The 144179-nt window shown below is 41.2% G+C and overlaps 1 protein-coding gene and 1 pseudogene across 4 annotated transcripts; both read left to right on the top strand.

Annotated features, from left to right (window-relative positions):
* The first annotated feature begins 73139 nt into the window (after positions 1-73139).
* On the top strand, positions 73140-143567 carry EGFLAM (EGF like, fibronectin type III and laminin G domains). Of its 3 annotated transcripts, none has more exons than XM_079330099.1 (23): positions 73140-73421; positions 88352-88464; positions 90371-90454; positions 91588-91614; positions 95916-96033; positions 96276-96411; positions 102865-103031; positions 112750-112865; positions 113109-113433; positions 115899-115999; positions 117212-117312; positions 117991-118135; positions 120112-120301; positions 123822-123947; positions 124680-124923; positions 129107-129218; positions 130742-130858; positions 133041-133221; positions 137606-137684; positions 138558-138701; positions 140752-140835; positions 141876-141979; positions 142474-143567. In XM_079330099.1, exons 1-23 carry the CDS (start codon positions 73313-73315, stop codon positions 142626-142628), a joined length of 3078 nt encoding a protein of 1025 aa, XP_079186225.1. In that variant the 5' UTR covers positions 73140-73312; the 3' UTR covers positions 142629-143567. The 3 variants fall into 3 exon arrangements, with proteins under 3 accessions (XP_079186225.1, XP_079186224.1, XP_079186226.1); XM_079330098.1 differs by having other exon boundaries at positions 73199-73421; positions 88355-88464; positions 142474-143566; XM_079330100.1 differs by lacking the exons at positions 73140-73421; positions 88352-88464; positions 90371-90454; positions 91588-91614; positions 95916-96033 and adding an exon at positions 89500-89505 and having other exon boundaries at positions 142474-143565.
* On the top strand, positions 103645-110253 carry LOC306814388 (small ribosomal subunit protein eS6 pseudogene; annotated as a pseudogene). Its single transcript has 2 exons — positions 103645-103656; positions 109567-110253. The product of its transcript is annotated as a small ribosomal subunit protein eS6 pseudogene (transcript).
* Positions 143568-144179: the final 612 nt, after the last annotated feature.

Genomic DNA, 144179 nt, shown 5'->3' with positions numbered 1-144179 from the left:
ACATTTACCCTGTCAGAGTTTCAGATGTCTCATTCCAAACTTTTATTCACAGCACAATAACACAGAAACAGCTCAAGCTGAGGTGCTGCTGTGGCAGGACCCCCAGGAAAGGAAAACCTGGCCTTTTATCCCCTCCAGCCCAGGCTGGGTGCAATTCTTGCTCCTTCTCCTTAGTCCTACACTCCTGCTGTGTCTCTTCACCTGGCTGGCCACCAGTTCTGGTGCAACCCAGGTACTCTGGGTTCTTCTTTGTTAAACATCTTTGCTGGCAGCTCTTGTCTCAGACTCCCACCCAGAGCTCAAACTGCATCTCAAACTGCTGAGTTTGCAAACTCAGCTACCTACACCAGGCCCACTCCCAGCACCAATATGTATCACATCTGCTGTTAAACAAATTGTTGAATCTGACACACTCTTGGGCATTAGGAGGACCATGGAAATCCTCCTGCTCTGTGCATGCAGTCCTTGTGGATCTAGTAAACCTACAGTTTATTTTGGGAAACTGCAGAAAGGTGACAAAACATTAGGGACACCTAATATGAAAGAATGGCTTCTCAAGTGGAATGGATATTTTTTAGTTCCAGTTTTATTCCTGCAAGGTTCAGAATTTCTGGGACTCCTGTGTAGCAATTTGATTACATGTCCTTTAATCTGCCGTGTCTCTTGTGAGAGCTTTGAAGGGAGGTGGAGTAAGTAGAGTGGATAACTTTAAGCTTACTTTGTGCCTCTTGATGCCATCTGAGGAAAAGGTATTGCTCTACATGAGACTATGTTCCAGAAAAAAAAGATCATACCTATTTATAGAAACAAATAATGAAAGAGAATATCAACTCTAGTTGGCAATGTAATATCTTCTCTGTTATTCTAAGAGTTATTTAACTTCCAGGATTTGTGAAAATACAGTTTCAGCATGAAAATGTAATGTTGGAGTAAATAAGGAATACAAAATAGCAACATCTATGCTGAGTTCAATTCAGGCTTTAAACTGGCATTCTTCCCTTGTAGATACAATGAAGACAAGAACAAAAAAATTGTTAGCTAATTTGTTCCTTGACATATAAGATTACTGATCTTGACTTTTCATCAAACTTTCATGGATCTCCTTATTTCTATGGACTACATAAACTGTATCTAAAATACTTTGATTTTTGCATCGTCTCCATGAAATGCCTTTAGAAGGCACAGAGGGTTATTCTAAAGTGCAGAAGATGCTCCTGGTATGTTACTTACTCATCACAGGGAGCTCTGACTGCTTGGTTTAGCTTCACAAGGATTGGAAGTTGGTCACACCCAAGTATTGCAAGACATTTTCTTCCACACCAGTGTTTTCTAACCCCCTGAATCCCCAAGCTCCAAGGGAGTCTGATGGATACTGCTTGTTATTAATGTGCTCTAGCCATTGCTTTCCAGCCCTTCTGAGCTAGGAGCAGGAGATGATATCAGCAATGTGGTGATGCAAGAGACCACACACAAGCAAAGAATGCAGGTGCAGTTGGGGAGGGAAATTGAACCTTTTGCAGCAGGCCAGAGTGAAAATCTGTGTGTACAATGGGAAGAAAGGCACACTGATACTGAACAGTACTGTTGCTAAAAGGGGTTGTTTTAAACTGCCTAGGAACTGGTTTTCTCCCTTTCCACATCTGGGGACTTGCTGAGAAAACACAAAGAATTTATAAATGCAGAAGAAACTTGATTTGAAATATTTGCACATTCAGCTCTTGCAGACCTGCCTTTCCTTTGTTCCATTGTTGTACTGTTTTCTCTGCTTTGCTTGTTCTGATTTCTGTGTCCACAGGGTCAGGTAGAGATACCAGAACAGACTTTAATGATCTGGGAATGCTACTGAAAGCAGCTCAGTGTCAGGAGCCCAGCACTCTGGCCTGGCTCCCTCATTCTGCCAGGAGAAAAAGCCCTGTTCTTTACCTCCAAACAAGTGTTGATAACATAAAGCCTGAGGGACATGATCTGTCTCTGCAGGGTTCCCAGATCAGGCTCTACTTGGTCTCTCACTTCCTCAACCACGTCCGCTCCCGGTCTCACATGCTCGCACCTTCTTTTTTTGTCTCTTTGGGGACATGCATGACAGTAGGGCTAAGAATACTCTTGGCCGAGAGCTTCAAAGCTTCCGCAGGAGACAGATGCATCGTTCTCATTGAAGTTCATGAGGGCTGTGTTCTAAATTCTCCATGCTGCTTGGGGAGTTTTTTGCGGCGGCTGATGTACCAATACCACTGGAGCACTGTGATCCAAATAACATGCACTATCAACATTATCAAACTGATGAGCTGCTGGTATTACCCTGGGTTCCTGTTTGACTTCTGCTTTGGGCTGCCCTGCTCAGCCTGGTGTGGCGTGGCTTTGTGCTGTCCTCTGCCCTTCCTGTCCCCTGCCTCACCTGAGCTGCCCTCGCTGCCTGCTGCCAGCTTCCGCCCTTTGAGATCCTCCCCTGCTCAGCCAAGCCCTGGTGCAAGCTGCTGTGTGAGGGGAGATCCGTGGGGGCAGAGTATCCCGGGAATGGAAAAGTTTTCTTGAGGTGATCGCATGTCCTTGAGATCAAGGGGGAACATCAGACCTTCTCATGCTGCAGCCTCTTCACTCTGTGATGTCCCTAAAAGGTCTTGGTCTTTCGGGGGAGAGAGCAGATTAATGGACAGACTCCTGCCCTGCTTGCAGGAGACTGCACGGATTGCTTTGCTTCTCCCAGAGACTCCGTGGTGTTTGATGCCTTTTTTGGTATAAGTAGGAGTTTGGAGTGGTACTGTCAATCACTAGTCTGTATATAATTAAACTGCTTTCAGTTTTCTAACTGCTGTACCTGTGCATTAGTCATACAGTCATTAAAACAGCTGGAAGATGTATTTGTTAGCATCGCTGATCCTCTGTGTTTTTTTAAAGATTCAATTTTATTGAGAATAATAAAAGGGGAATTAGGATGCAAGTGTCTATGGTCTCAGTTTTATGCATGGATTTAGTGAACAGTCTGTGCTTCTTTGTCTTAAACCCTGTGTACTGTGGTACTGAGAAGAATAATGCTAGTAGGGGAATTTAAAGGGAACAAATCCTAATTTCTTGCATTAAAAATGTAAGTGATATCTGATCTGGCATTTCTCTTCTTTCAAGGAATTTCCCTTTTAAAAGTTTCTTCCAAATTTATTTTCACACACACAAAAATAACTTCCATTGGTTTTTTGAAGTCTGGACATGAAAATAGCTGCATTTTTAAAAAACTTTTTTTTCCCTCCAATGAAATCTGCTGATTGAAAGTAAAGAACAAATCTTGATAATCTCCAGTACTGGAAGCCTGAAAACTAAATCAACTTTTATTTTGCATTTTCACTCCTCTTTGGAACATGCAAAATCTTTTTCTCTCCTGTTTAACAGCAATAATAGAAAAAAAACCCCAGCCCATCTCCCCAAAGAAATGATGATTTTGTGAGAAAAAGAAATATTACATTGAACTCTTTTCTAAACATAACTCTTTCCTACCACTGTGACAATTTTATTAATTATTTTCTTCTGCATCTTTCCTGTTTGCTTCTTATCTTATTTAAAAGCTAACTGGGAGCTGTTTGAGTTCTCTCTTGTGGGAAGGTGACAGGGAGTGGAGTAAGGCTGTGGAAGCTTCCTAGATTTCATTGAAGGCATGCCACTGCAAGCCCTCAGAATGGCTCAAGGGATCCCAAGGCATCGCAGCTGCATCAACATGACTCCCACCTGTACCTGATGCCTCCAGTCCTGCAGACGTGGCAAAATATATTTGCTTCCTAATGCTTGGTCTTTGATTTTATACACGCAAAAAAGCTGCGATAGACAATGTCATGGGTATATTTGGTTGATGTTGACAAGCTTTAAAACTGATGACCATTTATCTGCAGAGAAGAAAGGTTGGTTGTATGTCCCAAGGGTGGGACAGACTGAAAGTGAGTTGAGCATCTTGATGTGGGAGAGTAACATGTGACTAGTCTGTAACTCCAGGGCACCAAACCTTTTAGCAGTTGATTGTCTGTATCTTCTGTCCAATTGAGCTGCTTTCCCCTCTTCTGTAGGAGACGACACATGTATAATAGGAGAAGACACATGTATAATGAGCTACTCTCTGTCATGGAGCTACCCAATTGTAAAAGTGTAGTGGCCGTAATTAAACCTGTTTGTTCTGGAGCTGATTTACTGGAAAGATGCTATATACGGTTATTTTTCTGGGAAGTGTCACTATTGGATTTCTGGCAGAGACCAGCGTAGTTTGAGATTGGAATGGTTTGAGAAATCTGATCTATGTTTGAAACTGTCTGCTCTTGAGCAGCAGAATGGACTAGGTGACCTCCAGAAGTCCCTTCCAGCCTGAATTATTCTATGATTCCAGGGAAGGTTCCTCCCTCTGCTCAAGGACATTTTCCTTTAAAACCTCCATCTGGCTACGTGTTAATCTTGGACTGCAAGGGCCATCAGTCTCTTCCATGCTAAATCTGGCTGGCGGGGAGAGGAAAGTTACAGCATGTGTGCAAACCATGAGTCTGTAGCACATGTGTCCATAGGTACATCTAGAAGGGTTAGAAATACTAAAAATGTAGATCTCAACTCTGAGAACAAAGCTATTAAGAAGAGCAGAGAGGGGGAAAACAGGGTATGGTGAAGTTTCATTGTCCTGCACCTGATCAAAGACATTCACTCAACACAAAAAGAGGTATTCACTCAACATCACTATATAAGTGGTAGCGAATAAAAAACATTCCTGCTTTTCAGCTGCAGTGATAGAGAACCCGTCTACAATGGTGATCTGGAACAGGAATGGGCCATCCATAATTTATATCTGATACATAAAATAACAGAAAAATGATGAGTCTGGAGTAAAGCCTCTCCTCTCCAAACCTGGAAAGCTGTACCCTCACAGCTCAAAGTAATAGCTATGGCTATAAAAATCTCTTTCCTGTTGTGTAGTATTTACTGATTTATGGTAAGGCATAAGGATCTTAGATGCTATTTAATAGATTTAACAAGCTGCATAACCCTGAAAAGAGTCATATCCTAAACCTTCTTTTATGATCATCAGGTTTTGTGGGGAAAAAATAAAATGTCCTGCAAAAGTAAACAGGAAGCTGGTTCACAGACCCACTAAATCCTTTTCTACTCAGTTGGATGCTTGGTATGTTGTAGCACACTCTTATCAATAAAATGGGCCAGACTTTGAAGGGCAGTCCCTGAGGAACTACTAAAATATGGCACTCAAAGAGAAGCTTTAAAAACTAATGGGAGCTGTCTGTTTGTTTTCTTTAAACTGTTAATCAACATGATCTGTTGTTACTAATGGGCAATTAATAAAGACAATCTAAATTCGCCAGAGAATGGGGAGTCCAATAACTGAATACAAGAGATGTGCCGGTGCAAAAACAAATCCAGAATTTTCAGCCAGTGTGACCATTGCTATGGAGAAAAAAGGAGAAGGAAGTTGTAGATGATGGTAAGAAAAGGAGGAATTCCTCTCCTGACTATGGCAATTGTCTTGATTTTTGTGATATCGTGATAGTTATTTTTATTTGATTAACAGGACTTGGAAAACTAAAAAGGTTAGGCTAAATCACACTCCAAGCTCCAAGAAAATTTTGCTTAGGCAAGAAAAAGATGTGCATGAGATGAAGACAGGAGACATGCTATTAGAGTTATAGAAAAGAGACCAGGATTATTTATGTGAGATAGAAGGTTGGAAGGAGGACTGGGAGGAGATTCAAAATCAGGGTGGTAATTTTATCAAGTGATAGAAGTGGTGTAGAGTGTGAAGCCAGTAATAAAAGGATTTGAAGAACATTCTCTATGGTTCATTTTAATTTCCCAGTACATAAATTTTAAAAAAGCCCAAATCTTTCTATTTAAAGGAAAAATAACAAAACAAAACAAAACCAAAGAAGTTTCAGTGGGGATTGTGGAGTTAAGGCTGAATGTACTGGATCCATCATAAGCAGTCTTTTCATGCCAGTATTTCCCCAGCCCTGGCTTAGAATTAGAGATCAATTTGAATTTGGTTATTGCAAACTCTTGGAGATTCACTCTTTCACTCACTAGTGCAAGCAAGTGGGGTTTTTTTATGTGGTAGGTTTGTCTTTTGGTACCAGATGGCTCAGTTCTGAGCTTGTGGACAAAGCTGCAGGAAGAACAAGAATTGCTTACTGAAGGGACAAATGAAGTGTTCCCATCCTTGATACAGGCTGGAGATCATCTAGCACAAAGCTATCAGGGAGAAAAACTGGAGAAATCATTTACACGAGACAAAATTAAAAGATAAAAAATCAGAATCCCATGTGAGATCAGGATGTTGTGGAAATTAAGCAAGACATCCTGATTAAATTTTTTTCAGTAGCCCTGATTCATTCTCACTCTAGTGGCCATGCTCAGGTAATGTCATATGTGAGAGATAACTGTGGTCAACAGAGTACAGTTCTGCAAAGTAGAGTATTGAAGTGATACATGCAGATAAAGACAGCTTTGCTATACAATAGGTAATAAATAATATGGAATGTTTCTGCTTTCTGGCACTCCCCTGTGCAGGTGTGTATGTTGCAAACTGGCAAGACAGCACATGCTAAAAATATACTACACCTAGTATATATGTTTCTATGATTTATCTGCATGCTTTTCTGTCCTGTACAACATTTTGAGACATTTTGGTAAATTCTGGCACTCAAATCCATATGTCATAGTCCTTTAGTACTTGCTGCATTGTAGCATTGGGGAATTCAGAGCATATAATACTTCCTTTGGAGCAGAAAGTTATCAATTTCTGCATCTGCAGTCACCTTTGTAGCACTTGAAAGAAATGTGTTAATAAAAAAGAAAAAAACAAATGCAAAACCAACCAAGATCCTCTGCCTGTTCACTTATACTAAAATATTTGGTCTTACACTATATTTAGGACCGCCTGGCTGTCAGCCAAGACAGACCCTATCCCAAATCTAAAACACTAGATGGAAAGACCATATGACTGTTTAATTTTTGGGTGCCTTTTTTTGGTTTTTTATTTGTTTTTTTGTGGTTTTGTTTGTGTGCTTGCTGCAAAATACTTCTTTTGTTAATGTATCACTTAATGTTGGTGCATTAAAGCTCATAGGAAATAATGTTAATTGTACATCCAGAATTTCAGAAAATATCTATCAGGCTTTTTTAGTCATGTTAAGGGATTGTTCTTTTAATGGAATATTTGGTATTTCCACCAAACACATTGTTTGAGACCATGAAATATCCAAGAGCTCAGCAGTATCTTGCAAGCAGAGCCTGACTGAAGAGTGATGGCAAGAAGATGTGGTATTTCCCCTGAGCAGTTTTTCAGTGCAATTGAGCCTGATTTGTTTTGTCTCATTGCATGGGGGTACAAGTAATTCACAGGCACATCAACAGCCTACAGACATCTACAACTACAGAGGTTTAGGCACTGGGAACTAAGGAGGTAAGAATCAGCAATGTTTAATGGCCCTCACTCCCCAAATGTGTTGTCAATTATTCTTAGATGAAATGAGGGGTTTAACTGTCCTGACTAGTCACTGTGGATCTGCTGATTGTTACAAGAGATGGTGCCTGTCTGAGTGGGAATTTCTATCCCCAAAATCCTTCTGACCTTTTATAGCATGCTCACAGCCTTTTACTTGGGAGCCTGGTTCCCGGCTGCCCCGTGTGTTTACTCTGTCTTTCAAGGTACTTTGCCTCAGTCTGTGTTACTCTGTGCTGTGCTTACATTAGTAAATGTGTGAGCACCTTCCTCTAAGAGAATACCTTGGCTAATCCATGCCTCTGAAAAATTCAGATGTGGGAAAAGTTACAGAAATAAAAAGCCTTATGATCACTTCAGATCCATGCTGCTCATGCAACAAAGTTTGAATAGAAGATTAAGCCTGGAGAAGCTGGAGATTGAGTGGAACAGTTTTAGAAAACCAGCTGCAGGTAAGTAGGTATGGGCCAGGCCCTGGTTTTAAATGGTTGGCAAAGGCAAGGTGATTCTAGCCAAAATTCGTGGAGATGCCTTGTTTTATGAAGTTCAGGCGTAGAGGAGGATTTCTCCTGGAAGATTTAGAGCCAAGAAAAAGCACTCTCCTGCTGCAGTGCCTAGCCCAGGTAATATTAATCTGTGTTGCTGAAGCACTGAGTGCTATATACAGACATTCAGAGCTGTCAGGAATCTCTCCCTAACCTTTTTAAGCTGCAGGTGAACCTACAGAGGAATGATCTCTTGATACACCATCACCTTTCTCCCAGGGCCCCACCCCTGTGCCTGCAGCCATCTCTGAGCACAAGGCAGCAGCTGGTTAAAAGTGCAGAGGAACAGTACATGATTGTTTAGGACAGGAAGTTGCAATATCCACTTGCAAGAATGTAATTGCTTTTGAGCTGGAACAGGGCCAGGACGGTTGATTCCAGCTGGTAGGAACAGCTGCAGCTGTGGAGGCAGCCAAATCCAGGGCTGCTGCACGGAGGGGAAGGGGAGGAATGGAGCTTGCCAGCAACCTTCTGAACTCGGAGGTGTGCAGGGGAGAGCCCTGCCCAGGTGCCTCCTCCTCCCCACTCCACTGCGTGGCCCATGGGGAAGCCTGCAGAGGAGCTGGCCAGAGGCTGGAGCCAGCCACAACCCAGGACTTCTGGCATTCAGAGGCTCCTGAATTTTGCCTGGGCTGCAGCTAGCCGTGCTGTCTGCCTGAGTCCATCCTCCTGTTTCCTTTTGCTCAGCTTCTTCAACTCTAGGTAACTCCACTCCTACCTCTTTGCCCACCATATTTTACAGCATCTTTCTTCCTTTCATTGCCTAAACTCTCCAGCCAAGCCCCCACTCCAATACCCAGATCTACTGTTTAATGCTCAATGTACTTTCCAAGGGCTTGTGTGCTCCCCTTCACTAGATCTGTGTTCAATGAGCTCCTTCTGTGGAGCCAGTCTGCTGCTCTCTGACTCTGGCACCTGGCACAAGACTCATTCTCCACTGGCTCTTAAACAGAAAAGATTACAAGTAACAGTGAACTTTGTTAGCATTGTGATATTGTCTTCTGAATCCTACTTTAATGGAACATGCTGACTTAAACACCCTGAAACCTAGCACTGTGGTCAAAGAATGGTGTTCTTTCTAAAAGAGGTGCCCTGTTCATGTGAATCCAACATACCAATTAAACACAACAATACAAACTTTTTGCAATTACTTTTAAACTTTAAAGTCCAATTTGAAAACCTTAAGAGAAAAAATGTACTGAAATAGATATCACACCACTCTAACACAACAGTGGCTTAATTTTGAGGCTGAACTGTGAAACTGCAGGTTTTGCACACTCAGAGCCATCCCAGGTATTTTTTTCAGCTGTACTTAGATTTTCCAGGGTTGGTTTTGCAGATAAAGAGAGTCGCATAATTTCTAAGAGTGACAGGTCTGCCAAACTGTCTAATGCGGTCATGCAATCATGGAAAATAAAAATGCTTTCCCTTTAGAAACATCTCCTGGAGGCTCCCTGTGCACAGGACTGCTTTCCACACCTTGCTGTATGCCAGGGAAGGCTGGGTTCACAGGATTGTTTCTCCTTCCTAGCCTCATGAATTTTCTGTAAGACCAGGTCCTTTACCCTTTGGCTCTCCTGAAGTATGTTGGGGTGCTGGATACACGAGACAGTTTCTTAATAATCATGTTTTTAAATTCACCAGTCTTGATAAAAAACTCTTTGATCTCACCCAGCTACCTTAGCCTGGTTTAAATTAAAGGAGAGTTTTGGGAAGTATGCCAGGAGAAGTACTTACAGCATCCAATATAGGCAACACAGTTACAAATGTTTATAAAAGAGGTAAACTAAGAAATTACAGAAAGAGAACACTTAATCTAATCCCAGCAAGCTCATATCTAACAGAATTTTTTGGGTTTCAGCTGACTTACTTGTCACAGCCCCAAAAACCTTGCAGGGTTTTTCTGTCTTTTGCTCGGAAGCCTGGAGAGAACCTCTCAGGGCCAGCTTGGTCCTGGTTGAAGGGATCAGCTCCCTCCTGGTGACTTTCTTTCTCTGTCACTCTTCCTCTCACTTCCAGACAGAGCCAGCTTAATGACATGTCCTTCATGAGCTTGATACTGCTCAGATGGGAGCTGGGGCCTTAGAGCTTTCCTTTGGTGTCAGAGCTGGCAGAGCCTATGCTTCTGTGATTCACAGTTTTCACTCTCTGTGCATTTGAATTTCCTGCCAGCTTCTATAGTAATAAATGCAATAAATGCACTTGCTCTGAATTAATGAACGGGCTCAGTGATGATCATGTCCAGCTGATGGCTGAGACTAGGCTTGGGGAGAGTCAACCACATGGATAAAGGTTATCACACACTTGGCCACACCTTCAAAATTTAACCTTCAAAAGATGCTCTAGTGTTCAATTTTGATCAAATTAGGAACAAATATTTTTTCTGCCCAAAACCTCTACTGTTTTCCATAAATGGCAGGCTACATTTGGACAGAATTAACTTTCAACTGACTTATGGATGTATGTCTGAAAGTACAAGGCTGAGTAAGATAAGGAACAATGCAGTAGTAAAGGTAGTGTTGTACTGGTTTGAGAGATGATATAAACAGAAAGCTTTCTTTTTGTACCTGGAGGTCATCAAGAGATTCTGTGACAGACCTGGAGGGAAGAACCCTCATGCAAGCATCCTGAAAAACTTGCAACATCCTTGTAGGTGAGGTATTGGGTCATCCTGCCTGCTGTCATGAGACAGCTTCACTGAATATTATGAATATCATCAGAAAGTATATATATGACTTTTTAAAATCTGCTTTCCAAATTCACAGTCAAATGGGATGATTTTACTGTTAGTTGAATGTGCCTAATGTATACTAGTACACATAAGAAATCAAGATAAAGAAACATCTTGGCTTGCTCATGGTTTTAATATGTATTCTGGGAGATATTTTGTTATTTTTTCAACTTTTTGAGCATTTGGTGAAAATGTCCATTGGTACCTCGTTGCCCAGATCTCATTCTGATGTTCTTTGCCAAATATCCTGATGCCTCAGCCAGGAGCTGGGACTGACCTTATGTGGTGTAAATTTGTGACTTGTTTTCCAAATGCAAGGCTGTATCCCCCTTATCTTCTGCTGTAAGATTTCAGCATAAAATATCTCTCTTCTCAGTTGAATTTAGCACAATTTTTAGAAGGATGCAGAGCATCTATTTGAAAGGATGGAGCCTAAATCTTAGATTTAGAATACAATCTTTCCCATATTTTTGTAAAATGTAGACAATTTGCTATTCAGAAGAACATGCAACTACAGACACTCCAGAGAAAATGCACTACAGTGCATTTATGTATGTGAAGTTCAACTACTGCTTCTTCAAAGCTCTGGCTCCTGCTGTTTCTGCAGCTCCAGCACTGCTTGAAGGCATCAGAGATCTTGCCTTCCATGGCCACCTCCTGCCCCTCACTTGACTTCCTGACACAGGCAAAGTTAGTGGGAGCATGGAGGTAACTCACATCACTTTTTCCCTTAGAGTTGAACAGTCAGTAGTTGTTAAACTGAATTGTGACCTTTTATATGTAAATAAAAATGCAAATAGGCAGTAGAAATTCATAAGAGCAAACCATTTTCTTTAACTTCATTCAGTATCAAAACCGAAATTCATTTCAGCCTGCTTTGTGTATTTAGCTTCAAGGATTAGTGGGGGACTGCTATTTGTGAAAACTAATGAAAATTAATGATACACTGGGTTTTAAAATGACTGCAAAAAGCACATACTAGATTCCAGCCAATGGTAATGTTTTGGAATTCATCCTTCAATAGACACATACAAAGTTGTCTAAGTGGTTAGGAGAAAGCCTTCACAATTTATATTTTAACACTAAAGACAAGCTTTAGAAATCATTTATTTACACATGTAATTCAAACTACTTCACAAACTAGTTGGAGGTCAAACATTAATTACTGAAGAAATTTTGCCCAAAACATGAGCCAGCTTGTTCCAGAGGGCATGCAAATAGTCAGGGAGGAGTAACACAGGGTGTGGGGAATAAGCTGCTGGGGCATGGTAGTATTGTGAAACCTCAGCACTGGGGCACAGAGTGCATATTGGCAGAGGAAGAAATAAGACATAACTGAATGGTTGTGAAATGTGGACTATTTAAAATTCACCTTATGAATCACTTTCTTTTGAATATCATACAATATTGTGATGGTGACATACTAGCTTTAAAAATATCTGTTTCAATCCAGTCTTCCAGAATTTCAGAACACACTGTAATAATAAACACATAAAGCGCATGTATTTACCTGAGAAACTTTCACTTCAAAAGACTCACCCTAACATTTCTCATTTATGGGATTTACTGAACATGTGTGCACAGAAAATACAGTGAAAAGGTATTCCAAGTAGGTTCTTTGGTTTAGGAGGATGACCATAAAATGTTATTTTAGGTCTCATTGTTCAAGAAAAGTGATGCAGCTGCTCTGTGAACATCTCTGAAATGCCTCACTGTGAACATAATTAACTAAGAACTGACTTTCTATAGTTTCTAAGAGTAAAAGAGAAGTCCAGAATTAAATACTTTTTGTTTGCTATTTACCAGCCAGTTTTCTCCTAGTCTAAAACACATCCATTTTTTCAGTAATGGATGTAGTGTGTTGACAGTTGGGTTCTGTCAAGGGCTCCTACAATATGTGAGAGAAAACCTGTCTGTTGGCATCTTTTTATCATGATGTTTGCTGCCTCTCTGCAGCTAGAAGGAAAGCAGTTAAAGCAATAAGTCTGAAAAAACAGAGATTGCATGTAAATGGCTTCCATAAAACAATAGGTTCTAAATCCACCAAGGGCTCTATTCAGATGGGTAATTTGTTTGACTTCATAACTGTGTGCAAACCATAAAAAGAAATACCACCAGAAAAGCAATGTTTGATCAAAAGTCGTGGCTGAGGAGGAGAGGGGGAAGCTGGAAATACTCTTTCCTGGTGCTATGCCTGCCTAGCCTTGTTTCACATCTCCCACTCCATGCTCCTTTTATGGAGAGTTGTCTGCTGCACAGCCCCACAGACCCTCTGCTCCTCAGGGGAGATGTGGGTGTCTCTGTCTGCCAGGACCTGGCTGGGTGGGAGCAGAGCCAGGCAGTGGACCCTTAGGCATTGTAGCCTAACAAGGCTCTGGCAGTATGTGACCTGATGTGCTCGAGGACATGAATGTCCTCTCTCCAAATAAAAGGCTTTGCCTGCCCCTCTTATCTTTTCCAAGAGTGAAGCTCATGTGGAAGTTTTCTGACAACTCGCTTTGGTGCTGCTGAGGGATGGGGTACCAGACGGCTGGTGATGTGCTTGAGGTCTGAGGCCAAGGACTCTAGAGGGTTTACTTAATTGAAGACCAAATTCTGCTGCAGTCAATGAGAGACTTGCATTGACTCTAGAGCTTTTTGGATCAGGTTCCAAATGATTAATTCCTCATAAACAAAGAAGAAAAAAGAGATTCCAAGGAGTCAGGCCTGGAAGAAAGACAAAATTTGGTCCTATAACTGTCATACTCTTTATAAACTGAGTTACATGGTTATATAGCTTCCAATTATCTTGTAATCTTCAGTGCTGTGTGAATATTAATATTTACATGATTGCCGTGTGCTACGGTTCTGTGAGTACTTGCACTTCCAAGAAATGCCTGTTCAAGAGTGAAACAAAAAATAACTCACATGGAAGAAAAAAGTTTGGCCCCTAGGAGCAATTTCCAAGCACATTGCTGAAATTCCAGAGTTGAGTATGATATAAACTTCAAAAATGCTGACTGGGAAGGGAGGAAGGAAGAGAGAAGAGAAGAGATGACAGTGAAAAGAAAGATGAGTGTGAAGAAGGACAAGGACCTTGAGTTCAGTATCATTCATTTGCAGCTTTCAACTGAACATTTTTAACATAGGTTTCATTCTGTGTTGTTGAAGCAGTGAAGGCGTGGCCAGACAGAGGAAAGCCTAATCAACCCTCCTGTTAGGTGGATTGTTTTTAATCAAGGCTGCTCTGACCTTTGTGTCTGTGTTTTTTGTCACACAATAGTCACAGCCTTAATTCCTCTTCCTTGTGCATTGACCCAGACTTGTGGCATTCCTAGGAAAGGAAGCAAAGGTGCTCACCTGATCCTTGTGGGTCCCTTCCAGCTCAGGTTCTGTGATTCTGTGGTTCTTCTTGCTGGCTGTTGTGAATGAAAGGTTGTGTCAGAAGGCACTGAGCTCTTGTCTGCTGGATGACACCAACATTCTGCCAGAAAGGCTCTGAGCTATTTGTGCAACAGAGCAGCAGGATTGAACATAGTTTGAAATGCATGCTCTTTACACTGAGTTCTTGTGTATAACTGGTCAGTGCAGCTCAAAGGTGGGCAGGAGAAACTCCCTTCTCCTCTTTTAGTGTTTGTGGAGCACAAACCTTATGAGAGCAGGTGTGTGAGGCTGGGTTCTTCACAAGTGGTTGAGTAGACATCTGACTACCAACATCAAGCTGATACTCACAGAGATGCCATCACTATTTTCACATTAGGGAACTGAAGTCCTGGAGTTGTTATAAGGGGGAAACATGGCAGTTGGTATTGCCATTCAATCTGGAGGAAGATGCAGACATGAATGTGCATCTAAGAGTGCCATGGGAACCAGGTTCACATGGAAAACCTCGTGTGGGAATCAGACATCATTTCCTTCCAAGAGCTCCAAATGTGCACCTTTTTTTTGGCCACTGGAGCCACACAGAGCCTTTATGCACAGTCTAAAAGGATTTTCAGCTGTGGCTGTTTGTGATGAAACCCACAGATTATTAGTTTTGTGGTCTCTTCATCCTCCCTGGGACTGAAGCAAATTAGAGCTTGCAATGACCAGATATATTGGAACTGACAGTCACCTGACAATGACAGCCAGCAATGAAATATTATACATAGCAGGCTGTGGATGCAATTTAACACATATCCAAGAAATAAATTTCTTGTCCAGAAGTCCAAGGCTTACCTATCTGCCTTAACATTCTTGAAAAAAAATGGTATTTAAAAGAAACCCTGGCATAGTGTTTAGAACAATGGAAAAAAGCTCAGACTGAACACTACCACAATAAAAAATATTTGTCTGGGACTAGCAACTTAAAGAAGTTGTCACTGACCAGTCTAACGACATAGAGACAGCAGTAACATTACACGGTGGACCTGTCATGTAAAATTCACACTATCAATCAGAAAATCACAGCTGAGCAGAACAGGGTCAGTTCAGTTGGCTCTTGATTTCAAATTGTTCCACTTCCTTCTGAAGTGAGCTGAGTGCTCATATAGCAGTTATTTTGTCTTAGCTGGGAACCCACAATGGGCAGCTGGAACATAACTTGGGCAGCTGAGTTGTCCTGCAAGTGATCCTGTGGTTTGCCACTGCACTTGAGCACCTTGCCATTAACAGTGCAGTTGAACAGAGAGCTTAAATATTTCACACTGGCCTGGAAGAATTTGGGTTCCTGGGGAGGTGACAACTTACCAAGGTGCCTGGAAATATGACCTGGCTCAAGGCAAGAGTTTTGAGTGATGAGTAGACACTAAGTCTGAGGCCACAGAACTGGCCTCTTCCCAGGCCAGTGTGAATATGCCCTTATCAGTGGGGATTGACAGGAGCACAGCCCAGTGACTGCCCCCTGGTCTGACTGCAAAGACTCTCTAGCATGGAAGGCTGAGCTGCAGAAAAGCAGACAGGTTAAAATGGTGGACAAATGCTGACCTACTAGAGGACAACATTCTTACTGTCTTCCCAGGCTCCTTTCTGAGACCTGCCAGGTACACGTGTCTGTGACAAGCAAAATAAACTATATAGGTAGAATATGTGTGGTTAACTCACACATAATGGCTATCTTTAAACATACAACATCACTCAGGACAGAAAGACCCTGCTGCAGTCATGGGTGTATTTCCCCTTATTTCAGTTACAACACATGGTATCCTGATTCTACAGTCAGAGAGAAATGGAGGAGACCCTGCTGCATTGGACAATATACGTGAACTTTTATGCTGTAAGTGCTTCCAGTTGCAATGTCTCTCATCTCCTGTCCTCCCCAGGAAATATCTTCAGTAAAATTATCCATGCCTAGTGCTGTCCATAATGGTTAGGAACAGCATAATGGTTAGGAACAGAACTCAATGGCACAAGGGGATGAGCGCACTGGGAGTGAAGTCTTAGTGGGCAGTGATTCCTTCTTGAAGGTGGTCTGGGGGTGCCTTTTAAAATACAGTGGAGTTTTCTCCTAAATGTTGCACTGCTGTTTTGTATCATTGGTAAAGGCATATTCATTTTTACCCTAGAGGGTAGACTTTCATTATTTTAATTGTAACAGTTCATATGCTGCAGAGTCTGATTTTTAACAGATGTTCCCTGGTATATCAGTAGGAATGAATTACACTCCTTTAAAAAAGTCATTTAACCCAGTACAGGATATTTCTTTTTATACTAGTTGTTTGGAAATGTTAACACTCAAATGATCATGAGTATCCTTTGAAGTGAACCCTGCCTGGAGATCGATTGCTGAAATTAGCACTTTGGTTGTTTTTGCTTTAGTCTGTCTGCTTGAGGTCTCTATAACATGTGAGTTGATTGTTTTACAACTTGGAGGTTATCTTTGACATCTAAAGGGGCAAAGCACTTTTCTTCTCTTCCCATTTGGGATTTGGAAGTAGGGAACATCTCAGTCATGAGAGTCTCCAAAAATTCTCTGTCTGACAAATTTAATTACTGAATTTTGATTCAAACAACCAGGACAGACATTTCAGTGTTATGTAAGAGATGAAGCGTGGAGGAATCTCTGAAGCAGGAAGGTTGTAGATTGTTTCACACTCATTATCATCAGTAGGTTGCAGTAGAAGTTGATGTAAGGAAAAGTCTAGCGAGTTGTGGTGCCTCTGTACTAGATTGGCTGACACGAGGCACCAGCAAGGCTGCTATTTTCAGGCAGCACCTTAAGCCCTGGAAATCAGACCTCTTTATGGATTCTCAAGGCACCTACAGTCACTAGTCACTTAAAAACAAGTCCTGACTCTTGTTTGGATAAGACTTAAAGGATACTGCAAGGTTATTTTCTTCCTTGCTCAGTGGTCTCAGAATGGATTATACTTCTAATGAGTTTAGTCTCGCAGAAAAGCAAGTGATTTGATGGGTTTCAGATTGTCACTCAGAAAATTCATACAAACAGGCCAAGAAGGATTTTTACCTCTCCCAAATGTTTTTCCCCTTTTGCTAAGAATATTTGCAGATCTTGACTGTTTGTAAAAGAAGATATAAGAGACACATTCCTCAGTGTGAAATATACATTAAGGAACTTGGAGTGTGATTTATTTCTCAAATACATAACACAATGTTCCACAAGCTATATCCACTATCTCATACTATGTGAGGATGGCAACGTGTGTGCATCAGAAAAAATCATCAATAACCCTTTGTTTGGAATGCAGCAGGGCATTGAATATAACAGGAAAACAGCTTTGTGGCAATTACAAAATATCTCAAAAATAGTGACAATAAAACCTTTCCAGAACATAAATGGCTACATTCCCAAGGATAGGTCCAAGCTGTTTGAGATAACCAGAGGATATATCTAAATTTCTGACAAATTAGCAGTGTCAGAAAATCACCACAAATCCTTCTTCGTGAGGTCTGAAGCCCAAAATAAAACCTAAAGAGATCATCAAAGCAATGGACTTTATGTGGTCTGAAAAAGCAGCAGGGAATTCAAATTATTATTCTATAGTAGTATGAGAGCTTTTAAGTTTCTGCTGAAGTTTCTGGAGTTTATTGCTAGTGACAGCAACTACTTCAGTTCTTCTGTGGCTGTCTTGAATTTTGTCCTTGGCAATTGTTAGGGGAAAAGAATCCGTGACTTACTTGGAAGCTCTCATGAAGGGCTCTGTTAGAAACTTTCTACTGTACACTAAGACTTTTGGAGGGCAGTTTTGTAGAGCTGCTTGCCTTCTCCTTTTCCTGGGCTTTGGAAATCTCTGGAAAGAGGAAGGTTGTTGTGGAAAAAAGAGTTCTTAACTGATGGAAATATGGCAAACTTGGGCCATGCCAGAAGTTTAGGATCCTGCTCCAGGATGTGTAATTAATCACTGGAACTCTCGTCCTCAGGTTGTCATAGAAACAAAATAGACTGCATAATCTGAAACAATTGTATTAGCTGAGATTATATAGAAATTTTAAAAGGGAAATAAGATCTCAAAAAGGGAAATGCTGGTCCATAGACAGATAAGGAAGAAGCTTTTCCAGTGATTTGGTCCCCATGGAAAGGATTTCTTGCACCTGAATGGTGTCTCTTGTCACCAATATTTGAGTAGGATGGTTCACAGAGTCGAAACCTTACTATGTGTTGTGCTGCTGGGCTTATACATAGGCTATACCAAATGTAATTGTAGTTTGGTCTTTTTGGACAAAACTTTTGCAAGGACTGAGCTAACTAGCACCAGACCAAGGCCTCAGAAATCTTAAAAAACAGAGAAAAGTATTCTCAGGTTTTAAACTTTCTGAACTGCTCTTTGACTGTTAATTGACTTTGGTGGGACTCAAACCAGGCAAACACTGAAAACTTTTGCTGAATCAGGGTTTAAGGAATGTTAAACTACCAGCTGGTTCTAATTTGAATTATTGTCTTAATTAGTCATTTGATTTTGACACATCTAAAACATGTACTCTCTTGGAATAAGCTTTCTCTTTCTTCTGACTAGCCTGTTTCTTAGTCCTCCTCCACAATTTAACCTGTTCTACAAGCAGCAGTATTAGTGCATGAAAGACAAGCACTCTGCCCTTGTCAAGACTGAACTCTATAATTTTCTTCGCTCCTGAATCATCTGTTTGGAAGGCTGTGAATCTAGGATATTATTTTAAAAATATTATCTTCGTGATGGAATATGGCATCTTTGACGTGAATGACCCATTCAAAAAATACTGCTGATGGGTTTTGAGCCTTTCATTAAATTTTAATCGTGACTTTGTTATAAAGACATCATTATAATTTATTTTAACTTAAATGTCATAGATGGTTAAGAGTTGGAAAAGTAGCTAACATTTCAATAGTCACATCTAAATGTTCCTGTAGAATAAATCATCAATATTTTATTCTGCCACTGTGCACTTTTTTGTAGTGTAATTCTGTTTCCAGTTCCCCAAAACTCTGCACATACCCACTGTTCTTGGGACCAACACAGGAATTAGATGTTCCCTCTGGATTAGAGAGTCTGTGCCTTGTTCTCTTGCTACTCTCATGAAAATCCCATGTAATTATTTCTGAGTTTCTTTTCACTGTTTCTGTGACTTCTGAGTTCTTGAAGGCAATGAAAAGGGTGGGGTTTGTTCTAAATTTAGATGAAGCTATTCAGAGCACAAGGTATAGGAGAGATGAAACCAGCCTCTAGCAGCTTTCCTGAACCGTGTCTTAAAAAATCACAGCACATCATGGATCCATCTTCTTTAATTAATTCAGGATGACCACACATGAATTCCTGCCAGCACATCTCACAGAATTTAAACAATCCCCTTTTGTCTTAAGCATGCAACTTCTGTTTCAACTCAGGTCTATGTGTCTGAAGGATGCTGGTGAAACTCTTCAAGTAAAACAGAATTCACTATTCCTACGCACATTGTTGAGAGGATTAATTACAACTGCTGTTTTAACTAAACTCCCAGAGCTAATTTCAAGGAGATATTTCTGTTACCAGGTACATACAAACGGTAGGTGGAGGAGACCATGGTTGAGTTTCCAATTCCATGTGGCCTTTCCTGTCTTACATGACCCCTTTAGGAACCACCTGTTCAGTTTCACTCAGTAAATCCTCTGGGTGAAATGTATGGTTGCAATTCATTACTATGCTGACTTCAGACAAGTAAATTGAACTGCACATAAATTTTATCCATTGTTTAGTTTTAAAAAACTTCACTCCTCTTTGACTGAGCACAAAGTTTGCAAGGTTGCAGCAGCTCCAGAAAGAGCCTGAGATCTCTCACATTGTCAAATGACAAGGATCCTGCAGTTGTGAGATAGCTTAATAATATAAACATTAAAAAAAAAAAAAATTAACTTCTTTATCACCAGTTGATCTCTAATCCAATTTGATTGAGTCTTAACTGAAACTCCTCCTTAATATTTCCTTATCTACATTAGCTTTGGACTTTTAACCTATGTTGGCAAATTTAAACAGAGAGGCAAGAAAGAAAAATAGTTTAGTGAGTAGATTAATTCAACAAGCCAGAGTAGAAGGAAGCTGTTATTTTATTTTGTATTTTTAATTTATGGCCATATGACCAAGAATAAAACCTAGGTTTCACCAATAAACTCATCTGGAGTACATGTGTAAGCAGTTAAAACAGTATGCTGGACTTTGGCAGCACATCTGTCCTAAATAGTCAAGCAACAGGCTGGAAGTTGCTTTTCATTCCTTTCACAACAAAGCCTTTAATATAAGAGTCTAAGGAGGAGAAGAAGGAAGGAAAAAAAACCCAAACCAAACCACTCCCAACAACGCAATCTTCAAAGCTTTTACTCTTATAAATGAGTTAAATTTTTATTGTGACCTGTGATACTGAAATCCAGAGGAACAGTCAGAATATAAATGATTTTAAACCTCCTTTCCCCTTCAGACACAGTGACAGCATGATTTCCACAAAATCACCTTCAAATGCACCATTTGAAGTAAAACTCTGCTCACCAGATACATGGGTACTGACAGCTGTCCTACAGAATTTCAAAGAAAGGTTTTTTGTTTGTTTGTTTGTTTGTTTTTTGTTTTTTTGTTGGGTTTTTTTGGTGATAAATTAATTATTTTTATACACTTAGAAAAATAAGATATGCTCAGTCCTGGGATAAGAATGAATCCACTAGTGTAAAATAGGCATCCATTTTAAGAGACAGAAGTTTAGTGAAATCAGATTTTACTTCTTTTGTCCTTTCTTACTCTAGTGGATTTAATTGACCCAAATCTGTGCAAGCTTCCATGTATTCTGATGGATTTTTACTGACAAAAGTATTTTTATTGAAAACGTAATATTCCTTTTTGAATTTCTGTTAATGCTTGGTAGTTAGTGCTTTTTATTTCCACTAATATTTCTAGTATTTTCTGTAGTGCTAGCTCTAATTGTGCACCCCAATAAAGAGGAGTTACAATAGGAGATTTAAGTTTTTTTGGGATGGAAAATTTTATTTTTTCACATAATTTTATAAACTTTTAATCTACAAAACCACAACAAAATCACATGAGAAATCCAGAAAAAAAAGAAGAATGAAAATTATATGGAAATGATTCACTGAAATATGTATTAAAATGTTGATAAACTTGAGACAGCTTCATATAAACGCTGTTCTAGAGCCTGACTGTCCTCCCTGTGGCTCATTGAGCCACCAGTTTTCATTGATGCCAGCATAGTCCTAGGTGAACCACCACATTTTGGGGAGAGGAGAGATATTTGATCTGCCCTTCCATCCTACTTAGTTTTGAGGTCAGTTTTTAGTACAGGGACCTGAATACTGTGAGTGCTTACAAAGCAGCCTGTTGGGTCCCTGTGCTGAAAGATGAATAGGAGAAAATCACTGTGCTTTTAGCTCATCCTTTGTGAAAATTCAGAAGGTTGCCAGTCTGCTTTCCATGAGGTGAGGGAATTCAAGTATTTTTTGGGATGGAGCAAGAATATTTGAATGTTTGAATGGACAAAACCATTAGAGTATGAAAGCACATATAAGACCACAGTTACCTCCTAGCTTCCAGCTCCTCAAAGCTGAATTTTAAAGACTTAATCTTTGATGGGTGCAGACTTCAGTGAAGGTTTTCCTCTAGCAGGTGTTCTGCGTTAGGGCTGATTTGGGAATGGCTGACATTAAAACCTCTGTGAGGACTTGGGTGGAATTTTGGTAGCACCACCTGCTCTCTGACTACTGCTGCTGATTTGTCCACACTGAGACAATTTCTATCATAGACATCTCTAACATTTCTTCTCAAGACTGAATGCTTTGCAGGCTGCATCAAACAGCAAGTAGCTTTAAGGCAAATACTTGCCATTGTGTAGAAGGTACAAGCCTCTACAAGCTCTACTCATGCTTAGCATCAAACAAATCAGTCTGTTATGCATATTGCTGCAAGTACGTGAACACTTTTGGACAGGGTGCTGAACAAGAATTTATTTCTCAACCAGGTTTGTCTTTTTTGTTTTAGTTACAAGAAAACTTACAAGAAAACTTTTTTTTTTTTTTTCTTTTTTTTTTTCCTTTTAAACGGGACAAAACAATATTAGAAGCCACCCGCAACATCTGCTAACATCCAGATAAACATCTCAGTGACTCAGACTGCTCCTGCCCTGTCTACCAGGCCTCTGCTGCCACCCACTGTGTGCTGCAGAGGAGAAGCTCCAGGTGTGCTGTCAGCTGGAAGTCTTTTGTATCTGTTATGCAGACAAATTGCCAAATGAATCACCAAACAATCTGATTTACTCAATATGTAGAATTCTGCAATGGGAGAATAGTTTCCTTATAAACAAGCAAATCTTCTTCTAAAGGGCTATTTCCATTCAAAAGGGTGAATGAATACTAGTTAAATCCTGTAGAAACAGAATTTTTAAAGCTGCTCCACTTGAATGATGATCTCTGTAAATACAGAGTAGCTGGGACCAGATTTTTCTTACATTAGACTCTGAAATAGCATAGGCACATTTGAAAATGTCACACTATGATAAACTCCCATCTGTTGTCCTTCCTCCAAGGAGAGCTGATGTATGTTATTGTTCTTTGCTGTGGTGCAACCCAGGACTTTCCACTTTGAACCACCACATTTGGGTAATGTCTTAAAATCATTCACCTCTGAAAGTACTTGGATGATTAGCTTAACTATTTTAACTAATTTTCACCCCATCATTTGATCCCAGTTGTTACTGACTGGGGCTGCCTGTACCCCACAGAGGCAGGAGGCAACACCACCCTGCCTGCAGGGAGCTTGGGCACAGCACCACTTCTGTGGCCACTGCTCTCAGGAGCAGGTCTCTTCAGAGCTGTTCTCACAGCAGCTTTCCCAAACAATAAATTTCTCTGATGTAAAACAGCACTCTGCAAATTTTATTATTGTATGTCACTAGAGCATACCAAAATGGTCTTAGTGATGAATCAGTTAAGAAAATCCTTCACCCTGTCCTTTTAGTGTCCTGTCTCCCATGTAGTGTTTGGGTTTATGGGCTTTTTAAAGGCTCCAGTGATAGCTCTCATGAGCAGAGTCTTACATGCAGCCATAGATAAGTGTAGGCAGGAGGAGGTCACTGACATGCTGGGAAAATCTGCTGTCTCCTCACGCAAGACAGTCCAAAAATAGTATCCTAACTAGTCCTATTAACTCTTTAAGGTCCTTATCCCATCTCCTGTGCATGTACTTGGGCTGCCTTTGGTGAGTTGACATTACATTCTCCATTTGAACACCTCATAAACGTGTGATCTGTTGCCTCATGGATTTTGGCATGTTTAGTTGTGCACTGATGTGCAACACTTGGTAAGAGCTGTCACAGCTGTTACCAGGGGAATCAGGCCCTGAAATATTAATGCTTTGTGTTTAAAGACCTTCATTGCATTAGCTGTGGCCAGTGTTGTCCAGTGCCCAGAGAGAGGACAAGAGGAGAGCAGAGCAGAGTGTCCCTTTTCCCAGAGGGAGGACAAGAGGAGAGCAGAGCAGAGTGTCCCTTCTGTCTCCCGGAGCATTGCTGGGTTGGGGGCTGGGTAATCCCTCGTGCCCTCCTGATGTCCTGCTCACCCCTGGCTGGGAGAGAGGAACAGCAGCTCAGCTGCACAGCCACAGAGGTCCTGCTGAGAGGGGACAGCAAACGTCCTTTGGTGGCTGGCAGAGCTCCCCAGTTTGACTGGGATTCACCTTAGCAATGTGCCCTGCACCAGGAAGAGGAGCTGCCCCAGGCCATGCAAGGCAGGGGTGTCACCCTGCAGCTTTCCCCAGGAGCACCAGAGGAACTTGGTTCTGCCCCACAGTGCCTTGCCAGGCTGCTCTGTGAATGATAAGTGGCTTCTCTGAGGACTAGTCATAAGGGAAGTTGTCCAAACAAAATAGATTTACACTCCAAGGATTTTCCATGTCCAGCTGACTGTTCTTGCTGCTGATCGCCCATACCTATGGCCAGGCTGTCTTTCATTTTCAGTATGAAAGTATTTTCCCATCCAAGATGCCATCCAAAGAATCTGATTTTCTTCTGATAATTTGGTGAAAGCAAAACCTTTCCCTCCTGAATATTTTGGGGGTTCAAGAGAAGTGCCAAGCTCTACTGTGAGTTATGCCATTTTAGTTGAGATGTACAGAGCTTTGGCTGCTTCCTCTCATTAAATTCTTCAATTTGGTATTAAAATAATATAGGGAAGAGAGTCTGATAGAAGAGTCTCTGATTGGTGCAGGGACTTCAATTTGTGAGTGAAGACAATTGTGAAACCAAAGTATTATGGGGTAAAATTTAGATTACAGATTAAAGTTTTCTGATATAAGCAATGGAAAATCTTTCCAGTCATCCTAGCTGTATCCCCTTCAGCTTCCACAGCACAAAACAAGAAAAGGACACTGTCGAAACAGAAAGAATGTGATTGCACATTTCTCAGGTTCCTGCTAATAACAGTTTTATTAAACAACAGATACATCTTGCAGTGCAAAGCAGTAATGGGCATGCTGAACTCAGAGTCTGAAGGTCATTTATGTGAAAAATGTATTGTAAATACTTATTGATAAGTTGCAGGCAAACACAGACAAGAGTGTGTGTGTGTTGTAGCTTTATGTGCTACTAGCATTAAACAGAGTTTTCAATCCAGTGACAGCATTAACTGCTTTGAAACCCCTCAGGGTCAATACTGCAAGTGTGTCCTTGTATGCCCAGGATTCATATGTCTTTCTCCATCTGGCTCTTCTCTCAAAACAGTTTTATATTGTTCTACTGACTGCAATGCATATATCATCCTACTCAGATCTCCAAGAGAGTAGAACTGAGTCAACAGAGCTGAAGATGAATGTAGTCAAATTTTGAGTGATAGCAGGTGACAGGAACGCATCTGCAAATGAGCATTTTAAAATTAATTAGGGAAAAATTTAGGCAAAGAGGAAAGCATTAAGGCAGAGGAAAATTAGTAGTAGTTTTGAAGACATTCAGTCAGGACAGAGAAATGTAAAATTACATTCTTAAAATTTATGCAGAATATGAAAGAAAGTGCTTTAGGTTTACACGTTCTAGGTAGTAGAAGGGGGAAGGGAAGTTTTTTATCTAGGATTCCTAGTGGGTTACTAGATGTAGCCATTAAAAAGATCTATTATTGATCATTTAAAAAGCTGAACAGGCTTTTTAGATTTGTGTGTTATCCCAGAAATTGACTCCATATGACCAGTATTTGAGTGACATTTTACTGATTCCAGTCCTGGCTGTGTGTGTGACACAGTCTGTCACTGTTTTTTCACCTTTTGTGCACTGGTGCTATTTGTTCTGGCATAAAGCTTACAGAGAATTTAAGACCTGTCATGTAACAAGACAGCAAGAAGTGGAAAGGGGCCATAAAAGCCAGTGGAATCTTTGTCAAATACATCAAATGTAACTGGGAAACCCTGAGATACAGCTCTGCTGTACTCTGTTCACATATGTAAGTAGGGGATGCTGAATGCTGATGTTTAAAAGAAAATAATTTTTCTCCAATGAGGCACCACCCAAATGGCTCAAGAGACACACTCTCCTGTATTCTTCTGGCTCAGCTACTGTGTTTTAAGGGCTGGATCATCAGCCATGACATTGCTATTTTGCCTGTGTGTGAGAGACTTGGCATGGCCAGGCAATGATGTGCAAACCTAATGGACAAAGGCTGAGGGCTTTGATGCATTGGAGAAGAGCACCAGACTGTCCTTCCCAGAGAATTAGACTGCCACAAGTCTCAGAAGGAATTGCTTTTCAGTTTGATGGATTATTAATAATTGGTCTTAAGTAAGTGAGAGCTCTTTGAGTTTCTCTTCCCTTCCTTTAGCTATCTGGTTTTAATGAAAGGATATTTATTCTCTATTAGCCCTTTGGTGCTGTCTGCCTATTTCTCTTTTCCAGATACCCCTCACATCTGTTGCATTGTGTTCTCTTTGGGGAGTTTCTCAAGAGAGGACACATACTTGTCCTACAAATAAAGGGTGGTACATAGGAGTTGCACTCAGTACTGTCATGGTGCTGCAGAAACAGATACTCGTATTTCTTCATCCTTTTTTGCAATAACGAAAATTATACTTGACTTTTGTAGCAGTGGTTCTTGTGTTCTCTCTGCCTCCCACTTCAGCATAGCAATTCTTGGTCGGGTACAGCATCAGATTGCAGCGGGGTTAGCATGTGGTAACAAGAATGATGCTGGGGGGCCTGAAGGAGGGAGAGCATTGCTCTAATTTTAAATCACTGAACTGGCAGCTTCATCTTAGATCAGCTTACCCAGACTCAAAGGATATTGCTATGATCTATTTAACTGAAATTAACCTTCAGTGATACGAGGTAATTACATTCCAAAATCAGTGGCAAACTTCTGTTAATCAGTCCCCGTGTGACACTGTCCTTAGGTTTAGGAGCATTACTTTCAAGCTGTGAGAACAGATTTTTAAACTTAGCTTTGAGTCTTCCTGAGCCCCAGCCAACTTGTGGGCAGCTGAGCGTGTGTGCTGTGCAGTTTTTAAATCAAATATGCTCTACTATGAGATAATTTTGCAGAGCAAGCTAAGTCTAACCGGTGACCGGGCACTCTTGTTCTTAGAAGGAAAGAGCAAGGTAAGAAACCTCCTGATGCGTCCTCTTCCTGTGTGCAGTGAAAGTCACACCTCCCACAATCTCTTCTGTGTATAGGGACAGCATTAGCATGGCTCCACAGGCCTGCTCTGAAAGAAATCAGGAAGAGACTGGGAAGAGCCAATGCTAGGGACACCTATTTCTGGAAAAGGGCTGAAAGCCATCAAAGCAATTCATGTTTATGGGTCATCAAGGAGGACAGAAATAGGAAGCTGCCTTGTTCATGTCCTCATTTAACAATGACTTATGGACATGGGAGAGGAAACTGTTATTGAATGGCAACAGCAGATGCCAAGTCAGGTTACTCTGCTGTCTGAATAGGTTAAATCCAGTGGATACCATCAGAGGGTGTTAGAGAAAGGATATGTGGATGAGAAGGGTGAGCAGTTCTGCTTCTCAGACCCACCCTTTCCCCTAGGGTTCTGTAAAGAGACCTTCCTATGGAGTGACATTTGGACATGAGGATGTCTGATCACCTGAGAGGAATCTTAGGAGTTTGAGGAATCAGCCCTACTGATATTTAACTCTATCTAAATATGCAAAGCTTCACATTTAGGTAGTCGTCTGAGGAAAGAGGTGAGTTAGGACACATATGTAAAGTCCACAATAGTCACTTGTTTAATTCTAATTATTTTTCAGATTTATAACTATTGTGAAGATAGTTTAGGATTGAAGCTTTGCTTTCCTTTGTTAAAGCTGACATTGTTGTGATCCTTTTCCTTCTTTTAATATACTGTGACAATCTGCTAACTACTGTTTTCTTTATGTGGCATTAGAGTCTGTGTGGAAGATTTATTGTTGTGCCTTCTTCTCTAGTTCTCATCAGTGGTGTTAAATTTGTTGAGGGCTAGGTGCAACAAACTGTACACTCATGGGAAGGCCCTGTGTGACTATAAGGGAAGGTAAGTGGAGTAAAAATGGTTAAGTATTGTCTATGTAAATTTTAAATGTATGTTGGCTCTTAGCTGAGCTGCTACGCTGACTCCAGTTCACCTGCAGGCCCAACACAATCACCCTTCCCACCAGATTTAAAAGGAACTGGTGGTGGTCAGTGCTTACAAGGATCTCTCTCAGCTGTTTCAAAACTTGCTCTCCTATTTGGTGCTTTCTTGGAAGCCCTCCCAGCAAAGCAGATCTGAGCAAATCTGCTTTTGCTTGTGTCATCTTGAGTCCAGGTTCAAATTTTGTCCAGCAAGAGCTCAACATTTTGTGTGCCTCAGCCCATATATAGAGGAAAGCAGCTTAGTGGAGTCAAGACCAATAACCAGACCTCTTTATTTCTACTGAAAGAGAAGTGATATGGGAAAAGATCAGGCTTTGTTTATTCAGGGTAGAGAAAAGATCCTGTTATGGCTGAGACATAAGGCAGTAGGATATACACATCTAAATGTAATGCTACTAAGGTGCTTGTAGGAGTGGAGAGCTGCCAGGCATGCTGATTGCATTCTAGTGTCTAAACCAAACAGAGTGGAAAAGTGCCTCTGTGCTTTAATGACCTTTCCTGGGGTCATGTTCTAGTCCCATTCATTTGGGGTTTGAATTTTTTTTCCTCTCTTGAGAAAATGTTTAAATGTTGAAGTTCATCATGAGTCCTGGATGAATTTCTGAAGCTTTCCAAAGGCCTCCAAAGCACTCACACCTGTCTGTTCATGCTGACTTGCATATACCTCACTTTGTTGGAGGTCTCAAAAATTGCCTGGCTTGAGCAGCCAAACAATGTGCCCCATAAAAAAAATGAAAAGCTTTAGGAATCCCAAGAGCCTGGATAAATAGTAAACTATTGCTCTTGCAGGACACAATTCCTGTGTTCTTATCCCATTGACTTCTGCATTGACTCATCGAATGACCTTGGAGAAAGAGTACTGGAACAGGGATTGACTTCATCAGGCTGGTGATTAACTCATCTCAGCCTTGTAATGGTAAAAGAAAGGTTTCTGTGTGAAAGAAAAGCCCCCACCAAGGCCTTAATTCAGCTCTTTTCATGCCTGTTGCCCATTACCCTGAGTTTTCTTTTACAAAAAAATGCCATCTTTTATGGATGAGAGGAGTGGAGTTTGTCAGAGCAGTGAGGCTGTCATTTGTAAAAGATTCAATCCAACACTGACAGGAAAATCTAAATGAAGCTCCTCCAAATATTTCTGATCCATACTGCAATATTTGAAACCAGAAATATCTGCATGTTCATTTCCATGCTTGTTCATAAAAGACTACCTGAAAAACTCACATCTCTTACTCTCAATTATGAAAGAAATATCTAGTAGCTCTTTTCTTCACCATGTTTTGATAGTGAGCCTGGAGAGTGTTTGTCCTGGAAAACTGCCCAGAGAGTATTTTATTGGTCACATTCAATTTTAAAATGGTTTATATCTCCCTAAACCCTGGGTTCATAGTATTTAATATTACTAATGGTACAGTGAGATTGCCAAGCATTTATCAGCACAGAGATATCAGAATGGAAATAGTAAAATGACACATTAATCTTTGAGTTCTCAATGTGTCACCATAGAAACACCTGCTGCCCATTATCTAAGTGTTATGAAAATAGCAAGTTCCTAATAACAGACATGTTGGAAGAGCAGTAGAATGCTAGGAAATGAATACTGCCATTGGACCAATCATCCCTTTCTTCATTTTCAGTCACAACTTGGTCTTGCAGGCAGCACTGCCTGCCTCCCATGAAGAAAGGTCATTGCCATGCTGTCTGACAGCAGAGACAGCATTGTTTTTTGGTTTTTGTTTTTTGTTTTTTTAATAGGTGACACTAAAAAATCTTATGCATGGTAGTTGGTCTGTGATGATAGCAGAGCTCTCACTGGCCTCACTTTCACCAGGTGAAACTCTTGGGGATCTGACCTGTTTTATTGCAAAGCAGGTTAGAGCCCTAAGAGTGAAAAGGAAACCAAATAGCAGGCAGCTTGGGATTTGCAGGGCTGTGATTTAATAAATAGCACCATGTCTAGGCTTTCCCCTCACCCTATTGTCCAAATACCCATAACATATTCCCAAGGGAAAACATTAGAAAATGGATGAATTCCCCATTTGACTTTTCTGTCTTTATCTGATGCATGGAGGGTTAGCATCAGTAGCATTTGTGCCTTTGCCTCTCAAACTGCAACCCACAGGCTTTATTAGGTAAATGAAGTTTAGTCAACTGTCATCTCATTAAAAAGCTTTCTTCCCTCTGGGTACTGAAGGAACTGGAGCTAGGTAACACATTTGTGGAGGTGCTTCCACTTTCTACTGCAAGAAAAAAATAGTTGGTCTCTTTGTACTATTCCAATCTAAAGGAATTTTTTTCATTTATGACTGAGGAGGTGAAAAAGTTGCCTGACAGCAAATATTTTTTGATATATTAGAGTGATAATCTTTCCTGAGGAAGAAGGCTCTCTGGCATATTCAGAAAGAGGTAGCACAAATACTTCAGCTGGTTTTGGCTTTGTTTATTCTTTCAGTGAAGGAACGAACTTTCAGCCTCAAGTAAAAAAGAAGAGGAAGAGGAAGAGGAAGAGGAACAATTGTTTCCCAGCTGGGCTTAACCCATCACCCTTGCTTTTATGTTGCAAGGGAATTATGCTGTTAAGAGTAGTGCACCCCATGGTTTGAGGGTTCTGAGCAGAAGCAGCACCTTATCCATACATTATGGTATTTTCCAAAAGCTCTTTATAAGCAATGGAACTTCTGCTTTATAACTTGTCCTTAGGAAAGCGGTGATGATTTTATTTGTGGAATAGGCAATGGGGCAAAACCAGAGATTCTCTCTTTTAATCCAAATATCCTAAGGCATAGAAAGCATATGAAGTCAAATGTGGATTTTATCTGCCTTAATATGCTGCTGTACCATGGGGAGAGCACATATAACCTCTCCCTCACAAACAAGGATTTGATGTTAACTGGTATATATACAAGCTTTTTGTGTGGTTCTCTAATAGTACTGTTGGCCCACCTCTTCCAAAATCAGATCACACCAAAATGTATGTTTAAGTCAAACTTTCTCTGTGAGACACTTATCTTAAGCTCCACAGGGACTTTGCAGGTGTGTCAGAAATAGCCAGAGCTTGCAGAGCTGCAGGGAAAATAAAAAGCTCTGTTTATTCACTTAGTGATCTGGCTGCTTGTGTCGTCCACAATGTAGGACAAAATGTCAGCACCTCTGTTTGACTTATGTTTCCACTTTTCACAGACCTGATATCCTTAAGGATAACTAATACCTGCTGTATATCTTACAAAGGCTTGGGAGGTATGTCTGAAAATTGCAACAGCAGTTCTATAAGAAATCAGTCAATGCTTGTACACTTTACCAGTGTCTCACACAACCATGTGTACAGAGAGTGATGATCCTGTGGGTGCATTTTAGAACAACAGAAAAGCCCCAACGACCAACCTTGCAGATTCTCTGATGTTGCTTGCCCAGAGCATTTTATTCAACCAGAATAAACACCGTGATCTGGTGATGACCTAGTGGAGAACACTGCAGGGGAAATCATTAATGCCCACACATTTGTTCCCTTGGTCACCATGGCCTAAGAATAAAAAGTCATCTGTGGTGATGCATGTGCACTTTGCAGGGATTAGCACATCTGTATATTTCCATTTTTTAATAAAATGTCATCTACATGAGTGTTACAGCACTCGTGATGATTACTGTATTGTGCATCTGCTAAAACTAATGATGCAAGGAATTTCTAAAGTTCAAACACTTTTTTCATTTCCTAAAGCTCAAAGATAGAACACTTCTGGGAACTGAATGCAAATTTCTGAATTGAATTAGGAGGAAAATTGAATTAAGAAGAGGTTTTTCTTCATTTTATAAAAGAACTAAATGTCCTACCACAGTACAACTACACACAGTAGACCACACATAGTAAAAAATCCAAACTAGATAAATAAAAGTCTTGATTTGCATTTATTTTTGCAGGCACAGGATAAGTCAGAGCCTCATCTTCTCGCTTGAATGAGTGAAGTTCTGCTTGTGGTTATTTTTTTTGCTATTTTTTTTTTGTTTTCTATTTTTTTGTTTTTTAGTTTTGTTTTGGGGTTTTGTGTGTGTTGTTGGGGGGTTTTTTGGGACTTTTTGATTTTTTTTTTTTTTTTTTTTAATACTGTGGCTATGTTACCTGCTTTTCCCTCAATAAGCTTTATCCAGTCTTGTGTGTGTGTGTATATATAGATAGATATATGGGGTTTTTTCTATTGAATGAGGCTTAAACTTGCATTCTAAGCACATATCCCTGTCTAGACTTGTCTGTAGCTGAGGAGTGGACTAGTCTTGACACCTCTGTACTCAGCTAGTCTGGTGATTCTGACCTGTTCACCCTTTCTAAGGAAAGCTACCTGCTGAGACTGACTGCAGCAAGGCATCCATTTCAGCAGAAGGCTGATCTAGGCAGGTAATATACTGCAAATTGAGGTAGTGTGTGGTTTATATTGCATTTCTATTCGCTAGCTGTCCATGGAAATATGCTTAGTGAGCAGATGATGTGGAGAACAGCTCCACCCTGATAGTGCCAAACATTACCTGGCTTTGAAAGCAAAGGAATTTCATTGTGTTGGCAACTGTATGGTTGGATTAGGGCAGATTTTCTTGGTAAAAAGAAAGTAACTGTTCCTTGTGACAATAGCCTAAAGCCAGCACTTAATCATCCATCAGCTGACCATTCTACTGTGGTGTCCTGTAACAGCTGGTATGGCCCACAGAGGCTATTGTTGCTTGATTGTCTTCAGAATTAAATTCCTACTCTGTAAAAATCTCATAATCCTTTCTCAGTCATAGGAACAGTTAAATTTTGGATTGGCTCTGACTCTTGATGGAAGACAGTGTTCTGATGAGCTGAGGCTTAGGCCAAGCTGAGTTGGAGAGGTGCAAAGGAGCACATTGCACACCTGCACTGAGGATGTAACATCAGCCACTGTAATTCCAGAAATATGATCTACCCAATGTCTTAGTACCATCCTACAGAGATTTAGTCACAGCTGAATAAAAAGAGTTTTGGTGAAGCACAGCATATGAAACTTTAAGAATAGTTCCTGAATCAAAGACATCCCAAAGTACTGTGCCTCCCTCCAATGTGCATAGCACAATTCAGTAACTTTCTGATGTCCTCAGCACCTCCTCTCCGCATTCACATTTCCCTTCAGCTTTCCTAACCCTATCCCAATCTACATCTCACTTAGGGCCGTAGAAAACCTGCATCCTTCTATATGGGAATGGTGGAGCAACAGCCTGAAGTACCTGAAGGTAATACTTGCTCCTTTTGGAAACTCATATAGTTCCTTTCCTTTCCAACTGAGTGATGTAAAGTATGATAGAGAATAAAATTAAGTTAGACAAATAATTTGATCACTATCATACAGTATTCATTTTTCTGAAATAGAAGTCCTAAATAAAGACAATCCTGTAAAATTTTGCTATAGGAATTAATTTTAGTAATGTAAAATTTCCACTTAGATTCAGCAGTGCATTCAGTGGTAGCAGGCACTAAGCTCAGTACTAACCTATTGTTGGGTCACACCCTAATGGTAAGAACAACTTTGCACTACATTTGGGAACATTTGGAATGATGTGGTGATATTGTCATAATACTCCCGTGTGTCTAAGGAAATAGCTTTTACTGTTCTCTTTGCTGAGGGAATATCTGAGGAATCTTGAGGCAGGGAGGTGCAGGTTCAGCTTGCTAAGTTGTGTCTCTTATCCCCTTGCAGAGAAGAGCACAGTAATTCTAAACAACACTGTTTAAAGCAGCCTCTGGAGTCCTGGGACAGCTTGAGATGAAAATTAGTTTTTGTAAAGCCTAAGTAGGATCCTGCATGGAAACTAGCCATGGCTTCTTCAGCCTTGAGGGCATTGCTGTAGAGACTTTGCTCATCTGCATTTCCAAGCACAAGTTTTTAAGTGTGAGTTGCATTGCAGCCGAGGTGTTTGCCCTGGGACCCAGAGGAGTATGTGTGCAGGGAGAGCCAGCCAGCCCTGCTCCAGAGGGCATGCTGTCCTGTGCCTGGAGGTGGCTGCCATGTCTCCACAGACTGCCTCAGCAGGCTGCCAGTGGGCAGAACAGGTGCTTGTGGGTGGCAGTATCATTTACCCACTGCCATCAGGATGGAGTCACCACTCCTCACACTGAACAGTGTCAGCAGCAGTTGTCTGCTCAAGATTATGATCCACACAGGCATAGGATTAGAGCAGATTGCTGGTTACAGCCACCTGAGACCATAGTGTGAGTGCTTGCAAACGAGTAGCTGGTTTTGCTTTCTCTCTATATTTGTATTCAGTATGCTTCTCTTAGCATAATGCAGCAGGCTACAAACTGATAGTGATGAAGAAAGTTAAGAGAATCCTTTTAATGTGCTAGTAGATACATAGATCCTGAAGGGGAAATAAAAAGAATTACAGGATCAGCACAGGTCCCTCTGCAAACATCTTTGAGGGAAAAAAAAAATAATGAAAATATTTTCCATACTCAATTTCTTAAAAAAATGAAGGGGATGAATGAAGCACATCTTTCTCACAGGAAGGAGCTCTGTTCCCAGTGTTTCAGCACAGTGTCAACTTCTGTTGACTGCAGCAGTAACAGGAAAGCTGGTAGCTGGTATGTACCTAAACTTTTGAGCTATGATGGACAGAAATAAAGGTAGCTCAAGGGCAAACGACAGCAGAAAGAAGGAGCTGCAGTCCTTGGTGTGGGCATCTTCACTGTTACTCCAGAACCACATGACCACTGATTTTTTTAAAACCAAATCCTCTGTTCCCATAATCTCAAGGAGGATCTTGGTTTAGCTAAATCTCTTAATCTGTAAATTTATTTATTCTTCAGTCTCTCAGAGTGTTGGGAATATTCTTCCAGTCTGAATGCTGCGACTGTATCCCATTAAGTTATCACCACCTGTTTACTGTGAACACCAATGAGAACAGCATGTTGTGGTACCAACCTGCTTCTCCTTTGCAGGGTACCTCCACCTCTTAATCTGACAGTGTGAGACTGCTTCATTAGGCGCCATGTGATAAAGCACAAACATGTTATTTTAAAACTTTAAATGGAATTTAAAGGTGTCTGTACACAAGCCTGCTATAACTTTTCTTATCCTTGGGTAGTACAATGTTGATTGCCATTCACAGGCTTAGCTTAACTGACTAATTTTGCTTGATTCTTTATGAAGAAACCACTATGATCCGTGAATTCATTTTTGCTTTATTTCATATTTATTAAGAAATCAACAATTAAAAAGCTTTTCATAGGGCTCACCTTTACAAAGGGCTGCTGAATACCATCAGCTCTGTTTACCAGAGGTTTCCAGTAAATAGAAAATACCTTGTAGAATTGAGGTCCAAATTAATCTTATCAGGGAAAACAATGCTTGTTCTGAATATGTAATTTGTATGAATTTTTGCATGTTTCAGTGAACAGAAGGTAGTCAGCATGTATTGAAGCTGGGACAATCCTGCCAGAAGTGTTTCATCAGAGTAGTCCTTCTCTGTGAGAGGTCAAGGACACTGAGTAAGTTGCAAAACTCATCCTGAACATGGATTTATTTCTTGGAGTCTTAAAAGAGACTGGTGAAACTTAACAGCCTTGTTTACTGCAAAAACCATTTCAAACAAACACTTATCTAAATGCATCTATCCCTGAAGGTCAGCACAGGGAAAGGTACAATACATCCACTAATGGTATCTCTCAGTTATGTTTGCTATTGTGATTTTTTTCTCATTTGGATACCATCCCTCATACTAGGAGTGAATTACAGGAGAAAAGCTTTTCAGAAGCAGTGAGTGGCCTAGCAGCCTCCCTCACGATTCTAGAAGTGAAGGGCTAGTTGCTGGTGCCAGTGGAAACATGGACAAAGATCTTCACAGGCTTATACACTAGGATAAGTAGTTGGAAAACCAAGACAGTGGAACAACCTCTTGACTTTCAGCAGATCTTTCATGACTAAGGTAAAAGATTTTAGTACAATTATTTGTGGCAGGTAGTAGAGCTTGAGGATAACTACAAAATCAACCCCAGCTGTCAGCAGAATGAATATGTCTGTTTAAATGCTGTATTTGAACTTGCCTTTGAATACTGATCCAGGTGAAAAGCAGACATACTGCTATCTAAATATTCATGGTTAACAGCAGAAATTCGTGTAATGCACAGAAACCTGTTAGTAATATCCTGTATTGCAAGAGTTCTGTCACTTTTGAAGACTTTCAGGATTCCTGAGACGTAGCAAGTGTGAAGTGCTTCAGACTACAACTACTGCTCTTTTTCTCTATTTATTGTATATGAAGAAGGACAAATTCAGAAGTGATCCAACTTTCCTGATTTTTTTGGGATGAGGCCGAGACAAACTTTGCCCTTTTAACTCTTGTTTTTCTTTACAAGCTGTGTTTAAATACTTTGGGCCTGGGTAGTTTTTTATTACAAGGAAAACATACTTGCTCTGCGCCTCCTTGTGTCACTATTTTGACATACCGACCCCTTCTTTTCTCTCCAGGCAGTCTCTGGAGAGCCTGGAAGAGTGTAACAGCTCATTGACTTGCAATGTGATTAATCCTTGGATTAGTCAAAATATGATGCAAACAGATCCTGACCCAGTGCTGAATGCTGTTCTTGCCTGTGCATGCAGTGTTAGGTACCTTACAACTGTCTCGAATTGATCAGGACATCCGGATTTTGTAACCTCATTTTATAACTGTTCCTCTCTCTCAAATTCCATCCTGTGAAGTTCTGAGGATATGTAACAAGAAGCCACCCAGTTACTATTCCTTGCAGCTATCTGCCAGTGTCACCTGCTTCTCTGGCATCATCATGCAAGCATGCACTGTCACACTCCCCGCTGGAATCTCAGCTCGCGAGTTGAGATTCACACCATCACTCAGCCTGACAAGAGTGTTGACTCCTGGAGCCAGAGCTGTGCTTGGGATCACATAAAAGCACCAGAATCCCCTACATCTTGGCAGGACTTCAAGGACTATCCCAACGAAGAGATCTTGACAGCATAGCTGTAAACTCCACAGGCCCCAAGGGCTCAAACACCATGATATTTATGCTGCAGACTGGATTGCCAAGATAGTATCACTGTTATGCAGACATCGGTCCCTGGGTAAGAAGAAGCATTTCTCACACCTGTTAATTGGCATTTGAAAAAATTGAGGCTGACTGGAGTGGGCAGTACAACTGAGAAAGACAATGCATGCAAAGGCTGTATCCAGTGTTTCTTCTGCTCGAAAAGACTTCAGCTGCATGGGTACCACAAGTAATTGCAAAAGCCAGTATTAAGTGAAGGAATTGCATACGGAATTATTGACATTCCTGGTCTATTTAAGACTGTTGTTTCACAGTCCTTATTACAACTTCAATCTCTGCAACTCCAGAGCTGTTAAATCCAAAACATGCTTTGGAATGACCAACTACTTTAAGATTGCATGCAGGCTTTCAAATGAAGTGTAACCTTTATACTTTGCTTAGCTCCATCTCTGATGGAAATACTGCATCTAAAGTGGGTCTAGTTTCACTAGACTGGTCTGACTGTAGAAGCCAGCCCAGGTGTTTTTGTATTAGTAGTAGTAACTAGAACATTAAAGAGGGGAAATGAAGCTGTAGACCTTTGGCAGGTGCTGTTTCTGGCACTTCAGGCAAATGCAGCAGCACGAAAGTAAGTTCATGAAGTCAAGTGTTGACAGCAGATTTCAGACTACCTGTTGAAGTAAATGGGGCAATTTGCACCTTTGAAAACCAGTTTTTAAGTTCTTTTGTGAGGGGAAAACCTTGAAAAATTCCCAGATGTTACTGCATTACTCAGGTCTGATCCTCAGAATTTTTTCCTGAGAATTGCAAGGGTTATATATTAGCATAACATTTATAAAGAAATTGGATCATAAAAAGCATAATTATATGACTCAGACAGATTGCTCCATAAGCAAAACAACAGAACAGAATATTCAAAATTCTGCTGATAACTCTGAGCTCTATTTTTTGGTCTAAAGACAAAGTTTCTGAACTAACTAATTTTAACTTGGAACAATTCCATTCATTTCCAAGAACTTAAAATGAAAAGATTCATCTCAGTAATATGAGAAGTCAAAACCTAAAATCATCTTGAAGTTATTCAGCCTCAAGTAAAATATCTGGAAAGTCCTCCCATCTAGTAGCATCAATTCATCAGATTCTTAGGAAAAACCTCTCCTCAATGAATGCAAAAACATGACAACAAATGGTAAGATTTTTACAAGTAGCTGCAAATAGGCATCCTAAAACTTAACTTAGAATCAGAGCGTGGCTTGGATTGGAAAGGGTCATCTAGTTTCAACCTAGATGGGCAGGGATGCCACTCATCAGTCCAGGTTGCTCAAAGCCAAATCCAGCCTGGCCTTCAACACTTCCTGGGATGGGGCATCCACAGATTCTCTGTTCCAGTGCCTCAACACCCTCTGAGTATCAGTTTACTCCTAATATCTAATGCAAATCTCTCCTCTTTTAGTTTGACCATTGCCCCTTGTCCTATCACCATCTGCTGTAAAAAGCCACTCCCCATCTTTTTTTTTAATCAAAAAGGCTTCAGTAACATTTAAAGGTTTAAATACAAATAAGGCCTCAGTAAGATCTCTGGAACCTTGTGTGCTTCAGGCTGAATATCCCCAATATCCCTCTCAGTCTGTCCTCAGAGCAGAGGTGCTCCAGCCCCCTCATCAGCTTTGCAGCCTCCTCCAGAGCCTCTCCAACAGGTTCATGTCTTTTTCCTGCTAAGGTCTGAGACAGAGCTGGATGCAGCTCCCCTGCAGGTGGGGTCTTACAAGGACACAGTGGAGAGGCAGAATCACCTCCCTTAACCTGCTTGTCTCATCTGCAAAAATTCTGTCATAATACTCCTGCTCAGATTTTCTCCTAGTTGTTTCTCTGTTTCTAAGAAGAGTGGAGGAAACAACACTCTATGCCAGCCACCGTTGTGCTTTTTTCTCTTCCTTTCTCTCCCCTCATCCCCCAATCCCCCAATCCCCCATTCTGCATGTGCCCTCGAACTTGTTACTCTTTTCAACTGTTTTATTTCAGGTGTTAATCGTTGTACTTTTTTTCCTATTGAATCTTTGTCTTGTTTTGGTTTTGTGGGGGTTTTTTTGTTTGTTTTTTTGGGGTTTCTTTTTTGGGGGGGGGGGGGGGGATGTTTAGTTTCTTTTTTTTTGTTGTTTTTTTTTTGTTTTTTTTAGCGTGCCTTTCCCGCCTGATGTAAGCACCTGCCGTCCGCAGGAGCGTCTCTATCGCTCGGGACCAGCGAGGTGCAATGGCTCAGGGCAGGGACAGGCGCAGGGGCCGGGAGCACTGGGACAGGATCGAGGTGCATTCTCTCAGGGCAGGGACAAGCGTAGGGATCGGGAGCACTGGGACAGGATCGAGGTGCGGCGGGTCCGGGGTCCCTCTGGTGGCCACCAGCCCCAGATCCCCGCTGGCCCCGCCGCTGCCCATCGCCCTGCTCCGGCCTCGCCCGGGTCTGGTCCCTGCACCCTTTAAACCTGCTCGCCTGTCTCTTTTTACCTCTTTGGAGCAGCAATTCTCAGCTGTCAGACTCGTTCTCCTTTTCTCCGCTAAGTCCGGTACTTATCCTGCATTATATAAGTGGCTTGAAAAAATGTTGGCCGTGTCAGCTGCCAAAAGCTGGACATCAGAATTTAAAGTGCAAAAACGTTTACATGATGCTAGCCTACTATTTCAGCTGGTGCTATTTTAAACTTACAAATCCCCATTTATTGACTGAATATTCTTGTCATAGCACACTTTTACAGAGAGGGGAAGCACCAAGAGAATCCCTGGCTAGAGTTGCAGGCTGTGCAACTCAAATTCTAAATACTGCCATGAATTTTGTCAAATGGCAGCTCGTATCTTTAGAACTTACTGCAAGTTTGTGTAAAACTTTGGATGCTGAACTCTGAAAATCTTGACCTTGTCATGCATTTTTATTCCTGGGATGCTTTGTCTGGTACTGTTAACATGGGGGTTTCAGCTTTTTCTGACAAGTAGAAACTCTCACTTTCAACTTAAACCCACTATCAGGAAGTCTGTTTTCCTTAGTGGTCTTTCAATAAACTGGAAGTTTGAACTCCTGCACTTGCTTTGAGTGAAATTATCATATTATGTTGTTTCTTCCCCAAATAATGCATTTTGTGAGTTTACATGTTTTGATACTGTAGCACAGCATTAAATGATTTCAGTTTCTTCCAAAGCATTTTAAGAGAGCTCTTGTCTTTCTTAATTAAGCCTTATTAGTGAGAAGAGTCCTCTACACAGGACCTTAGACAAGGACCTCACCACATTTTTTTGAATTCACCTCAGAGCTGAACACAAAATACTAGGAGAGATCCCTTTAGCAGTGTTGAAATAGTATAAGTGAGTATATCTGATGCTGACCATGCATATGATATTCCCAGCAACTGACTGACATGCCTCCAAAAGATCAAATTCAGCCTTCCTTGCATGATGTAAGATAAAAATCTGGCCTAGGATTTAACTGTACCTGGTAATTAACTTTAAAGAACAATAAGGCCTCACAAACCTCTCCAGGCCTACAGTAAGCATGCTGGAATCTCGGTTGCCATTTCTGCAAACTGTTTACAATTCACATACCTCAGCAAATCCAATCCTGATCTCAAATTGCTGCTCATAAACAACATAGCAGAGATTTGATGTATGAGGACATGTTCTGAATTCTCTTTTGCTAGCAGTAGCATGGTTAACTTCTAGCATTAAAAATGCCTCTTATTACGAGCAATGCTCAATTAACTACTTGAATATATCTCTGCCAATTTTTTTTTTTTTTTTTTTGTGACTAGTGGCAAAAAGGCAGATACAACTTGATTTATTCTCCTCTTCTTTTGCTAGATGCCTGTAAATGAGTATTTTTCATAACTGGAGTCAGGGCAGCCTCTTTAAACCATCTCAGAAATTCTGTAGCAGTCTATCAAAGCCAGATGTTTTCACCCTCAAAGCATGATACAAAGCTGATCTTTCAGGCAGTGTTCTTTCTTAATCTCAACACTCAGTGTTTATTAGTGAACCTTGCTAGTGCAGTGATTGTGAAAAATGACATAAACTCTCCTGTTTCATGAACTGTATTTATAAGAGGATAGAAAGGTCTTTGCAGGACATATTACTCAAATAATACAGAAAGACAGAAACTACACACCTGCATTTACTTGACTTTACAACATAAAAAAATTAAGAGTTCTATCTCCAATATTAGCTATTTCACGAAGACATGCAAGTATCCCAACACACATGTTACTCTGGGGAACTTGAGAAATTGTGCAGAAGTGAAGCTTGATCTGGTTCTAAAAGAATTGTGTTTGAAGAGAGATTTGAGGACAGGAGAACTGGAATATACAAGACTGAGAAAAGAATCGTCCATGGTCAGGAACAGGAACAGCTCTCACTCATTTTACCTTGCTCTTCTTTATCTGTGTTTAACAAGTAAAGTTTATATTTTATAAACTCACTTAAATTAGGAAAAAGTGTCATGTCCTGAGCTGGGATTATTCCCCGTGGTCATTTGTGTAACGGTAAGTTATTTCTAAGAGGAAAAAAAAAAAAAATGGAGATTTTAAAAGAACCAGAGACACCAAATTTGCATTCAGACATGAATACCCACCATGCTAGTCTCAGGATGTATAAGTTGGCTGCAACTGAGCCTCTGTTCTTGCAGTGTGATACCCCAGGATGGGTTTGCTCTTGCCTGGGGCAGTCACTGGCTGTGGGGGATGATACAAAAGAGTGTGGCAAAAAAGACAGCCCAGGGAAACTCAATTCAGACTCCATGGCACCACAGCAAATTAGATTTAGAAGAAACTTGAATTGACATGCCTTAGTGGAGGAGGATTGGGTGTGACTTTACAGGAAGAAAGCAGCACTGCAGGATTGTGTTGGGTCTCTTCAATGAGGCTCTTGCTTATGTGAGCATGTTCTTATCTCCAGGAGACTTTCAAGAATGAGTCAAAAAAGTGACAAAACTGCCCTGCTAATCTATAAAAGAAGGAGATTAAATTTCCTGATAGATTGATGACTAGCTATAGGTAGAAACAGGGAGTAGGAATAAAAGTCTGTTTCCTCAATCCTCTGTGCTATCTGGCATATTTATTAATCATGTAGGAAAAGGGAGTGAGAAGAAGATGACAAATTTTGCATGTGATAATAAACTACTCATGACAAGAAAGCCAAGAAAGAGCTATGCAGGAGAATGTGCCCTGCAGACAGATTGCATGCTATTGGTAGGTTAGAGCATACAATACCTAGTGAATCCCAGTGCTACCAAACATGCATTTGAAGAAAAAACCACAAGTACTGTGACAGATCCAGCACCAATTACTATCTCTGAGGAGGGAGACAAAACGTATTTCTGTGAAAATTTCTGCTCTCTTTGCAATGACAGGTAGGCGCACAATGGTAAGACTTACTGGGAAAGGAAAAGTAGGTAACAGAGACATTCCACTATGCTACTACAGAAATTCATGGTATGAGTGTATTCTGACAACTGTTTTCAGCTCAGAATTGCTGTCAGTGCTCTCACATAACAGAATTAATAAAAAAATGGAAAAAATTCAAAGGGTTACCAAGATCAACCATTTGATGCTGCAAATGCAGCAGCATCAGTTCAAAGGTCAGTTGAACAGGCAAAGATTCTGCTACTTACAAAGAAAGGTATGTTAAAGAGAGAAAAAGAAGAGATGTCTAAACTGAGAACACAAAGAAGGTATGTGGAAAGAGAGTCCAGTCTTGGGGGATAAATTATCTTTGCATTAGGATTACTGGTAGTGGAGCTTCACAACTGATAGTCTATTTAGATTAGATATAAGGAAGAAAGTTATTTTTACAGGGAAGGTGATGAGGCACTGGAATAGGATGTGTTGGACTTGCCACCTCTGGAAACATTTAACATCAGGTTGATGGGACTCTGAGCAACCTGACTTAGTGGAGGATGTCCCAGCTGATTGCACTAGGGTTGGAAAGGATGAACTTTAAGTGTCCCCTCCAACTCAAATTACTGAATGATTCTATGATTCTTTCATAATGGCATAGAATGGAGAGATGTCAAATGAAACAAAATAGTGCCAGACTTAACATTAAAATTATGTGTTTTATAATAGGCTCTGAAGTGTGGAAAACACTGGCAGAAGTTTGTGAATGACAGATGGTAGTAAAAGATAAGATTTGTTCCTTGAATGGAAAAAAAAAAAATGTTTGACACAAAGAGGAAGCTCAGAGTAGTTTCTGTGCCAGGAATGTCTGGAGGCTGTGAGAGTACACTGAGACCTGTGGCTCTTTAGGGGCTTTTTGAGGAGAGGAAAGCTGAATTGGGTAAACCTACAGGGTTACCCTCTGCAGCTTACTGACTTATGGCCAGGAGAAATAGCAATGGGAATGTACACGCTGCTCAGGATTTTGGTAACATGCTGAAGTTGTTGGCCCATGCTGATATCTGTGCTGCTCTACCTGTGCTGCTGTCTTTACCACATTACCAGGTGCAAGATCACAGCCAGCAGAGGGAAAGCCTCTCTTGGTGTGAGTATGCTGCCAGACTGCAGTGGAAGAACAGAAAACATCCATGCTCTAGGAAACAGACTCAGATGTAGCAGATGTTGAGTCACAGATGGTTTTTCTCCCAGCAGTCAGGTGCAGATACCCTTATGTTTCTCACGATTCTGTTTAATATTGTGCTTGCAGGGTAATTTTCCTTCTTGAACAGCATGTTTGAGAAACTGCATACCCACGACAGTAACCTTTTTTTCCCACTAGATGTCCCACAAACCCAGAGATTGCAGTCAATTCTGCTCAACTGACACTTCTTTCAGCCACAAAAGTTTATAATCTCTAAAATAAAAGGTTTTACTAAAGATAAATTCTTTATTCATTTGTATGCTGATGCTTGAGAAATACTGGAGAATAAGCTTAATATTCCAAAACACATTGATTAAACTAGATTTCAGTGGGAATTTAATGTTAGAATCTGGACTTCCTTCAAGGGTTCAAGCTTAGCAAAATTGTGAAAGTCTAATTGGACCACAGTGGATAAGAATGAACAAACATTTTAGGACCTGGGCTGCAATGCTATTCACAGCTCACAAACAGTGGTTCCTTACAAAGCTGGTTCTAACTAATTCTTAGTAATGTTTGGGGCTTTTTTGTTTCTTTTGGGGTACTGCCTTTCTAAATAAGGCTTTTCCTTTCAAAATTTCAACTCCTCTGTCTCTAAACATGTATAAGAGCCCCACAGATGTACAAGTAGGTCTGCTTAGGATACAAAGATCCAGTTAATAACTCTTCCACTCAGGATATGGAGATTTATCTGCTTGAGTATCTGTATTTTTTTATTATTTGAACAAAGACCAAGAGCTGCTGCTCCTGCTTTTAGGGTGAGAACAGCAGATTTGTGAGCTGAAAGCTAAAACTTGTTGCAATTACTGACTCTACAGCTATCACAGTGCCCTGAACTTTTTTCTGTGCTATCTAGGCAGCTGAATTTGGGAGACTCTATTCTAAATGTTGGTAAACTACATTTACAGTGAAAAGCTATTTTTTCTTCATTTTGCAGTAGGAATAGTGCTCAAAACTGTCTCAATAGGCTGGGTTTGCTTTTAAAAAAAATTATTTTATGAATGTGAAGAATTATAAGAACTCTTTTTCTGACATGCTTTTAGTACAGGTCAGAGATACAGGCCATACAATTGCTAATGCAAGTATTTAGAAAGGTTTCAAGATCTGAGGTGTTTGCTGACAGTAACACAGCTCCTATAAAAATACCTAAACTCCAAGGAAGACTGTAAAATCCACTGTGATCCTAGGTGTGTTGTTCTGTTAACTAATTGCTCTCATTACTTAAAATGTTTGCATTCCTCCACATGGAATTTTCCCACCTTTACTGCAGCTCTGGACTTGATTATGCCTTTCCATATTAGGCTAAAAACCACCAGAGCCAATATTGAGACTAATATAACAATATTTGTTCTAACTGATGAAACACTTTAAGACCCATCAGAGTATCTACATGGTACAAGTTTAAAACAGATGAAGTGCTATATTTAGATTACTAGGAGAAAACTTAAGTCTTGACCTTTACATCATTTGCAATGGTTCTCCCTTCAAGTAGCTGCTCAGTTAGAGATTGAGAAAATGATATAAAAACTATTTAGTATTGTGTGTTTTAGTGGGAAGGAAAACTTAACGTTTCCACAGTCCTGTCGGATAGAGCCTTTGGTAAAGTTGAAATGAAGATGGAGGGCTGTCTTCTCTAGTTAATGTTTCTTAAAGATCACAGTGCTTTTTGGGAAGGCAATGACTTTGTAAGCCCAGATAACCAGATAAACTACAATAGTGCAAAATAATGGCCTAGGACTATTAATGGTTATTTCAGTGTTAAAATAAAAGAGATTAACAAAGCTTGTCTTCTTTGTTGCCAAAGAAATTTTTAGTGCTGCCTTTTTCTTTTTTCCCCCTTTTTTCTCAAGCCTATCACAAAATTGTCTTCCCTTTGGAGAATAAAAGTATTTTCATATTTTCAGCATGTTCTCAGCAGTTGCTGCCAAAATCTGGGGTTCTTTGACTTCATATTTCTACTTATGACATATCTCAGGGGAGACTTTCTAGCAGGCCTGGGGTGAAAAAGGCACCGGAGACTCTGGCTGCACAATGTGTACAGAGGGGAAATTTGCTGTGTAGTGATAAGAGAGCAGTTGAGGAAATGGTTCAGATACTGACCTTCAAGATAGAAGGGAGCAAAATCTAGGACAGCAGAAGGAAATCTAGTAATATGAAGGAAACAAAGAGCTCGTGAAAGATGTTTGAGACAAGAATGGAAAGAAGATTCTCTTTAAGTTGGGAAGGTTTTGAACCGACCCAAGCTTTTCAAAAACTAGGTTCAGCAGTATTTTGGGAAGGTAAAACAATAGTAGGAATAGAGGTTCATGAGCTGTAAGTCTGGCTTTCTGTGGGACACTGCCTCACCCAGACCCAGTCCAGCTATGTGGCAAAACATCTTTATTCTTGCCCTATGATTGGTCCTGTTAGACTTACTCAGAAATTTACTTCTTTTCTGGTTTCTAATGCTCTGATTTTGAGCTTAAATGTGCTCCTACACTATTTGCAACCATTTTTAAATATAATAGAATCATAGGATACCCTGAGTTGGAAGGAGCCCACAAAAGTTGTTAAAGTGCAACTCCTGCCCCTTCACAGGACAGTCTCAAGAGTCACACCATGTTCCTGAGAGCATTGTCTAAACAACTCTTGACTTCCTTCAGGTTGATGCTCTGACCAATTTCCTGGGGAGCCTGTTACAGAGCCCAACCACCCTCTGGGTGGAGAATCCTTTCTAATGTCTAACCTGAACTTTTCCTGACATACCTTCAGGCCATTCCCTTGCATCCTGTCCCTGTCAGCACAGAGCAGAGATCAGTGTCTGCCCCTCCTCTGCCCCTCATGAGGCAGCTGTAGCTGCAGTGAGGGTTCCCCTCAGTCTCCTCCAGGCTGAACAGACAAAATGACCTCAGCCACTCCTCACACAGCTTCTCCTCCTGACCCTTCACCATCCTCATTGCCCTCCTTTGGGCACTCTCTGATGGTTTAATGCCTTTCTCACACTGTGGCACCCAGAGCTGCCCCAGCACTGGAGGTGAGGCTGCCCCAGTGCAGAGCAGAGCAGGACAATCCCCTCCCTTGCCCAGCTGGTGATGCTGTGCCTGATGCCCCAGGACAGGGCTGGCCCTGCTGGCTGCCAGGGCACTGCTGCCTGTGTTCACCATGGACCCACAGCCCCAGGGCCCTTTCTGTGGCACTGCTCTCCAGCATCTCCTTCCCCAGTCTGTCTCTTCATCCAGGGTTGTCGTGGCCCAGGTGCAGAATCCAGCTGTTGTCTTGTTAAAGAGTTGGTGATTGCCCATCTCTATTTTGTCAAGGTCTCCCTGCAGGGCCTCTGCTCCTGCAGAAGTTGATGGCTCCTCCCAGTTCAGAGTCCTCAGTGAACTTGCTCAGTATCCATCCAGTCCTTGTCCAAGTAATTTCTGAAGACATTGAAGAGCACAGGGCTGAGGATGGATCCTGTGGAGCCTCACCAGTGACAGGTCACCAGCCTGATGTCACCCCAGTCACTGTAACCCTTTGTGCCTGTCCCACGAGCCAGCTAACCCATCACAGGATGTGTTCACTGTTTTGTCCAGGATGACACTGGGAGGCACTGTGTCAAAAGATTTACCAGAATGCAAAAAGATTCCGTCAATTAGCTTCCTTCTATCAGCTGGGTGGTTTACTTTGCCAGGAAAGGAAATCAGGTTTGATAAGCAAGACTTTCCCCTCATGAAGCTGTGCTGGCTGTGACTGATGACTGTGTTGACCTTCAGGTGTTTTTTAACATCTCCCAGAATAATTTTCTAACAGGCCTGTAGTTTCTAGGGTTGTCCTTCTTGCCCCTCTTGAAAACAAGAAAAACTTGTAGTCAACAGGCACATCTCTAGGTTCCCAAGACTGCTCAAAAATCGTCAAGAGAGGCCTTGTGACGATATCAGCCAGCTCTTTGGGTATTCTCACATGAATCCCATCACACCCATGCATTTATAAGGGTCCATCTGGAGCAGCTGGTCCCACACTACTTCATGGTCAGCTGAGAACTGGTCATTCTCAGAGCCATGTTCCTCCAGCTTAGGGCACTGGATGCCCTCAGTTCATCATTTGTGTTGAAGACAGGAAAAGAAAGCATTAAGCACCTCTTCCTTGTCTCTGTCCCTGGTCTGTGAAGTGACCACCTCCTGTAACAGGCTGATGTTATTTCTGCTCTGACTTCTGCCAATAATGTATTTGAAACTCCCCAGTTACTACTCCAGTTGAGCTTTGGCCATATGAATTCTCTCTCTGTGGTATTTCTCCAACAACACCTGACTTTGCTTCCACTGGGAATACACTTTCCTTTTTGCCTCGGCTCCTTATCCCCATTCCTTATCTCAGTGCTGCCCTTTATTTTAAATAACTTTTCACTTTCCCTCATTTTTATATTTAGAATATAATCATAGAAATAATTACCTCAGCCACGATTTTTTAGAGTACTTGATCGACTCCAGTAGCATAGAATCTCCCTATTTTTTCCATTAAGAAATGCTTCTTGTTTGCATATCTTGTATCTAAATCTGGTACATTCATAAATGTTTGAAAACCATATTGATTATCTGTGAAATCAGCATAACATGTTTAAAAAGAAATGAGACTATATTACTGTAATTTTTTTTCAATTATAATTAATTTCAATTCAATTTCAAAATACCTGTATACATACTTGTTCTACCAGATTGAAAACTTAGTCTGTCTCAAGCCTTTGTAGATTTTGAAAGTGAAATATGCTAGTTTAAGGACAGTATTTTTAACACTTCTTTTTATTTTGCTCAGATCTCTCTTTTTGTAAATACTTTGTTTGTTATTTTTCACTATAATTGATTGAGGACTTAAATTTCCATATTAGAAAATATTTTCCTGATTGAAGTAATATTTCAATTAGTCAACTATCTCAGGTACTGCATTTTGCATTTCAGAAGAATGTAGCAGTTTCCTTTTTTCCACTCCACTAAGTTTATTTTGAAGTTTGAAAGCCCATTTTCTTCCAAGTATCTTGTGAAATGACGCCCTAGTAAGAAGTGCCAGAAAGACATCAAGTTTGCAGAGTTAAAAGAGTTTTTATCTTCCTTTGGTGATTTGTTGCCTATATTGAAAAAGTCCTTTTGGGATTTCCTTCTTTTGATGTAGAGATCTAGATTAAAAAAAACAAAAAGAAGAAATGTGTATTATGGGTTTAATATGTACACTCAAGCATGATCCAACATACAGGGAAAGCAAAAACCTTCCATTAGCTTTTAAGGGCCTGATTTGATGCCCCTTAAACATTAGCATATCCTCCAGTGCAGCAGCTAATAAATAGTTGCTGACTGTGGTCTTTGGAAAGGGGTTCCTGCCACTTCCAACAGGATCCCACCAAGGGGATCATTATGTACAGAGCTAAGTAAGAGAAACATTTGTTCTGTAGCATATTATTTATGTTTTCTCCTTGTCTCCCAGTATCTCCTTCATTACACTCCCCTTTCCTATTTATTCTCTCTGTAATTTGATTCTTTCAGTATGCATAACATGTTGGAATATAGTTGGTATGAAAGGCACCATAAGAAATAAAGTTTTATTTCATAAAGAATTGTTTTTAAATGTTGAACTTATTGGCCATTGATTTCATTTTTATTGCACTATGAAATCATAAGCCACTTGAACAGCAAACTCTTATATGCTTCACAGCAAATAAGCAATGAAGTAATGAATAATACATTTGTATTTATGTTGCTTCCTGCAAGCTCCATCTAGGCCCATTGGGTGAAGATTTAATTTTCATTGCACTGTGTAGCTAGCAATTGGACATCCATAATCTATCACAAAATAAATATTTGTATTGCTGCATTTAAAAGCAAAAGGAAGAGTGGGAAACAATGCTTCTGTTGCATAATGCATTGTCTTTTGGTTTTGATATCAATTTTTACTTGGAGATCCTACTGTGGACAGGTATGATGAGTTTCATGTTTATGCTTTATGTGAAGGTGGGTGAAAGTAAATTGTATTTAGGTATGTAAGGAAATGGTTGTGGATAGACAGACTGTTAACTTAGGCATCCAAGTTGGCTGACTTTGGCAATGAGGGTTGATGTGCCTGCTTTGCAGATGACACACAAGTGTTAGAGCAGCCTTTTGATTATTCCTACCTCAGACATTAGACATATCCACCACATAGGAGCCTTAGGAATTTGAGTGTCTTGCCAGCACTCAGATGGTATCTTTATGTTTGTAAAATGAAGTATCATTCTCCAGCACCCTCCCTTTCCCATCCATCCTTCTCTTCCATGGCTCATTTCCTCCATCTTTGCTAGCAAAATGACCTGGGGTTAATCTGACATATTTTTGTTTTGTTTTATTTTGTTTCAACAGACAGTCTTATCCAGCCTTTTTTTGAAAAGCAGATTTGAGGGGTATAAATAGCTACACAGACAGTTCTTAAGGAGTAAGAAGACGGGAAAAGGCACATGCATAGGATCAGGAAAACTAACTGAAACACAGAAGTGGCAGTTTTTCAGGTACTGGAATCTTTCCACTAAGATACAGTCAAGTGCTTGTTTTACCCAAATGCTTATATTCAAAGTTTCCAGTGCTTGCTTTGCCTTTAGATCTCCTCTGTTAAGGATGAGGAACTCTTATTCAGAGTGGCCTTTGCTGATGCCAGTGGCACAGATGGAACAGAAGCACCCTCCAGTCCTACAAAGACCCCAGAGATCTGGACTCCACTGAGCAGTTCTGACCATGCCAAGGCTGAGGGCCTCCAGAATGTCATTTCTCCACAGCTCAGTTCTCTCACCAGCTATGTGGGTGCAACCCTTTCCTAGTAAAACACTTCCAGGCTCACTGATGGTGGTCTAAGAGCAGGGGACTATCAAACTGTATGCAGCATGAGAGTGTCTCCACAATGTTCCAGTGACATTGCAGGTAGGCACTGAACATAAAACAGCTCTGTAAAGATAGTCAAAGACCCTCTCTAACTCACTCATGAAACTGATCTGAGGGAGTTTTCTTCTGCTGCCAAATCAGAGCTAGTAGAAAGGTTCTTCTAAAGGCAATATCATGTGTATTACAATCCCCTTTCTTTCAGTGAACTGACCTTACATCTATCATCTCTGGTGCTGATAGGCAGAGTTAGACTCTTGGTGGCTTCTTCTTCATTGAAGTTTTCTTCCATGATTGCCTTTAATACCCACAAAAATGATAAAGAAGGCCCCTCTCAGTCCTGTGAGCCTGTGCCAGGGGCCCTTTTGAACTCTTCTTTGTCACCTACAACACCATGGTTGTTTTCTCTAGACACACAGTGTGCTGAAGTAAGGCTGTCACTGAAATACAAGGGGAACTCTTAAGCTTCATTACCACATATTCCAGTTATTTGTATCAGTTACCTTCGTGTTTCTAAGTTTTCCTTCTTGCTGCAAAGGCTAGGATCTTATTTACTTTCAATGAAAACTGCACTACTGAATCGATCTTATGCCTCTGAAGCATGGGACTCTCTGTGTGGCATGGCAATATTTACAACATGGGTGGAACCAGATACTCCTAAGGAAAAAAGATCAGATAAATTCTTAGTTTATCTGGGGGCAAGAATTCTAGTTTTACTGGCATAGATCCTCCACTTGTGCTCATTTGTTGATAAGCTTAACCCCTCTTCCAAAAGTTCCTTCTTGTTCATCACTATCTTCAATTTCAAAATTACCCTAACCTCCACTTGAAATAAGCTCAAAGCTCAGCTCACAGCTTCTCTATCTCTGAGAGGGTTCTTTTGGCTTCTCAGTGCTTTTCCCAGCCCATTGCTGTCATCAGCTGCTGTCTTTTCCTCATCTCCCACAGAAGATTGACCTTGACAGGCTCAATTAACATTGAAGTGCATTAGGTGAGTGCCTCGTCAGCACCTGACATGATGTTCACAGACAAGGAAATTAAAACTCCCAGTTCTTCTAAATATTCCTATGTGTCTTCTCCTTTGAAGGGGGTGAATTTTTCTTGTATATCTTGATTCTGTTGCTTACCAGCTCTTGGACCATTGGGGGTTTATTGCCCAGGATTCCTTGCTGACATACACATTTTCCTCAAATATTGTAGCAGAAGTTAGGATACAGCTTTGCTGATTAAGCAATGGAATTGAGCAACAATAGCACTATACATGATCAGAAGTATTTTCCAACCAGCAGCTCTTGGCAGCACAAAGCCCCCTCTCATCAAGCTATGCCTATGGATATGAGGAATACAAAGTCAGGCTGTGTGCAGGAGCTGTTCAACAGAACAGCACCGTGCACTTTACCAGCCATAGGCAACAGTGGAAAAGGGACCAGGGCATGGAAACTCAGACCAAGAACAAAACTTAGCTCTTGGACAAAGAGACTAAATCTTGTAACAGCTAAGCTTGTCATGCAAGGCCTGCTCTGTACGAGCAGTTCCCCTGGTAATGTATTTATTACTGTAAGTATTCTGCCACAGAAAGATTATATGTCAGTCATTATATGTCATTATATTTACTGCATGGTAAATGTATACTGCACAGCTTTCCATCCTTCTGCAGTAGGGAGGTTCTGTGCTGTAGGAGAAAGAGTAATCTAGTAATGTTTGTGCAGAGATTTCTGAGAAATCATCTCTGGAGTGATGGAGTTTATAGGGCTGCTCAGAAGTACCTTTCACAAAGAAAAATTATCTATAGGATGTGCAGGACTAGACTATAATCCTCATACCTATTAACAGCAAGTTTTCTCACATACCCCACAGAAATCTCTTTTGCCTCTACACCCCTGCTATGCAAATGTAAGAAAGCAGGTGGGAGTCTCTTTGTTCTTTCAATCTGAATCTGGGCATTACTGTGAAACTGAAGACTTCAGAGTTGCCTTCAGAATAAATACTACTAAATACCTCTCACCTTTGACTCACTTTCTACATGAGAATCAGTCGTGCTTCACCTTTTTCTTCCCAAGCTGGACTGGGGGCTGGGTGGGAGGATGTGAGATGCCGTCTGATTATGGTCTCAGCACATCCAGCTGAGTGCCACAGGGTTCCTTTGAGGTTTCATTGCAGTGATGAGGGGATAACCTGGCAATGTGTTCCATTTCCTCCACAGGGAGTAAATGAGATGAGCACCCTCAGGGGAATTAACATGAGATAACCAAAATACTGCAATTCCCTTGCCAGTCAGTGACCCTCCTGGCAGACACTGTGATCACACTGTGATTTTAAACCAGGGCAGTGAAATGTCTGCTTTGCATTGCTTTGCTGTAAACTGTCTGCTGCCTAGCAAAGGAGGACTGCTTTAACTGCCCATGTCCAACACACCTGCCCTTGAAATACCAGCATTTACACAGATAAATTTGCACAAACTTGGCTGAATACCATCTGTGTGTGGACATGTCTGGGCAGCAGGACCTCTTTGTATTGCTGGTACAGTGTGGCCATGCAGTATCTTTGCTCATCTGTAACAGCTGGGCTCCCCTAGCAAAACAGAAAAAACTGCACATCTTCTGTGTGTCCAAAACCCTATCTGCACTCCTGACCTGTGACAGAAACTTTCCTTTCCATATGCAGGGTTTTACACTCAGATTTTTCTTTATGGAGGATCACTGCAGCACAGGAACAGCTGCACACATATTCATGATCCCAGCATCTGTGTACAGAGGGGCAGGAACCTTCTGCTGCAGCACAGGGATGCAGCCCCAGACTCACGTCCAATATCTTTAGGAGAGCAGCAGGCAGGGAAGAGAGATGAGATATTTCCCCAGAGTGCTGAATCTTCTTTTCACATCCATTTTCCATCAGTAACACTGCCTGCTAGTTTAGAGTTTTTAACTTACTAGAAATTTAGAGAATATAACATTGAGGCAGTGGCAAAGCCACTGACCAAAGATAGGGTCAGTCAGGTGGAGCCAGTACAGCTAATGCAAGAAATTACTTTTGTCTTTTATTGCCATCATGTGCTGTTGTTTGTGTTTGAGAGTGTGTGTATGTGTGTTTGTGTGCACATATGTGTGTGTATTTATATACTTTTAGCAGCTTGGGTGTATAATAACACTAACTTAATTCCCTTGACAAAAAATATTAAACATCTGACAAGAAGTGTATGCTCAGCAATAGCATTCCACATCTATTTTCTTTGTCTTTTAAATTATTTATACAATTACAACCCCCATAGCTTTGTGGTGCTTTCCACTCAATGAAAAAGTTTCTCTGTAGATAGGATTTACTCTTTTGTCCTTGTCTTGCCTGCTATATGACCTGGAGAATCTAACATATAAAATACAAAGCAATAACAAAAGAATGGCAACTGATTATATGAAGAAAATAGATTTTTATTACATGAATACCTCAAAGATAAAAAGAAAAGTTTATTTCTGCAGAGGCAAAACAGAGAAACAGAGAACAGTAATATAAATACTGTAGCAAAACAATGAAAAATATTATATCCTAGGCTTGCTCTTCTGATTAATTCCTAACAAAATAAACAGGTTTTTCTGGATTTCGAGAGACAACATGAGTGGCTTTTCACTGATGAAGTCACAGTCTGATGGCCTGAATTTAAAAGAATGTTGGGCTCTGAATATCCAGCATCAGCTTGTGAATCAGGCTATATGCAGTCAGATGAAACACACTGGTAAAATAAAATTATAGAGGCAATGAACCTGAGGCTGCACCTTGTCCTTATCAATGCTGATGGCAAACTTCCCACTGGCTTTAATCTAAATCTATGCTTGTTTGGAAGGCTGGATAAATTATTATTAACTTGGAGTTATGTTACAGAAATGTTTAGAAGGCAAAAAGAAATAACGAGGACGCAAATTTTAACAGGAAAACTAATCATTATATTTTCCATAGAAAATAATCTATGTCCTTGAACTATAAATTACCCTTGGAGTTCACTTTTTTGCAGATTTCTCTAAAATCAAACATCAAGAAAAGATTTACATTTTCTCTCTAGGAACTTCCTTGTTGCATTACAGAAAATTAAGTCTGAGTTAAAACAGAAATTCGTAACTAAGCACTGACATTTTGAAATAAGCACTTTGGTTAGTTTCAAAATGTTGTCTTGAAAAATGGAAATATTTTCTCAAAATTGGTATTTTCCCAGAGGTGGATGGAACTCTTTGAATTAGGAAGTGCAGGAAACTTTTCTCCTCCACTAATTCATCTACTTGACTTTGGAATTTGAGAATGAAGCTGAGGCAGTTCTTTGAAGGAAAACTGAGTGTCTGTAAAGAAGAATAAACTCCGCTGTGTCCCTCCATCTGCACAATATTATTTCATGTCATATTTTCTGCATTTTCCAAATCAGGAACAGAAACAAACTACACGTCTGTGCTGTGCTTAACCTAAAGATATCCTGATTTTAACCACAGTGCTCACAAGAACCAAAATGGGTTTATCCAGTTCACTGTAGTGTTTAATAAGCTGATGAATAAGACTTTTGCACATCTGAGGAAGGTAGATTAAAACACTCACTCTGCCATTTTTTCCCCCTAAATATTCCTCAGGAAAGTACCAGGACCATCTGCTGCTCTTCAGCATGGTCCAGTTGTAGCCATGTCACTTGTCTTTCAGAGCTCTGATCTAACACACATCTGCTCTTTCCTGCTTCAAGGCCATCACTTCCCTGCTCTGAGTCTGATTTTCTGCAGATTTTCCTGAGATGAAAAGAACTTGTGCTCCAGACAAACTCAGTCCCCTTGTGCTGGATACAGAGCTGATACTAATCTTGCTAAGCCTAGAAGCTCAGCTCTAATGTCTAATATGGTAAGTCGGCTTCATCCTGTTCCAGGTTCATAGCTAAAGATTTGGAATTTAACCTTAAATGATGGTTTTCATCCGGAGGAGCCACTAGCTCCAGCTGGGTGCACTAAGGACATGCCTCAGATGACCAAAGCAGCCAGACAAGGTTGGAGATAACTGTCTGCCAGAGATGTGCTGTGCTTGAACTCACTGTCCCAGCCTCAGTGCTGACAGAACGACACTGGCATTACCAGTGGGCTATTTTATATACATATATATTAAAAAAACCCAAATAAATTACTGGCTAACTCAGTCCTTCACATACCACACTGTTGGATGTTTCACCTCTTCCTAGCTTTGCCCTAGCAAAAAGATGGGGTAGCCATCAATCCTGGCTTTCCAGCCTGCTCCAGGGTCCTCCCCACTATGCCTTGACAGGGTCTACACCAGGCTTAGGCAATAGCATAAAGGATAAATGCTCCTTTCCCTGCTTTTTAACTCCTTGCCCCCTGAACTTGAACTTGCAGATAGAAAATTGCAGTCTGCCTCCATATGTCCCACCCAGCTGTGCTTTACAGTCCGCTACAGCCAAGAAGCCAGTACCAATTCTCTGGTACACAGGAGAATGCAGATTTCCCCTTGGGTAACATTTCACTGCTTTTCAGGTATTAGCTTGCAAACTTTACACTGTCACAACATGAAATCACAAGTCTGGACCTTATTTTGATTTTTATTAGTAGCTGATTGACACTGGTAGCCAAGTAGAAAATAAGACATATGTCCTGGAATAGAGTGAAAAGCAAATGGAGCTTTTGCAGATACCCCAGGTTATCTGCTCATTTCCTCACAGAATGGGAGTCATTTTTCAGGGCTTTGCTGTCATTTGGCCATGTGAGCTAAAGCAGAGCCAGTGCAGCCACATCTGGCTGCTCGAGTGCCAGACAGAGCATTCCAGCCCCAGGGCCACCTTGGATGAGCTCAGTAGAGCCCTAGGGCGTCCTGCTCCTTCATCACTCATTCTCTTTTTTGGGATTATTTTATTTATTATTGGAGGTGCTACACAAACACCTCCTTGTGAAGACATAAGGCCTCTTGCTGTTAAGTGCTAAGTTGTACTGGATAAGGGAAATACCAGCACCTGCACAACCCTTCATTTCACATTCCCCTACTTCAAAGGCATGTGAGGGAGTGTGGCTGTGTGTGTACTGTTATAGTATCCCCTCTCCTCAAACACAAAAAGATATTCTGGGATAACCATACATGGGTATCTCCTTTGAATAGGATTTGTTTTTTTCAAGCAGGACTGCCTGTAGAGATAGGAAAAGGGACAATGGTTTTAAAGTGAAAGAGGGTTAATTCAGACTAAATAAAAGGAGGAAATTTTTTATGCTGAGGGTGGTGAAACACTGAAACAGGTGACCCAGAGCAGCTGTAGATGCCCTATCCACAGAAACAATCCAGGTCTGGTTGCTTGGGGCTCTGAGCAAAATGGTCTAGTTCAAAATGTCCCTGCTTATGGAAGTTGGAGTAGATGACCTTTAAAGGTCCCTTCCAACCCAAACCTTTCAGTGATTCTGTGATTTTTTTTCAGCCTAATTCTTTTAGAATATGTATTTTCTGGTTCCAGTGCAAAACATCATAACATCTATGTCAGGAAAGAAGCCATCACTGGGCTGTGAGGGGGTATGAAACAGAGCTGGAGAGGTTTCTCCTGACTCCCCTGGACTTCTGTCCTCAAAGTGGGACTGGGAATAGGTAAGACTGTGAATGTTTAGAAATAATATTATTTACTTTAAAATCATGTAAAATTAACCAGATGAATAAAATTTTTTCCCACTGATTGCCTTTTGCTGTTAGATTTTTTTAGGATTGATGCAGAACACTTCTTTGTTCTCTCAATTTAAACTACAATAAATGAGTTTTAAAGTTAAATCTTTGTTCTTTATATGATCATGTAACTCCTGGAGCTCAAGTTCTATCGTGCACAAGTTGTCACGCCAACTGTTTCCTCAAAAAATTGAGGGATTCACAGCTCCTATAGCTTTTCAATAGAGCTGCAGTTCTGAGCTGGTTCCTTTATCTTCATCTTCGACTTGCTATCTTTAGCATTCTCCTGAGACTTATTTCATGTCTCTGATCTTACATACCCTGCACGCTTTCTTACTTGGCTCTGGTTTTTTCCCCTACAATTTGCTCTTCACTGGTTCTTCTCTCCAGCACTCACTTTCTCTCTCTACGAAGAGACATTCTCTTATGGAGTGTGCATCTCAAATCTCCCTGTTTGTCATTATGCTAAGCCCATTTCAGGCCTGTACCCATGTACTTTTATTTGTGCCTTGCAAACAAAGTGGATTTTATCTTCTCTTTTAGTTGCTTTTTTCTTTTCTTTTATGTTCTGTATTTGTACAGTTTATCTGTTTATAGTCAAGACTATGCTAAACATTCTTGTACTCTGATGAAGTGTTTTTTGACTCTCTGGATGATACAGCCATATTACGGTGTATTACATTCTAGTACCCCTTTCTTGCAGGCAACCATCACTAATAATATTTTTGTTGTTCCTTTCTCCTAGTGATTTATGTTGGGTATGCCAGTACCTTGACTATGAATGGATGTCTACATATACGATTTAGGCAACTGGATCATCTTAATCTTGCTTTGAAATGATGGCTGGCTCTCACTGTTTCGTAGGTTAATTAATTACACAGAAGATCCTGGTTTTCACTTACTAAAAGTTAGGCATTTCACCTCTCCTGCAATTAGAAATACATCCATTTTATCAAAGACTAATTACTAAGCTACAAAGACTTCCAAGGGAAGAAATGGAGAGCTGGATCATTGTGGTGAAGCCAAGGACATCTTATAGACTTAATATCCTGTTAGCAAGGAAAAGTTTGCAAAAGTCTGTGTCTTGTCTAAGTCATTGCTCTCCTTTGTTCATGGAGAAAGGGAGGAACAACACAGCCACTGCTGGTAGAGTCCTTTCTCCTTATCACTTTGCTCTTTTCAAAGGGGAAAAGTTTAGCTGTACTATCCCTTCATTGACCATCTTTCTCTGTCCAGTAGCATGGGAAGAAAAGCAACAAAAGTAGTTTTGTACCTCAGACTGGGCTGCTGCACTGCAATGTGGAGGTCAGGAAGGGCAGCATCAGCTGTACCTACCAGATAGTGCCAGGCATGGAGAACAGTAATTTCCTTTAATTTATTTACATGGATGGGAGTCAGTTGAAGGTTTCATTCCTTTTGTTTTCAAGAAGCACTCTGGAGAAGAAATGTCCCAGTTACTTGCAGCTACCTTTAATTTTCCAATGATCCACTCAATTTCCCTTTTTGTGCAAGTTTTTTTTGGAACTTCACCAAGGTTTTCCTTTGTAAAGGCCTTTGTATCCTGCTTAACATCTTCCAGGATAGATCCTCACTCCTAGAATCATAAAATTGCTGAAGTTGGAAAAGCTCTTTAAGATCATCAAGTCCAACCTAGCACTATCACCATGTTCACCATTAACCCCATCCTCAAAAGCATATTAACATGTTCATTGAAGACTTTCAGGGATGGTGACTCCACCACCACCCTGAGCAATGCCTAACACTGTTTCAGTGATGAGATTCTTCCTGATGTCAGACCTGGCACATCCTCTGGCACAGCTTGAGGTCATTTCCTCTTCTCCTGTCACTAGTTGCCTGAAAGAAGAGGCTGGTCCCCATCTGGCTACAGCCTCCTTTCAGGTGGTTGTAGAGAGTGATAAGGTCTCCCCTGAGCCTTCTCTTCTCCAGGACAAACACCCCCAGCTCCCTCAGATTCTCTAAAGACTCATGCTCCAGCCCCTTGCCCAACCCCACTGTCCTTCTCTGGACACTATTCAGCATCTCAACACTTTTCTTGTACTGAGGGGCCCAGAACTGGACAGAGAATGTGAGGTGTGGCCTCACCAGTGCTGAGTACCAGAGAAAATCACTGCCCTGGTCCTGCTGGCCACACTGCTCCTGATGCAGGTCAGGGTGTCCTTGGCCTTCTTGGCCACCTGGCACACACAGAGTGGCTCATGTTCAGCTGCCATTGACCACTCCCAGGTCCTTTTCCACCTAGCAGCTTTCCAGCCAGCCAGTCCCAGCCTGTAGCACTGCTTGGGGCTGCTGTTAGCCAAGGGTCAGGACCTGGTTTACTGAACCTCATACAACTGGCCTTGGACCATGGACCTGGCCTGTTCAGATCCCAGCTGACCCACCAAATTCAGACAAGAGAGCAGTCCCTTGGGGCTGGGTTGTGAATTTCCAGTCTGAGCTGAGATGGATGTGAGGAGCAGCATCACTCTGTGGGGATCAAAGTATAGGCTTTATCCTTACCTCTTGCCCTCTTATTTGCTTTTGAAAAGCTGATATCACTAGCCTGCAAAATTGCACCACTGTCCTTTTACTGAGAGTGGTTGGCTTCCACAGGAATGGGAGGCATTCATTTTTCTCTGTTCTACTGCTATCCTTTTCCTAAATCACTTCTTGTAGTGTAGGGAGAATTAAGGTCTTTTTATTTCCTTCATCCATTAAGTTTGAGCACTGTCAATTTAGTTCTCAGACAGCAGGTCACGCCAGCCAATAAACAAACCCCAAAGATCCTCTACTGCTTTCACAGGCCTGCACTTTGACATTTGATTTCTCAGACTCCCACTGCAGCTGAAAAGGACTGTTTACATTTTGTTTCTAAGAGCTCTGTATGACATTCAAACTATCTTGTGTACATACAACATGGGTGGAGAATTTAATTGTTTATAACATGACTAGGTATTCATAAGTGTTTAAAGAGTAGGCCAAGCCCCCAGTGCATGGTTGTGTTTCTAAGAGCCATTTGTTTTTAAAAGCCTTCTTGTTCATCTGAAGAAAACTAAGCATTGCTTTTTGCCACCTATACCAATTTTTATTTTTGTTTTTCTAGAGTTCATGAACAATGGGTTTGCAAATAGCAAGAGATGTGGTTACAGCATGTGATTATAGCCAGCAGCTGAGCATGTCTGGATGATTTGTCACAATCATAGTGACACCAACTCTATTGCACTTAAATGTGACAGATAGGCCAGCAGGGTTCATATGTCTGTGCACTCACAAGTGCTTGAAACTCAGAGGCCAACAGAAAAGTTACAGCAGTTTGCAGTTTTTTGGTGTGGGTTCTGGACTCTGATAGTGAGTGGTGCTGCAGTGCAGCTGAGAGCCACAGCTCGAAAGCCAGAGAGCCATTCTGGGCTGATCTGAGATGGAATCACAGAATCACTGGGCTGGAAGAGACCTTCAAGATCAGAGTCTAACACCTCAGCTAGACCATGGCACTGAGTGCCACATCCAGTCTTTTTAAACACATCCAGGGATGGTGACACCACCACCTCCCTTGGCAGACAATTCCAGTACTTTATCACTCTTTCTGTAAAAAACTTTATGTTAATATCCAGCCCATATTTCCCTTGGTGCAGCTTAAGACTGTATCCTCTGGTTCTGCCCGTGCTTGGAGAAAGTGACCAACTCCACCTGAGTACAGGCACCTTTCAGGGAGTTGTGGAGAGTCATAAGGTCACCCCTGAGTCTCCTTTTCTCCAGCTCTCTGTCATTCCTCACAGGGTTTGTGTTCCAAGCCCCTCACCTTGTTGCCTCCTCTGGACACACTCAAGTGTCTCAAGGTCCTTCCTAAACTGAGGGGCCAGAACTGGGCACAGCACTCACCAGTGCTGAGTACAGGGCAAGAATGACCTCCCTGCTCCTGCTGGTCAGAACAGAACAGAACAGAACACTGCAGACACTGTCTTCCTGCTGTGCCTTTTTGGCTGGACAGAAAAAAATTAGTAGCTTTTTAAGAATTAAATTCTGTATAAAGTCTACATTAGATTACTAGTGAGAAGAAAGGTTACAGTACTGGTTTTCAGTAGCTCTTATTAATATAATATCTACCAAAATGAAGATGAAAACAATTTAGGCTCTTAACTACATGCCTCATGGGCATTACACAATAGATTTGGTTAACTGAGACCTTGACAAACTTACAGGCTACAGAAGATGAAAATATATCAAGTTTATTGGTCAGAGAAGTTTAAAGAATGAGTCTCTTTAATGACTGTCATTCTACTGCCTGTAGAGAAGACAACATTAGATATATCCAAGCAGAGCTCTCTTAACATAAAATAGCATGGCTTACCTCTGGGATTGATACAGGAATAGAAATAAATCAAAGAAAAATTACTCTTGGAAGATACAGAACAGTATTCTTGAGGAAAGATACCTAAATATGACTCCAACAAAGCAGCATTCAATACATCTTAAATTGGCTTAATCCAAGAAACAGTGTGATGTTTCACCAGATATGGTACACATGATGCAAGCTTCTATTATTTCTGTTGACAGAGTACATCTGGAAGGCCCTAAAGATCTGAGAAGTTTTTATACACACAACTTGTTTAATTCTTTCTTCTGAAAATAGTTTTTCCTGATGGTAGACAAAGGGAGAACAAACACATATTCTTTCACCACATAAAATAAAAAGTAAAAAAGTTTGTAATGTTAAATATAATGTTAGAATGGTTTTAATTAATAGAAAGACTAGGTCATTGTCTTCATTTTGTATGAATGAGAAAAATAAAGCCTTGATGACTTTGAAGGAGAGTTTGGAAAACACAAGCTATACTGGAATCTTGTTTCCTGAAGAGATTATCCCTTCTCCCCATACTGCTATAAGGTAAAGTGCTAGGGCCAGACTCTTGGTCACTGTCAGAGGCAGTGTTTTTCTGAAGCTGATGGAGCATTATAGGAGCTGTCCTGACTTAAATCTACAAAGGATCTGACCTCATACATTACAAAAATATAATATAGCTGATGTGAAGAGGAAATACATTTATATCCTTATAGGCCATCTGTGTGTTGGGCAGCAGCAAAGTGACCTCAAGAAATGTGGTTGCAAAGCAAAGATACAGGTGGCATTTGTTGCTATGGTAGTTTCAGATGAAACAATGAGCTTAGAGTTTCATAGCAAAAAAATACTTAGTACCTCCTCTTAATAAAATCCCTGGACTTCCTGCACCTAGCATCTATGAGATTTGTCTCTTTCATATGGAGGGTCCTTTAGTAACTAGAATAGAAAAATACAGCCTGGTTCATTCCATTTAATCTATAGTTATGTATATGCTCTTTATCACTGCTCTGTCTTGAGCTTGATCTGAAAAATTATTCTGAACTGAAAAGTGGTATTACAAATTCAGAATAGATCCACAGATATGGGTAGAGATGGACAGATTACTCTGAGTATATGCTGTTGTATTTTCACTTTCAAATTGTGTAAAAGTCAGTATTTACTTCCTTCTACAAAGAAGTTTATCTAAAATCTGATTGAACTCATTGCTTACTGGAATATAAACATGAAAGAGGCAGCTCTCCAATGTAGTTAGAGCAATTATTTCTGTCTATTTTTGTTCTGTCTGGAAATTTTATCTGGACAGAATTTAGGAACTTTTGCACTTTTTTAGGATCCATTGAAACCAGGCCTAATGAAGCAGCAGACCTGAAGCAGCAGCAGATGATGCTCATTATGTATCCATATCCCACCTGGCACACATGCTCTGGACACTAGCAGAGCAGGTACTAGACTATGCACACTGAGATGTGTTTCTGAAAGGAAAACCTGGACAAAGCCATAGAAGTACCACTGAAATTATAATATTACAGAGTACTGAAATTCAAAACAATTTTATAAAGATATGGCATAGAGTAAGGAAGTCTCTCAAAAATGTGAAGTTCTTAATTCCTATAGAAGATTTTTTTTTTAAGCAAAAATCATTATTTTATTTTTTTCCCTTTAGCTCTTTATTTTGAATATTACAAGTGATTTAGTTCAGTACCATCCTTGTTACAGAATATCTGTGCAGATATTAGGACTGTTTAGAAAACCCTAATAATCTGTAGCACATGCACCTGAAGATATAGGTCAGTCTTTAGGGGGAATGGGTCAATGTCTTCCTCTCCTCTGTCTTGCAAGCCAAAGCATAATTTTTTGCTTCTTAACTTTTTGTTAGAAAGTAAATTTGATGGGTTCTTATAGTGCCTGCATCAGGTTTCTGGTCTTGCTAAGACTACATGAGAGTTTTACTCTTGCACAAGAGCAATGTAGCTCAAAAACCTTCATATTGTTTGGAAGCTGAAAACAAAGTCCAAATATGTACAGATCAGAATACAAAGTGGTGTTTCCCAACTACTGCCCTTTTGTGCCTTGAGTAGGAGCAGAGTGGTTGCAGCTTCCTGTATCCCCATGCATAGAGGTACTAAAAATCATGCTGGAATACCTCTACATTCATCTGACAAATGCAAAAATCCACTAAAGTCACTAAAAGGTTTTCAGTTGAATTTACCTGCTTTGGTTCCAGTCCAGTAAGACGATTGCATTAATAAGTTTTGCAGAACCATGTGGTCTAAGTCACAACGTGTCTTATTTGTGTTAGATCCATAGTAAAAAATGCTAAATCAGGAATTACAAGCTGAATTTACCATTCTGTTCCCTTTCTCTGAGAGAAAATAAATTGGTATGTTCATTGGCAGGGGGACAGCTGGCCAAATTCATGCACAACTTCAAGTCCAAAACCACTGCCTGACAGACTTTATCTCTGTTCTTGGGATGCCATACATCTCAGCAATGGGTAACACAGAAGCAGCTAGGTAGTCAGCATTGAAACTGGGGTGGTAACTTCAGGAAAACTAGCTAAAGATGGACATTGGAATGGGAACACATTATCCTACACCCCACCCACTCTGCAATATAACAGGACTGTTGAGTGGGATTGCATGTCACAATTGCCTTGGCATTACAAAACTGTGCTGGAAAAATCTGGCACTGAAGTTCAAAGTCAATGGAAATGGAGATGCATGGACAGGCCAGAGTGCAGCACAACTGACCAAGATCTGAGACACTTTTACATGCACTAGCATGGATATCACACATGGTGTGAGTGCAGAGCTGAACTGCACAGAAGCTATCAGACATCTTCAGAGTTGAGATTACTCAGTGGAACAGTACCCTCATCTCCTGAAACTGCATTACAGATCAGCACCATCTCCCTTGTCCTGCTTTGCAGCCCACCAAGACATTTGGAATCTGAAATACAGATCCACAACATAGTAATTGTAAATATAAATAAGAGGGATGATGACATTCATACTCCAAAGAATCTGCTGCACTATGATTACTGAAAAGTTAATTTGGCCATGTGCTCTTGGGGAAAAAATGAAATTCCCAGATTCCTTGAGTCTGGACAGTTCTTGTCCCAGCAACAGCCATCAACAGTCACCCTTAGTAGCCACAGCTGAACTTTTCCCTCTGAAATTTTGTAGAATCTAGATATTACCCTATGGAGGTAAAGCAAAAGGAAATTGCTGTCTTGTTTAAAACATCTTTCAGCCTAAAAATAAGAATCATGATTTTAGAATTAAATGAGCACCTCAGGAACCCACTGTTTTCATATCTGCACGAGTAGGGTGCTTTTATAATGACAAGAAAGAGCAAGATCATGTTGAGTTAAGCTTGTGAAATAAATAACACATCTTGTGAAATAAATAATAAATAACACGTCTTTTAATTTTTTTTTTAATTTTTAAATTTTCCTAGTCAAAAACTGAGAAAGTTAGAAGGTTTCACCTTGCAATCACTTATTCACCTTGTAATCCTATTCTGGTCAGCTATTTTTATATAAATGTTACCAGGGCAAACACTTAAAACTGCTTTTAAAGATATCTTCAAAAAAAATTATGATTTTCAAGAGCTCCTTAGAGGCTTGTCAAGCTGCAAGTTATCTCTGGTATTTTCTCTGTGTTTCAAGATAGTAAATTAAAGTGTGGCAAATGACGTTTTCAGTGATCTTTGGGAAGAGACAGAGAAGAAACATCTTGGATGAATCAACAATCAGAATAAGTTGGAGACCTGTTATCTTTTATCTTCATGTAAACTGGGATACCTACAAGAGTTTTTTTAATGTCTGGTTAGAGAGGTAACCTTGTGTATGATGTTATATCCATAATAATGTCTTAGAACACTCAAGACCATGACTGGGCCCCACAAGGCACATGGCACTCGCTCAGCAGTTTTCTCCTTGCCTTGGAAAAAAAATTCAACTTCTTAAAACTTTTGCTTTTTCCTCCAGTGCTTATGTTTCCCCATGGAAGGAGGAGAAGACACTGACTGAGTGAAAGTGAACTAGCAGATCTTGTGGTCTTACACTTCTTCAGTGTTTTCCCAGAAATATCATTCGTTCTGCAAATGCACCTTTTAGTGCTCTTTCTGGCAATTAAGAAGGGGTGATACCCCAGAGTGCTGTATAGCCCTTCTGAAGGGCTTTGACAGGTAGAAAAGATGGACAGAAAAGAACAGTTTGAAATTTTAAAGGGACAAATGCAGGGTCCTGCACCTGGGGAAGAAGAACCCTGGGTGCCAGCACAGGCTGGGCCCCATCTGCTGGAAAGCAGCTCTGTGGAGAAGGACCTGGGGGTCCTGGTGGACAATAAACTCTCCATGAGCCAGCAGTGCCCTTGTGGCCAGGAGGGCCAGCAGAATCTTGGGATGCCTTAGGAAGAGCACTGCCAGAAGGTCAGGGGAGATGATCCTGCCCTGCTACTGAGCTCTAGTGAGGTCTCTCCTGGAGTCTGTGCTCAGTTCTGGTCTCTGAGCACAACAGAGATGTGGAGCTCCTGGAGTGAGTCCAGCAGAGAGCTACAAAGGTGATGAAGGTGCTGGAGTATCTCTATAATGAGGGAAGGCTGAGATAATTGATCCTGTTCATCATGGAGAAGGGGTAACTGAGATGGGACCTCATCAGGGTCTGTCAGTGTCTGCAGGGAGGGGTGAGAGGATGAACCAGGCTCTGCTCAGTGCTGCTGGGCAATAGGACAAGAGGCAATGGGCAAAAGCTAATGCACAGGAAGTTCTACCTGAGCATGAGGAAGAAATTCTTTACTGTGCAGGGAGCGAGCACTGGAAGAGGTTGCCCAGAGAGGCTGTGGCGTCTCCCTGTCTGAAGATCCCGCATTTGTTTGGATGAGTCCTGTGCAGTGTTTGCAGGGGCTGGGCCAGATGAGCCACAGTGATCCAACCTGACCCATCCTGTGATCCTGTGATTCTGAAATCCTGATCACAAATGTGGGAAAAATACCTGGGAAATTATATCCTAAGCAGGAGGTAACTTCACCAGTCAGTGTAGTTAATAGATGAAAGCGTGGAGAGATGACACACATTAGATCAAATAGAAAAACAGTGGAAGACAATCTTTGAAATAACTTTTTTTTGAGAGCAGCAGAAGGACTGAAATGGGAAAACAAATATGATGATGGTGCCCTGAGCTCCTCAAAGCATTGTGGATCATTCATTTTTCTTTATATCATCATCATCATAAAGATAAGAAAGAAAAAACATATTTTTTTCCAACACCTCCCACTATTATAAATAATAAATATTTATTATTTGCTGCATGTAAACTTTATGAATGTCTAAAGCAATATCAAGTTTGTAAAAGAGCACATTTCTTCCTTCTGCGGCTTTTCTTTACATTTACCATAGCCCCAAATAATTGATTTGGCAAGAGAACAATAGGAATAAACCTGGGAATTATTGACTTATCTGAGATGAGAGGGTGAGAGAGGTGTATTAAAAAATGTTTATATTGTTAGGTGAGAATGTTTGGAATTTTGGTCTTTGTGCTTCTGCTGTTTCTTTATGAGTTGAATAAAGGGCACTATAAAGAGTGCCTGAGTTCAAAACAATGCTTTCTTCACCTTACCAAAACACAGCCAAAGAAGACAAAAGGAGAAGGAAAACAAGGTTATTAAAACAGGAACCTACAAATCCACAAACAAGTCTGACAGAAAGAATAACTACATAGCTTTCTCATAAATAGCAAGTGTCAGGTTTGGCTCTTACAAGCTACCACACATGTTGCTGGGCCCCATTTCCAAGGAGCTCCTTTGCCTAAGAATCTTCCAATCTTGTACTTAAATTTACTCTGGGTAGATGGTCTTTGGAGCTTACTTTGTATATCTGTAGCACACTGACAGCCTAATCAATGACCAAAGAGGTGTCAAATTCTTTGCTACAGGAGTCAGAAAAAGTAATATTTACCAAAGGAAACTACAGGATCCTATATTTTAGGACTTCAACACATAGACTACAACATCCATTTTGGAGTGCTGGCACAAATGAATTATTGTGCTCACTCCTAATTACATTAATTTTAAATTTTAAGCAAAGCAACAAAGTGGGCCCACAAATGGAACCCCTATTGTTTTTTCCCTGTAATCCTGGTGTTTTAACAGTGTAATGCACAGTAGCTCTTAATTATAAATTATTATAAATTATAAATACACTGCAAAGTGTGACTAATAAAAAATGTTTACTGTGTCAGGAAAGAACACTTGATAACATAGTAAGTACTAATGTGGCATTTAAAAAAAGTGAAAATTAGTAAGGATGAAAGAGTGAGACAACAATGAGGAATGCAATGGTATAGATGACTGGCCAGAGGACTAAGACCATTATTTTTATTGTTGTTCATCATCCTCCTATTCCCAGATTTTGTTCTCAGTGTTTACCTCTGGCATGCTCATAAGTCTGGCCCACAACAAGGCCTTTCTGTGTTATCTTTTGGTCTCTGTGTGTAGAACTACAGGTCCTGGCTGCAGTTTTAAGTCCTGATAGAATACAAGTAACCCATGAAATGTATTTAATAAAACCATCCTGCAATGAGTGTCATAGGAAGCAAAGAGATGGAGAGATGGAAAAACAGCCCAGAATACAGCAGGAGGCAGGGAGGTTAGGAGGAAGAGCTGACAGCACGTGCATGAGGGCTGTAGAGACTCTTCTCTGCAGCACAGTCATTGCTTGCAGATGCTCATGTGTGCTTTCTGGCACTGCCACAGCCAGTGCATATGAGAGACAATGGGGGACAGAAAGAATCTGAGCCCTTGGAGAGGTTGATGGACTTAAAACTGTCAGTTTGGGTAATAAACATCTGTAAAATATTTATTGACATGACAAGAGAAGTCTCATGCTGTTTGCTTAGTTTTGTTTTTTCAGCATTTAATATGTGTCAATGTAGTATACCTCTGATGTACAGCTGTGCCTATATTAAGATGTGAGTAAATGGCAGGCAGGGATTGTGTTGGGTTCTGTCCCCCAGATAAATTAAATCAGGGCTTCATAGACTGTTTTAGGAAAACATGAAGATAGAAAGAGCCTTGAAGGCTCAGTTCAGATCCAGATCTAAAATAAGTAGATGGTGTCAGAAGCTAAGAACCTAATAGGATATACTCATCCCTTCACTGTTTCAAGGTAGTTTAAATTTACATAAACCTTTATGTGTTTCCTAATAAAATCCTAAGGAAGAAGCCCTACCAAATCTGCAAGAAAACTAGAGTTTCCACGACCCTTGCCCTTTGAGTTTGTTGGGCAGCCTGAACTTCCTAACCTGTTCAAATGCACATTGTCTGTGGAGTATCAGAAACAGGTCTACCCAAGACACTCTGCTTAGTTAAGTGTGAAAAAACCAGTTTATGCAGAAGAGTTATGGGTTTAAGTGAGAAATTGTCATATACACTGTCTGCACATCTATGGCATTTTGTAAGTTAGGCAATTATTTATTGTAAAGATTACTAGAAGCAACAAATATAGTAATTTATGAAATGTCACTGGTTTCTAATTTAGTAATAAGATACAATTTACCATTGATGTTTTTGTTATTGCTATAAAGCTAAATGCGACTTGCTACATGAAAATTTGTGGGTTTAAGAGGTATTACATTTGTGAGGTTTAATTTTGAAAGCTAGTAAGTAATAGGCCTTCCATTTTCCATAAATTTATGAAGTTAGTAAACTCAATATAGAAGATCTTTTCTTCCATATAATTCCATTTAAGGTATATACTGATTGGTATAACTCTTAATCAGTATCTCTTTGGAATGAATACCAGGATGGTGAAATAGATAGAGTGACCTAGGCATACAAAAATGATTACCTTAATAGGTCAAAAGTTTATGCTCTTCCTTCGAGAGGAACCTATGAAAAACTCCTGACAAAAATCTACAGTGGATCACAAACAATTTAACACAATGCTTCCTATTTGGAATTGGCCTTTTAAAAAATTCTGATCATTAAAAAAAAAAAGAGGGAGAAAACCAAAATTTTTAAATCTTTAGTTAATGAGAAAATAATCCATTCTTCATAATTATAAAAATGTCCACATTCCAAATGTCTTAATCTGTCCCCCATGCTTTCACCATTAAAAGAACTATAAAGATATAGAATATCCCATTTCAACATGAGATGCCCCCATTTGTACACTTCTATCTCAAAAGCCTTTTCATTGCTTTTATTTTAATCCTATTCTGGATTAAATGTATCCACATGTTGAGCAACTCTGGAAAATGTTATAAATTTAGCCTCCTTTTTCAAGTGAAGAGAAGCTCCAAGGCAAAGTTGTGGCTCTTTCAGCCCCATGAATCACAGTGGAGAAGCCTGCTAAGCTCACTGGCCAGATTCTTCCTCCACCCAGTCTCTCCATCTGCTCACTTAACTGCCCACAAACAAACGTTTCCTTGCTTCTACCAAATAGTTTTGGGGTAAACATCCTGTTTTAGGTTCTTCCACAGAATCTTCCTGATTCTAAAGTCAGGTGTTGAAAATAAGTGTAGGAATCTATTTTTAACTGTGAATGAGCAATGGTCTAGATGCCTACTACACACACTTTGCTTCTAAGAGAGTCCTGACATCCTAACTTTGAAACTTACCAGAAAAATGAAGTCCTGTTACACTAGACCTCCAAATCCTGAAGGTAAATCTATGGACACGCTTGAAAATTTGATGCTTTGCATTTATATCTGTTTTTACCTACTCAAGGAAAAGGGGCAGCTCTTGATTCTGGCACTTGCAAATCACATGTTGATATAACAGGCTAATGCAACTGCAAGCTGAACCAAGTTGATCCTTTCAGATGTAGAACTTTTAGAGGGGTCTGAGTACACAGTAGTATGAGACACACTTTCTCCTGCCTTCCCAGGACATTATTCCTTGCACCCCTACTGCAGTATGCACATGCATTGCCTCTTAAGGAAGACAGGTGAGGAGAAAATTCTCTGTGTTGTATCCCTTTGTTTCACTAAGAAACTATGTGGACTGTAGCCTGATTCCTTCCTAGAGCTACAGAGCAAGAGAAAGAATGGAATATTCAACTTGAACAGAAGCTAATATATCCAAATTCATGTGCTGGCTTAGTTTTTTTAGTGGTGGAGGAGATAATGATGTAAAACTGCCTCCACCACCGCTTGTCTCCTGGGTTTATGGACTGTTGAAAGAGGGTGTCTCAGTCCTTATCAACAAGTGTTTACAACCACTGGAGAATTGGGCACATTATGGACATTTTACATATCTACACACACTCAGGAGCAAAACAGAAATCTCATCACTGGTATAAAGATACCTCTGAGGCTGAATCCAATTGCAGACCACTGATTAAAGCCAAATCCATACAGAACAAGTTTCAGGTGAGGACATATGAATGGATGAGCATGCAGACAGGTATCATTAGTGCATCACAAGAGGTGTCATAACTGTGCTTTTCTAGTACAAGAGAGTCCTCCCTGAGAAAGGTAATTTTTCTTCTGTAAGACAAAACAAACTGGTCTGAGACAGTCACAAAACTCATCAACAGTCTCACCTCCCAAAACTCATCACTGTCAAAAGTTCATGTAACTCTTCACACATCTTGCTATCTCCCGGATCAATGAACAGGAAGGCAAACATTTGTCTTTTAAACAAAATTCTAAGTTATAGTTCTACATACTCCACTAAAATGCTTCTCCCTCTGGACAGAGGTTGCATTAACAAATGTGTGCCAAGTTTTTTTAATTTTAATCAGTTTGCTACTGGAAGACAACAGGGACTATGCCAATGAGGAGAGTGTAAAAATCTTACCAGTGAGAAGGCCACTGAAGTCATGTTGTTATTTAGAGGGAATTCACCAGGTTTATGGTGGATTAGCTTTGTTGGTAGGATTTTCAGGAAGAGCACCTCTCCATACATCCAGAACTGAATATCCTGCTCCATCACAACAGAAGGCAAGTTGCCAACTTGCATGGCTGCAGAGATAATCTCCCAAAACTGTAATTAAAATTATAAAATTTGTCTGAATCTTATAACTCCCTGAAACTCAGCAGTATCAACTTTGGTGTTCCAATCATTTTGGCCTCAATATGTCCAACTACAACTTAATCACAAAATACTTTGGGTAGATAGGCATATGTGAGAAGACAAACTACAGCGGTTATTATGAGTACTGCCAGAAAAGAAAGTCAGAGGAAAGAAATGGGGGAGTGAAAGAAGGGAGGAAGGAGACCAAGTAAGAAGAAAAGCAGAAATTGTTATGAATTTGATGACAGCACACTGTACAAACCACAATTACTTGGAGTGCATATAAAGGACAGGCTTTGCTTTTCTCCATCCTTGGCTGTGATCTGCTTGCCATTTTTCGCCAACGAATGAGCAGTCCATGTGCCTTTTGGGCAAATATGGAATCCAGAGTTCATTATCTGTCCTGTAAAATGCAGTTTCACAGCACACCACAGTTACTGACCCTGCCAGGAATTCCTGCCATGAGTCCTGCACTTCTCCCACATGTCCAGCAGTGCCTCTGTCTCTGCAAAGGCAGGCTGATAAGCGTGTGAGACAGACATACCACTGGCATCCCAACCATGTTAACAAAACTACTCCCCATCTTTAATTCCTGTAGCCTCGAGCACACTCTCCTGGCAGTGATCATCCTGAAACTCGGATGCTGCCCTTTCTAAGGGACCAGGTTTCCATCTCCTTGTCCCTGAGGCAGGCATGGGCTGCCCCCTCGACTGTCTCCTGTGAAGGCTTTCTTCAGGAGGTACTTGCAGTGCTTTTACAGGATAGGGGCTCAAACTCCCTTCCTCTGATCTTCTGTCCAAAAGGACTTCACCACCATTTCCTTGTCTCCTCTCATACCTAAAGAGGTACATATTTCCTTGTTTTCCTATACCAGTATTGTTCTCACAGAGAGACAGTTTTTCTTCTGATGTCTTCCTGGTTTTTCTCCACATGTCATATAATTACAGCATAGAACTCATTGAACAGAGTATTAGATTTACAAATTCACAAAGAGTATAAACATACATAATTAATATGGACATCAAGTCCACTGAAAGCTATCAAAGTAAACAGCAAAATAAATAAATGAAGCTAATTTCCAAACCAAAGCCCACACAAACCCTCAAGACATAACATCTCTGGTGTTTCAGGGTTTATACTGATGTCTAACTAACCAAATTCAGGATGAGACCTGGAGCAGAGGGCAGATAATCTCATGTCTGCTAACAGGAAGTTTCTGCAATTCCTTCTGTCTTTTAAATTTCAGAGATGGGATACTGAACCAAACAGATTTGGTCTTTCCACTCATCAATACTTAATTTGACAGAGATGCTCTGAAGAGGTGCTTTGGACTTCTTGTTTATCTCAGTTTTTTTTCTGGGATCGTCATATTCCAGCGCGTCCCTTTGCTTTCCTCCTCCAGCCCTCTCCATCCCCTCTAATCTCCACAGGGGTTTCTATATTAGTCTGAGTGGCTGGATAGGTCTCAGCCTCCATCTGGGGGGGGGGGATTAAACTTAATTTATCCTCTTAATTCGGCCACAATTTCCTCACCAAATCCTCCTCCTAGCTTCGCCTTCGCCCCAGCAGTTGGCTAGCATTTCAGCCCCGTACCTTCGGGAGAAGAAAGAAGGGAGAAACCCGCAAACCCGTGGCAAATGTCGGCGCTGCCTGGGGAGGGCGGCACTGGAGTCGGGGTCCCGCAGGGCGGAGCGGGGCTGGGGGCGGGGGGCAGGGCAGGGGTCCCCGCCGAGGAAGGGGCGGCACGGTGCCCGGTGGCACCCAGGGTGGGCGCGGGCCCCCTCCCCGCGGGCAGGGCCGGCAGCCGAGCTGCGCGGGGCGCTCCCGGCAGGGGACGCCGCGGCCCCTCCGGCGGGGCTGGGCCGGCGCCCCGCGGGGGAGGTGCCGAGCCGTGCCCCGCGCCGGGCAGTAATCCCATCAAAGGGCCGGAGCCAGCCTCCTCCCCGCTCCCCGCGTCCCTCCCCGTGCCTGCCCGGCGCGTCCAGCCCCGCTGCCCGCTGCGCTCCGCTCCGCGCCGGGCCCGGCTCGCCGCTCAGCTCCCCGCTCGGGCGGGGGTCTCGGCGCACATGGAGCTGCCGGGCGGCTGTCACCGCCGCTGCCTCGCCTTGCTGCTGCTCCTGGCTTCGTGCATCGGCTGCGCGGCCACGCCGCGCAGGAACATCCCCCGCCGCCAAGGTAGGACCGCCACACGCTTGTGCCGGCGAAGTTCCGCGTCGCTTTGGCGCGGGGCTGCCCCGGGCCGGCGCAGCGGCGGCGGGGCCGGGCAGCCCGGGCGGGCGGCGGGGGCTGAGGTCGGGCTGCTCGGTCAGTGCGCTGGTCCGGGAGCTCCGGTGCCCGGCGGGGCGTCCGCCGCTCCCTGCCCTGCCCTGCGAGCCCTGCCGCCCTCTCACGGGGAAGGGAGGATGCCCCGGCAATGGCAGGGACCCGTGAACTCGCGGGGTCGGCGTAGGACTCGTTTTCTCTGACATCCTACACCCAGTGCCGGTGGGCGCACTGGATTTACAGACCAGGACCAGGCTGCTGCGGAAGAAATCGGCAGAAATTTTATCCGGTTTCCCCTGGATCCTGTTACCTGCGGTGCGGTGTGAGCCGAGTTAGAAGCCAGGTGAACCTCTAAGCCAGTCAGAGGTGACCTGTCGGGCTGTTCCGTGGCTGTGACATTTGTATGTCTGGCAGAGAATAACCTAAGGCATAGAGTAGTAAATGTGAAAGAAAAGAAGCAATGAGTTTGTCCCAAAAAGGTATCTATCGTGTACCAAGCCTGATGGGCTGTGCCTCCTGGTCCTGCTCCCGGCTGAGCTCTGCTGCCTGCGGGAGGGTTCCCACGGCTGTCGCCGGGAGCTTTGCGCGCTGATCAAGGAGGTCCTGCACAGTCCTCAGAGGTTGAAAGTTAAAACCCTGAGTCTCTTAAAACCCTTTTACAGTCTGCATATGAAACAGTAAGGTAAAATGTAAACAATGAGATGAGACACAGTGCATGGTGAAGTTTGACATTCTGTGTACTTTACAAATTGCGGTGCTAAGAGAAGATAACTATGCCCGGACTGTCTCAAACACTGGGAGTATCCTGGAATGTGTGTGACCAACACCGGCTCTTATCACTGAGTTCACTGAGATCAGTTCGATTGAAAATACAAAAAGTTTCGTAAGCTCTGCCTCGTCTCACGAAGTGTTTGTCACTTCGGATCCTTTTTGTGTTATCCCACAGTATTGAAAGATTTTTATTGCTGGGTGTTAGAATCACTATGGTGCCTTTTCTTGCTCATATGAGAAGAAAACAAATGCCTTGGAAACTTAATACTTAAATGCAGCCTGAGCTTAAAACCCTTACTGGACAGATGGCTGATTTTACTGGTCTGACCTTGTCTCTTAGGGATCTAGTCCCATGATCCTTGGTTGTCATAATAGCCACCATTAAGTACTTGAGGAAATTAGGCAGACAGTCGTTGTGAATGAGATGATTAGTAGCTGCATTAAAAATGCTAGATATGTGAAGTTGCAGAGGCAAATATCTAAATATTTTAAAATATTCTTTTATTGTAACACGCTGTTGTACTTGTTTCCTCTAGTCACAGCAGAATGGCAGACCTGGAAAAAATGCATTTCTGTGCATTAAACATTTTAAAGCTTGGAAACTAATTGTAGTGTTGTGAATTAAATTAATTAATATGTTAGAATTGTGTTTACCTTACTTTTGTTAAGACACATTTTATGTTAATTTTTTATAGTATGCTGCTTCAGGTTCACTGACTGATTCAATCATTCTTTTCTTGCTTCTTTTGCTGTATAAGTAAGTAATGAGTTTTATTGGGCAATTTTTATTTTTTTTTTTAATCTGTGCAAACATTTGAAAATCCACTAGCAAGATCTGAAGAGGGAAAGCTCCCACATTGTTTGTGTGCAGCACAAAAAAAAAAAAAATATATATATATGATTTAAATCCCATTTGCATTTTGCAGGGACTGTTGGAATTGAGGGCTCCCAAGAATCCCATGATTGTGAAATTAAATGTTGCTCTCAAAACACTCAGAACAGATGTAGTTTCAGGTAGCTGGAACATCTCTGCCTTGTTTTGCAGCATATCATATGCTGGGTTGTTAAGAGTGGAAAAGAACTATTATTTACTCACACATCCAAAATTACAGATTCAGTGAGTAAAGAGGAGATAAGATAGTAAAAAGTTCTTCAGGATTTTTTTTTTCCTTTCATTTGGCCTTTTCAATAGTGATAGAAGTGAGATTTGTAAGCAAGAGGTTATATCATGAGAGAAGTCAAAAAACCAGTTGATCTTCAATAACAGAAGCTGACTTGGAGGTCCTGTGGATCAAAAGGAAAAAAGATAGTAAAATGGATCTCCATTTTCCCCAAGTTTTGCTTCAGGGCTTATCTTACAAAGATCAGTTTTGTAATCCCAAGAAAGGTGCAAAGTAAGAAATCTGTTTGTGAAGTTAAAAATATATAGTAAAATGGCCACACTTGCGAGTTCTTAAATTAATCTTCAGGGAAAAAAGGCTGTGTATTCAAATACAAGACATTCTGATGACTGCTAAAATAATTTGAACGTTTACAGTTACATAATACATTTTCTGGAGACAAGGCAACAGGATGACAGACTCTTTGGGAAGGGCTTAAAACAAATCCTTAGACACCGTGTGGTGGATAGTATAGCTGGGAACAGATTAGCCTGGGATTCTCTATATCTTGTACTCCCAGAAGCTGGCACTCATACTAGGGTTTTCACATTTTTTTCTTGCTTTTGCCTTCTGCAAAGACACAGGTTTTTGCCATATCTGTTTCAAGTTTCAGCTGGTTGAAGAATCGAGAGCCCCGAACAAGCTCCCAATCTGTTACTCTGCTACTAATATAAACACAGTATTTAATTTTAATGGTTGTCTGATTTTAGAGAATTTTAGAAGGAAGAGCTGACCAGTCCTGTGGATGTTCATGGCATAAAACTGTTGCACGGTATTGAATTGATGATTCTTTAGTAACAGAGTGTAAAATTCCAACGCCCTGTAGAATAATAAAACGGGTAAGTTGGTCTGCATGGAGAATAAAAATAATCATATCTGATGCTTAGGAATGCTTCTTCTTTTATAAATATATTATGCTTGCCAGCAATATAAATAAAGAATTTGGCTTGTATCTCTTTCCCAGATGTCCATAACAGTAGACCAATCACCAATTTTCTGTGTAAATACTGGAGGAATCAGACCAGTTACAGTCTGAAGACTTTACAAGAGAGTAGCACTCAACATCAGGGCCAGAGTTTCAAAAGAGTACAGATCCTTGGTCAGCACTACACTAAATTACTTTTTTTTCCCAAAGGATTTGGCTCTGGGATAGTTGAATTCTTTAGAAAATCTGACTATAATAAGAATTGCTACGTAAGGAGCACTTTTGAAATTCTAGCCGTATTTATGTATCAAAAGAGGTCAAACTGCCTTGAAATCACGTCTACAGACATGAAAAATCCAACAGTCTTTGGGAAAGAACGTGCTTATTTGAGTTTTTAAATATTACAGTTTTTTGGAGCCAGAATAGGATGAATTCTTATTCACTGTCATAATAAATCCCCCATGTAAAGCGTGCAGGGGTAAGGTTTATTTGCTGCTGGATGTGAAGTGTCTGAGAAGACACTGAATGATTCCTGAAGCTGAATGATTCCTGATGTGAGGGATGTAGAGCTGTCAGAGACAGTGCGTATCTGTGAGCTAGAACTAATAAAGAAGATGTGAATAATTTATTTAAGGGAAGATTAGTATCATCCTCTTGCAGTTTCAAAAAATGTCTGATGTCTTCAACAGCAATAAAATCAAGCACTAATTATATATCTATTTGTTGTTTGCCATCTTCAGGTGTAAGTTGCATTACAACATTATGTGACATTCTCACTTGATTGGACCTCTGGGGTCCATGGTCTGGTAAATTCTGAAAACTGGTCAATCACACCATTACCTCATGCAGATACCATACTTTCCAGGGCAGCAATAGGAATGCAGTGAATTAGTCCACTTGAGCATGTTACTTTGTATGTCACTGTTACTCATTCTGAAGTATGTTTTCTTTAGTTACTCTCACTTGCAGCAAAATGTCCTGTGCCCTTTCCACCATGACATTGCTGTCTTCCTCTGAACAAGGAAACTTTCAGTACATCTTTTTCATTGGCACCATTTTGCCAATTCCAATATCTGAAATGACTATTCAGGCTTCTACCAGTGTTCAGAAAGGTAAATTAGCTGAGACATTCTGTACTAGATACTGGGGTTCACAGTGATGTTTCAGAGAGGAGGGGTTGTTTTGGAGCTGGGGCACTAAAGTGATCCTTGGGAGATGTTTCTGCCCTGAGGCTGTCACAGAGTGTCTTTGACAGCATGCCAGTCCTTCACAGGCTGGATTTTCATTCTCAAAAATGAGATGAGAGTGGGTTTATGGTTTCATCCTTTTCCAGCCGTGCCACTTTAGACAGTGATAAAACTCCTACAGGGTGCTCATCATAGCTGTACCCCAATTTTAATCAATGCTTCCAGGCATTAACTGATAATGTGTAGGTGATTTTCATGGTGTCTCCTGGTGTGCCTTGGAGAAAAAAATCCTCTTTTTCCCTCAGTGTCACAGGAGTAGACAGGACACAGCACTCTGTATTGTTTGCAGCTCATTAGACACGAACACATTCAACAATCATAACTCACTTTAAACTTAATAGCGGAGATTCTGAGTGTCAGTACCTAAAAAACTATTCTGTTCTTGAGGAACAGAATAGTACCTTGTTTTCTTAAACCAAAAATTTTCAATGCATGAGTTCTCTTTATTAGTGCTCCTTAAAACTCATTAATAAGCTGAGGATATACTTGGAAGGTTGTAACTCCTCAGATCATGCTTATATTGGGTCTAAAAATTTTGCATGTTTCTATTTATGCTCTTCTAATGCATGTTTATGCTCTTTTTATGCTTTTTAAAAATTGAAAATAAAACTAATTAAGAAAAGGTGACTATCATTGCTTCATGTCCTCAAAACAGGACTGATAGGACCTTTTCACAACTTTTCCATCACAAGGAAATTAAACTCTAAAATGCTTATAGAAAGTTTTTCATATTAAAAAGTCATTAAAGGATATTAAAGATACCTGTAATCTAACCAAACAGCATGAATAGGTCTTTGCAGAGTATATTATTACCTTATTGAGTGTACAGTTGGGTGCCATATTTATCAGAGAATGTGTGATGGTGGTCTGATCACATATCAAAAGACTTCCCAAATCACAGGGACACAGGAGATTATATTAGATGTGTGATCTTGAATTTAAAAAATGTAATTGTTTTCTCTGCAAATAAATGATCAATCTAAAAAAAACCCCAAATCCCTAACGCCAAACAAATCCCCAAACCTGTTCTTCATTACTATTTCTAACTGAAAGGAAATACTTTTGGGTAAAGCTCAGCAAGATTTGACTTCCTTTTACTTTTTACTTTTAGTGAAGATGCTCATGCATGACAACCAAATTAGTTATTTCATGTAACATGACCATCCAAACCACAGCAAAAGATCAACCTTACTTTTTCAGACTTTTCAAAGCCATTGAGCTGAGAATAGGCACACCAGAATTCATCTTTGAGTGTAACTGCTTCAGGAGGGCATAAGCCACTGAAAATTGAAGGCTTAGGGGGAAAGCTTCAGCACAACCAGGTACCAAACCTGGATAATGATACTGTGTGATGATCCATAAAATTCTGCAGGTGAGAGGTGTATGGGTGCCAGTTCTTCCATTGAACATGGGGTAGACCCAGGAGCAAAGGCTACTGTTGACAAAAGTCCCTCAGGATACTGGCCTCTAATGAAAAAGGAATCCACACAATATTGATGTGGATAGCCAAAATGCATTGACTTGATTTTCTTAAAAAGATGACTCACTCAAACTTTGCCAAAGTTATCCTGGATAATTTTTTAGGGCTGGGAAATATAAACTGTATGCTAACATCTGAATATGACTTCCTGAGTGTATTCCCAAATAGTGATGGAGTGTCTTTCCCCTTATATATGTTAACCTTACAGCTAATAAACTTTTTATGTAACAGTGCAGATAGCAGTTGAGTCAAGAACAATTCTGAGAAGCAGACAGAGTGGTTCTGAGTTTCCCCACGTCCTCAGAGGATAGTCAGTCCAGTGTTATTTGCACAGAAAGATCTCTGAAGCTGGAAGAATCAGATTATTCTTCCCATCTCTCTCAATTTTAAAAGTAGTTTAAAATTGCTGGCATCTATGAAAATGATGGTATATATCAATACCTATGTACATTTGGAACTTGCAAAATTGTCTTTCTAAAATGATGGGAAATGAACATCCTGTGAATGTTGATTATACTTCTTTCAAATACAGAAATCATTCTGATCTTTCTGCTGTGCCAGAGGTACTGCTGCACATACAAAGTTTTAAGTCAAGACTGGCTTTGTGTTGCTCGGCTCAAAAATCTTCTGATAAAAAATCCTAAAAGTGGGCAAAAATTATGCAGTATTTCACTCAAGTTTAATTGCTTTTATGCATGAAAAATTTCAAGTAGAATACCATTTTAGGAAAAAAAGAAGCCAAACTATGAATAAAACCTGTCAAACTGTAGATGATGGAAAGTACATGTCTAGGACCAAAATTTTTGTGGTTTAATTAGTGATTGCAGAAGCCAGAATCTGTTCCTTGGAATTGAAATGTGAGGTCTCTTTCATATTCTGCCTTCTAGACAATTACAGGAGAAGGTAACATTCCCAAAAATAAGCAGGCATTTTATGAAGATGATTGTTTACAGAGATGTTGGCATTGCAGGTGATACTCCAGCCATGCATGGAGTTTGGTGTCCTGCTGGCATTTTTAGCTCCTGCTCCCATTTCAGGATGTTCTTGTTCCCATGTGAACCTGTAGTGTGCAGGTTGCTCGTGCTCCCATCTTATGTGGTCAGCCACAATAGCACAGCTGAACTTTGCAGCTAAAAGCTGTTTCTCTGTCCAAGTGTGTGCCAAAGGACTCAGTAGGTGAGATAAAGACCTTTCCAGCCATTTACCCCTGCACAGCCACAGGGTCACAGGATGGAAGAAGAAACCTGCAGAATAGAAGCAATTCTTTCAAAGAACAAGACAAAGAACAAGGCAGCACCTAAAATGGGTTTCAAGGGGGAAACAATAGTGAGTTGTTTGGACCAGCTGATGCCAATAAAGGGCATGGTTTGCATGAGGTAGCCCTGGTAGAGGTTTAGGACAAAGGGTTGGACTCGACAGGCTGCAGGAGACAGTGTGCCAGTGGAGCAGGGAATGCTTTGGGAGGATTAGGGAGCATTAGATGTGTGGACATCATAGCTGTGCTGGGTCATGTGCTATTTTCTCCCCTATGTATTTGTCCTTTATGCTGTGATATGTTTCCATGCCTCATTGTCCCTTGCACCAAGAGGGTTTTGTCCTTCCCCGTCAGTCTATTAGCTCTCACATCCTGCTGCTTGTTGCTGGTTCTTTGAATGCACAGGCCATATCCCACACTAAATCAGTTCAGGGATTCAGGTTTAAAAACCACAGTTATTTCAGTCACTTAGTAGAGACAAAGAAATTCCTCTGGTTTTACTGATAGTGGGGTGAATGGCGACTTGCTGACTGAAGAAGGTATTGGAAGTATCCCATTTTTTATGGAGCAGCTGAGTTGGGGAAGAATTTCCTGCTACTTGAGAAGATGCCAGATTTTCTTTGGAAGTAAAATATTTATGGGAATCATACAGATGTATATAAATGATGGAGGAGTAATGAAGGTGGAGCTGGGCTTTTCTCAGTGGTGCCCTGGACAGGGCTGGAGACAATGGACACAAAGGAAAAGCAGGAAATTCCCTTTAACATGAGCAAGGACTCTTTTACTGTGAGGGTGACTGAGAATTTATCCTGAGGTTGTGGAGTGTCTATCCTTGGAGATATTCAAACCTCTTTATTCAAAGTCTTGGGCAAGCTGGTGCAGCTGAGTCTGCTCTGAGCAGGAGTTTGGATCTCCAAATGTGCCCTCCAGTCCCACTCCCTCTGATTTTGCAGTGTCACAAGGATCTGCTGAAATAATGTGTTCCAGCTCTCAGGTTTAGCTTCCTTTGAGTTCTCCTCCACCCACCGTGGACTGAAAACACCAACTGGACCAGCTACTCTGCTTTCTATGGAGAAATGAATGTTTTCTGGCATTGTGGTCAGTATAAAGTGTTGGGTGGGAGGCTGCTATACTTAGTGTTGTGTTAGCTCTATGAGGCCTGTGCCAAAACCTCGAGAAAAACCAACATGCACTCTGATTTTTGTGATACTTTCTGAGGTGGGACCAGATCGTTTGTGTCCATGAATAATGAGATTCAAAGCAACCTTTCAGGACTTGGAAGGGTTGTGGGAATCCAAATGCTGCATGTTGTGTCTTCCCCTGCACGTTTGTTGCCTGTCACATGGTCAGCTTTGTCCTCTTTACACTTTAATCTTTCTGCATGTGTGTAAGTAATGCACGTGTGATTGTCAGATTGTAATTTTTTTCTATCTTACCACTTCTCAGGAAGCTCTCCTTTAACTATTTTCTGGTACCAAGTAAGATGTTTCTTCAAGAGCTGTTTTGTTCTGGGTTTCACCAAGGAAGAAATGTTTGGTAGATAAAGTGAACTGATTAAGTTACATCGAGAAGAACTCTTTTCAACTATTGTGAGCAGTTTTGCCATGTGTTCCATTGAGATAATGCAATTTGGATAGCAAACACCTGAAAAATAAGTTATATTAATTGATAGGAAAATAAAATTTCAAGTTATTTATTTGGCATTTTTACAATTTTGCTGGCCTTTTTACTTTTTGGAATGCTGTGGTTTGTGAACTTCCTCCAGTATTTGTGCTTCCTGGCACCTCAGATGGGACAACAGAGGTTGGAGGAGATGCCAGGATGTGTTACTGTCCCACTGTTACACAGACAGGGTGCTGTACTGCTGCTTGATTTCAGCTGCCTTCTGGAACTTAGGAACAGGAACTTTCTCCAAGGGCAGAGGCTACCAATTTTCTCTGCCAGGCCAAGGTGCTGCAGAGACACCAGGAGCTAGGACAGCCGTGCCCCAGCACTGGGACTTCAATGTGAAGAGCACAAACCTGGTTTTAGAGGAGTGAGCTTTGGATTTTGACTCAGGCTTCCAGAAATGCACTGGAAGTCATGCAAGTGGAGTGTCTTGGTGGGGATTTTTGCAGGCACCTCTACTCCATTTCCTCTGGAAGAGGAAAATGCTTCAATTAGGTGAAATATTTCACCAAGTTATCCAGGTGCAGGTACAAGGTATGCATGTATGCACTTGGATGATTCAAACTGGCCTCTGAGCAGTAACTATTAAAACCATAACATAAGAGTTGCCTAGAGATTGCCCAATGTGCTCATTCTGACTAGGGCAAGACAGATACAAACTAGACCTTTGGTCCGAGTTATGATGTCCCCTGCATTTGATAACCATCAGCACCAGGAATTCTCCAAAAGTGAGTCCAGGGCATGACTATCATAGCTAGAAATTTTTATATATAGCTCTACAAAGAGTTGGTTTGTTTTGTTGGTTTTTGTTGGGTTTTTTTTGTTGGTTTTTTTTGTTTGGTTTGGTTTGGTTTTGGTTTTGACTTTTTTTTTTTTTTTTTTTTTTTTAAAGTAGTTGCTGTTTTCCTTTTCAGTCCTGGAAGTCACTGTTGCTCTGTGCAGAGCTCTCTTCCACTCTCCTTCCCTTTTCTGCAGCTGGAGCCTTCCTGGGAGCAGAACCTTGCTCCAGGCAGGAGTGTAAGGAGAGAACTTCCCCTGGCTCCTTTCTGTTCAGAGATCTGCAGCCCAAGGCACAGCAGGAAAAGCCACGACAAAGCCTCCAGTGACATTGTTCCTGTTTGTTCCTAATGGGATTCGTGGTGTTGCACTGTAGCTTAAGTTCTGAGCTTTGTCTCCTTCATTCCCCTTTGCTGGGCTATAAAAATCCCAGTGACTGTCACCTTAGATGTCCCTGGGGCAGATAACAGATGCTATATAAGCATCAGCAAAACATCACATGAGTCCAAGCCTGTTATTTATTAGAATGTTTGAGAGATTTTTTCATAGTGGTTTCTTTAGCAGTTTTTTTAAAGGACTAGTGAAGGTCAGGTTGGTCTCTCCAGAGATTTGTGCACTGTGGTCTGAATAAAAAAACCATGGTGCCTCTCTAGGGCCATTACCTGCCACCTCTGCTGCAGGATCTGATGCAGTGGTAGGTGACTCATTCAGACTATCAAGGTTTTTGGTGTGTGGATGTTGCTGCTCTGGGTGCAGAACCAGGACAGGCTGGCTGAGATTTTCCAGCTCCAAGTCCTTGTCCTTTGTAGTTGTTGTGGCTGCAAAATTCTTGTTCTCTTACGTACTGCTGCTGGGCAGTGGGAGCTGGAAGAGGCTTCAAAGAAATTTAAAGATGGCATATTTTTTTCATTTAGAATTTCCTGACCTTTTCAGTTTGTCATGTTGTCTTCCTTCCACTGTGGTGTTTGCATAACTTTTGATCTGTAAAATAAGGATCTGTGTAAAAAAAAGACCTTGTCGCTGTTTATTGTTTAATAAATAAGAATTTCACCAATATTTCAGTGTGTGACTGGAGTGTTCTACACTTTGTTTCACCTCTTGGAATGGGCAAACATTTTTCCCTTGAAAACAGCTGTTACAATGATAAAATGCTATTTTAATAAAATTCACAGTGAGGTTTTTTGTGAAGTGGTGAGCATAAATAATGTTTCAAACAGAAGAAATTTAGAGGTATTTCTGGAAAGTGTTTTTTTTTTTTTTTTTAAACTTCAATTTAGAATTAGTTTGAATTGTTTTTTTGAGCTTTTTTATTCCTGTTTTTTAAAATTGTGAGATGTCAGTAGTGACAGCTGGCATTTCATCAACAATTTCACTTGTTTCATGGGACACAAATGGGAGGCACATTGCCCTGGAAAATAAGGAGCCCTTCAGTCAGTACCTCTTAGCTGCTACCCACAGAGATTTAGAAGTAAAATAGAGAAATGCTTATCTCCTTTCATGGGCTCATGTTCTGTTGTTAAGAGTAGTACAGAAATGTAGTAAAAAGATTTTGATTTTCCAAACTACAAACTCATAAAGATAAAATTAATCATTTGTTTTCCCTTAAATATATTATTGTATTATTGCATGTGGATTGTATCAGTGAATTATTTGCATGTTGCTTCAGAATCTGTAAGTACTTGTGTCTACCTGCATGCCTTGATACAATAACAACTTCTAAAAAGAAAATATTAAATTCAAAATATAATTAAAATTCTAAAAGAAAAATTTCCAACACAAATCCTTTCAGATATTCAATTTATTGGCATTTAAGATTAAAATTGTTTTCAATCGCTATTATTTTAATCTAAATTAAATTTTGAATTACTTTTGAAATTTGCTCTAAAATAGTAGTACTAGTGGTATATAATATTAGGGATGAGCTTTATCCAATTAATTCAAAGTGATGAATGTGAAGTTTCAAATGTGAAGCTTATGGACATTAGAAATGTATTTAGTTTGAGTTTTTTTCTCGTAACTGTTCATCACTGTAGTAATGTTTTGGTGTCAGTCCATGACTAGAAGGAAGGAGGAGCTGTGCCTGCATAAGCAGCTTTCCTGCAGTGGCTGAAGGAAAGGCTCTGGCTGAGGTGGCTGCTCCTGAGCCCTGCACAAGGCAAGCATGTTGGCCTGGGAGCAGAAGGTGCATTCCTTGGAAATGTCTTTACTTTGTACTCAAGGTAACTGCACAAAATCACAAGGGCAGACGTGGAAGTGGCATTTCTGCTGGTGGATTGATTCAGTGATGGCAAGGAGCATCCAGAGGCACTGTTACTCAGAATCATGGGATGGCAGAATGTGAAGGAGTTGAAGTGACCTTAAAGGCCATCTAATCCCAATCTCCTTGTCATAGGGACACTCCCACTAGACTGGGTTGCTCAAGACCTTATCTAACCTGGCTATGAACATTGGCAAGGCTGGAGCATCCACAGCCTCTCTGGGAAACATGTGACAGTCCCTCACCAGCCTCACAGCAAAGAATTTAATCTCTTCATTGCAGGAAAGGATAACTCCATTGATTGGCCCAGACTGGGGCCATTCCCAGGAGGCACACATTTAGCCTGTGGCCACCCTGATGGTGTTTAATATATGGGCAAAGGCTGTTGTGTATAGCAGTGAGGGCCACAATGGAAGTGACACTTATATTGATGGCATAAGCATTTTCACCATTTTTAATGTGAGTTGGTTTTGTGAAGCAAAAATTTTGAAATGGCAAAATTTACTCCATCTCAGGAAGAGTGCTTATGTATTCTTCAGTTTACTTGGAGAGCTTGTTTGGTGACTTCTTTACTGATTTTGTGGTTTTTGCATATTTTTCGAAGTACAAAGCCAAGGACATGTATAAACGGGAAGGAAAGTAGCTGTAAGCAGAAAAGTAAACACAACATTGTCAGCTGAACATTGTTTATCTATGGCTAAATCCTCATTAAGTTCTTGTGTTTGATATACTTTCACATTGTATAATTATAATACGTGTGAGATTGCTCCCCCTTGATTAATGACTTCTTTGCATGGCACTGGAGTCATTGCTTCCATTACCATAAAAGCATTTGGGACAATACCAATTTTTTTGTGCCTGATGGGCCACAAAGGAGAACCACTTTTAATTTTATTGTTTATATGAATTGGCTCCCTATTCTTTATGATCAGAGCAAATGTCCATGCCTTCTTAGGTGCTCTCTGGGCCCATCTGCAGAGGGCACTGGCAGGGGGGTCATCACTCAGGCAGATCTTCAGAGCAGTGGATGAGTCTCATCCCTTTTGTTTGGAATCTTTGGATTCCCAATCCAAAGGGTGCAGGGACAGGAGGCTTTGTTGTGGTTTTGCACTGTGCATGGTGCTACAAGATTAACAGAGGTTTCACAGTGAGTTTTGAGAATATATATTTCTAACCCAAATTGTAGGAGAAACTACGAATGCCCCAAGAGTTTTACCCTTGAAAACTCTTTATTATTTTTAATAGTCTAAACATGCCATCTCACATAAAGATATAAATGTTTTTAGTGTGCTAATACATGATGCTCTGTAAAATCATGCAAAACACATTAAGTTCACATTTATCTCAGAATGGCTTGTCAGTAGAGCAGTGATGTGTGCTGCAGCAGTTGTGATCAGCTGACAAACAGTTTTGATGTGGTTCTTCAGAAGCCATGACACCTCCTGCAGCTCAGTGCCATAAACAATGCTGGTGTCAGACCCTGCCGTCACTTTGCCACGGCTGCGAAGGAAAAGTTCAGTCCAGAAATGGACATTTTTTACTTTCTGCCAGGCTGTGTGAAATTCTGACAACCAGAAGTGACTCTAAATCCCCAGATGCACATCACTGAGCTGTCAGGCCAGGAGTGGTGACAGCACAGGACTGTGGGACTGCCATGCTGCATGAGATACTCCTCTCTGCCTTGCCCTCTAGCCTCCCTGGGAAATTACACTGGGCATGGGTCACAGCTGCCACTGGCTTTCTTTTTCCCCTTGGCTCCTGGTCTGGGCATGAGGCAGCAGGTTCCCAGCAGTGTGAGTGCCATGTGCCTGCCTGTTGCAGGGCTTTGTCACAGAGAGGGCAGGATGCTGTGCTGTGGTGAGCTCTGGCCATCACCTGAGGCTGCCTGCAAAGGCACTGCTAGGGCTGGTGGTGTATCCAGCCATATTCCTGTTCTGTTAGGGGAATCTTCTAGGGAGAACTAAATAGGGAGGATAAAACCACACATCTCCCTGGATCCTTGCTCTTGTTTTCCCTGGTGAAGTCCAGGACTTTGTATTTACTCCACAGTGACATTTTATAGGCCAGTGTAACTGGGGCCACTGTTTGGCTCTCTCTCTCTCTCTTTCATCATCTGCAACCTGGAGATAGCAGTGTTTTCTGGGGCTGAGTGAATAATTCATTATGGGGCTCCTTATTAAACAGATGTTGTCTCTCTGTTTGCAGATAGTCTGCAAATGGATTGCATTTAGTTCAAATTTATTTGTTGTTCCAATTTATTCACCAAATACTTTCAGTAAATAATGTTATTGGCCTATAGTGCATTCAGAATATGAATCTGAAGCCTGTCTTACATGACTATTTGTCATTGTTGGTTAAAATTTGTTATTTTGGCAACTATGCCTTCCAGTAAACTTGTCTTATAGAGTTTCCCCAGAAAGTAACACAAGTATGCTATGAATATGTTAAGAGTGAATGTTTAGGGGTTTTCTTTCTTCCTTATTACTAATGCAGCTGAAATGCTTATCTGCCTCACTGGGTATTGTGAAAATGGAAAGCTGTTTTCTGAATGTGAAATGCTTCTTAAGTTGACACTGATATACCAGCCCTGGCTGTCCCTGACACTCCTTTAGGTAGCAGGTGGTGCATGGTTCCAGCTACTACTTCCAGTGCTCCTGAGTGCAGGGTAGAAGGTGAGCATAGGGGGTGGCATGTGCTATGGTCAGAACCCCTGGACCAAGCAGGAATCCACGGACTAAGTCCATGCTAATGAAGAAAATGGGTGAAGGCCCAGGGAACATGGCTTGGTGTGGCCCTCTTCCTCACAGTTGGACTTTCCTTCCCCAAAGATGTCCATATTGACTTACAGATGTGGTGTGTGAGCTGTGCTGTGTTCCAGACTGTTCCTGGGAGACCTTCCCAATTGTCTGAATCTGTGCCACAGACTGTATGAGCAGTATGAATGCATGAATGTCCCTGTCTTTGGGTCCTGGTTGGTATCCAGCTCTTCAGGAACACATTTAAAAGCCTTCGAGTTGCTCAATGCAGTTGCTTAAAGCACTGAGTGCTCCTGAGCTAAGTAACAGCTTGCCCACTGAGAAGAGGAGATATCCCCCTTTGCTCCTCGTCTCCTGGTGTAGCACTGCTCCCTTGGAAGTCAGAAGTGGAGAGGGAAAAGGGGCACCCAAGTAAAATTTGAGTAGTGGTCTGTGTTTTATAGTTTGGAATGAGGGCAGAGTTATTCTTCAAGGGCATACCTGGCAGCAAGCTAAAGGGGAGGGGTTTTGTCCTGTGGCTCCTTATGCAATGCCATTTTGTTTTCAGCAGACAGGCTGGGGCCTCCCCTGGATATCCTGCTGGATTCACTGAACTGCACAGCGTTCAGCGTGCAGTGGAAGATGCCAAAGCAGCACGCGAGCACCATCACGGGGTACACGGTGAGTGATGCTCCCTGCTGCTGCCTGCTCAGGCTGCACACTCTGAAACCAGGGGACAGCCCCTTCTCCCAGCAGACAGTGCCACTGCCCAGAACGCAGCCAGGGGACCGTGGGCTGGAGTGGATTGAGCTGTAACCTTAAAAAATAAGCAATTCGTGTTTTAGAGACAAGCTATGATGGGAATTTGGGTTGGATGCCAAAGGCTTGCAGTGGATATAGATTGTTGTGGTTTTCCTGCAAGGCTCTCAGTGCTCTCTGCAGCTGATAAAACAGTTAAGTAGAGCAGAGCAGGTCGATATTACACTGTGCAAGTGAGGGTCATGCAGATCTTTTGACTTGTACTTCCAGCCTGAGGATTACTTTAACAGGAATATGTTTTCAAACTAAGTCTCTAAAACTTCCTAGACTGGCAGTAGTTACAAGGGAAGGAGTGTTTCATGGAGTCTCCTCCTGGGTAGGTACTGCATAGTATCCCTGGGAGCCCACCTACAGCCAATCAATAAAGGCTTTTGTTTTATTCCCCCTTACCTCAGTTTCTCTTAGAAAAGCTGAATGGCTTTCCTATTGTACTCAGCAATTTTATAGGGAAGTCTCCCCATCAAGCCTCTGCCATGTTATCTTCTGCCTGTAGGGCAAAACAGAAGGACTAAGCTGAACTAGTTAATGTATTTTACTGTGCAGGAAGAAAAACAATGAGTCCTAACGTGCCACACATTCATTTTTGTTAGGTATTGCTTTAACAGGTATTCCATAGCAATGGAACAGTGCCAAAATGGAAGTTAGTCAGTGGGAAATTAGCACCAAAGATGTGAGATGTTGGCTAGAATGTGTTGCTTTCCCCTTCAACAACAGCAAAAAAACCCCAAATATGAGCTTTTCTTATTAGCATTTTCCAAGGATGGATTTGAAATTTCCAGGAATAAAATACTCAAATAAAATACCCAAAATTCAGTTTTATGTAAAAAAGTGGGAAGCTGAATACTACTGAGTACCTTATTATTAATATACACTGAAATAAAGATATTTCTCCTTTATCCCAGAGTCTTGTAAATGACACCAGTGCAGCTCAGCTGCAGAGTTAATTTTATTGTTATGAAAGTGCTGTGGACTGGAATACAGTAGTCTAAAACTCCAAAAGCACTTGCTGTGGCCAGGATCTGTCTCAGGTGGGCTCTGTGTGTAGCTGGGTCCACCCTTCTCTGCAAAAACAGAGGTGCAGGGAGTAAGTGGCTTAGCTCATAAACAGTTTCCATTCTTCATGCATGCAGATAAAGCATCTGAGATCCACTTCTTTTTTTAAGCCTTGAGTTGGTGTGTGGCATGATAATTAAACCAAGGACAAGCAGCATTAACAGTGCTGTACCCAAAATGTCCTCACAGTGGTATCTTGACCTGACATCTCTGGGTCTCTGTGCACAGGAAAGCAGATTGTGCATCTCATTAGTGTCCAGTACATGGCAACAGACATGGAGAGACATTTTATGATAGAGTAGTTTTTATAATGTCACGATCATGTTATGTCACCATCTTCCTTTCATGAGGTAAGGTATCTGTGTTGTGCAGATTAGTCCCACAGCTCTTCAGCTGTCCATGTTAACCACAGATAAATGATGCACTATTGAAATTGTCAGCTCAGACCTGTGCTACCAACACCACAACTGTGTTTCACATTGGGCAAGTGTATGTATACACTGTGTGATGGTGTCCTTTGGTCACACTGACAGCTTCTAGCAAAAATGTAAGGAATATTAAAGGACTTTGGTTTTTCCTGCATTTGAAAACTTATCATGAAAGGGTACCATGGCCTCAAATTCTGTCCTCAGTGTGAGATGATGCCCTCATTGTTAAATTATTCTGAAACACTGAGTTATTGCTTTAACTGGTTTGACTATATCTTCTTCCCAAGGTCTTTTACTCAGAAGTTGAAGATGACAAAGCAGTTAAACAGCTCTCACATGATGTTCCCCTGAGTTTGGATATGATTAGCATGGTGAGTATTTCTTTTCATCAATAATCAGAGCACTGGAGCAGAACATGCAAGTGGAAACTTGCACCTGTCTCCTTGTTGTAGTTTTGTAAAATATGGTGAGGATCCAAGCCCCAAATCTGCTCTGGGTATTGAGCAAAAGGAAATCAGGATGTTTTTGTATTTATGTGGTACATTTTTTCTCCTTCTTGTCTGACCATTTTACTATGTAATACTATTGGGACTTGCTCTCAGCTTCCTAGTACTGACCTTTGACATCTACTAAAATAGAACTTTTAATCTTAAATGCATTTTCACACTTGGAAGGGGTGGAATTGCACAAGTCCATGCACAGTTAGAGAGAGCTGCACTATCACAGTGTGTGTGTTGCAGGGTCTGACAGAGCTGTGTGAGTTTACACACAGAGTGCTTTTGCTTCTGTGTGAGACTGTGTCCTCTTGGAACATGCTTTAGTTGCAGTTCTGCAAGTTCATATTCTAGAAGATTTCTCCCAACTGCTTGTGTTTATTTTTTTCTGGAAAGGACTACTTTTTCTCATTTCTCTCCATAATTTTTAAACATATGTTGTTTTTTTTTTCCTTTGTATGTCCTTTGCATTCTTGTTTCAGGGTTTTATTTTTTTTTCTTTTGTCCCTTCTCTTTCCTTCTTCTCTTTTTCTGCCCTACTTCCTCACTAGAAGTGTGAGTGAGGAGGATGCTCAGATTTCCTGCAGTTGTCTGGTTGTCAGTTCTGATTTCTGCAGGATTATGGGATCACAGTGAATGAAACAATATTGCTGTCATGATATATAATTTCTTTTTTCATGCATTATTTTCTCCCTTCTTATCTTTATTTCTGTATTCCTCTCTCACCTTTCTGTGTTTCTTAAAAAGTCTTCTTGCTAGTAGTGCCAAGAAAGATCAAATAGCACTGTTTTGTTTTGTTTTTTTAAAACCTTAGTCCTAACAGCAGTACTTCATAATTACTGGGAGAGGAGAGTCTGTATCCCAATACTCATGCAGATGATTAATAGCCACACAAAGTTCTATATGCTGCAGCAGTGGTCTTGTTTTAATTCCCTGACCCATTATTTATGTGTTTTTGCCATTCCTTTTTATTATGTTAGTTCTTAACAAGTCTATTTGCTTTTTCCCAGGGTCAACCTGAAGGGCAAGCAATTTTTGTAAGTATTGCTTCACATGAAACTTGGTCACAGATGTGTTTTAAAGAAAAAAATTGAATGTTTCTGACTTGCTTTCTCCACAGACTCACGCAAAAAAGTTCATCTCAAATTTGTTTCTGTTTAGTGACAGTAGCCTCAAAAAGCTTGAAATCTACAGCTGGAGAGGATGGACACATGTAGGCAAAGTATCTCCCTTTTTAGCAATGCATAAACCTTTTTCTCAGCCATCAGAGGCATTTATTGTCAGATGCCTTCTTTTGATGGAGTAAATCTGTGTAAGAAATGAGATATATCCTGGCAGTGAGGATTTAGAGATGATGGGGACAGGCAAGTGTCAGAGGGACAGTAAAAGGGAAGGACACAGTCTGGCAGTTGGAGAGGAGATGAAGAGGGAAAAGCCTGGGCCAGTCCAGAGAGAGCCAAGAAGGAGGAGGAGCACAGGAAGAGGCCAGCCTTGCAACACCAGGAGGAAAGAGTGGGAGACCAGCTACTAGTATAAAACAAGTTTGAAAGAAATACCAACTCTTGATGGCTTTGCAGCTGGTGGATTAATCAGATTGATTGTTTCCAGTCCTGCACTCAGTCCAGTCTGCTTCCTGTGAACAGTAAGCAGGTTGGGTTTATTGTGAGCAGGAAGCAAACAAGAAGTGCTCGGGTTTGGATAGAACGACAGATATTTCAGTGTTAAACTGAAATCCCTGGCATCAACAGCTTCTTGCAAACTTTTGTTTTCTGAGGAATCTTACACAGTTGATGGGCTCACAGAGCTTTTATGGTCTGAAATAAGGGAGGTTTGGTTGGGCTACAGGAGGATAGTGCTCAGGATGCACTTGAACCAGGACTATCTGGTTCAATCCTAGATGAGCTGAGTCTGGGTTATGGCATTTCAGAGTTGAGCACTTCCACGCTGGGCACTTTTTTTCTGCTTGATAAAAATAACACTTCTGAGGGGTACTTGTGGAGAAGTATGAGTGGCTGGGATTAATCAGCTCCCAGCTGTCATTAATCCTCCAGGAAGTGGTGTTCTCGATGAAATGCTTTCTGTTGTATTCATACCAAACTCAACAGAAATCTGCAATAGTTTTGTGGTTAAGTCTGTTAATGTTTCCATCACTAAGCCTCCTCTCCTGGTGCTGGGTATGACCCTGCTGCTTTCTTGGAGGCTTCTCTGGGCCACGTGGGACTGCTGTAGCAAGAGCTGATTTGCAGTGCCTGTTTCTGTGCATGCCTATGTCCAAGTGTCTGTGTGTCAGTGAAGTGAATAATGTCTTATTGTGTATTATATGATCATAAAGGAGAGGATGCATAAGTGACAGCAGCCAGAAGTGCAGATGCAGTACCATTTAGCAGGTGATTGCTCTAACTGGGCATAATATTCAGGAACCCCAGCACACATAGTTAAAAAAACCAAGAAAAATAAATAAAAATTAGTAGGCTTTAAAGGTGGGAGGTATTAGGTTGGGCTCAGAGCCCTGGAAAGCCACACTGCTCCCTGTCAAATCACTAAATATACCAGTACAAAAATGGGGAGTGACCAGCTGAGACCAGTAGTTCAGGGAAGGAATTGTCGTCAAGGGAGAGAGTGTCATTAAAACCAGCCCAGTTCCTGCAGCTGTGCTGTGATCCAGGGTCTGATGGTTTTTTGGATTAAAACAAAACAGAAAACAGACATTCTTCTGGAAAACAATTTGTAATCCTGGTTTCTGTGAGGCGTCTTACTGAGCCTCACAGTTTCAACACACTTGTAGGGAAAGCAAGCTGTGTGGCAGGGCAGGGAGGGATATATGGGATAATCTAAGTGAAATTGGCTCCCCTACTACAGAAAAAGGCATCACATTGCCTCACCCCACTCAGCAATGTGAGATTGTAATGAGAATACCAAATGTCATTTTTCAGGATTTTAGCAAAAGAGTTGTGCAAGATAAGAAAATGAAATTGGTGACTATTGAAGCATTATCAGCAATTGAGTGATGAATTTGGGCCATCAGACTTCAAAATATAGAGCTAATCTGAGTGGAGGGGGGAACTAAAAAAATGATGGGGATAACTCTTCCACATAATGCCTAGATTTGTTATCTGTGAGGCCACTCTGTCTCTTCTAAGAAGGATAGAACTTGGGTATAAGACCTGTCTTCTAAATACAAGCAAAAAAAATAAATGAAATATCTACTCCCAGGCTGCTGGACAGTAAGGCACAAGGAAATATGTTTCTATTCCAGGATCAGATTTGAAAGAGTTCCTGGTGTGAAGTAGGTATTCCCTGACATTGCTACAGGTCAGGGTAGTGTGATGGTGTCCTGAATTTGGGCTTATTCACTGATGTCCTGATGCTTGAAGATCAGATGTTTGGTTTCAGAGATACCCCCTGTGTGTCCAGGGCTGTGCTCATGAAGAGGGCACTGCCAGAAGGAGGCAGGTAGCCACGTGTGTAAGGCATGAGTGAGTGCTCCTTGCTGAGGTTTTGAGGGCAAGTAGATATTAGAACTTTGATCTTGATTGGCCCGGCACTCAGTGAGATAATAAACTCTGTTTAGTTTATTGTAGACTGAGTCTGCAGGTGATAATACTGGGCACATACATGAATATCCAACTCTCTCCAAGGGCCAAGTGCCTGAATAGTGTGAAAATAGAAGATAGATAATGAAGGACTTCCTCATAAGCATGAGTGTAATAAAGAGGAATACTGGCTGGAAAAAATGCACATAGTTCAAGGGCAGACAAACTGTATGTATGGCATGGACGATAGAGAGGCAGGGGCAGGGGCATCAGTTCTGTCACCAGAAGGAGGTACAGGGTTTTCAGCAACTGTTTTCTCAGATCACATTGTAAAAGTCTCTTCACTGTGAGACTGAAAGACCCAGACTGATCTTTCAGATGAGTGTTCTTGCTGCCTCTCTCTGAACAGTTGCTATTCCAGGATTATAGTTAGAGTCTCAGATTCCTCTCAGACTTCTACAGATTATTTGAGTAGATCAAGGGTGAACAATGGAAAAACAAGATAGTGGTCAGGTGGTCCATATTAATAGGAAATCAGTGTTGGAGCTCCAAAACCACTTCCAGAGAAATGACAGATGGCAGGGTGTTGCTGAATAATGTTTTAGGAATAATGTAAGTTCCCTAATGAGTAGAGAGGAAGTGTTTTTTCCAAAAGGCCATCAAAAGGAAATTTAGCAGTTAATAAAACTTTGGGATTGTTTATTATTTTAATGCAACTGGAAGTGCAAATTTGAAGTATGTTCCAATATGAAGAGAAAGGAGAGCTATGCATTTTCAAATACACTATGACTAATGTATTTAATATCAGAGATTGAAAATCAGGAGAATAATAGCTGTAAACCAGGTTTTTGTAAGTGGTTATTTTTCACACCAGAACAGTCTGTGGTATAGAGTCTGATATTTCTGTTTCCTTGTATGTGCTTTCAAAATTAATAAATCTGGGATTAACACAGACATTCCAGGTAGGCTGCAGGTAAAGAATACTCAGTTTATTTACACATGTACACATTCTCCATTAAAGATCAGATCTAAATGTCTGGGACTGATCCATGTTATGTGAAGAAGCCAGTGATGAAATGTAATGTTTTGGTGATGTCTTCTATTTTCTGGGAGATCTGAACAGCCTTCTCTGAAGATCATTCATCAGCCCAAGTTCTTCACATGGAGCTGAGCATTGTCTCCTTTACAGTAGTTGTCTGTGGGTTAATCTTTCTGTGTTTATGGCAGAATGACAAATAAGGGAAATGCTCACTTCAGGTCAAGGCTGTTAGCTGAGTTCATAAAATTGTGAGAGATGATGGGATAGGGCTCTGCTCTGTGAGAAATTAGGGATCATCAGTTCACACTGCATCAAATTGCTTCTCTCTCAGGAAGTTTTATGGCCTTTGAATTTAAAAGAGAAATAAAAACAAACAAGAAAAAAAAAAAAAGGGGGGGGGGTGGGGAAACACACCACACTGATACCAAATCCTAGCAGTTGGCTCAAGGGAGGGAATAATATGTGACTTTGACTTCACCAGTGAAAAAACTGGATATCAAATGCAAATGATCTGCAGCCTTGTGAGTTATGCTGAGAAATGGGTCCAGGTCAGCCCTGTGGATTCCCCTGGGGCAAAGATACAGCTTGAGAGGAAACATGATTCTATTTGTGTTTGTTGTTTCTGAGCTGTACTGGGCTGGGGATAATCTTCCTAGGAGAGTAATGGGAAAGCACCATGTAAGATCCGTGAGTCCCAGCTCACAGCACCATCCCCAGCTGCCCAGAGCTGCTGTCACAACGTGCTTGTGTGCTCTTGCCTTGGCAGGATGTTGTCATTGGTGGCCTGAAGCCGGGCACTCGGCACCGCGTTAGCGTTGGAGCGTACGGCTGGGCAGGGAAGGGGCGGCCCAGCGTGCCCAGGGAGGTGACAACTCTATCCCAAGGTAACCCTGCCTGCAGGGCTCGCTGCAAAACTGGCAGGGCAGGTGCCTCTAGCACCCACCTAACCTCTGTTATGTGCAGTATCACAGTGTTTCACTGTTTCTCCACTAATGTAGGGTTTTAGAGGGGCAATAGGGTCGGGGGAGAAGTGTACAAATTTGAATCCTAAATCTGTGGGTGTTGGGCTATTGTGTGTAGCAACTCAGCTGCTTCTCTAATGCTATTCCTTGGCACTTCCTCTTAGATAAGTGCATGCCTCCTGCACCCCCCCATCAGCCCCAGATCGTGGTGGTGTCTGATTCAGAAGTTGCGCTGTCCTGGAAGCCTGGAGTGAGCGAAGGAGGTTCTCCCGTCCAGTACTACATGGTGGAGTTTATCAGGCAAGTTTGCTAGTGGAGTCTGAATTTCAGTGTTTGTGCACTATAGTGTTGGGGGCTTCTTTTAACCTAAACTGCACTATTCAGCTGCATATAGATATGATTTATTTACTTACTGTGTATTGTATGCTTAGTTTTCCTCTCAGTGTGTGTTGAATTACCATGGAAGTTTAAAGACAAAACCAAAAATAATCCAATTCGTTTTAAAATCACAAATAAATTGTACTCTCTGATGGAAGAAAAGTAAAGTCTGATTTGGTCTGTTCCCTTTAATAGAGGCCTGGGTGAATGAAGTTTTAAGTTTCTCCTGCCATCAAATGTTGTCAAACCATGCTGAGAAAAGAGTGTTTGGTAGAGTGGTATCTCAGGGCTGCTATAGAAAACAATCCCAGGACTTAAAATTTAGTATATTGGCAGTTTTACCTGACAAAAGTTATAGAATCATGGAAACTTCAATAGTGGAAGAGACTTTCAAGATCATCCAGTCCAATCATCAACCCAACACTACCAATGTAGCCCCTAAACCACTAAATCACATCACCCAGTGCCAGACCCAGCACCTCTTCAACACAAAATCATTTGGGTCTCCGGCTTGCAGGATTTAGACTTCCTTTGTTATGCTAATGCTAATCAAGTTTACATTAAATGTTGATCTTTCTGTTTAGATTTGGGGGGAAAGTGAGGAGTTGGTGGGGTACTTTCTTGGTTCCTCTATGTTGAACTCTGAAAATTCGCAGAAGTAGAACTGAACTGTCAGAATTTGCCAGTCAAATTGCTTTTATAAGCTCCATAAAAAAGGTCAGGAGGAGGTGATTATATCTGCAAGCATAAACAAGTATTTGTACTTGACAGTTCATAGGCTTGTGTGACCTAATATCAGCACACAAATCTATTTATTTGTATTTGCCTCAGTGTTTACCCTTACAGTGAATGTAAAATTCACCCTTTTAATCCTTTGAGCGAATACTTGATAACAGGTTTTAGTTGAGGTTCCTGGAAAAGAAGAAATAATTGATTCTTTAACTACTCTGATCTGTAAAAGGTCAATAAAAAAAAATCATTCTTCAGGAAAACATAGCCATTTTTTAAAAAGAGCTGGTATTGGAACAGGCAGGAAGAACTTGATTTTCAAAGTATGGGTACAATCTAGAAGATGTTGATAGAGCAAAATAATATTGATATAGCAAAAAGAATACCCAGACTGAAAACCTACTTGTTAACTGATGCATTTTGTTAGTTTGTTTGGGCTGATATTCCCCATATTTAGTTGGAGGCCATCCAATGTTCAGTGCACTGAGAGGCAGGGCATTGGGGCTGGAGATATTTATCTCCTTCGTGTCATATCTGCTGTAGACCTACAATGAAATTTCTTCAGTATCTATTTTTTGAACACAATTTTTATCTGAGCTTTTTTGCTCTGTCTCCATCTCCTCTCTCTCATTTGCTCAGTTGATGGTGAAGGGATTTTGTTGAGTTCTGACTGACTGCACTTCTATCACCTTTGTGCTTTTACTGGAAAGTGGAACCTGGAGGCTTATGTACACTTCTTCATAACACCAGGAGCCTGCTAATGGAAGAAGTGGGCACCATCTCCATCTGACACACCGAAAGAACACTCTAGAATGTTTCTGTTCAGCCAGGGAGTGGAAAGCTGCTGTTTAGGTCAAAAGATGCGAGTGATTGAAATTTCAGTGTTTCATTGGCTTTAGACTTTGGGAAAGAATTTGCTAACAGCAAAATGTTTTGATTACACTGTTTAGTTTGAGGTTTGAAGCTAAGTAGAAAGTGCCTTTGTTAATTTTGGGATTATGCTCTCTTAGACTTGGAAGCTTGGTTGTATATTTGGAGTAGGTTCAATGAGCCATAAGCCCTAATGGCAGCTAGAGGTAAACATTTAACTTTAAGCTTTGTTGTCTTTTGCTGCATATAGTTTTAATTACTCTAAAATGTATTATCATGATTTTAAGATAGTAAATTAAACCAAAGTAAAACTAAAACAAATCAGTTCCACTAAATTAGAATTGAGTTCTCTTATGTCAAAGAAATACACCATTATCCTGTGATTTTGCAAAATTAATAACTTTCTAATTCAAATCTGTAATTTTGCTTGAGTATAGCACAAATGCCTAAAAGCTATGACATTGTTTAAGTAATTTCCCTCTCCTTAGAATTAACTTCATGACCTTAATCACAGGAAAAATGTGTTGGGACAAAATTCTCCTCTCAGTTGCTCAGCTGTGATACTGGGGAAATTCAGTTCACTCATGAAAATTCGGTACATTAATTGTTTTGCAATACCAGAATCAGAACCAGAGCTAGCCTGCAGCCTGTCTCTACTCAAGGTCTAAATTTGGTGCTTTATTTAAGAACTTGCCTAAGGGGTTTCCCTTGGGACAAGCTGGTTCACTACGGCAATTGAGGGCTGGAGGTGGCTTCAGATATGAGATGAGCTGAGCTAATTCAGGCTCTGCTGTGCTGCTGACTAAAAGAGGATGCTGAGGAGACCACAGTCCCAGTTGTCTAAATGCTGAAATTTAGGAGAGAGACTGTAGGACTCATTCTTCCCTAGATAGTTCACAGGGAATATGTTAAAACCAAAATATGTGGTGTCTGCATCTTTGTAGGCTCAGTGTAAATATTCATATGGTTAATGGTGAGAAGTATATAAAGAAAAATCACATTTTTATGAAAGCCTCTAAAGTGATATCCCAGACTTAAGCATATGAGCTTGGGTGCTTTTCCTTAAGAGGCTATACAAAATTAATTATTAAATTAATTAATTATTAAAAATTTCTTGGATATTTTCACTCAAATACTCCACATACTCAAATTTTTAGTCTGTTGAATGCCTACATGATCTTTTAAACTTGGTGATTAACTTATCCAAATTTTTATAGCCACATAGTAGCTACAGAACCACAAGTGTTTCAGCAGCACATACCACAATCAGGTCACTTTCTTTTCATCTCATTGGCATGTAGATGAAATCAAAAGCTTTTAATATTAATCTTGGCATGCAAAGGAAATTTTTCAGTATCTTGGTAGTGACATGAAGCTTATGCTGTAATGAACTAGGCAGGTTCTGCTGATAAAACTGGGAGATTTATTAGTATTCAGATGTTAAGGTGCTGCAGATTCAGCATAGTGTTGTGCACAGATTTCTTGATTAGTTTGAAGCCTTCCCTCTCCCTCCCAGAAAAATCTATGCCTGAATCCATTCCCAGCTGAATTCTGTCTGTCTCTGGCACTTCAGTCAGCCAGACAGTCATTGTTTGCTTTTGTTTGCAAAGAACCTGAAACAACAGATCTGGCCAGGGGGACACCTCCCAATGTCTAGGAGAAATACTTTTAATACTGTTTCTCTGATCATTGATTGAAGCAGGCATATCTGGCTCAGTATTCACCTCACTGCTTATGAGGTTAACTCCTTGGAAAGGTAACTGATGAAGAAGGAGGAGTGAAAGGGAAGAAGTGCTTAGAAACATTAGATAGCATCAGAAAAATATCTAACAAGAAAACGAGTTACCAAAATTGTCCACTTTTTCATTTCCTCACAATTGACCTGGCATATTGGTTGATCTAGTTTGTAGGAAGTGTCAAAATAATGTGAAATAATAATAGTTGCTAAAAAGAATATGTTGCAGTGTACTCTACAAGAGATTTTTCCACAGCAAATAATGATGTATTGTACTTTTTATTATATTTATAATTTGCTGGAATTTTTTTAAAAAACATTGTAAGATGAATTTTCCCCTTGAGATGAATACAAATATGGCATGGAAGAACAATCAGAACCTTAGAAAAACTGGATTGCTAGAGGGTGCCTCACCCCTAAATAATTTCCAGGCAATCTTAAAAGGAAGTTTAAGTGACTATAAAATTTCTGTTCTCTGCATCTTGAACTGAATCAGTTCCCAGGTTATAACATAAAGCAATAATCCAAACATTTTTGGGTACGTTTGGCATGGAATTCTGCCCTTGGTTCATACCCATCCAGTCCTATTGGATTTAGCCATGTATTTATTATCTTAAAACCACTATGACTTGTGTTAGATTCTTTATGCACAGCATTTATGTGTTGGAGATGCACAGCTGCATCAAGAGCAGGCAATGCCCATGGAAGTTGTCTGACTTCCCCACTCACAGACAATGTTTGGAGCTGCCCTGCAAGGTGCTGGCCAGAGACAGAGACACCTGTGTTGGGGAATGTACTGCTGCAGAAAAATGGGATAAGTGGTATCAAATGAGCCCTTCCAGTGTAAAAGTTGACAACATACTGAAATAAGCCATTAAAAAAATGACCATGGAGATAGTTTTCAGCAAAATGTTCTCATCTCAGGGGACATGGGAGCTGGCTTGCCCTGGATACACTCACCAGCTGAATTTGTGTTTCTTTCCCCATCTGTTTGCCATGTTTTCATCTCATATTGTTTTGTTCACACAGGGAGCATTCTGGAGAAGTAGCAAAGGTCAAGTGATAAATCTCCCTTTTTCCCTCTCCTTCAGCTGCAGATCCTTACATGTTTGCAGGCATTTCCTTTATTTTAAATTTATGCAGAAGGAAATGTTGGAAGAGACAGTCAGTGTATTTGAAGCCTAGCTTGCTGTTTGTGTCATCTCCTAAATCTTTTTAGGGTGCAATGCCTCCTTTGGGTCCCTTCATCAAAGGCATGTTGTTCCCACTTGGGTGGACACATGGGCAAGGTCTCTTGCAAAGAGGCAGCCCTTGAGCTAGCAGGAATTCCTTGGATGGGAATTTGAACCAAAAAAGGATGTGTACAGGAAAACTGAAAACACTACTTAGCAAGCCTTTGGAAGAAAGCAATGTTAACAGCTTTCATTTGGAAAACACTATATATTTTAATTTTGGCCCAGGCATCAAAAGCTCAGAGTAGGGAAACAATGGAAGAGTAGCCAAAATAAATGCTCTCCTGTCTACAAGGAAATGGTGGTGAAGGGTAACTTAAGATGGTCTGTTTAGCTATCATTATATCATGTGCATTTGTTTGATTTTGTTTTTATTTTTAGCAAGACAATGAAATACTCATGTCCTGTGTGCACTTGAGACAGGCAGCTGGGCACTTCCACTTTGCCACTGCATTTGCCATTCTGGCACAAAACAATGGAACCTTAGTGATCAATAAATCTTGTATTGACCTCTAAAAGAAAACATACATTAACTTTGGCACTTCCTTCCAGCTGAAAATAAGCAAATACAAAATGCCTGCCTTGTGCTGTAATTTTTAATTTGAAGACTGTTGGAGACATTTGCAGCTAGTCCTATGTAAACACTGGTAGATTCAGGGTGCACTTGGAGGTTATTTCCTGTAATAAATATTGCAAGAACACTGGAATAATTTTCTCTGAAAGCCATTTCTGTCCTTATTTTACTTTCATAAACTTTAATTTTAATATTTTGGGTGACCTAGAGTAAATGTTGACATTATTGTGTTGTTTGTATTTTTTTTGCTTCTTATTTTGTTTTCTCTTTGATAAGAAGAGGCCACTTTTAAAGAGAGTGGAAATGGTGTGAAATCAGAATGCTCTCTCAGAGTACTTGAAGTCACTCCTCCCTTTGCAATGTGCCTGTATGGATGAACTTAAAACACTTGATAACAAACTGCCATGTGAATGGGTATACTGATTTCACTTGAAATATAATGGCACTTAGAGAAACTCTTATTGGCAGTTGGCTTCCAGCATGAATCAGGAGCTAACCAGGCATTGTCCAAAGCCAGCTCTAGAAATGTTGTTACAAAATCCAAGTACATGGGTCATGTTCTTCTCATTATTGTTCTGTGGGTTTTGTGGGTCGTCTGTGTGTGGTTTTTGGTGGGGTTTTTTTGGCTTTTTGGTTTGTTTTGGGTTTTTTTTTGGTTTGGTTTTTTTTTTTTTTTGTCTGTTTTTCTGAAGAGAGGACTTTGGATCTGTATGTTCCTATGTGGGTGGATTAACCTGATTACCTGGGAGATCAAATGTAGGATTCTTATCTTGCTAATGCTTGTATATGTTTGAAGGGACTTACTGGCACTAGAACAAAAACTCTTAGAAATAAATCAAGATCTTTCCCTCCATTGCAAATTGTTGCTTCATCCAGCCACATAGGGAGTTGTGAACCGTGAGTAATAGGCCCCCACTTGAAAACTATGAATCCAAAATCCACAAAACAGATAAATTTAACTGGATTTGTCAGTGGGTCTTCTAAGTAACCTCCCTGACTTTGTAAGCAAAATCTGAGTAATTGTGTTGCATGATTCTACTGTTTTGACAATACAGACTTCACAGCTTGGTAATGATGGGTTGCACAGTCTGATCCTTTAAGAGTGAAGGGTTTCAGTGAAGATTTAATAGACTTCTGTCTCATTTATTTGTGTATTCCCTAGAAAAGTATGAATGCAGCTAATTTACACAGGCAGCTTTAATTATTTAAGATCTGGTCTTTGTTTGATCCTCAAGGCCAGACCTTGACAGCAACTGGACAGGAATTAGAGAGCAGATCCAGATGGAGTCCATGGTTCTCAAAGGGCTTCTCCCCAACACCAAGTATCAGTTTGCCGTGCGAGCCGCCAACTCCTTCGGGTCCAGCCCCGCCAGTGCCCCGAGCGACGTCATCCGCACCTTCAGTGAGTACAGACCCCTTCCTGCCAATGCAGCCGAACAGAAGCGAGGGTATCTGTGAATAGAGTGCACCTGGCCTAGCTGTGGAGGTTGGCTGGTGGAAAGAGATGCTCTCCAGGCACAGTCACCCCCATTCTGACTCCTCTCAGTCCTGTCTGAGGAGCTTGCAGCGAGCACCCTGTGAAAGTCAAGCCACAAGAAGGGATTTGAAAAAACCCAAGCAGCATCACTGTCATACCTTTGCTTTGCTCTGGAGGACATTGACAGGTATTTTTGGATCGCTACTTCCCGGATTTTGTGTTGGCTTCATGCAGAACTGATGGGTGGATATAATGGGAAGAAATGAGAGAGATGAGTCTATTGTTCTTTTTTCTGTTCTTTGAAGCTGAACCTTATATATTACATTTATAATTTCAGCAACTCAGAAAGACCAAATCAAACTTGTACAGTTTTCTGAGGAGTAAGGCTATTAACTATTAAGCACAGTCCTGAAAATAATGATATAGAGAAGTAAGCACCCCTTTTTCATCAGAAGCTGCAAAGCAAAAGTAATAGGTGAACATGCTGCCATACCAACTTGTTATCTATTGTATTTACATTTGTGCAGTAATTTTGACCATGCACACTGCTGTAAGTGTTGGTCCAGTTGTTGCTGAGCTTCCTCAGGATGCAATCCTCTGCCAGTACTGGGGTCTCTGTGGGCTGACTTTAAGGGGCTGTTGCTCCTCATTACCCCCAAATTCATAGCTTATATGTGAGAATCCCAACCAAGCCAACACAGAGCATTTTGGGAGTTGCACAAATCACAACTTCTAACAGCAAAAAAAACAATGTCACAAAGAGAAATAGTGGAGAGCCAAAGCCAGCAAGGTATAGGGACTAACTGAGCTATATCATTAATATTCCAAACCTTTTCTATAAAAATTAATATCATTACTTTTAATTTTAAGTGCTATTTTTTTTTTCTTTTCTCACTCTCTCTATCACAAACCATCTCTAATTAACTAGTGAAAATGAGCATCAAATATTCAGGAATATTCTGTGAGCTCTGCAAGAAGGTTTTGCTTGCTGCAAAAACATAAACAACATCCTTAGCTATCCACCAATTTAACCTGATGAAGATTTATTTCTAAACTGCCTCTCTGTTGTGGAATCCCTTTTTTCATTGACTCTTATATGGCAGTTTCCATTCTTATTGTCCTGCTGTTGAAAATTCAGTCACTTGAACAGTTTGCGTGTAGTTAGCTGTGGCTCCTGAGCTCAAAAGTTTAACTTCTGAAGTAAATGTTTGGGAAAACCTTGTGTAGTGTACTCTGGAGTTCCTTGGCTCATGGATCCTCCAGGGTCAGCTCCTGCTGCCTCAGGCACATGTGTGGTCTTTGGTGTCTTGTTTATCTTTGAATGTTAGCAGCTGCATCCTTTGGTCAGACAAGATAAAGTGTTTAGCTCTATTAATAAGGGTGGAATCATCTTCATGCCTATTACTGCAGTACTCCAGGGAAGGCACTTTGCCTTGGAAACTGCTTGGTCTGCAGAGGCCTGCCAAGATGTCTCTAAACCATGGATTTCTGTCATTAGAACTTGAAATCAAATTCACATCTGGTGTGTATAAGCATTGATTTTTGGAGAGGTTCATAAGGGACATGAACTTGGTTCTCTATGCCTGGACCAGATTTGAAAATTCAGTATATTATGCATTTTGCACTGCTCTTTAAATGGGCTTAAAAGGTCTGTGCTAGCCCAGGGTAGGCACATAGGTGCTGCAGTGGCTGAGAGTTTGGTTTCCCTGCTCCAAGGTCTGGCAGTGCTTGGCAGAGACCTTCATGACCAGGCAGAGCTCCTGCATGCCAGGGCTATGCCATGGCTGTGATGTGCTCCAGCTCTGCTCCAGACTACTGGTACTTGGGGCTACTTTGGCACTCCAGACCCTTTGCAAATGCAAATGTTGTTCTTTTGCCAGTGTGCTGTTTGAAAATAGGCTTAAAAAGTACATACAGCCACTATGCATGAAAACCTGCATTATCTTGTGGATGCTTGTTGTCACAACAACCAGATTTATGCAGAACAAGGAGTGCTGCTCAAAAGTGTCATAGAGATGCATGCCCTTAGAAATAAATTACTTGGTTTTCTGAAGGGAGGAGTGCAGCTGAGATGATAGTCTAGCTGATAGCAGCTCTCACTTGTCTTTACTTGTGATGCCTGTGTAGGAGACTGACTTGATATTAACCAGGCACACAAAGTAGGGTGCACTTTAGTAGAAAAGCTAAATTTTTGTTGGGAGAAAATTGTTCTTCATTTAAGCTGTGCATAGCCTGAACACTTATTTTTCCCCAAAATGCTGAAAATCTCTGAAGAATGATTTAAACTATGGACAAGTTTCAGAAAAAAAATCAGAAACAGAAAAAAACTACACACTGGGTCAAGGACATCCCATTAAAACTCACTTCAAATTCACATTATGTATCTGAAGGTACCCTCCTGCTTCCAGAAGCCAGAAAGCCCAGTTTTTTTGGTCCAGTTAATCACTCAGTTCAGTTGCTCAGGTGTAAGTGTTCAGCAGATTTGAGATCCTCAGAGTTTCGTGGTTTTCAGCGGTCCCTGCAGGAGGGCATGTGCCATTCAGACACCTGATAGTCCCCTGGGGCTGTCTCAGGTACAGTGATGTATGTCAGTTGCTTGACTGTCTCAAAGTGCCAGCAGATACCTCTTAGTCACCTCGTGTTTTTGAAAAGTTGTCAGACAGCTGGCACCTCTGAAACAGAAGCACATCAGTTCATATTCTTCAGAGTGCACATCTTAACAATTACTGCCTTCATTATGACTGTGGTTCCTCCTCCTACAAAGCAGTGAAACATGCTAAATGCCACAGAATTTTGATGTTATTTTCTGCCTGCCTATGCATTCTTCAAAAATCCCTGAAATGTAGTGGAAAGCTGGCAGAGTTCATACAATGTCTGACTCCTTTGCATTACATTTATCTCACATGATGTCAGCATTAAGGTCCTTAGCCTGTTTCGATTGCAAAAATTTGTAGTTGTTCATTTGTGTGTGCTGGATTTTTTATGCATGACTTGACTAAAGTAGTGCTTTTCTGATGCTTGTTTTAATTGATTAATAAATTCCAACATCACCTCAAAAGCAGAGCACCTTCAGGATTTGTGATGTCTTGCACAGCTTTGATTGCAGCTCTTGTAGGCGGACTGAGGCAGAGATGAGTCCACACTACTTGGGGATGTTTTCTGTTGTGGTTTATCTCATTCTCACAGGTAATTTACTCATTTTGCTTTTAAAATGGGGGTAATTTGCAGTATTCTTGACTGCATCATTTCAGGTCAGCCTAGGAAAACACAGTCTTGGTTTACTCCACTAAAGGGATCACCTGTACTGACAGTATCACCTAATGTGACAGACCTCCCAAGGTCCTTGAAAATAGAACATGTGGCCTTGATTACAAACAGTTACCCCCTTACCTAGTAAAAAATGCCTGCTTCATTAATTGCTCCATTTTCAGGGAGGAAAGAGAGGGCAAGTTTCCCCAAGGGTTCTAATTTATTTGTGATTTGGTTTCATTAATTTATTTTCTAGAGGGAAATGATGCAATAAATCAATTTTTTGTTGCCTCTCTTAATTACAGTTGCACACTGTGAGTATTTCACCTACATGGTCGTTGGGATTTTGTTCTATAAAATCTTTCAAAGTGTCATGGACAATTCAGTGGAAAATAAAAGATTGCACATACTCAGTTTAGAAACAACAAAATAAACTGTCCCAAAGAACAAAACAAAACAAAACAAAAAGTCATCACCTGCATTGCTTAAATACCCTGCATCTCCTCAGGAAACAGATGGGTTTTGCACTGTGCCTGCAAGGTCACCAGCCTTGGGCTTTGCCAGACCAACAGAGGAAGTGTCTTCTGTTAAAAATACCCTCCTGCTTGTCTCCACAGCAAACATGACAGAAGTGACTGCTCCAGCAGGGCACATCCCTTCCTCTGGTCCTGGCTGTCACTGCCAGGATCACACAGAGCAGGGCATTCCACAGGTGGTTATACATTCTGCATGGAGCTTGAACGTGTCAGCTGAGGCTCAGGCACAGAAAAAGGACAGTCTCTGGGGCCCAAACATTGATTTAAATGGTGGTGATATGTCCTGGAGATAGTAAATGGAGAAGGTTTTCCACAGAACTATTTCCCACACATCTCCAGAGACTCTTAAAAAACAGTGTTGATAGTTGTAGGGACAGTGACAAAAAACAAGAGACAGGCCAAGCAGCATTGAGTCATTGAAAAGCATAAAACATATTTTAAAATGCTCCTGTTGTATTTTGGATTAAGACCTGTGGGGGGTTCTGGCTGAAGCCAGTCAGTCTCTTTGCACTTCCATTCAATCTGCCTGTGCTACAGTGCCCCCTGTTCTGCCTCCTACACTCTCTCATGTCTCTTCATCAGTATGATGATGGCAGCCTAATTAGCAAAACAAAAGTTTTTGTGGCTTTATGTTTGTTTTGAGAAAGATTTCTTTAATACAACTTAATCCCTAATTATTTGGAAAGAGGCTGTCTAAAGTTCATGACCCCCACAAATTCTTCAATTATTTGTAAAACAGGATTATAGGACTTGGTAGAAGGTCTTAATCACACTTCATCTCCTTGTACACTGGGACACTGATTTAATTAAATATAGCCTGCTTATAATCTCTGCAGTCATTGTTTTGGTATTTGCAAAGTACCACTTTGCTTAATTGTCCCTGATTTAACCACCCATTACGAGATGAGCTCTCCACAAAAGCAACACAGTGCACTTAAAGGATGGGCTGATGTGGGGGTTTATCTACAAAAAGTTCTGTCAATTTCTTTGCATCCTGTTTTGCAGTTCTATTGCATCACATCATGAAATGCAGACAGCTAGAGTCAGAAAGGGAAAAATTGGAGAGTTGGAGACCTGTGGGTATTAGGACACCTTCTGACATCACACTTACTCTGGTGACGCCAAACTGACATAGGGAATGCTTTGAAGAAGAGCCTCAAAGCAGTCCTTCTCCCAGAGACAACAAGCCGTACCTTCTTTATTCTCTCCAGGCTCTAAATGTTGTTATGTTGTTCCATAACCTGAAAGGAACCATTGTCTGGTTTGAAGTGGGCATATTTTGTCTCCTGAGTTCTTCTGTTGGAAAAGCATGGAACATTTTGATCTGCTGGATGAAAGAGGCACACCTGCTGTTTGGGGAGCTGCCAGTCTCTCCTTAGCTACCACATACCATTGCATGCTGGTGGTTATTAATATATTTTAGTGATAACCATTCAAATCAGGAGAGTTATATTTCTGTGGAACTGGCATGGCATTAAAATCATATCCATGATGATAAACATGCAAACATGTTTATCTGAATATTAATTTGAGACCTAACATTTTCCTTTGTATGAATAGATACTTCATTTTCTGCATTGCTTCACTCCTGCCATCCTTATCAAACTTACATCCCAATAAGCCAATAGAAAGTTTGATTGAAAAGAGAAAAAAAAAAAAAGATAATATTTTGACTGTAATAGATAATTATTTTGTAGCTTATGACTTCTAAGTTAGAAAATGAAGTTTCTGTATCACAGTTTGTTTGAGTACAGATGAGATTGTTTCTCTGACACATCATTGTGAGTTTTTCTTTATTCCCAAATTATCTTTATAGCTTCCATTGCTCTTATGCAAATTATACTTTTATATACATTAAAAGAACAAATATTACCTCTGAAATACTTTCAAACACATAACATAAAGACAATAAGTAGTAGTGTTGGAAATTATACAACTTCTAGTATTTTAAACTAACTTTAGTCAGGAGTTTTTGTTCGCCTTTTGTGGAAGGAAATTTAGTTTCCCTGTATTTTCAATGAAACTTTGTGAACAGTGTTCAGTCCTCCCAGGTGGCCAGGGAGGCCAATATCAGGAGCAGTGTGGCCAGCAGGAGCAGGGAGCTCATTCTTGCCCTGTACTCAGCACTGGTGAGGCCACACCTTGAGTGCTGTGCCCAGTTCTGGCCCCTCAGTTTAGGGAGGATGTTGAGATGCTCAGATGTGTCCAGAGGAGGGAACAAGGCCTGGAACACAAGCCCTATGAAGAATGGCTGAGTGAGCTGGGGCTGTTTAGCCTGGAAAAAGAGGAGGCTCAGAGTCAACCTTATTACTCTCCACATCTACCTGAAAGATTTTACATCTCTTCTCCTAGTCAACTGGCAGAACAACAGGACACAATCTAAGCTGCACCAGGGAAAGTTTAGGCTAGACATTAGGAAGAAATTTTTCATTTATAGAATGATTGGGCACTGGAATGGTCTGCCTAGGGAAGTGGTAGAGTCATCATCCCTGGACATGTTTAAAAAAACACAGGATGTGACACACTGCCATGGTTTAGTTGATAAGGTGGTATTAAGTCATAGGTTGGCCTTGATGATCTCAAAAGTCTTTTCCAAACCTAGTGATGCTGTGATTGAGTGAGCTAAAAATTGCTGTGAATGCTGGGAGCTGAGTTAGTGCTGCTCTTGCCAACAGCACCAAGGTGTGAGCACAGTGAAGCTGAACATTTCTTTCCCAGCCACCAGCTGCCAGAAGCTCATTGAAGTGGATGATGGGTGCAAGCTAAGAACATTTTGTGAAAAATGAATGGCCACATAGGTCCTGGCTGATTCCCTTGGTGAGGAGTGGTGATGTGTTGTCCACATCAGTGGTAGTAATGACAAAGGCTTCTCCACGAAGCAAGGTGTCCTGCCTCACTGGTGTGTCTGTCTCCTGCTCAGCAAGGGCCATTCCTGCTGTCACCCAGAGGAATTGGAGAGAGCAAGTGCAAATCTGTTTGCAGTTGCATTGCTGATGCAAATTTGGGTGTCCTGAACTCTGTCATAGTGAAAAAGAGTGAAAAGGGCATTCCAGAGCTGACTGACGTCATGGTCCTGTCATATTGGTCCCAAAAGGACTAGCAGAATCTGAAAGCTGTTCAACCAGTCTAAGAAGGATGACATTTGCCAGTGTGTTGTGGAGAAGCCTCTGAACAGGGAGGGCAAGAAACCCAGAGCCAAGGCTCCTAAGATCCAGGGACCTGGGACTCCTCGAGTGCTGCAGCATGAGTGCAGGCATATTGCTCTGAAGAAGCAGTGCACTCAAAAGAACAAGGAGGAAGCAGCAGAGTACAAAACCAAGAGAGTGAGGGAATCTATGAGAAATGCCAGGAGTAGATTGTGAACTGGAGCTGGCTTTCTTCCCTGAGAGCTTCTACTTCTGTCTGAATCAAGGCAAAAGTAAGGACATTGGATATGACACAAAAAATTGTACATGGTATTACCAGTAAATCCCTTTTGTGGTGAAATAAAAATATAAAATCCCAACACTAAAACTAAAATAAAGTCATCACAACCCAGAACAAAAAGGAACAATTTTACAGAAAATCCACCCCTTGATCCTTCACTACAATTACATGAAAAATTCTCCATGGTCATTCTAGTCTAAAACACTTAACACTTTTCAGTACTTATTTTGCCTGCTACTGGAGCTCCTCCTGCCCCTCCTCCTTCACTGACCTTGGTGTCTGCAGGACTGTTCCTCTCACATGTTCTCACCCCACTCTTAACTTTTTGGTTCTTTTTTCTAAAATATGTTATCTCAGAGACATTGCCACCATCTCTAGTTGGCCCAACCTTGGCCAGCAGCACCTCCATCTTTGGCTCTGCTGGACATGGAAGAAGCTGCTGACAGCTTCTCACAGAACCATCCCTGTAGCCCCCCCACTAACAAAACCAGGCCGTGCAAAGCCAATCCAACTGCAGATCTTATTTGTAATGCATATATTCATGGTTTTACACACTGAAACTGTTTATTAGAAATGCATGTCTTACAGAATCACTGTTACCAAAGAAGGGATTTCTGTTGCAGTGATGGGTAGAAAATGCAGCTTGACTAGATAATCACTGTAGGTACCTTCCAACTGGATCCTTTTCTACTCTGCTCTGCTCTATTGTATTGTATGCTACTCTACTCTGCTTTAGTCTCTCTAGCTTCCTACTTGGAGTAAAATTATTCCAGATGGTGATTAACCTGAATGACTATAAAAGTGAATACCAGGAGTAAGAGGGTTTTTTATATTTTGATGGTACCTGTTGTTTACAGCAATTCATCCCAGTAGGTGAAGGACTGGGAACAGTTCATAAATGGGCAGTCTGATTCTCAAACACTAATTCTTTGGCTGTGCATTCACAATCAGTAGCAGAAATTATCTGGACATAATTTATCCTGTTTACCTCATCCTGTTACCGGTCATAGAGCAGAGCTCTCTGCTTAGCTCATTTGGTTAAACTCAGTGCTGAATACTTCAGTTTAATGTACAGATAAAATATGTTATTTACAGATGACTAGATATACATGTTAGAGTGGAAAGACTTACACATATTCTGTCCCAGTCCAGCATGCTTTCTTGGTTGCAAGTGTGCATGCCTCATTTCCTCTACTCATTTGCTTCTAATTTTTCTGTATGCTGATGTAATGTGCAAAGCCCATTAGATAAGTAACCCCTGCAAAGCATATGGAGTGAGGCTAGTTAGACAGCTAGGGCACAAATTCATCTCTGGTGCACATATACATTTATATATATATATATGAGTCTGTTGTTTTAATGATTTAAAGGTATCTGTTCTCCACCTTGCTGAAATGACAAGTAACTGTAAGGATTTGGTTGCTTTTACTATATTTATTCATGACTTGGTGAATTTGAATAGCTAAAAAGCACAAATCATTGTTTAGGCAGAATTTGCTCTGTAAAACAAAGAAAAGTGTATATATTTTCTATGAAATAGAAATGAGGATCTCCTTACTGTTTAAACTGCCCATTCCCAGTCCAGAGTCCTCCAAAACACAGTTCAGCACTCCAGGAAGTGGCAGAACTAAATTAAGTGCATGAAAAACACATGGTCATAGAGTCACAGAATATCCTGAGTTGGAAGGGACCAATAAGGGGTCCAACTCCTGGCCCTGCACAGGACAGCCCCAGTAATCCCACCATGTGCTGAGAGAATTGTCCAACTGCTTCTTGAATTCTGTCAGGCTTGGTGCTGTGACTTTTTCCCTGAGGAGCTTGTTCCAGTACCCAGCAACTCTCTGGGTGAAGATTATTGTTTCAAGGTTCTGAAAAATAAAAAATAAAAAATAGCCTAAGAATACATATAGGACACTAATTTCAAGAGTTTTGGAGTGAGTGGCAGTAGATAAAGTCCTAAATAAAGTGTATCTTACCTCTGCACATCTCTATTGCTGTTCCTATTTCTCTCTTTTGCTGTTCTACTAAGGCAGATACAAGACTGTAATTCCAAAAGGAAAAAGTTTTACTTAAAAACAGTTCAGTCATTCAAGTTCTCCATACCAAAAAAGTCTGAAACCTTTGTCCTGGAAAAAATGATGACTATAACCTCTCTCAGCTTGCAGAGGGAGAACTAAGCTTTGACTGCTTTATTTGTTTAATCACTAGTAGGTGACTAAATGAAGGTCTTCACTGTTTTAAGTTGAGTGTATATCACTTGTATAGCATCTGCCATCTCCAGACTGGCACTTACATTGTCTGTACAGGTTGAACATTAGCATCACTTGAGATTTAAGGGATGTCAGTTGAGGGGGTGGGTTGGTAAGATGTGAATTGTTATGTGCAAAGAGAAAAAGCTATATGAACTGAATATGCCAGTTTTGTCTTTTCAGGCTCTGAGGAGTTAGGAAGTGGAAGCTATGGGCATCGGTACGTCACAGACACAGGGACTGGTGATGGTGATGGATTTGATATTGATGATTCAGACTATGACATTTATATAGAAGAGGTAAATATCAAGATTTCTCTTTGGTACTTCTGTTTTCTTTATAGTGTGGATGTTTTAAAGCGTCTGGTCTTGTCAGGAAGTTTAATACCAGATATTAAGTGCTTCAATATAGTGATTTGGTCAATTCTTTTTCTTCATTGAGAATGAGTTCGTTGCCTCAGATCTGTATCTTGAAAGGTAATAATTTCATTTCCCCATAGCATTTTAGTTTTACTGAATTGGTGTTTCTTTGCTTCCTTTCAGCTCAGACCACTTCCTGCTATTAAAGGAGGCAACAGAAAATTTCTGGTCGAAACTAAGGTCACGCCAGGGTCTAGTTCCAGGCTGCTGTCACGGGTGCTGACAACCACCTCTGAACCCACTGCTTCCCCTGCCACCACCTCAGGCGCAGCACCAGCGAGGGCGTGGGCAGCGAGGAGGGGCAGCCTGTCCTCGGCTGCTCGGCTGCTGGAGCTGTCCTGTGACGAGGCCGTGTGCTCTGCTGACAGCTTCTGCATCAACGACTACGACCGCGGCGGCTCGCGCTGCCACTGCAACCTGGGCAGGGGGGGAGACACCTGTGAGGAGGGTAGGTCTCTGTGTGCCCACTGCTGCTGGCTGCTGTGTGGGTCAAGGAGCAGCTTTGCAAAGAACCCACCAGTGTGCACTTTGGGAACACACAGCTGGGCTTTGTGGATCCCTACCAGCAGCAAATCGCAGCTCAGGCGTCACACCTTTTGCTTTCTTTTCCTCAGTGAGGTGGGAAAAAGTAATTCACTAATAAAGCTGAATGCAGAGCCTGTGTAAAGATGCAGAGGGGAGGTTAGTCTTCCTTCCTCTCCCTATGAGTCAGGGAATGATGGAGCAGGCATGTTGTTAATCACCCAGGTGAGGCAGAATCCAGTCATGGCACCCTCAGCTGGAAGCTGAAGACGTTCAGCCCCTCTGACATTTGCCTTTTGGCAGCAGCTGAAGCCCTGAACCACCCCTGTTTTCTGTGTGGTCCAGATGATGCTGGTCGCACAGCAGGAATGTGGGAGAACTCCCATTGTAAAAGTACCTCCAGAGGAAGCTTTCCTCATGGCCTGCAGTCTGCAGTGCAGCACTCATATCAGACAAACCAGGAGGAGCAAAATCTCATCCCTAGTTCAAAAAATGTGTCCTGAAGGATGAGTCAATGTGAGGAAGTGTGTTTGTCTCAGTCAGAACCTGCCACCCATCCTATTGCCTCTTTTAAGGGCATCTGGATCATGGCAAGAACTTTTGAGCTAAAGGAGGCTGCCCTTCTTCCCTCAGTGCCTTCCTGTTCTTTCCCTCTAGAGACCTAAACTCACTCTTTGACAAGGTTAACACTGAGCAAATCACCTGGTAAACCTGTCCAGCTCCCTCACCAGGCCATAAGCAGGTCACTTTTTCCCTCCTGAAGTAATTTTTCTTCTGGTTTGGTGACCAAGGGATCAGACGAATGCCAGGGCTTATGAGAATGTCCCATTGGTTGTGGTGGTTCTTCCAGCTAAGAAAGAGCTGGTCTGTCCATCCCTCTGCATGCTGACCTGACCTGCCAAGACCCTGACATACAGCAGAGCATGTTTCTTGTCTGGGAGCATGTTAGACCTTCATTTTGCACAGTGTCATGCATCAGGGATACAGACATTGAGGGTGCTTTATCTTCTTCAAACTGGAGTGCTGGGACAAAGAGAGCTCCTTCTGAAAACAATCTGCTGTGACTCAGTGACATGGAACAGCTGCAGATATGATTTTAGGCCTTGATCAAATGTGAAGAGCTAAGGATTTATTTGAACTGACGAGGCCATATACAACTTGTAAAGTGGCCTGTTAACATCAGTCCAAACCCTCTATTCTTCACAGAGGAGTGTGTTATTCCAGAGTAAGCATCATGTGCCAATTCTACTTTGTACTGGGTTTGTCTTGAGCAGCCAACATTGTTAAATAATATATTAATCTGAATAGAAACAGACTTTTCTTCACATTCAACAGCTGCATGGCACTCTGGTCCAGTCAGTTCTGCTTGTGATCAGGACATGAGATAATTGTTCACTGCTGAGGTTGCATTCAGGTTTATAGACCGTCCCCTTCACCTCAGCCTAAAATATATGCCTTGTAAGCAAAAACCCTAAGAGAACTCTACCCAGATTCAAAAACTGAGTGAGAAAAGCACACTCAGTAATTAAATAGCAAAGAGGAATAGGAGTCCTCATGCTTCCTTCCTCATTAGATTTAAATCCACTGTAAATATAAATGGTCAGGCCTGAAACTGTGTCTGTCCTCAGTGCTTCTTAGGAAAATAAGCTGCAAAGGTAATTTTACAGCTAACAGTAGCTAGCTGTAAGTCACCTCTGATTTTCATTTTCTCTCAGGGTTGGGGTCTAACACAGAACAGCAAAGGGTGAGGGTTGAAAATACCATTTGACAAGAGCAATAGAAAGAGCCACTGTTGCAGTCAGGGATGGAAATATCCTGCAGGGACTCTTCTCCCCATCACTCCTTTTAGCCCTGAGCTGACTTGAGAGCAGTTCTGGAAGCTGCTGGGCTGTTATGAGACATCCAGTGATTCTCCAGATGCTGGATGCAGCAACTACAGAGCAGCAGTGACTAATGCTGCCTAGAGTCTGTCCATATTTCCTGCATGTGTTTTTGTAATCCTGCAGAACAGAAAATTACTTTGTCCTCTCTTTCTTAAATGAATTTTTAAAAGAAGATAAATATAAAGTTGATGCCATCTGTCTTCTATAACAAGGAAAACCTGGAGAAATTTCCTCTGAACTTCTGATTAAACTATTGAGCATTATTTGGCCCTCAGTATCCTGTTTCTTTCCAAGTTCACCAGGTCCTTGGGAATAAAGGAATTAGCTGCAAGAAGTGGTGGGAGGGCAAGGCAATAGGTTAACTGATTGTTGACTGCTGCTGACTAATGGTTGTCTCTGGAGGAACTGCCTTTCATTGCCACCTGATGTTGTCCAGTTCTAAACGTGTATATAAATTTTTATTCAGAAGAAAACTGCTAAATGACACGCTTCCCTCTTTTCTTTTCAGACATTAGTATCCAGTATCCTCAGTTCTCTGGCTACTCATATATCACCTTTGAACCACTGAAAAAGTCTTATCAGACATTTCAAATTACTGTTGAATTCAGGGTAAGTTTAAGCAATTCTCACATTGACGTTTTAAATCTTATTTACTTCCTCTGGTGCAGTGAACAATGAAACAGTAACTTAGCTTCAGTATAACTTCAGAGTAATTGTGTTGAACCTGTGCATAGCTTTCATCTGGCTTAACCCTCAGTGACTGTAAATGAAGTTTGTAAGTGCTGAAGGGTTTTCATCCATTGTTGGTGGGCACTGCATGAGAGAATCCCTGGGACTAGTAGTTGTGGACTAGCAGCAATTGGCAAGGTTATAGTCACATGGATGAGCTACAGGCTGAAGAACACTAAGAATTTTTGTGAATTTGAGTTTGAAAGTGGTATGAAGTATTTTTGTGGATGAGATTATGATCCTGTCATACTGAGAGAAGCACTGCCCTGTATGTAGCATTCCTTTCCCATCCTGCAGGATTTAACTGGACATTATTTTTCCACTCTGAAGTTTGGGATATGGGCTACTAATACATTCAGGATACCATACTACTTAAAATGAAGTGGGGATACATCCCAGACTGGCTTGTGTTAGTGCTGTCTGTTCATTATGGACAGAACATGTAGGGCTGCCACCTGGGAGGGTGGCAAACTCCTGGATGCATCCCCACTCTCAGATGAAGCAGACTCACCAGGCTCACAGTCCGGGAAGGAGACTGTTACTAAAGCAGCAGCAATCAGTTGCCTCAGTGGTGATCTTACATTGCTCTGGCAATTTGTCATTTAAAAATGCAGGATGGCTGCAAAAAGCCACTGTGTCAGCTGCTATGAGCATATGGAGAAATGCTGGCAGCACAGCTTGTTTGGCTGGGGGAGTGTCAGTCTCATGGAACATGTGAAGTAGGGTGTGTGTTTTCATGTGCAGGGAGTCTGATGTGTCTACACTTACCAGGCTTGCTAGGATGTTCTTGCTAGACTTTTTACTCAGGAGCCTTGCATGGCATACAGCTGACAGTCTAACACTTCCAGGCTTTTTTTCAGGTCTGATAATATCTTACTTTAAGAGATGGTCTTAAATTGTTTAACCATTAAGGCAGTGATTTTCTAGGCTCAAATGCAGGATTCAAAACTGATCAAACGATTTCTGATTCTGCAAGTTAGAAACTCATTCTGAAAAATGATGACCCTTTTCTGGAGAAAAGCCCCCCACTGCTGCTTGCTTTTATCTGTAATTGTGAAGCTTTGATTTTTCATGTTGATGCAATGATTGCAGGCCGAATCTGAAGATGGTTTGCTGCTCTACTGTGGAGAAAATGAACATGGTCGTGGTGATTTTATGTCATTGGCAATTATCCGACGTAGCCTCCAGTTCAGGTAAAACTTCCCTCCTAAATCTGATGTAAAGAGAAGGAAGGGTCTATTGCTGCCTCCTAGGACTGCTATATGTGATTGATATTTCCAGAGTCTTTGGCCTCTGCCCCAAAATGTGTAGTACAATTTCATTTAAGAGTTCTTCAATACTTTTTTCTCTCATCCCTTTTTAGTGTGTGAACATGTGCCCTGCTGAGGTCTTTTTTTCAGACATCAGTGTACAGGCAGAATGATCACTTAAGGCATTTTTCTGAGACTCTTAGCTATGTTAGCAGAAATGCCAGTGAGACACTGTATTTTCTAAGCTGATGGTATATTGAGCCAGTGTTTTTACTTCACAGAAAAAGGCTTGCAGATAATGTAGCAAAACAAAGGATTTAATGCCAGTAAGGGGCCAAGAACTTCATCTTATATGCCTTGTTTAGATGATACCTTGTTTAGGTTGTTTAAATGAAGATGGACAGTGTTTCTTGCAGTCTGATAAATATGAAGCAAGTGAAAGAGTATTTCCAGGATCTTCTGACCTGGGAGAGTGAGTCCTTTGAAAGTGGGGAGTAACAAAGTGGGTGATGTACCTAGTTGTGTCTCTGTTCTGAAAAAGAGAATCAATAATTCAATGTTCTAAAATCAACTTTTCATTATTTGGTTAATGTAAGATTATTACCTGTCTCATGCTCCCAGGTTCAACTGTGGCACTGGAGTTGGAGTCATAACAAGTGAAAACAAAATCAAGCTGGGGAACTGGCACAGTGTCACCTTGTTCAGAGATGGGGTGAATGGCTGGCTCAGGATGGACAACAATGCTCCAGTGACAGGAAAATCTCAGGTAGATAATCCTGCTCCTGTGGCTCACTCTTGGGGTCTCTCAAGGTTGTGATGATGTTTCTTTTCTTGCCATCAGAAAAGCCTGATCATATTTAAAAGGTGCAGTTTTATTTATTTGTGTTGGGACATTTAACAAACTAGGATCAGAGTACAGATTACTCTTCCAAAAATGCAATCTAGAAATCACAGAGATAAATACCTAGAAATTACAGAGATAAATACCTAGAAATCACAGAGATAAATATCTCAGGACTGGATCCCATCACAGTTTCCCTGTTGTGCTCAATGTTTGCTCTGGCCCCCTTCCACTACCCTATGCTGGTCTCAAATACAGCTATTAGAAATTTGCTAGATTGTACAGCTGCTGTCCCTGATAGCTTTCTTTTTCAGGCCTCAGAGAGCTGCTGTTTCCTCAGACATTAAAATTAAATGTATATGTGTATATGAGTATATATTTATGTATAATATGCATATACCCACATGAGATTTGTATACAGAGGTGTAATTACATGCATATTCTGGACAAAGATTTAAACATAGTAATGGAGATAGACATTCTGCCTTGACTTATGTTAACACCAGCAAGTTCGAGGCTGACAAGATAAAATATAATACAGGAAGATGCTTTGACTTGCTCATCTGTTGCTGGGCCAGAAAACAAAATTAAGGCACTGGAAGAAAAGGCAATTTCAAATTGCTTCAGATGTCTTTCCTTTGATAGCCACTATTAACATGCCATCCCTGAAAGAAAGCAGTTTCAGACATCTTATTACTTTCCACTTTCATGTGCAGGCACTGAAGAGAAAAAATTGCAGTGCATTGAGTTCTCATCAGCTGGAAATGGCAGAAGAAAAAATTTCAGTGTATCATGTGTTGCTGTTACCAATGCTATGAGGCCATGCAAAGGGCAGATGTGAATCAGGAGAGATATGTACAGTTTCTGCAGTGTACTGTGCAAGTGAACACCTGAAGACTCAATAACCCCAGTTTATTTAGCCTGGCAAAATACAGGCTATGGTGATAGAATTTATTGTTATGAAAGCTATGGGGCAGGGTAGGAGTGAAAATCCTGAAGGGTTTTAGGCTACCGTTCAGTGCTGTCAAAGCCACAAGTTGGTAAAAACTGGCCCTGAATAATGAGAATTTTGAATGTTTTCTTCTAAAGGACTGTGAGGTTTTGAAAGACCTGTTGAGTAGGAGGCAAAAGTCACATTTTGATCAATTTGTGGCAGGAATTTTGACTCAGTTGGCCACACTAGCGTGGAGTTTGTGTTAGTGGTCCAAAAAGGGTCTCTTGGTTTTTGATGTTTTTTTGTTCTTTCTTGTGTACTGTAACAATTTTACTAAACTTGTGTATGTATGTTTCTGTAGATTCTTTAAAGAGATGGGTAGTACATTTAGCTACAGCAAAGTGAGCAGAACCCTGCCAAAGTTGTGATTTTACTGGCTTTTGCCTTTTCTTTGTTTTTTACCTTTTTTTTCTGTTTTTCTTTTTTTCTTTTTTTTTTTTTTTTTTTTTTTTTTTTTTTTTTTTTTTTTTTTTTGTGATTTCATTATTATTCAATACTGAATTATTCAATTATTATTATTCAATACACTTGTTGGGTTCTGTCCAAAAGACAATATCTCATTGGTCTTCAGGGCTTCTGGTTTAGAAGACAAACAATTTTTGGCAAAAGGGAAGAAAGGAATTGCAGCGAAAGACAGACCGTGCCTTCTCTTCAAAAGAGTGATTTTTAGTCTTATTGTGCTTTTAGCAGTTCATGTTATCATGATGGGATGCAGGTGAAAAAGGTTGATTTCAAACGATGGACCGATTTGGAAAATGACTAACGGGAAGGAATTACCAATGAACAACACACATATTCCCTGACACGGTTCTTCATGGAGGGAAAAAATTGATTGTAAGCCACTGCAGCTTAACGAGTTCTCTCCTGTGTTGTATCTGCTTGACACGGTGCTCTGCTCTCCCTGCAGGGCCAGTACAGCAAAATCACGTTCCAGACGCCGTTGTACGTGGGCGGCGCTCCCAGCGTGTACTGGCTGGTGCGCGCCGCCGGCACCAACCGCGGCTTCCAGGGCTGCGTGCAGGCGCTGAGCGTCAACGGCCGCGCCGTGGACATGCGGCCCTGGCCGCTGGGCAGAGCGCTCAGCGGCGCCGACGTGGGTGAGCCTGGCGCGGGTCCTTTCTCGGACACTAACCCAGCCCTGCTTTTTATCCTGTTGGGACAAATGGAGCCAAGGGCCAGGTTTGAGAGGAGGCAGGCGTGGTCTCTGTTTTCAGCCTGGGTTTTCTCTGTTCCTTTGCGCATTCTTTGTCCCACTGTAGTGGGACAGTTCCATCGCTGTGCAAGCAAGCACTTTGTGGACACACTTGCTGGGTACAATAAATAGTAAACCCATTTTCATGAGTGAACAGTAGGATCTGTGTTGTAGATATCATTACAACTGCACCAGTATTTCTGCCAGCATCTCTCAGGGCATCTCTTCATGCCCCTGACTGACACAGTCATGTCATCAGAAATCAATAGTATGTATGCTGACCTAGCGTTTGAAACAATACCAGACCAACAAAATGCATTTTGCCTAAAGACATCATTGCACTTGTCCAAAGTAATGTAGGGATCTCTCAGAGCACAGTAGTCCTATGGATGATACAGAAGGTTTTCTGTGTTACACCCAACCACTGCTAAAGCATATAGGCTCTCCTGTATAACATCCTTTGTTTTGCTATCCAGAGTCAGGCTATGATTTAAAAATAGCTTGGAATAAGTACTTCCAGCAGTTTTATGAAGTGCTATTATAACATTATTTTCCCTTCACAGAGTAAATGATGGGGAAGTAGGGAAGCTAATTAACTAGTGCCCTCTTATTTATTAATCTATTTCATCCATTAAATGGCCACTTGAAAAAAGGCAGGGCAACAAAAATCCTTGCTTTAATGATGTTCCAGTCAAAACAGTGTAAGAATAAACCCAAGACAGAAGGCAAGTGGTGCCAGTGAGGAATAGATTCCATACCACTGAACTCTCCCTCCCATGCTTCAGCCACTAAGTCATCTTTCTTCTCTTTTGTAGCTGTGCATTTGACATCCCAAGAAGGAAATTACTTACGAGAAACTTCTTAACAATTGCTCTGTATTCTGTACATTACATGGCCAAATTTCTGTGCAATATAGGGGTAAAACAGACTGGCCCAAAAAATAGTTGCTGAAAAGAGTAAGATTTTGGAAGCAGAGTGTAATTTCACGATAGACTGGGAATCTATGAAATTTAGACAGATGAAAGCTCAGCTGTACTTCTCTAGCCTTAATCTCTATTGCCTTTTGGGATGCAGCTAGCTTCATTCCCATCCATGAATGCTCCACATACTACTGCATTAACAATCAACGGCAATGAAAATAAATTCTGTGCTCTGCCATGTGTGACTCAAAACTAACTTATAAAGCCCCACTGTCCTTGTGTGACTGCACACATTTATATGAAACTGTACCAGAAGAGACTTGCAAACAATAAGTCATGTAAGTGTAACTTTTAAAAATTGCAAGTAGACTCTGCTAGGGTTTAGGAATTACTTTTGCCAGTCAGTCCCTTGGAGTTTTTTTCTGTTGGCACAGTATATCAGGAGTGCTGTGCTACATGGATCACAGAACTGAGGGGGAGGAGGAGAGGGGTTCATCCACCTCTGGGCTCTCTCTTCTGGCCACAGCAGACATCTCACTTGACCCTGAGCTGAGGGACCAACAGAGGAGGCACCACTTGTGGTTTGGAGGGCATGGCAGGACCTGGCACTCCTGTTGCAACTTCTCTCCTTCTTCATCTGCCATTGCATCCATCACACTTGTGGTTTGCCTCTTCAGCATAGTGACTTGTGCTGGCCCAAAGGCTGTGAAAAGTAACATTAGAGAGCCTGTTCTTAAATACCAAGCAGCAAAGATGAGGATTGTCTTGGTTTTCTGTTCGTGTCTTCACACTTGATGCCTAGAGATCCTTGTTCACGTTTTGTCTGTTTCCTTGCTTATTAAATAGAGCTAGTGCTATTTTGTCAGTGTCATGATCATTAGTGAGTATGAGGGTTCTGAGGGACAGATACCTGTCCTGTCTTGATTCACTTGTGGCCATTACAGTGCAGATCAGAAGGGGAAAAGGAGCTTAGTGAACACTGCCAGCACCCCTGATGCTGTGGCTGGGCATGGGACTGATGTGACTGTCCCTTCCATGCAGAAGGAGCATATTTCCCCTTCTGGGGGGCTCGTATGTTTTGTCTGTGCTCCTCAGGTTAGCCCTGGAGTCCTGTGCCATGGCTGCTGTACTCAGATTCCCCCATGCAATGAAAATTGGGCCTGGTAGGAGATCTGTAGGTATGCAGCAAGGCAATCTGGTCTGGCAGGGAATTGTACCATCTGACCTGTGAGCTGTTACTGCTTCTGCCCTGAGTGTGTTAGAAAAGGTTGTTTTCCACTGGAGAGCAGAGTGGTTGGGATGGGCCAGCACATCAGCCATTTATATCTGCATATCTGTTTGGGGTTTGCTTTTTGGCTTTGGGATGGGAATTCTAACTGTAAAGCTGGTGCCATACAAATACCAGTGCCTTACTGAAGATATGTAAAGACCTTCTCTGGAATCAGAGCACTGTGATCAGAGTACTTGCAATCAAAGTACTGTGTTTAAACAAAGCAAAAAGGGCATATCCCTTTCTTGCAATAGTTTTTCAAGACTTCTCTTAATCACCTCAAGTTGCAAAACTGTTCCCCAGTGTTTATTATCAGAGCTGCATCATGGAAGCTTTGTCATCTCCAAGGTGATATTTCAATGTGCCTCAAAATAAATGTGTAATTCTTAGTTTGCCATAAAACACTAAGCCCCTCCAGATGGTGTGCTTACCATTGTACACCACAAAGGTCTTACTTGATCTTTCTTAATGCATGTAATCAGTTTGTTACCACTGACAAGCAGAGTTATTTGATCAGAAACTAAAGGAGAAAATAAATTCAAATAAATTCAAGAACTTCAATCAGATATACATTTGACAAGTACATAGCCTGACTTTACAGAAACCAGTTTTAAAAAGCAAATGAGAATTTATTTGTTGTATAACAATTTCAGCTAATATCCAACAAGAAGAAATAATCTCCTTATTATTTAAGTTGATGTGCCAGCATAGTGGAGATTCTTCTTAAAAAGCCCATATGTTGATAATATGGATCCCTTTTAGGTGGACAAGAGGGCTGACAACCTCATTTTGGCTAATAAGATTAGTTTATAGTGATTAACTCCTTCCATGGTCAGCATGGCATGAATTTACAGTGAACAAAAAAACACTTAAGATAATTGAAATTAAACAAGGCATGGTGCTTATAAACAATTTAGAGAAATTTGTATCTTAGGAGAAGATAGATATGAGGAAGAGCAGACAGTAAGTAATCCAGGAAATGATTGAAAGTTGCATCTATATGGTTTGATTGTAAGGGCTACTTTTTGCCTTATGTAAGGTTTCTTTCTGGTCTGATATTAAAAAAAAATACTAACAATCAAGTTCCCCAGTCTAAATTGCACACCATTTGACAAACTGGGAAGGAATCTGGGCAGAAGAGCAAATTGTGTTGGTTAGTAGCAGCAATCAACAGCCAAATAAATCTTCTTTGACAAACTTCTCTGATAAACTGATGTTCTGACTCCTTTGTTTAGGTGAGTGTAGCAGTGGCATCTGTGATGAGGCAGCCTGCATCAACAGTGGCACCTGTACAGCAAACAAAGCAGATTCTTACATTTGCCTTTGCCCCCTTGGATTTAAAGGTCATCACTGTGAGGAAGGTGAGTGGGTGCTGGGATGCCTCTATTTCTTTGTGTGTGCTCTTTAGTGGTCAATGTGTTTTCCACTCAGAGACATGGGAGGAGATCTCATCTGTTACACTGACAGAAGAGAATACTTGTTATTTCATCTTTTTAAAGCCTACTGAAACCCTTCCCTTACTGCTTTGGAGCTACATCCAGTTCCTACACAATCTGTGATTCCCAAACCTCTGCTTATTTAAACTAATTGTACTTAAGCATCTCAAAGTTCCTATTCAGCAGTTAAAATAATGTACCACCCCAAAATGGCACATTAATTTTAAAAGAACACCCACTTTTCTCCAAAAAACAGTGTCAGTTGTTTATTTTGAAATATAAAGAATGTAATATCAATTTCCTAGTAATATCAGAGATACAAGTAGTAAAATACATGCAGCATTATTTTCTATTTTGTAGAACTTCTCATGCCACCACCCACTGTCTGCATGCTTACCACTTTGAAAGGCACTGTTATGAATCACTGAAGAAAAGATACACAATGCCTTACAGTACAAATGCATCCCCGGAAAGGGAAGGGACTAAGTAATATTGGGTAGGGTTAAAAAAATATTTTTAATTTAGATGAAGAAAAATCAGGTTGTTTTGCTAAGCATTAGATTAAATATTTAACACAAGGGACAGACACTGGTTGGTAAGAGTCAATCCTTTATGTTTGAGCCTCAAGTGACCTGCTTGTGATTTCTGGCTTTCCAGCACTCACCTTGGCCATTCCTCAGTTCAACGAATCCTTAAGATCTTTTGCTAGCACACCCTGGCCCTTGGAACCACAGAACTACCTTTCCTTCATGGAGTTTGAGCTGACATTTCGCCCAGATTTGGAGACTGGTGTCCTTTTGTACAGCTATGACACAGACAGCAAGGATTTCCTCTCCATTAACATGGTGGCTGGCTACGTGGAGTTCAGGTTCGACTGTGGCTCAGGAACAGCTGTGATCAGGTGAGTGGTGCTGCTTGTGTGTCCTTCAACACTGCCACAGTGCTGATCCAGGACAGGGGTGTGCTGGAAAGAGTCACAGCTGATGATGAGGTGCAAGCCCCTTGGTCTCTAGTGCCTGTTCCTAAGGAAGCACAGAAGCACTAAAATTGTGGTCAAGGGGACAGGATTTTCTTCCTACATCAGTTTATGTTTCAAAGCTTTGTCTTACTGCAGGTGTCAGGTTTGTGTCTGTATGGAATTCCCTTCTTGCCCCCATGACACTGCACCATAGCCAGTTAGGGGATCTCTAAATATTTTATGCATGCACTTTCTAGCCACAGGATTTCACAAGACTGGCACTTATGTGAGCATCCTCCTTTCTGGTTTCCAGTTCCAGGCAGAGGTACCAGGCTGGAGGTGGCACAAGAAGATACACCTCCAGGTCCCTCCACTTCCTCATAGTGCTGTTTTCTGAGTGACCTGAGGCTAGTATCCAATTTATACAACCTAAGCTCTCTAAACCATAAACATGTGGTTTAACCAAGGTTCCCAGACAGACCTTCTGCAAGGCACTTCTTGCATCCTAAAATTAATGTCTAGGAAGATAGAAGCAATGAAATTCCTCAAAACCACTGCTCTCTCTCCTTGTGAATGTCCAGTCACTGGGCTGAACAGAGGCACTCAGTATCTTGGATGTGACCCAGCAGGCTGCCAGTTTGACCAGGCTGACCTGATATTTAGAAATTATCTATATAAAGCTTATGAAAAATGTGTACACTGTCTGCAAGTCTTGCATACCAATGATTCCTGTGGATGGTCATCAGGAATTTGACTATACTGTGATTGGGTAAAATGTACCAATTTTACACTGAATGGGGACTCAAGCAAACAAACTCATTCAGTTTTGCAGACAAAATAAGATATGAAATTTCAAGGGAGAAAATGCAAAATAATGCACAAGCCTGACAATGCACAGCTGTGGAAAAACTGTTGTCAGATAGGGACAGATCCTGGTGTCATAATGGATAGTTCTGTGGGAGCAATAACAAACTGTTTAGAGACAAATACAGAAACCTAAGTGCAGTGCAGAGAATTGTTAGGAATGGAATAAGGAAGAATACCTCTGCTGAAGCCCACAATGCACCCTGTCTTGAAAACTTGCTGCTATTCTGGTCACATAATTTCAAAAGAAAATAGCGAAATTAAAAAGGAAGAGTAGTTCTGACATCCAGGAGAGGGAATTCAACATATTCCACAAAGCTTTTCCACAGCAGGACCTTTCAGCTTAGAAGAGTTTGGTGGAAGTATGATAGAGGTTTTTAAATAATAAATGACATGGAGATTAATGAATATTCTGTATTTTTTCAATATGCAAAAAAAATAAGGAACCAAAGAAAAGAAGATTTTTTTCTTTGGGTTTGGTTTTTTGGTTTTATTTCAGAGGAGTACATAAATAAGTTGTGGAAAGTAATTGTCACAGCAAGTTACAGATGCCAGAACTATAAATAGGTCAGAAAAAATTGGACAAATTTGAAGAAAGCTCCATTGAGGGAGATCAAACACAATTGTACGGATGCAGCCTTTGACTCAGGAAATTGCTAAATGACAACTTGCCAGAAGCTGGGAGGATATGTCAAGGGAAGAATCACTTCATACTTGCCCTATTCTATTCTCTTGTTGAATAGTGGCAGAAATAGCTAATTTTGGAGACCTTTTCTCCAACTCAGCCCTTCTTACAACAGCCTTCAATCTTTACTGATTGCAGTCCTCTAATTCCTGTTCCTGGTAACCATAAAATATTAAAGGAATTTTTTTTTTTTTCCAAGAACATTGTATAACCTGCACTAAAGTTTAGCTGGTATGTAGGGTTATAAATTGTAGAGAGAGCCACAAGCATATGCCTGGGAGTAGAGACTCCCCCTTCCTGTTGGAAAGCAGAAGAGCAAGCTGGATTCCAGCTCCTGCCTGAGCTGTAGGGTGGAGGAAAAGAGTGTGGTGAGATATCTGGGTAATGGAGACCATCAGGGTTCAATGAAAGTTGTAAGGCTGTCCTGTTAGATCTTCTTTCTAGATAAAATATGCAACTTCCACCCTGTCATCAGCTCTGCCAGTGATTAAATAAGACACACAGATTCACTGTTTTTCATGCCTGCCTGGTGAATGTTCACTTAAATGTCTGTCTTAATCATACCAGTTCATGCCTAGACTTTGTCTTTAGCAGGGGTATAGCTCTGGTCATCCTGATACCTCTGCCATAGGACCACCAGGCTGCTAGATGTTATAATACAATCAGAACACAGCCATAGTAACTTTGCAATTAGGATGAAGCAAGCTTATTTGTCTGTGTCAGCAGCAGCAGTAGGAGAGCTGACGCTGGTGAAGGTTGTGATTTCGAGATGTATCCCAGGATGGAAGCAGCACAGGGTGCTCTAGGGGCTCCACAGGGAGAGGGGATGCTGAGTGGGTGACCAGAACTGAGCACTGAAATGTCTCAGAGGAGAAGTTGTTGGAATTTCCCTGGGATTTCTTTTGGCCAAGCATTCACAGGATCAAGATCTTCATGCTCTGGTATGTTTTTTAAGCTTTGGTTTGCATAGGAAATTGTAGCCCCACAGCACATGAAGATCCAGGTGTGTTCAAACGCCAGAACAAAATGTTTCCAAACTCATGCTGGTTTCAAAAAGCTCATGATTCCAAGGAAGAGCTTGAAGCTCTGAAGTGATGACTCTGCAAGGCTTAATCATCCCTGATTGTAATTAAACCTAGCAAAGCAGGAGGGTTAGCATGATGGTGACCTAAGCAGCAGAAGAGGAAATGTTTGTATTGCCACTTACTATGTAGCCAAACCTATCTTGTTCCTTTATATTTATACATTGACTTCTTCAAGGTGATTAGATTTCCTTAGCTATTGATTTACCCAAGAGAGTTAAACCCTAAATGGTGCTAGAAGAAGGAGTTCAAGTGACTGGCATTGTTGATGGTATTTTGAATGGAGGTTTTCTGAACCAAGTGTCATTCAGAAGTGTCAAGCAATATTGCCAGCATCATCAAAACAGATAAAAATGAGCTTTAAGAAAATATGAAGGATGGAAAAAGACATGACAGAAAGGTTTCAATACTGGTGTTGATTGTTAAGAAAAAAAAAAGAGGAAATATTTTCACATTTTCAAAATTATGTAACTTTTAAAATCAGCATTTGAATCACTTTTGACTTGCTATTTCATATTACAATTTTTTCTATTTCTTTTAAATTTCAAAATGTGAGGGGTTTTTTATTATTAGATGTAAGTGTTCTGAAAATACAAAACATTACTTTATCCCCATAAATTCTGGTTTTATTCACAGAAGCTAGGAAGTCTTGGAGATCTTAGATAACATAGTTCTGATTTTTCTGGCTTAGCCAGTAAATCAACACAAGTTTCCAGTCCTCCTGGAGGAAAGGCTGCAGCATCTCATTTAGACATAAAATGCTTTCACCAGTGTAGTAAAATGACATTTGAAAAAAAGATACAAAGATCTATAGAATTTGTGGAAGGGAATGTGGTTTTGCCCTTCATACAGGCTGCTATTCATATTAGTTCTGTGCCAGTAAAGATTGTAAGAACTGTTTAAAAATGCTTCCTTTGAGACTGGTGAATACTTTGCACAACTGAGGATTATTGTTCCTAGCCAAGATCTCATCACATCGTTAGGATAATTTTTTAATTACTTCCCTTTTATGTACAACATCCGGGCTGCACATGTGTGTGTGTGTGTGTGTGTGTGTAGATGTCAATGTAACAGGATGCACAAATAGAGCTGATAAGATAACACAGAGTAGTTCTGTTTTAAAAGAGGTTGAAGAATGTGGGGCTAACCATTAAGTGGAATTTTGTAAAATGAGGATGGGCAGCTGAGACAAAAACTTGGTTTTACATGTTATAAATGACTGAGCAGAAAAACTATCATGGAGGTAGCTGAAGTGTGTGCTGGTGATAGTATTTCATTTATAAATAGAACTAGAGTGTTTGCTATTTGCTCTAGAAATATGGCCTTTGCTGATGGGCTTGGAAGATTGTTACTTCCTTATAAGGGAAGAATCACAGTGGCTGATATTTATTTTTTATTTAGAAAATCATCCCAGCGGACTTGACTTTCTTAACATTACAGAGGATCAGAAAGGCTCAGTGTTACATGCTTTAAAATTTCCTTGCCCTTGAAACAGGAGTGAGGAACCTGTCAGTCTGGGCCAGTGGCACGAGCTGCGAGTGTCTCGCACGGCAAAGAATGGAATCCTGCAAGTGGACAAGCAGAAGCCCGTGGAAGGGATGGCAGAGGTGAGCTTGTGGCAGACTTGTCTTGAATGCAGCTGTTGGACTGTGAAGTGATTGCATGGTGGACTGCACAGCCTGCTCCCAAAATTCTTACCAGGTTAAAACAGCATACAGATTAAGGCAACATTTTCTTAAGCCCAGAGTTTGTGTTTAAGGTCTTCCCTCTGAGGACAAGGATACCCATGATGGCAAGGATCCCACTGGAATCTGACTGTACCTGCTCCTGACATGCAACTGGGCTCACATTTTTGAGGTTTTTTGTTGGTACTTCTGGTGGCTAAGTCTGTTGAGCAATGTGTGCACTTTTGCAGAGGTGTAATTTGGAGAAGTATCATGCTGAAAAGCATATGCCCAATCTTTTCTTACCTATTTCTGAATATCATCCTGGAAAGGTAGCCCTGAAGAGAGTTGTTTGTCTTCTTCTTGCAAAAGTAATATGCAGGCCAGAGTAAGGGCTGGAGCAATCAGAGTTGATGACATGCTTTTTGTTCTTCACTCACCAAGTGATCATAGTGAGTCAAGTTTATAATAAAGTGAAATTGCACTTGTAGCAAGCAGGATATTCACTCTAAGCAATCAGATGCATTCACAGAGGTACATTTTCTATCTTGATAAAAGCCAAGGCTAGACCCGCTTAGAAAATACCTTTTACCTAGTGGAGAGTGCAGACAGAAAACCAGACTCCAGATCCCAGAAAAATCCCATAGCAGGCTTTTTGGAAAATTGGAAAACTTTTATCAAAGCTTTGACATTCCTTCAAAAAATTTAAATAAATTGAAATTCCAGTTGTCTGTCAGGAAAGAAATTGAGTGAGAAACATTTGACTGGAGCACTCAAGACATCTTTTGATAGATGGGTTTAGGTGAATACTCCCATTTTTTTTCTCTTAAGTGCTGCAGTGCAGTGCTTGAGGAGGGGGGTGGCTGGGAGCTGCCAGCCATGAAAGCACAGAAGCTTCTGCAGGACTGGAATTGCAGTTTTTCTGTCTTTAGCTGTTGAATGTCTTTCAGTTTACACCAGGACCCTGAATGATCCCATTGGGTATCCTGAGCAACTGCTTCTGATAATTGATGCAAACTCAATGTTTCTTTCATTTAGCTCCATAATTACAGTAGGTTATCTCTTAAATGTTGGAAATACTGAATGAGTCTCTCTTGAATGAACTTTGCTCTGATTTTAGCTTTATGAAACTAATTCTGGTAATAAATTTACATCAGTGTACCTCAAGTTTTTGCAAATAAAACTAGATGTGAAGTCAGAAAACATGATGAGTTAGATTTCTTTCTTTCTTTCTTCCTTCAGTGTTGCCATTTTGAAGCACTTGAGATTTTTTAGCTGCTTCTGACTGGAATAATGTAAAGCCAGTCAAGAGTATCCTACAATGGCTTTCATGATTGCACAAAGAAGAGGCTTTGAAATAAGCTATAACATCTAATGTAGGGCTATCACAACTCATGTCGGCTAATCTGAAGATACAAACATGGTTCCAGCTACTCTAATAAAATGTTATTTTATGTTTCTTGCAGGGGGCTTTTACACAGATAAAATGCAGCTCTGAAATATTTATTGGTGGAGTCCCTAATTATGATGATGTGAAGAAGAACTCTGGGATCCTCAGACCCTTCAGTGGGAGCATCCAGAAGGTGTGTGCCCAGAGAAACACTGTGGGCATTTATTTCCATCTCATTCAGAGCCTGCTTTTTGTGCAAATCTGCCCTTATTTGACTGTCAATATTCAAAATAATCAAGGGTTTCACAGTGAAAACTCCACCCAGTGCATTCTCACACCTCCATGGAGATGCACACCATATTGCTTTCCCTTCTTACAATCTTATATGGGGCACATGAATGGAGGAGATGTTTTCCATTGTTGGCAGACATTAGGGATGGTGTTCCCATGTGGTCAGCTGAGCATGAGTGCAGTTCTTATCAGGCCTAGTAAATAATCAAATGAAAGCACAGACTGAACTAACATTTTTCTTTTTAAATGTACTTCAAATAACATGGATAAAGTTGAAAGATTGGCCCTGAATCCTCACCTTTTTAAAGGAGTGAATTATTGCATTAGACTAGTGCAAAGAAATACCACATAAAACCAAATTTTTAATAATAATTTTTATTAGGAGTTTTTTAAAACTCTATAGTTAGCAATTGCTCCAGGACAGAAAAGTAATTGTAGTTCAAAGTAACTGGTTTCATCACTTGGACTGACATTTTTTACTGTTTTTGTCAATTGTCCATCAGAAAACATGAAGTTCACGAGAACTGGGGTAGTAATAGTGATGGGAACAGGTCAGACACCTGAACATCATTGGGAAGGTAGAATTCACTAAACACAGTGCATTTTTGGGTGCAAGATAGAGATCCTAGGAGAATTTAACACAGGTTACAATTACAAGGTGGGGGTTGTATGCAGAGTAAAGGCGCTGATAAGAATTGGGAAATGAGGAGTGTGAGTCCTTATCTCCATGATATACTTAGGAAGGTGGATTTGTGTTCTCAGAGGCATGAATGGGATGTCAAGGAAAAGCACTGCCTGCCTTTTGGGCACTGGGAACGTTTAGTTGCTTACTTTACACATATTAGGATTTTGGAGAACTATACCAAAATAGAGCTGCAAACATCACCAAGTACTGGAAAATATGCAGTGTATAGAAAGACCTAAAACCACAATAAGTTTAGTTTAGTCAGATAAGGCTGAGAAGTGACTTTATAGTGCTCTTCTTGTTCCTAGATGAGGATGAGATTTCTTTGGATACATGGGACTGGAATTATGCAGAAAAAGATATTATGAGAAACAAGGGCTGGAAACTGAATATACATTTAAAACCAGAAACAAAATACATTTTTTTTATGAGTGGAGGATGGTTACCTTTGGAAAAATGCAGTCAAAATTTAGAAAGAAGCTGAAAACATAAAGAAGTCTTCTCTGGTTCATGACATGAAAGGACTGGATATTTTTTCTGCTGTTAGAGTTGAGTAGTGCTTGATGCAGCCTCTTCTGCAGGATCCCTTTAAGGATCCCTTAAGGTGCATTGTCCAAGTTATCCAGGAGCCACAGCAACTATTGTCTTTCTCATTTCTGGCCTGAAAATCTATTGTTTGTTAAGATGTACTTATTTTGATGCAGCTGAGATCAGATGTGCCCACATGCAATCTCTCTTGCCAAGATGTCAGCTGAGATTATACAAATGTTGGTTTGTTTTGGAGAACATATGCTGCTGACATATTGGAAAAATCCCAACATTTAGCAGTTCTCTTCCATTTATATACAAACAGTTTTGTGAAGTCATTATTTATGTTTTTCATTCATATTAACTCCGGCTTCTTTCAGGCAATAGGAGATATTAGAAAGCAATAGAAAATGTGGAAAGCAAGCTGTTCTGCTTAGTATTTCTGTTGTCAACACTCATCTCCTGGGGGTTTTCTGATCCCAGAAATGCTTTTCCTCAGCAGCACTCGCCTAATTTTACCATCCCAGCTCACGGTTTGCTACAAAGCACTGCACCAGTGTCCAGACAAAGGCCTGCTAAATTCCACACAGCTTCACCCCTTGCAGGGGTTGCCTAAGGCTGTTTCACAAGACACAGAAGAGATCAATCTCCCGTGGATCAGGGGGAGCAAAAGTGTGAGTTGGAGCTCTGCAACTAGAAAACACACAAGAGTAGAGTTTGGGCCAAGTTTTGAGAGTTACATTTCTCTGAAGTCTTTCAGAGGAATCTTCTAACTAGGAATAGGATACTATGAATTTGGAGGTTTTTACAATGTGTTTTTACTTCTTTTTTTCTTTTCTTTTCCTTTTTTTTTTTTTTTTTCAACACACAGATTGTCTTGAATGACCGGACAATTGATGTGAAACAGGATTTCACTTTTGGAATTAACCTAGCAAATGCTGCCCACCCCTGTGTGACCTCACCATGTGCAAATGGAGGCACCTGTGTTCCCAAGAAGGAGAGCTATGAATGTGACTGTCCCCTGGGATTCGATGGGCAGCATTGCCAAAAAGGTAACAGTGGCTGGATATCCCCCCAGGGATCTGGAGCTGGTCATAAAAATAAGGAAAATTTGGCATCTACAACTGCTGCTGTACTCATGCCTTTAAGTAGAAGCCCTGGAGGCCAGAGCTCCCTTTTCATCTGTGCCACTTTCCTATCTACAGAAGAATTTGTTTTGTTATTTAGGAATGTGGTAACTGTTATCCCAGCATGGGGCTAGGATCCACAGATACCAGCCTGGTATCTGGTTGCTTGTGGTGAACAACACTGAGCAGTAACACTTCATACACGTCCCTAATTGTGCAGTGCTGTGCAAATGGGGAATTCCTGCCAGGGTCCTCCAGCCAGCAGTTATGTTACAGACAGAAGCATGAGCATGGATAACCCTTGTAATTTTATCCTCCATACAGCTGGCAGCAAACTCTCTTCTCACATGGAAAGGTCTGGTCCTGTTTTAGACACTGACTGTTCTGATGGAGATTTCACCATCTGCAGAGATCCTGCCTTGGTGGGACGAAAGAGACCACCAAAGGAAAAAACTCATCCACATGCACATTGCTCTCTTTTCTTCAGAGCACTGTAATAGTTCAAAGTTTAGACTCAGGAAAGGGATAAGATTGCAAGAAAAGTGCTTAAAAACTGTGCTTTGAGTTATTCCACTAGATGGAGTAGTTTAGCTTCTGTCAAGCTTAATCTTAAAAAATTCATGAGGGAAGGTTTTGTAATGTAACAGTAACAAAAGAACTGGCTGACATTATTGTCTTCTCCCACTGCTTCGTTTCTCACAATCATAAACTTCAAAGTTAAATGTAGTGGTTTTGGTTAAATTGTGATGAATAGATCGGCCTTTTCTTCAAAACAGACAACGTCTTAGAACAAAGGCATTATGTTAACATGCAATGCAACAAACCCCTTTGTTCATGTTGTTGTGGTCTAACTAACAGCCCAAACAACGTCATTTGCCCTGGCTTTTTTTGTAGGGAGCCAGGAGAATTAGGATTTTGACTTTCTAGGTATGTGCAGGGTGCTAAATTCCTGACTTCAGGAGGGTATCTGCAGCTGTACCAACACATCTCCAAGGGCAGGCAGTCAAGGGGATGCTTTGCAGCCTGGGTGTGTGACTGCCTGCCTGTGTGGTGAGCAGCCCTGGGGCTGCAGCTCCTCAGCCTGCTCAGCTCCTGGCCTGTGCTGAGCCCAGGGAGCAGTGTCTGAGCTCATGGTGCCAGCAGTGGTGCCACTTGGCTGGCACGTCCTCCCTGTCATCACCTCAGTGAGTGTCCAGGCTTTCAAAGGCAGTCTGAATCACCTTTTGCCTATGACTTAGCCAGATCCTGGGTGCTGCTTCCTATGTGAATCCAATCTATATTCATTTTTAAGAGTGTCCAAAAGCATGAACCATTGTTCATGTTCTGTTCATCCTACCTGTGGCTCCTATTCAGGTGCAACTCAACCTCCCTGTACTTGTGCAGCCTCAGCTGCCAACCAAAATTGAAGGGTTTTCTGATAGATGTCCAGAGAGCACAGAGGTTGCTCCTGAACCTCAGTCCATGACAGCCTTGATGAGAAACAGATTTCTCAAAATAATCCTTACCTGTGTCTCTCTTGGAGTGTAGACATGGTTAAGGTGAGATGCATGTCTGTGTCCACTTGTTTCACACCAGAGCTTTGGTTACACTTGAAGGTGAGATGAAACTGCTCTCTCCATCCTTTTTTGGTGGTAGGCTGCTGTAAAAAACCATAAAAAGCAAAGTGCTTCTGAGGATGCACTTCATTCTTCAAAATTAAACACACCACTTAAAAACTCAAGTAATGCTGGTATGAGGTACAAGAGACATTGATTCATATTGTAATGGATCATCAACTGAAGATTCAATAGAGTTTTTGCTGGTATTGCAAGGTTTTATATCTTCTGTCCAAGCTTGGGGAATGCCAAAGGCATTTTTATACCTTAACTGTAAGATGGAATGAAACAGCAAACTCTTGTTTTCCCTTGGATAGAGCAGATCTCTGGTTAAAACCTGGTGAGTCACTTGGATTTGAGAAGCAGAGTTGGCAGAGGGATTTGCTGCTGGTCCCACCTGTCTGTCCCTTTGTGTGTTTTGAGCAGACAAATACAGATATTTGGAGCAAACCAATAATGAAAACAGTGCTACCTTCACAGGTGGTTGTAGTCACTTACACAAATGGTAGGTGGGAGATAACGCATTTGCAGAAACGTGGGCATGTAATTGGACTAAAGGAGATTTTAATGTTTTAGAATAATAAACTCAGAATGTTCTTGTTTCATTTTGTGCTGACTCACTGCAGAGTGTGGAAGTTACTGCCTAAACAGTAAGTACTGCAAATTATGTGAAAATTGCTCTGTCATTGTGTGTTTGTCTGAATGTTGGGTTTCCATTAAGCTTGGCAAGTTTCTGCCATTAAGCAAAAATATTTTCTAAGGTTATATACTACTTCCTTAAACATCATGTTGTTGGTATTTCAAACTGCATCCAAAGCACTTGCCAAGCTCAGAACAGTGGCTGTAGAGCTGGTCCCTGTATTTGCAGAGCAGAGGGGCCAGGCAGCTGGCTCAGGGTTTTGTAGTGTGACTTCAGCTGCCCTGCAGTCCAGGGCTCGCTCCTGCTTGCCATGAGAGCTTTGGTGCTTGTCTGCTGAATCCTGATGAGCAAAGAATGGAGGTGTTTAGTCCTAGAGCCCCTTACTGGTCCTGCTCCCTTCTAGCTGCAAAGATCCTGGCTGCATCGAGGGTACTGCTAAAATTTGCTTGGCTTTCTGCACTCAGATTCAGTGAAACAAATAAAAGCAAGCAGAGGTAAATGCCCATTAAGCTCTCTAGAGGAAATCAGAGCACTCTGGCACATGTGCTGCATGACATGGGAATCTTCCCCTGCTGAAGGCAGGAGCAGTGGGGCTCCAGTGCAGGATGTGTTGGGGGAACAAAGGCTCCTTTCATGCTCTGCTGCCATCAGAGACTGTCCAGTGCAGGAAGTGTCAGACCTGGTGTAGAATATTTGGCCAGTGTAACACAACTTTTGCAATCTTTCAATGATGTTGGCAGACTGCAGGCTGGACATGGCCTGTGGTGGTTTCTTTAGACACATTAGGCAGCTTTCCTGATTTCACTGTGGATGAAAACAGTAATTTGTCACTATCTAAAATTCTCAATCTTGGCACCTTGGAGATGAATTTTGTACTGCTGTTGCTGGCTGCCAAACTGCACCAATTGTTGCATATCTGTGTCACAGTGAGCTCTAAAAGCCCAGCCAGACCCTGTGTTGCATAAAGAAAGCAAGCATCCTTGCCCTGGAAAGCTTGAAATTTATACAGATGGGATTAGCTGCGGGTTGGAGAGATTATTCCTCAGTAAGAAAATAGGATGAAGGCATCTATTTTAAGTAATTTATACAACTGGCTTGTATTAATACAGCAGTCAATTATGGGAGATCAGCAACAAACTGAAGGATGTTCACTCAACAAAAAAATCTGTTTGGGCTGGTCCTCATAGCCTAGTGAAGGGTTCTGTATATCAGGGATGTTCTGTGGTTTATGTCACACAGCTGAGTTATTTTCCCAAAGTCTTCTTTGCGGGCAGCTCCACCATCCCAGCCATAGACAGGGATACCTGAGGCTGTCCCTAGAGAAATGCTACATGGGGGACACAGAAAACAGCCCCCAGGGCTGCACTGAAGTGTTGGATGCACCAGCATCTGCCATGCAGCCTTTAGCACAGTCTCCCAACTGGTTTCTAAAGGGACTCTGGGCTCTGTAACTCCTCCCTGGACATAGCCTGGCCCCCATGCTGCACCCCAGGGGTGAGCTCAGAGCAGGCAGCAGCCACTCTATGCAGTGACATGCACTGAAGGAGAAAACAGGGAGCTCACAGGCTGTCTGTGCTGCCTCTCAGCCTCCTTTTGCAGGGCGAGGTCCCCTGTGTGCCCTGCATATGATGCTCTGTTAGCAGCTGGGGAGGAGTTTTTTGGTCTATAAGCAAAGGTGGTGAATGCATGAGCTTTGGCATGAGGCAGCCTTGAAACACATGGAGAATCACAGAATGTGGAAATGGGGGTAAAGAGAAAATTTGCAATGTTTTCCCAATGCTTCATGATTTTCTGCACTAACATTTGTAGTGGAGCAATAAGCTAGGCTGCTGACATGAAGGCTGTAAGAAGAGGGACTGTCAGCCATTTAAACTCCCTTAACTACTGCCCCTGCATTTAGGCAAAATCTGGCAGTGCCTGTTTGCAAAGTGGTGTGGGTTCAGCTCAGTTCTGTGCCACTGACACTCCTGCCACTGCAGGAGTAAATCAATAGAAGAGTCTTGTCTCTTTATTACCTTCCATTTCCAAGTCAGCTATCTGACACTCATCTTCATTTTTTCTATTTACTTCTCAGCCATTACAGAAGCAATTGAAATACCACAATTTATTGGTCGCAGTTACCTCACATATGACAATCCAGATATCCTGAAAAGGTAATGTATCTTCTGTTTCTTAAATGTTATAATGTTAGGAGCCTTTTGTGGGAGAGTGTAGTCCATTTACATGTTTATGCTGTATTTATAATATTTCTAACTCTGTTTTTGCCCTATTTTTAAATTTCAGGGAAAATACATTTTAAATGCATGTCCTTGTGGTTTAGTTTGTTACATTTGAGCATCTTGCAGCCTGTCAAGAAATAGCACCTGTATGTCTGGCATGGAGAGGGACTGGTTCTTCCCTGAGGGCAAAGAGCAGACATACAGGGCCTGTGTCTCAAAAGAGACTAAAGGACCTTAACTTCCTTTTAACTCTTGCTTTAGCCTTATGTTTAGATCCTCAAAGTTACTTTTTTGGCTCTGTACCCTTGAAAATCCCCACATTCTGACAAATGTTGGCTTGTTTCAACAAATTCCTCAATCTAGCTTTATTTCAGCCATTGAGCAGAGAAAGGTTCACCAGGGTCCTCACCTGCATTTGGTGCCTCTCACTGGGACTTTCTGATTTGCTCTTCTTATGCCTCTTCCACTGGCTTTTGAGGGCATCACATCTACTGGGCATTCTAAGAACCTGGTTTTTGGGCTGGATTTCACACTAGGCTAGAGGAGAAAAAGGATTTTCTCTAATTTATGTAGAATAACCTAGTAGTGTTTGGGATCCTGGAGAGATGAGTTAAATTACCCTACCCTGAAATGACAGAAATGAGGATGTGAACAAAATCCTTCACAAGTAAGCATGTAAATGAGTTGCAGGACAGTAACCCACCATGCCAGCAGAGAATAAATACTGCATCATCTTTTATGTTTTTTTGAAAGAAGACTGGCACAATCTAGTATTGTACTATTATTTCCTTCTTCTGCATTACACAGGGTATCAGGAACAAGAACAAATGTGTTCATGAGGTTTAAAACTACAATGAAGGAAGGCCTTTTGATGTGGAGGGGAAACAGTCCCATGCGACCTAACAGTGATTTCATCTCTCTAGGCCTTCAGGAGGGAGCATTAATATTCAGGTAAACTTTCTCTCCTTGTTTGTGTAGCACACAGGGCTCAAAGGAGTTGCTACAACACATACAGTGCACTTATCCCTTGGCACAGTGTGAGACATCTCATCCTCGTAGTTTTGTTCAATCATGGGTCCTATTTTTTGTCTGGGAAAGGATGTAAGTTGAAGAGGTAATGTGCTGCAAGATTTGCATCACTCCTCCTTCCTGATTTTTCAAACATCAGGGCTTTATTCTGATGTTCTGAAAGGTTTCTTATGAGGGGTTGAATGCTGTTGGTAAGCCCCCCAATGCCTCTTAAATCAATCTCAGCTGGGCAGAGCAGGGTAGGGCTGGATCGAGGACACACTTTGATGGTGCCTGTGCTCACTGTGGGCTCACTCCGTGCCAGGCAGTGCACACAGGAGCAGGGCTTCCACCCCCTCAAACCCCAAATATCCAGCCCTGTGACACACACACACAGCTGTCACCACACCTTGTTTCTGCCACCATCCACAGAATATCTTAACTAGGCAGTAACACCACTGTGAAAATGGTGAAATTAGGGAGTATTGGGAAATGCTGGGGTCTTGCTCCAGAATCTCTTTCTCCCCTGCAGACACTCAGGCAGACCCTGTGCAAGTTTTTGTGTGCTTTTTTGTGACTCCTGTGTTTTGAAAGCTTGTGTTTCTTCAAGGTGCTCCTTTAGGTTGTGTAATGCAAATGCTGAAAAAACAAACTACAGATGCCATCACTATTGTGGAATCTTGTAAGACACTATCAATCATGTCCCAGAGAGTTTATTATTTAAGCTATTGGTTTTTTTTACTCTACTTAACTGGCTGTTCTTTGCTACCATGGATGTATAGATAAGTTGCACATTTCTATTTAAATTATTTTCTTGTGAACTTTTTTATAAATGTGATTTATCAGTGGCTAACTTGGCAAAAACTCTTGGTTTCCTCATTAATTTATAAACAAGGAACTGACTCTGAGGAAGTGGTGCATTTTTTAAATGTCTTTGGGAGGACTGACTTTCTAAGATGCTTGGTAGTAAGTGGCCACTCTTCTGTTTCCAAAGCACAGTGCAGTTTATATTAGGTTGTTGCTCTTCCTCAGAGATGAAGATAGTCAAAGGCTTTAGACCAAACCAGCTGAATTTAACTGAAATATTTGTACCTTCCATGTTCATTTAGGAAGGTAAAAAATTAAGCTACATCCTGGGTAAAAGGCAGTGCCTTTTACTTTAGATCCCTGGAGAGGATACAAATTTAGGGTAACCAATCTGCTCTGGGCAGCTCACAGTTTAATGTGCTGTTCTGGAGAACCTCACCCTGGCCATGAGTTCATTCCATGTTCAGTCTCTTTTGAAGGAATAGTGATGTTGGCTTTAATCCCTCCTGCTTGGTACAGGCTGAAGTCCAGCAGCAGCTACTTCATCCTGAGCACTCAATACCTCACTGTGCTGTAGCAGTTACTTCTCTTTTGTTAAGGTTGGCCCAAGCTTCAGGGACCCAGAAATTAAGACTCCTGAAGTGTAAACATGATAGGGACATTATATCTGCTGAGTGATTTTAGTAGAAGCAAACACAAAGAAGTAATTAAGAGTGGCAGCTGAAGCAGCTGCATTTATTAGACTTCATCTTTTCTAACATCAGGGGTCTCAACCTTCTCTTTTTTTTTCAGATGATTTGTAGATCTGTTATAGGTCACATGCTCATTTACCCTTGTAAAAATTTATTAGCCATGTTTGCAACTTCCCACTGCTGTCTCTCATTGGGCCAAAGGTCTGTAGATCACTGGCCTTCCCAACCCCCTGCTTTTGGGGAGAATGGCCATGCAGACACTCTCTTCTTGCTCCCAGGGGAAGGTGGTGATGGCACCCATTCTGACTCAGGGAGTTTTCCTGCTTGTCTGTGAGACTGACTTTGTGAAATAAGAGCACTGCTGCTGGGACTCCAAAGGACTCCACGGGTTGCCCCAAAATCCAAGCCAAAAGGGAGTAAGGATGCCTGAGCAGCTTGGCAGGCAGCCAGTCCTTTCAAAGCAGGCAGTAACATTTCAATCTTTTTAACTGCAGCTACAATCTGGGCAGTGGCATTGCTTCCATCACGGTGAACGGCTCCTTCAGCGACGGCCGGTGGCACAGAGTCAAAGCTGTTCGGTGAGTGGCCAGGCTGCAGCTGCGAGCCAGGGCAGCCACCCTGCCTCCAAAGGTGCTCTTTGGCATGTCTGGGTGCAGGTGGGGTGCTGGTGAGCTCCACGTCACACGTGGCTTGGGAGTGGGACTGTTAGCTTGGCTGTTTGATGAGCACAAGGATTGTTGTGTTTGAAGTGGCAGTGCCAGCTCGGCACAGCTCGAGGCAGGCTGCCAGAGTCATGCAGGGCTATTCTGGGGCTGTGACTGACATTAAACCCCTACCAGTTCAGTTCAGAGTATTTTTCTTTAATGTCTGCATTTCAAAATTCCCTGGTGAGCATTTTGCGGGCTGGCACAAGCACTGGAACACAGGCAGTGTAAACCTAGTTCTTCTATTTGGGGGAGGTGCAGACATCTTGGAGTGTATATATAACTCATATTTATAACTGATTACCTCATGGGAGGCAACTGTGTCCAGCAGGGAAAGCATACGTCCCTCTCTTTGTGAGAGGTTGATTCCCTGGAAATCACAGTCTGACATTTGGCCCAACTTGTTACCAAAACCGTGAGAATAGGATCTGATCTAGTAGCTTTTCTGTCAATACTGTTATTGAACATATGAAAAAATGGTTCTATTGAGAAACAAAACTGCCTATGAATAAGTTTTACCATAGCTTTCCATTTCTTCTGTCCTGTTGAAGCTTCTGCTGTTAACTTTTAATATTGCATCTGTTTTTTATGACAGGTCAGAATGTGTCCATCCCCCCGCCTCTCCCTCACCTGTCCAATTTGATTCTTTTTCCACACTTTCTGCTCTGCAAGTGTATCCTGCACACTCTGCAGGTCTTTGACATCTATTAAAAAATTCTAAAACCTGTAAAACCTAGAATGCCATAGTACACTGTGTCTGTGGGGCTTCCCAGTTCCAACCTTCAGCATGAGCCCTGCTAAGCTCTGAGTTAGAGCTCTGAGCCCAGGACTCCTGGCAAGTGGAAGATGCTGTTGCTCCTCCTCGCAGCCAATTGTAGGCTGGATGAACGAGAGTGATTTGCTTTTTGTTTCAGGGATGGACAGTCTGGCAAGGTAACTGTGGATGATTATGGTGCCAGGACCGGTAAATCCCCTGGGAAGATGAGGCAGTTAAATATCAATGGAGATCTCTACGTAGGTGAGTGCTAATTATTCACATGTAGGACACAGATGAAAGGTCATCTGCAAGTCAGGGCTTTCCAGCTCTGTCCAGCTCCTGGTGGAGGTGTCACACAGCAGTCTCTATCCGCCACAGCCTCTTTTTTGTGAGGAGGCCTCTCTGAATGGGATGGGGAAATGGGAATAAGAAGGGACGAGCACTGTGGGATGCACTATGGTACTCCTGGCAAGTACATAGAGAAACAGCAAGATGCAGCTGGAAACCCCACACCTGGGCACAAGCTTGTTCAGCTCTTACAATTTCTGTAATAAATTATTAGCATCCTGGTTCATTAGCTCCTGCTTATCCCCTCTGTACTTTAAAGTGCGTGAAATCATTATTTAGAACAGCACAGAGCAAGCTATGAACTGAAATTCCCTTCTGAGGTGCACTAGGACTGGCATGCTGGGCATGCAGGCTGCCAGGCAGGGGCAGGTGCCCGTGTTGGTGAAGTTTCTCGCTCCTTTCCGCAGGTGGCATGAAGGAAATCGCCCTGCACACGAACCGGCAGTACCTGCGGGGGCTGGTGGGCTGCATCTCCCACCTCACGCTCTCCACTGACTACCACATCGCGCTGGTGGAGGATGCTGCCAACGGGAAGAACATCAACACCTGCGGGACCAAGTGACAAGAGAGGAATCCCGGTGCTGAGGACCCGGCGTGCGCTTGTGTGTGTGGCTGAGAGAGCTGGCTGGCGCAGTCCACAGCCGGACCAGGTTTGCCATCTGGGAAGGTGACAAAGCCAAAGGGAAACCCAAGAACAACAAAAAAAGAGAACATTTTCCCCTCTCATTCCCTCTCCTTTCCTGTCCTTTCCCGTCCAAATGGAATCCAGCATTTTGTGTATGAACCGTGCCCTCTACCCCTTAAGTGTTTAGTGAACCCTGAAGGTTCAGTGCAAACGGCAAAGTGTGATGTTACAAGTAGCTCAATGACTGTGTTTTGTGGTCCTTAGGTTATCTTTTGTAGTATCAGAGAAAGCAATCTTGAAACACCTGCAATTATCCCACTCTGCAGTGATACAGTGACTGTGCTGTTCAACAAATACACCATTGGGCAGCATATTTCTGCATTCACATGTAAGTCCTGGAACAAGCAGTTCTCCACTCTGATTTAGCTAAATTATGTTTCATCCTGTGTAACAGGATAAGAGTTACAATGACTGGTTTCAAAATATTGTTGTTTGTTAAGGATGAAGGTTCTTACAAGTCTACTTTTTTATTGCAAGCAACAAAAACAATGAACCAATTTTGTAGAAGTAATTTTATACTTGTCTATTTTTTATAGCAGCAGCAGACCTGCTTACATGGCATCACTTTTAACATCTACATGTACCATACAATTAGCTCTTTGCACACTTTCCTAAAAATAGAAAAGTGACCTGTGGCTTATGTCTGTATTATACAGTTTTAATGGGGATATTTGTGAGTTATGACCAGTTTTACATTTGACTCTTTTTGTTCTGTAAATTTTGACAGTTTGAAATTGTAGATGATGAAGCTTTCCTGTCTTAAACAGATTAAAAGATTAGGAAAAAAAGGAGCAAATACTTGCTACTGTGGTATTATATTTTTTTTTTTAATTTTTTTTTTTTTTTTAAGAAAAATGAGAAAAGAGATTGCAAGAGACCTTGGTAGGTCACAGTCCTCTTAAAATGTTATATTGTCTAGGCACTGGACCAGCACTTATGCAACCTTGATTGCCAAAGTACAATTAAAGCAGGCAAATAGAGTGCTGTTGAGACACTGGAAGAGTGGTCCAGAATTTCATAACTTGGAGATTTTTCTTCCTTAATTTTTTGTTTAAGGTGGATGAGTGAGCCTTTGAAGGGGTTGGGGGAGGAAGAGAGACCAGCCATGCAGCAGGGCACCCCGCAGCCTGCCACATGCCAGTGCTGGGGGAAGCACAAACTTCCTCAGGGCCTCATCTGAATGCCCTTGAGCTGAAAGGACCTTATGTGGTGAAAGCAATGTCGCATTTTTACTGTGCTGAGTGCTCCTGGCTCCCTGAGAGCTCACACACATTCCCTAGATTCATCCCACCTGCAGCAAATCTAGATAATGGTTCAGGCAGTACCTGCCAAGAATGCCTCAGCTGCTGTCCTGCATGCTGAAGGGACACCCTGATCTCGTGGGTGAAGGATCTTGTGCTCCTTGTAGATAAGGTAGCAGTGGTCAAA

Source organism: Erithacus rubecula (genome assembly GCF_903797595.1).
Source record: "Erithacus rubecula genome assembly, chromosome: Z".
Lineage (NCBI taxonomy): Eukaryota > Metazoa > Chordata > Aves > Passeriformes > Muscicapidae > Erithacus > Erithacus rubecula.
Note: the sequence above shows the minus strand (reverse complement) of the source record. Positions and strands in the feature narration are given on the sequence as shown.

What these genes read in the sequence shown, in the direction of transcription:
- EGFLAM (XM_079330099.1), top strand. Translation starts at nt 73,313, where the DNA reads ATGGAGCTGCCGGGCGGCTGTCACCGCCGCTGCCTCGCCTTGCTGCTG. An exon ending in GTTTGGATATGATTAGCATG is followed by an intron (nt 90,455 to 91,587) that starts GTGAGTATTTCT and finishes GCTTTTTCCCAG; the next exon opens with GGTCAACCTGAAGGGCAAGC. An exon ending in TCAGGAACAGCTGTGATCAG is followed by an intron (nt 124,924 to 129,106) that starts GTGAGTGGTGCT and finishes CCCTTGAAACAG; the next exon opens with GAGTGAGGAACCTGTCAGTC.